The following is a 144,179-nucleotide window of genomic DNA, read 5'->3' as shown; positions in this document are numbered from 1 at the left end:
AATTGAAAAGCATTATTTCCAACCTTCTTGAGGATTTTGAATCGACCATAACGAATAGGCTTCAGCTTTTTACCTTCTCCTTGCATCCTTTCCTTACTAATGTATAGCCATACCTCATCCCCTTCTTGAAACTTGTGATCAACTCTATGTTTATCGTGTCTTTCCTTGTACTTGCCTTGACTCTTCTCAAGTTGTTCTTGAATTTACTGATGTATTTGCTGAATTCTTTCAATGAATGAATGAGCTTTGTCAATATCACTATGTCCCTCAATGGCGACATCTTTCTCAAGAATGAAATCAAGAGGTGATTTTGGCAAGTAACCAAAACAAGCTTCAAATGGTGAGGTGTTTGTGGACGAGTGTTTGGCACGATTGTAAGCATGTTGTATGTAGTGCAAGTGTTCATCCCAAAGCTTGGGATGCTTGCTGCAATAACCTCTCAAGAGGTGCACAATGGTTCTGTTCACAACTTCTGTTTGTCCATCTGTTTGCGGATGGAAAGCAATACTTTTGTTCAACTTTGTGTCCATCATCTCCCATAGATTGGACCAAAAATTCCCCACAAATCTGGAATCCCTGTCACTAATAATGGAAGTAGGCAAACCAAAGTGAATCCATACATGATGAAAAAATAATTCAGCAGTTATAGTTTTCTTACAAGGCATAAGTATACACATTTTGCTGAAACGATCAACTACTACATATAAATAATCATGTTGCTTTCTAGATTTTGGCAAACCTCCTACAAAATCCATAGAGATGCTCTCCCATGGTCTAGAAGGTACCGGCAAAGGAGTATACAAGCCAAGCTTCCTATTACTAGGCTTGCTTGTAGCACATAATGAACAACCTCTTATGAACCTTGAAACAGAATCTACCATACGAGGCTAATAGCAATACCTCTGTAGATGTGAAACTATTTTGCTTACACCAAAATGGCCAGCAATAAGAGAATAATTAGCTTCTCTTATGACATTTATTCTCTCCCCCTGTGGTATACACAACTTGCCCAAATGAAACAACAAATTGTTATGCATGTGATAGTCATTTTCCTCTACATGATTCCCTTTACTCAAGTTAGCATACACATCTTTAAAGTCATCATCAGATGCATATTGTTCTATGTAACTATCATGTACAATGGAATAATTCTTAAGTAAAGTAACAACACCAATAATAGGCCTTGAAAGCATATCAGCAACTTTATTCAAAGTACCTTTCTTGTACCTTATTACCAAATGGAACTGTTGCAAGAAGCCCATCCATCTGAAGTGTCGTGACTGTTGTAACTTGCTTTTTGATTGCAAGTACTATAAGGGCTGATGGTCGGTATGTATAACAGTTTCTTTGCCCATCAAATAGTGTTTCCACTTTTTGATGCTTTGTACCAACGCATACAACTCCTTATCATACGTAGGATAATTTACAACAGCACCATTAAAAGTTTCAGAATGAAAATAAATAGGCTTACCATGCTATAGAAGAACTGTACCCATGGCATAATCACTAGCATCGGTTTGTATCTCAAATGGCTGTCTCAAATCTGGTAATGCAAGGACCGGAGCTGAACTAATCTTCTCTTTCAAAGATTCGAAAGCTTTTTGCTGCTTGCCTCCCCATTGGAAAGCATGCTTCACACTTGTCACTGCATGCATAGGAGCTTCTATAGAAGAGAAGTTAGAGATGAACTTCCTCCAATATTGAGCTGCACCCAAAAAACTTCTTACCTCTGTTATGGATTTGGGAGTAGGCCAATTCACAATAGCCTCTATTTTAGCAGGATCAATCCTCAGAGCGCCTCCTCCTACTATATGTCCCAAATAGACCAAAGAAGTCTTTCCAAATTCACACTTTGACATTTTAAGAAATAACTGATTCTTCTTCAAAACATCAAGTACTTTCCTAACATGCATGACATGATCTTCTCTAGACTTGCTAAAAATTAAGATGTCATCTAAGTAGACAATAATGAAATCATCACGAAAAGGACGCAAGACATCATCCATTACCCGCATGAAAGTTGCAGGTGCATTGCACAAACCAAATGGCATCACAAGCCATTCAAAGAGTCCTTGTTTGGTTTTAAAGGTTGTCTTCCAAATGTCACTTTCTTCAATTCTTACTTGATGATATCCACTGCGCAAGTCTAACTTAGTGAAATATTGAGCATCTTTCAGCTGGTCTAGCAAATCATCTATCCTTGGGAGTGAGTAACGATTTTTTACCGTTATCATGTTCAAGGCCCTGAAATCAACACACATACGCCAAGTGCCATCTTTATTTGGAATCAGTACAATCAGTGACCCACATGGCGAAGTACTTGGCCTTATGAAACCCTTGTCCAACAAGTCCTTGATTTGCTTCTTTATTTCAGCATTCTCCATAATAGACATGCGGTACATGCCTATGTTTTGAAGAGGACAATCTGGATGCAAATGGATTTCATGCTGAATCTCCCTCTTAGGATGCAAACCTGTTGGCTCCTGAAACATCTCATGATATGCATCAACTACATCATACAGATCTGATTTAAGTTTTGGATCACAATTGTCAAATGACTCATGATTCACATCAACCTTGGGCTTAATCATAAGAAGAACAAAATTCTTACTTGAATTGACCAACCTTTTTACCTGTCCTACATTCACCATCGATATATTTGTCTTCTTGCGATGAGCTCTAACAATGAACTCCTTGCCATATTTGAAAAGATGATATTTGTTTTCATGGCGATGAAAGATAGCTTTCCTGTCAAACAAGTAAGGACTTCCCAAAACAATTCCTGCTATATCAAAAGGTACCACATCAAGTTCAACTGTGTCAATAAAATGTGCAGTAATTGCAAAGCGCAATGTGCACTTTCTTGAAACTTGTAAATTTGCATCCTTGCAAATCCATCCAAGTGGATATGGCTTCGGATGTGGAATGGTCTCAAGTTTAAGCTGCTTGACCAAGTCCTCTGATATAAGATTTGCTTGTGACCCACTATTAAAAAGTGTGTCGATCTTAGTATGTTTTGAAATCACCCTCACATGAAACAATTCAATTCTTTCTTCCTCATTAGGAGCTTGTACATGACAGTTTGAGGTACTAGTGCTGGCTTGAGTTTCAATTTCTTTTCCCTTCAAGTTTTTCAAACCCATGGCTGCAATTTTGGTTTCATCACTTGAATCATCCCCTAAATCTTGTGGTGTAGATGTAGTAGCAGCAGTTTTCTGTTTCCCTTTGGATTTGTTAAATTGAGGTCTTTTTTCAGGATGTAATTTCCAACAGTTTTTCTCCTCATGGCCTGGTTTAGAACAGTGTTTACAGATCACTTTCTCACTCTCCTGTTTGACATATGCATTCTTTTTTCCCTTTCCCTTGGAGGCTTTTTCTTTGTTTTTCCCCTTGGGGGGCTTGTTTCTACCCTCTTCAAATGTGTTTTTCCCCTTGCCTCTAAATGGGTAGCTTGGACACCAACCTCGTCCAGGCTAGTAGGGTTAAACATCAAGATGGTGTGTCTAAGGTAGCTATGCAAACCATCAATATATTTCAGCAAGGTTTCCTGGGTCTGTAAATCTACTCCTAACAAGAGAGCTCTTCTCCTGAATTCTTGGGTGTAGTCTTGGACACTCTAACCCTGAAGTTGTCTGAAATTTTTCCAGTTCATAATGGCTTTCTACATGTGAGCAAGAGGATAAAACTGTTTTTTAATGGTTAACAGAAATTTAGGCCATGTTAAGGTAACCTTACCAAATTTCTTGATCTCATCTTTAGTCTTGGCCTCCCACCAGACCAATGCTGCTCCATCCATTCTCAAAGAAGCCAAATGAATCTTGGTGGCATCATCATGCATATTCTGGATCCTCAAGTAAACTTCCAACTGCCTAATCTCGTTGTCAAGCTTTTCTGCATTCACTTCACCATTAAACATAGGTAATTCGAATTTTACATCAAGCTTCAAAAAAGGACTTTTTCCAGAGGATCTATGCTTATGCACAAAAGAAGAAGACGAGGAAGAAGAGGAAGAAGGTGACGATGGGGGTGGTGGATCACCATTACCTCCATGTCCTTTCTTGGAATCATCGTCATCCTTCTTACCTCCTGAAGAGCCCTCTCCTTCATGTGGATGTTTGGACCCTTCTCCAGTCAATTTCTCATTTCTTTCTTGGTACAATATCCTCACCATTTCAGTGAGGTCCAAGAAAGCCTTTCTGAAGACTCTTTCTTCTTCTTTTGGATCCATGTGTGCAGGAATTTCTCCTTCATGTTCAGACATTCTTGAAGCTTCTGCTGAGACTCTTGAGGGTGAAATTGAAGGTGGAGGTGATGGCTCTCTGGCCTTCCTTGATTGAGGATTCTCTCGTTCTCTAGTCAACTGTCCTTCCCCTCTTTTAAGTTTCAACCTGGTAAGCATCAATACTTGCAAGACAGTTAGAAGATCTTTGCACAAAAACAATCAAAAGACAACTACACCAGATATTGACTGAAAGAGTATTTATCTACTTTGCAATTGTATAACAAGAGCATTTCGAAGGCTTCCTGGCTCATTTCAGGCTCTGTCTATAGTTTATTTGACTGCTTTTAATACAAAGAAACAACAACATAGCTCTAATACCAACTTGATCTGAATTTGAAACTACTTGTAAATGGTTTGCAAGGTATTCAATTCAGTAATATACATGTTTAAAAGATGTCCATGTCTTGCATAAAATAAAACAAATGAAACTTTCAACTGTTCATGACCCATTTAATTATAGCAGATTTATTTCCTTTTACTGTTTAACACACTAAAACGAATTTTTTCTGCAAAATAAATCAACCACAGATGCAAAAGAAGTTGATAAAGCAGTTCACCCCTCCTGGGCTACGTCTGCTGGGTCCAAGTCTCCTAAATGGGCATGTCCTCGTTTTAATTAAATGCTCAAAATGAATATACAGCTGAATAACAGTCTCTACAAGTGGAATAGACTGTAAAAACGGATTCAGAGCACCTGAATCCTTCAGGATTGACTACTGGTTCACCTCCAATGGGTACCTGCAACCCTATACAGTTCTCAGAATACAGGGCCCTGGTGGCTCCTAGAACTTCCACGGCGCCAAAACCTCTGCAAATGACCTCAGATGGCTGTAAAACCTGTGCCAATGGCTTCATAAGGTCGAAGAGACCCAAAATAAATAAATAAAAATCGTTCAAAATCACCTTTCCTAGCCAAAGTTATGGCCATTTATTCCCAACTGCCAGCTGGTCCTAGAAAAACTCGAGTTAAAACTGGCTAACTGCCAGATAACCCCAACAAATAGGCAATTCCACCATTTTTGGAGTGCTCTGCCAAATTCTCCGCTAGACAGACCGCCGGTTAACGGATTGTTTTAATGGCACATGTGAATGCATTTATCAATGGGCAGTTTAGTGGACGGGCGGTGAGCTATGTGTTAACTCCCGCATTTAGTGGCAATGTGAACACGTATATTATAACCGTTGAACGGTTTAATACCCGGCGGTTTAGGGTGGAGCGCTGTGGTCCCGGCGGATGGGCATATGGTATGGGGGTTGGCCCCCTTCAGGCCCCACACAAGCGTAATACCAAGCTCTTATATGATATGATCTGCTATACAAACACGAACCACCTGTTTGGACCAACGGTAAGGCGTGGGAGTGTTATAAGGTAGGTCGCGTGTTCAAACCTCTCGATTGCCAAATTTTTAACGCATATGCACCCATAATGCTGATGTCACCCTGGGCCACGTGGCAATTTTTGATTCGCTACACAAAAGGAATATTCTCTGGAATATTCCAAGGAATATTCTATGGAATATTCTTTTTAATTTATTTTTTTGAAAAAATTCAAAAATTAAGAGTCATTGGGCGATTTTGTTTTTGGCATAACTTCTGCATATGGAGACCGTTTTCCGAACCGTTCATGGCACCGGAATCAGGAAGACAAGCTCTATCCATTCGTTCTGGTTCAAACCACTTTTGAACACTTTCAGTTTTGAGCATTTTACGACACTTGGGACATGAGCACCTGATCAGTAGGCGGGGTCTGCCTAGTAGATTCCAATCGAAGGAAACGACTAGATTGCTTGGAGGAGGGACCGAATAAATGACTGGGTAAATCTCTGATGAAATTCCTTCCTGCGGTAAAGGAATGGGTAGATTGCCCCCATGTTCATCGAATTCTGTGTTAACGAAAAGAATTTGAACGGTGTCGTTCTCATTCTCTTTGGTGACTGTATCATCTGAAGGTAGACCTTCTGAAGGGCCGACTTCTGTCTCGACCTATTGACTTTGGTCCTGTGTGGACTCAGAGGGTTTATCTTCAATGATAGATGCTTCGACTGACCACAAAGGTGTGTCAGTCGGATTTTCAACTAGTGATGGACTTGGCAAGAGTTTCTTGTATCCAGGAGGAAGCCGTAGCGGTGAAGCAGGACGGTTATCCAAGACTCTTTTAGCTTCATCTAGGAAGGGACAACGGTGGATGGCATGATCGCCTTCACACAGTCTACAAGGAAATTTAGATCTTCCTTTTTGTCCATTGAATTCATTTTCACTAGTTGACGGTGTACTTTCAACATGATCGTCATAGGTTGAGGGCACCAGATTGTGCAAGCAGGGAGACCAGTCCCTTAAGATCCACAGGATGTAAGGACAATCGCGATGATAGTGGTCTCCTTTGCAAATGACGCATGGAGATTTAGGTTTGGATGGTACAGTGTGTGGATTTTCGCCAGACGATGCATGGTTGCCTCCTTTTGTCGTTGGCTTCTTCTTCTTCTTCTCCTTCCCTTTCTTCTTCTTCTTCTCAGTTACTTGGTTTTTAGTTTTACTAGCTTCACCAAGTGAAGAGGAAGAAGGAGAGGGAGAAACAAACGAAGTATAAGGTTGGGGGGTAACTCTAGTATCATTTGGTTGCTGATTTGATTTCTCAAGAATCATGGTGTTTTGAATGACAGAGGTCAAGAAAAGCCATACTGGCAGGCCAATTGTCAGACTTGGAAGGGACAATGTGGCCATATGAGGTGCACCAACATCTCCCCAAGAGGAGAAAGGACTAGGATTCCCCCCAAGGGGAAATCCTTGATTGGTGGACTCCATTTTCTCAACCTAAGACCAATGAGGGAACAGTGATGTTATTCCGATTAAAATAAATTTTATGACGCTTTGACACAACTTGCTTTTTCAATTTTTAAGAGTCGAGAAAAAGCTAAAGATGACTCTAGTTGCCTTCGATTTTTAATGAGCCTGAAGTGACAAGTGCTCAGATGGACCTTTTCTTTTAAGGAGTCTGAAAAGGAACAAAAGTGACTACTCTAAAAATCTAGATAGAGGGATTACCAAACCAATCAAAAAACTGCATAATACTTTTTAAGGTACGGCAGTCAATCTTCCCGAATGTTGTGTTCAGTGCATTGCGATCGATAGGGCGGTATACACGGCTTCCTAAGGATAAAGGGTATAGCCTATTGTGGTCTCCCAATATATACTCTACGGTACGTGGGAGCACAAGTCCGTACTAGCACTTGTCGTATCAAAGAGGAGGAATCACCCAACCTACGATGAAAACGATAGTTACCAGGCTTTACGACACTAAAATACGTCTCTAGCCTAGACTTTTAGATGTTGTGAGTTAGGTTCCAAAGCGTCTTTATGTTCATTGAAATTTATTTTACAATTGATCTTTCTTACGAAGTTTTCCTTTAAGGTTTACCGCGTGATGTAGATATACAATTCCTAAATATGCAATCTAAGATGATAAACAATCGTTTACTTTCTTTTTGCAATGAAAATCCTAGCTACTAAGGAAAGAGAAGCAAAATTCTTTCAACATAGAGCAGAGAGCACACACTAAGATGCATTGTCCTAAATCAATTTCCGCATGTAGTCTAAATGAAAATGCACATGCATGTATTTGTTTTCTGCTTTCTTAATGTGTGAATGACAAAAAGAATGATAAGTACAGATCTGGACTATTTTTCTTTCAAAGCGACAATACTAACAATTTTCTTTTCCAAAAACGAAAGGAAGACTAAGACGACACTTTGTGATTTCGAATTCAAAAAACGAAAGGAAGACCGCTTTGTGATTTCGAATTCAAAAAACGAAAGGAAGGCTAAGACGACACTTTGCGATTTCGAATTTGAAAAATGAAAGGAAGACTAATAGCAACATTTTCAATTTCGACTTGAAAAACTGCTTTCGACACTTGAAATAATATTAATTCAAATCAAATACAATGTCAAAAGTGTAATCGACTCTCTAAAAGAGGTAGACCTTACGACACTCTTTTATTTGACTGAAAACGAAACTTGCGACACTTTCAAATAAAAAGACGACAGTTCGATTAAGCTACTGTTTGCAAAGGAGAATTGTAAATGACAAAAAATACATAAAAACATTCACAATTCTTTATCAATGGAGGCTGAATGATGCAAAGGAAGGGAGTTTCAACATTGATATACTGATCATAAACAACAAAACTACTGAATAAAGTTGAAGATAATGAAGAAAAACCAAAATCTGGAGGTAGAAACAGTTTCACCTAATCATCGCACTTGTAACACAGGGAAACAGGGATGCATCTCACCTACAGCACATGGGAGGTGTGATGCATCCAGACTGCCAATGAGAGACAGTGCGATGGTCCACGGACAAGACTGAGCTTGGTTTTTGCTCACACTTTGTAGCTTAGTTTAGGGATTTAGGCTGAGCTAATGATAGGCAGTAAGCACAAAGCATAGGGGCTGATCTAATGAGGTTACTTGAGCTACCACCAGGGCATTTAGGATGTTTGCAAGTCAAATGTTCAGTTCATAAACTAACCCGTAGATTGATTGAAGCAACGTTGATCTACTTTGCAGTTGCATAGCAAAAGTAGTTTGAAGGCTAGTTGGCTTAACTTTAGGCTCCGTCTGTAGTTTATAAAGCAAACAAATAGAAACAAGCAAACAAGCTATTTGCTCCCCAACAGAGACACCATTTTGTTATCGGGAAAACTAGTGTCCATTCAGAGCTGCTAGTCCCACTAAGACGGGTAGCTATCTTAGAAACAAACAAACTAAAGTCACTTGTGTTTTCCTTTATGAGAGATAGATGAGAGAGAAGCAGAGAGTACCAACCTCCATCTTTCGCTTGGCTTCTTGCTTGTTTCCTCTTCCCTTTGACAGAGCTTTGCCACTCTTTCCCCACTTGTCCCACTTCAGAGAATACCTGTAGAGTCAAAGCAGCATAATACCTTCAAAGAAAAGAGATCTATAACCATAAACAATATAGGATCAGATGTATATTGACCATACAAATGCATATATCAATACAAGATTAAAAAATATACAAGAATATGGAGGAAAAATCAAATAGCTTTATTGATAAAAGTAGTAGAAGAGAGGATTACAACCCATTGGTCTGACCCAGCGCCATCCTCCTAGCATGAAAGCCCTCTTCACCTCATAAAAAGCTAGATCACCCAACACTATGATGTTTCACAGAGAAACCAACAGCACTTCCTTACAAAATACAAGATTCCAGCCTCTAGATCTCTGGGATGAGGGATCCATATATAGATATTTGCAGGTGGGTGAGTCAGCTTCTGGGATTTTGATTAGTGTCATTTCTCTGATAGTTCTTGGTTCCACTTGGAGATTTCATGATCTCTTACTCATCCCTGGGCAAATTCAGAGAGGCAAGTGTCAAATGGGAAGTTTCTAGAAGATTCTTTGGGTTTCCACCTAGCCAACTTCCTCTGCCATTTGTCTCCTCTCGCCCATCACACCCTACAGAAGGGATTTTTAGTATGCATCGCACCCTTAGCATTGAGCAGTCTGTATGGTCTAGTTTTGACCAGTTCTGAGTATTTTTTCAGGGAGAACTTCTAGGAGATGATGTAATCAGCTGACCTTGTTCCTTTAGGGTATGACACAACACTTTTAGGGGCTTAGAAGCCCTTGGTTTATGGACATATGCGATTGGGGTTGTAGTGCCCAAATATGTCTATAACACCTGATACCCCATCTTCTTCAATAGTTTGGATCCAATCCCTGTAGTATGTTTTTCAAAAGCAGTGAATTCATCATCATCAAAATCATATGAAATCGAGGAATCAATTTTTACCTCTGGATAGTGATGCTGCAACTTTTCCAAGGCCTCATCCTTGGCCTGCAACTGGCGTATTAATCTTTGTTTTTCTTCCCTTGCCTCCTGTAGAAGCCTCCTTAGCTTAGCATTCTCTGCTTGGATGCGGTGGTTGGTCTCCTCAAGTTCTTGGAGTCCTGCGACGAGGAGTGCCCTTTTCGTTATGTTTGTTGAAATCCTTAATTCATGGCCGGAATCAGACCCCAAATCCATGGGTCCTCTTGTCGCGATCCCAAGGGCTACAAAATTTGTTTTGTTGCTGGAATCGGACCCCAAGTCAATGGGCCTACCTCGTGCAAATCCTACAGCTGCGACCTTCTCATCTTCCTCTGACTCAGAATCTTGGTTTTGTTGCACGGTGGTGATGACCTTCTGCTTCCCCTTTCTGTCATTCCTTTCAGGTCTCAGCTCAGGATGCAACTTCCAGCAATTTTCTTCATCATGCCCCTCTTTCTCACAATGTGTACAAGAGGGCTTTGCTCCCCTTCTCTTGGCTACTACGGCTCTCTTTGGGTGGTCATCCCGTTCAGGTGTTCCCCTATTTTCCAGATGAATGGCCTTTACACTAGCTGAGTCAATGGTAGTAGGTTTAAACAATAATAATGAATGTCTAATGTAACTATGTAATGATCCAATATACTTAGTTACTACTTTAGGTGAGTCAAGTGCAATGCCCAAATTAAGTGCTTGTTTTCTAAACTCCTCGGTAAATCTTTGAACATCTTGACCTCTGCCTTGCCTTAAGTATTGCCAATCCATTAAGGCTTTTTTCTTATAACCCAAGGGATAAAATTGTTCCTTTAATGTAGAAATGAAACTAGGCCATGAGGAAAGATGGTTATCCACACTCATACTGCTTCGCAATTTTCTCTCCCACCAGATGAGAGCGGTGCCACTCAGTCAAAGAGAGGCCAACTGAATATTTGCCTCATCCTCTTCGATCTACTGAATCCTGCAGTAGATCTCAATCTACGTAATCTAGTTATTACGCTTTTCTGCATTGCTTTCACCATTATACATGGGAAGATCAAATTTGACATCTAATTTAAAGAAAGGTTTCTTAGATGCACCCCTTGAATTTATATGATGATGATGATGATGAGAGGAAGAAGAGCTTTCACTCGTGGAAGGAGAAGGAGGGGGTTCTTCTTCACCATTTCCATGCACTGAACCTTGTTCTTCTGGCTTTTTCCCTTCTTCTTTCTCTAGTCTTGAAAGCAATTGGTTGACATTTTTTTTCATTGCATAGAAGGTTTTGCAGAAATTGAGCTCCTCTTCATAACAAGCCTCTTCATCTGCCATGTTTCTCCTTCGATGTGCACACCCCGCTTCGGGATCGAAAGACTTTAGTTTCCCTTCGTCTCTTCGGAGCCTGTTTTTTGTTAGCATACAAACATGCAATTCACATCTAAAAAGACTTGCTCTGATACCACTTGATCCAAGATCTTTTGCTTATAGATGTGTTAAAGAATTACATGCATAAATTGTAGCTTAAACATAGAAATTTAATGTGCACATGAGAGAAGAGGAGAAACACATAAAGCATGAAAAAAGATAACAAAACTTGATAACGAAGTTCGTTCGTCTTGGACTATGTCTCCAGGCCCTGCTCGATCAATGGGGAGGCCTTCATTCATTAAGTGGCATGAGAAAGAAGAGTACAAGCATCAGTTACAAAAAAAGGAGTTTTATACCTCCATACTGAAAAATGGTCGAAAAATGCAGAACTCTGATGGAGAAATGGGCAGCGCCATTGTGTTCATGGTGTCGAGAAATGCTGAAACCATATGAAATTTGTCAAAACCTGACAAAGTGAAAATCTAGCCCTCCTGCAAAAATCTGCCTCGAACTACGTGCACTGCCTCCTCTACCTGGGCGCACTGGTGGATTGAGTTTTTAAATAAAAAAATGGATGGAGTTTACAAAAATCCCATTGGCAGAGTTGGTTTGAGATCAGTTTGTTACGGAGGAAGCCGGGTGGTTAAACCCTACCTCCTCCTTTTTTACATAACAAAAATTCTTTAATGGGAAGGGAGGTTGGGCTGGGCACGCCTTGGGTGGCCCACCCACCTCAACTGGGCCCTCTCCTTGGCCCGTATCTCTTTCTTAATGAGCGGTGGAGGCTGGGTCTGCGCCCCAAGGGCCGCCCACCATATGCGATCTTCATTTTAATGTTGGTGGTTGGGTCCATGCCCCAAGCGTCGACCCACCACCTTAATCCTGCACTACAATTATGGTGGTTCCGTGGGAGGGGCCGAGGGTAGTGGTCCTCCCGTCCACTAAACATTGCTTTGATACGGTTTGGGGTGGTGGGGTTTGTGGCCTACCACCCTTTTTCTATAATTTTTTTTGTTTTCAAAAAAAATATGCCCTTTTTGAAAATTCGGATTTTTAACCGAAGGAGTCATTTTAACCAGGTGACAATTTTGTCCGGAATCTGGCTGGAGTTGGCTGGATTTCGTCTGCCACAAAATTCCAAATTGTGTCTTCATTAATCCTGCCCAATCAACAAAAGTCAACCGAACTTTCACTACCTCTATCTCCTTCATCTGGACTCAGATTGGAGTGTCGTTCGCACTGTTGGAATCAGGGCAACGAGCACTTCGATTTGATGTCAAGTTAATCGTCTTTTTGCCACTCTAAATTTTGAGCCTTTTCCATGCCATTGGTGTCTAGAGATCCACCTGGATCAGAACCATTGTTCCCTCATGTCTTTTTCTGCATTATCATCTATTAGGTCATTGATACATTGTCTACTCATTTACAAGTAAAAACATATTGAGAGACATACATAACTATTGTCATAAAAGATACATATAACCAGCATAATAACATCATAAATAACATAAATATATTAGCCATAAAATCCACATATAAACCAGTACATTTACACATGAAAACCAAGGGAATGAATTTCTCATTAATGAATGTAAAAACCAATCAGAGATGGGACTACCACATTCCACCTGGCCATAGATTGGCTGAGCCAAGTCTCTCTTCAGCCAATCACCCTTGTGCCATATTCCAAGCATGAATGTGGGACTCATAACCAACTGACAATAACCAAACAAGTATGGATGCTACCATAGTTCTCCACCTATGCCATGAGGAATTTGAGTTCCTCCTAGTCTCTCAGGCTTTACCGTAACCCACAGTCTGATCTAGGGATCACTAGGCCCTACACCGAGACCCACTCTCCAAGCTTTATTGTACAAGCCATCTAGGGACTATTAGGCCCAACGGAGAAAATCCCACCTCTTGGCTTTACCGTATATTCCGCCATTCACTAGCAAGGATTCCTAGGCCCACCGAGGCACATAATCCTAGCTTTACCACAACCCACAGTCTAGATGAAGGGTTACTAGGCCAATGTCTTTACCATGATCCACAGTCCAGTTCAGGGATCACTAGGACGTGTTTCAACTACAACTTTGCTAAAGTTGAGGTTCTAATTTTCTATATGCATTTTTCAACATGTCTTGATGCTTTCAAGTACATTTAGCAATGTGTCTGGGCACATATATGTTGTTTAGTGATGTGGGGTGTTTTTAGTTGGTTCTTCCTACTCTAACATCTTTCATCAGGAATTTCATTTGAGGATGCAACAATGGGTTGGTGTGGGTTTATGGAGGAACAATTTTGTCATGATATTCTCATGGTTTAGAGAAATTTAGCTCTCTGTCCTTGAGGTTTATGTTATATTTGTAGTGGCTTTTTCTTTGAGTTCTGTGTGTATTGGATCTGTTTGTGTTGAGAGTGTAGTCAGAGGATGATTATGGTTTCTAGTTTGTGTTGTGTTGGTTTTTTATGTCCTTTTTGGTTATCCATTGAATTCATCAGATTCAAAATGTTAGGTTATGATGGTGGAGGTGTGAATTGTGGTTTTTTCATGGTGGGTGCATTTAATGATTAATGTTATATTGTTAATGGTTTTGTCTAATTGTTTTGCCAAAAATGGAGATCTTTATATTAGGAATGTAGGTTGAGCATATATGTGAGTGTTGGTTTATGTTGCAATAGTTTTTTGTGCTCTTATGGTTAGCATTCTCCCTTCATGTCCTCTTATAAACAATTTTTTACTCTTGATTTGTTTGATAGAGGTGTTTCTCACTGGGTTGTCATAATGAGTGTCATAGATTTTCCTACTATGGTTTAGACATCTGCCTTGGTTGACTCGACCAATGTTGACATCTTATGTGGGGATTTGCATTCAAGGACATAGTGGTGGGATGACTTGGTTTCCTAGAGGGGCATTTTAATTGTCATATTATAGTGGTTTCAAAGTAGTTAATTATTTGTATGTAAGGTTTAACTCTATGTCGTCAATGGATTTCTTCCTATCTATATGGTATTCTACTTGTAGTGGAGCTTTTTTCCTAAGGAATGTAGCATATGGGTGCTAGTTTTTTCTTTCTCATGGTCTCAAAAACAATGGTTTATTGTTCATTTATATGGTGGATGTGCTTCTCATGGTGTTTATGGTGTTGGGTGTTCTAGGTTTTTTTTATGGTTTTGGAATTTAGGGTGGCATATTGTTCTTGGTGTTCTAGTGGGAATTTAGCTTTCATGTGTGGTTCTAGGTGTTTCAGATTTGTTCTTTGGCCTTCAAAAAGCTATATTGTGATGGGGGAGGTTTTGGTATGTTTTCTTTGTTATGTGAAAAAATGACGATAACTCATCATTTGACAACATTCAATATATTCTTTTAACTTTGTTTGTAATTTTCAAAACATTGTTGTAATTAGGCATTTTGAATGTCTTTCTATAAGTGCTTTTACAATTTGAGTTCGTAGCTAGTTATTAATGGGGATCTTGGTGCATTGTTTGGGATTTTCCTACTTTTATTGTGCTCTATTTCTAGTTGAGTTATGATGAACATGAGTGCCAATGTTTTTATGTGTCATCATTGTAGAAAAAAATAGTGACTTTGTTGTGACATTCCTCCCTATTATATACGATCTAATTATTTTATTTGGTTGGGTGCCACTTTAGTGCAGTGCGTGCTTGACGGTATATCATATGCGGTCAAGGGCGTGGTACACAAAGCTTAGATTACCGTATTGACACGGGTGAAAATAAAGTTTGAAATATTGCCGTATTGACACGAGGGCATATTGAGGTGAAAGTTTAAATCGCTGTAATCACTGGGGTCATATTTTTTTAATTTGTTTAATCTGGGGTCAGCAGATTGAAAAATGGTACAGAGTTTAAATGCCGTGTTGACTGGGAGCATAGAAATGTGAAGAAAATCGATAAAGGTGAAAGGCATATGCACTAAGGGCGCGATACACGAAGCTTACATTATCGTATTGACACGGGTGAAAACAAAGTTTGAATTATTGCCGTATTGACACGGGTGAAAACAAAGTGTAAATCGCCGTAATCAGTGGGGCATATTGAGATGAAAGTCGCAGAGAGCCAGCCAAGTTTTCGAAATTTAGTAAATACAATATGTAAATGGGTCTTATCTGATTTTAATACAATTTAACTTTTTTCGTACTAAAAAACAAAATGAAGCCATTGTGGAAAAGTTGCTCAGGCAGATTGGTACACAGTTTAAATGCCGTATTGACTGGGAGCATAGAAATGTGAAGAAAGTTGATAAAGGTAAAAGGTATAATGAAGCTTAAATTACCGTATTGACACGGGTGAAAACAAATTTTGAATTATTGCCGTATTGACACGGGTGAAAAGCACAGTTTGATTAGGGTTAATGGATTAGGGTTTATGAATGCTTTGACATGTATATATATGTGTTACAACATTGAAATGAATATAATGAAAAATCAATCTGGTAGTCCTAGTTTTGGGATCCAGGGGAAAATATCTGTGTTTTTTTTTGTGTTTCTAGCCATGATATATTTTCTATTTTTAAGAATTTGTTTGTAGGTAATTTACGTATAGGGTTAAAACCTATGTTTCGTATCAGTTTTTTTGGCTTCAAGGGGATGCCTTTGCTTGTGAGGGGTTTTTCTCGGGCCTATGGTAGATCCTATTTAGTGGGAGATCTACGAGATTGATTCTTGCTGTGAAAGAAGATGGTGAGCAGTGGAAAGATAGAGATCAAGAAATTTAACAATCAGAGTTTTGAATTGTGGAAACTCAAGATGGAGGATCTGCTGGTGGATAAATATCAGTGGATCATAGTAGATCCTGGTACTAAGCCAACTACAATGTCAACCAAAGACTGGGTGAAGTTGGATCAAAAAGTAAAGAGAAAAATATGGTTGTGTATCTCATATTCAGCATTGTTGAATGCATTAGGGGAAGCTATGACAAAGGCTTTGTGGGAAAAGTTAGAGACTTTCTACCAATCTAAGTCTTTGGTGAACAAACTATTCCTACGAAAAAAGTTGTATAACCTGAGGATGAAGGATGGAGACTCCATGACAGAGCATATGAATGCATTTAATATTGTGTAAGCCAGTTGTTATCTGTCGATATTAAAATTTTAGATGAAGATAAGTGCATCACTTTGCTATGTTCTCTACTAGATTCGTGGAATAGTCTAGTTGTTGCAATAGGTAGCAATACAACTACCTTAAAGTTTGATGAAATAGTCTCATTCTTACTGTCGGAGGAGATGAGACGGAAAAATATGGAGGGCCAAAATGGTGATGCCTTATTTGTATGAGGATGATCCTAGAACAGAAACAAAAAAAAGTCCTCGAGTGGGAGATATAAATCTCCAGATAAACCTATAAATGCGTGTTGCAAATTTAGAATGGAAGGGCCCTTCAAAAATGATCATAGATCTAAAGCTCCTGAAAAGGAAAGGGATCTGATGATGCTCCTTCTATAGAGGCAAAAACCACCTCAGATGACAGTGTGGATGTGTACTTGGCTTCTTCTTCAAGTAAGCATGTAGATCATGATGCATGGTTGATTGAATCAGGTGCATCTTTTCACTTCACTCCCCACAGGGAGTGGTTTTGCGAGTATGAGAAATATGATGGTGGTAATGTCTTCTTAGGGGATGATAGGAAGGCTAGAATCATTGGACATAGAAAAGTCAATCTGAAGTTTCAAGTTGGAAGGATTATAACACTTCTAGTTGTTCTGCATTTTCCTTCATTGGCCATAAATATGATTTATGTAAGCAACATGGACGATGTAGGTGTAAAAACAGTGTCCGAGAAACATACCTACAAGATGGTTTAGGGAGCGCTGGTATTGATGTGAGGGGTTCAGATTGGAACTCTATACAAGCTTTTGGGTAGAAGTGTTATTGATGGGTGCAATGGTGTTGTGGTTCCTGAAAGTGGATCAGAAAACTTTGTGGTCTTTGGAGAAAATACCATGTTATGGCATCAACGGCTTGGACATATTGGAGAGAAGGGCATTTGAATACTTCATGGTAATGGTATGGTAGAAGGTATGTCTAATTTCTCTCTAGATTTCAATTTCTAGTAACATTGTGTATATGGGAAGAAAAATCAGGTGAGTTTACCCTCTGGTGCTAAGAGGGCCAAAGGGATATTAGAGCTTGTGCACAGTGATGTGTTTGGACCTATGTTGGTTCCATCATAGGGTAAGTCTGTGTACTATGTATCATCTATAGATGACTTCTCAAGGAATACATGGATATATTTCCTCAGGGATAAATCTGAAGTCTTTTTACATGTTTAAATAATTTAAGGCTCTAGTGGGAAACCAGGTAGAGAAGAAGATAAAGGTGCTGAGAACAGATAATGGCAGAGCATCGTACAAGAAGGAATTTGAAGAGTTTTGTAAGAAGTGTGGTATCGCACGACAGAAGACTAATCCATACACCTCAGAAAAATGGAGTTGTAGAAATAATGAATAAGATGTTGATGGAAAAGGAAAGAACCATTCTCAGTGTTGTTGGGTTAGAACAAGAATTCTGGGCAGAAGCGGTGGAGACTACATTCTACTTGGTTAATAGATCACCTTCATTAGTGTTGGAGGATAAGTCTCCACATGAGGTATGGACTGGTAAGAACCCCTCTCTTTCATATCTATGGGTATTTAACTGTGATGCATATGTACATGTTCCAAAGGAGAAAATAACCAAGTTGGATAGTAAATCTGAAAGGTGCATCTTTATTGGGTATAAGGATGGTTCAAAAGGTTATAAAATTTGGAACCCAGAAACAAGGAAGGTGATGAGCCTCATCGTTGGGTAACTATATGGACCTTAATACACCTCCTATATTATTTAAATCAACTCTTCTCATAATTTCTTACATATTTTGACTATGTTGTGCTTAATGAGATGAGTAAAAGTGAGATATTATGCCTAACGGACCAATGTGCATTGATTGCAGGTTTTTGAGAGCAAATCATGGAAATTTTCACTAATTAAGGGTAAAAACTTGAATGAGACAAGGTGGAGAGATTATAGGAGATAGATCCTCCTCATTTACTCCTCACTCATTTGAATATTCCTCCATCAAATCAAACTAGCTTGGAGTTACATGCAGCCAAGTCATGAGGATCAAAAGGTAGCCGGGCGAGTGACAGTTAAAGAGCTAGATAATCTTGAGTTTGGGAGTCGAGCCTCGCTAGATTTAAGTAAGTCGTTGGAGAATTCAGTTGTATAAATAAGGATGCCTAGAGCCTCATTAGGATTCGAATTTTTGATGTAAAAGAACTAAGCATTTTTCGAGTTCAAGACTTGTGGAAGACATTGTTATGTAATTTTCTGATTTGATAATGAGAATGAGCATTTCCTTGATCCAGCATTGAGTTGACTTAAAGGGATGAAGCTCTTGGGTTAGGGCCCAACCCTAGCAGAAAAGGCTCCTCTTCTTGTATTTGTATGCTTAGTTGATTTCATAGATTAATGATTGAATTGTCTTTAGCATTATTTCATTGCAAGTAGTTGTGGATTTGATTAGTTTGCTTCCATTTGTGCATTGTTGTAGCAGTAGCTTAGGAAGGTAAAGGAATATCCAAAAGCTGTTAGTGGGTGGATTTGGCCTCACTCCTCCCTTCAGGGACCATGGTTTGAGGAAAGAACTCCTATGTAGCCCCAAAAAGACAGAATTCTAATTTCTCATGGAATTTAGGGTTTTCTGTTACTTAGGCTAGCATTTTACTAGTTTTCAAGAATAGGATTTAATTGCCATTTCTGATGTCTTCAGCCTTGCATTAGATCTCATAAAGGTTTCACATCATTCTGCAATATTTCCCATGCATAGGCAACTAGATAATAAAATTATGTTTTTCCTTAGTTAATTGAAAAGCTTTCTTGTTTAACATGATTCATGGATAAAATGTCAGTGATTGATGTAGTGCAAGAGTTTCAATAGTACAGAGAGATTTTATGACCAAAAACCTCATCCTAACCTCATCCATCCATGTTTATCGTTTTCTTTCACTAAAACCCTCACCAAATTCATCATTCCATAAGAATACCTCTTCAAGCTTGTTGAGCAAATCCAATCATCTGACAACTCTATTTTGAGCACTGTAGGAGTCCTAGGCACTCCCTTTCCTCATTTAATCCACCATTCACCTTCCTTAAACCTTACATCACCTTCCAAATCCCTCCTCTTGCTCATGGTTGTATATTGTAGGATTATAGGGGATCCTGTAGGAGCATTAGGACATCATGTAGGTTGACCTGTAGTGGTATGTTTTAAGGTCGAATTGTGGAAAAATCCCTTAGGAATATAGGAGAAGACCCCTACTTGACTCCCAATCCATTTTACCATTCACCATCATCCCTAATCCACCCTCCACACCACCAAGAGAAGTTAGCATTCACATTTTCAAACAAAAAAAGACAAAAAGGAAAAAGGAGTTATTTTGTTCATTTACATGCATAGCAATAGAATGTTTGGACATTTCAAATTGCATGCTTAGGACAATAGGATTACACATATGTTAACTTATCATTATTTTGAAGCAACTCATTTTAGCAGTTAGTTAGATGAATGGTGTGTTTAACATTTGATTTCAGTGTTTTCCTTACTACAGTAGACAAGATTTCCTTTAGTGAAAATTTCCCTTTTTTTCTCATTGGTAATCAAGCTTCTTTTGAATCAATAGAAGTCCGGTTTGAAAAACCATAAGTGGTCTATTTCCAGCTTAACAGTGACAAAGAGCGGACCCATCACATTTACGTGTGTATACAACACTGTCACCTTCAAGTTTGTGCCAAACCCAGGTTGATAAAGTAAAGTTGGTAGCCCCAGGAGTTGCAACATTCTTGCTGCAATACTGGTGATCATCACTTTTTGGCACCGTTGCGGGGAAGGTGTCTAATTAAGATGTGATTTTTGATTTCTTTCTTCCATTTCTTATCTCTGGCATTCTACTATTAACTTCATTTCTGCAAAAGTAATTGTAAGTTAGTTTTCTTTCTTATCCATTATGCAAGTGAGATTTCATTCAAGCAGTTAGTTTTCATTCAGTCGGTTAGTTTCCATTCAATTTGTGATTTCAATTCTGCAATTAGTCTCAAAGCTTGAAAAAAACACAAAACAAAACAAAAACACATCTTTCATGCCTCGTAGGAATAGAGATAGCTTAGGAAAATTTCTACCAAATACCCCCACCACTTCAAATAGCGAACCTTCCCTATTCTTCGGTGGCTGTGAATTCGAGGACCAATTAGGTGAACAACCAGAGATATTTGAAGAGCCTACAGGGGGAGAAGAAGAAGGAGAACCCATTCCAATTGACCTAATGGCTAAAAATAGAAATGACAGAGGAGATAGAGAAAGAATTGAGGGTGCCTTTCCCATTAGAGAAACTAATGGGGATACCAAGATGAAAAACATAAGCCCCTCTACTCTTCCTCATTTCCATGGCCTGACCTCAGAAGATCCAGACACTTTCTTGTTTGAGTTTGTTGTCATATGCAGAACTTATGATTACACTACTGATGAGTAGAAGTTGAAACTATTCCCATCCACTCTTAAAGATGCAGCCTTGCGCTGGTTCATGGGTTTACTTGGGGATAACATCACAACCTGGGCTCAGATGTAGCAAGCCTTCAACAACAAGTATCGAGACTATTGTAGGTCCAAAGACACTAAAGAGGAAATTTTTAGGATGACCTTAGGGCATGATGAATCCTTAGAGGATTATGAAGAAATATTCCAGCTTAGCTACAAAAGGGCTAGGTGCACACTTGATCCTGAGTCACTGAATATAGTCCTGTTCAGAGGGGTAAGGGAAGATATTCTGGATACCCTAAACTTGCTAGCAGGAGGGGACATCTACCAGCTACCCTATGAAGATATCAATATTGTCTTTAGGAACCATTCTAGGGTAGCTAGGAAAAAGGGTAGGGGTAGTCAACTAATGGCAAGTCCATCCTCTTCCAATAGAACCATCAAAGGTGAAATTGGCAATATGTTGGAAGATTTCAAGAGTGAAATGCTGCAAAACCTTGCCCTACAGATGGATACTATGCACATCAAGAGAAAGTAGGAGGAAGCAAAGTGAGACTTAGCCATTTTCTGCCCTAGATGCATAAGGGGGCACCCTAGGAATGAATGTCCATTGAATCTTATTGAAATTTTCTCTGTCTGTGAAGAAAACCACTCCACATACAAGTGCCCTTCTCTACCTGGACTAAAATTTGTGTATCAGGGAATTGAAGGAGTGACTGAACAACTCTGCTACATAAATCAAAGGAGACCTCATGGGCCTTGGCCATACCAGCAGGGCATGTAAGGGTCATCCCATGCATATTACAACCCTAACCAGACCACATCCATTCCCTCTTAGGGGCCTCCTACTCATCCCTCCTGGTCTACACCTCCTCCTTGGTCTTTTGCACCTTAGTACCATTCCCAACTGACTAGCCAGTCATTTTAGCCATATGCTCTGCCACAGCCTCAGTGGAATGCACCACCCCAGGGGTGGAGGCCCCCATAAAACAATGCTCCAACTTTATTGCATTCACCACCTACTCAACCACAGCTTTTACACCCTACTCCACCTAAACAACCTCAGATGCCTGCCTAGCCAAATCTGAACCCAAACAATAGACATGCACAACAAGTGTACAATGGAGAGACATCCTATCCTACTTATGCTGTGGATATTCAGGAAATCAACCTGAGATATGGGAGAGTACTCCCAAACAACCAACCTCCACCTCCACCTAGGGAGAGTGAGAAGGAAAGAGAGGGAAGCGTGCCTAGAATAAATCCACCACCCTTTCCTAAGAGATTAACTCATTCAGTCCATCCTACCCTAGAAGAGGATGAACTTTTGGGTGAATTGAAAAATATCTGTGTTAAAATTTCACTTCTCCAAGCCATCGAGGATGTACCTATTTACAACAAGTTCATTAAAGAGAAGTGCTTCAAACATACAGGGAGACGACAAAGAGGCACCCCTCCCATTAATGTCATTGGACAGCTATCTAACTTAATGCTGGGGCGAGTAATTTTCCCAAAGTATTTGGACCCTGGAAGCCCTGTAGTAGATGTGCACATCAATGGCACCATTGTCCCACACACTTTGATTGATCTTTGGGTTGCCATTAATGTAATGACTGTAGAAATTTCACCTCTAGATCAAACTGATATATGCAATGTACTAAAGCATAATACTTGATCTAGCTCTACAAAACATTAAGCGGAAGCATAATTGATTTCATGAGCAACATCAAGCATAAACACATATAACTGATCAAGAGAAATAATCAACCATAATACAAGATATAACACTGGGGAAAGCACCAACATAAAACCCCAACACTGTATTATCAATCAAGTGGAAATCCTCTTCAGGTTAAAAAAGAATCAGCTCAAGAGCTATCCTGTATTCTCTGCAATCTGAAGATGAAGCTATGGACAATCAAGCCTTGTATATAAAGGCTACACCTCAGGTCCAAGCCCCTATTTCCTTGCGCAGTTTTGATTGGGGTCCAATTACAAAAGCACATGTAATTGGGCTGATTATACCTGCTGTCAATCTCAGGTCCAACTACGCAATACTTGAGGACTCTAGTTCCTCCTGCATGCAAGGAATACTTACTAGAAATATCTTGGCATCTGATAGTACATTGTCCCTCATCTGATCTCAACTGGGTCTCTGTCTGAGCTGCCATGCATCAATAATCCATGAGAAAATACTCAGTTATCAGTTGTCACATGCATGCAAGCATTAACAAATTGAATATAGAAAAATTAACAACTTGTTAAATAATCTAACTAGTCTTGACTAAGTTAGACTAAGTCAACTGATCCTCTCAATATAGAACTGAACCTTATCTCCTTTAATCAAGGGATAAATTCCTAAATCAAGGGAGAAAATAATTGCATGATCTCACAAAGACCTCTAGTATGATTCTCCTCAACTAATTAACTCATAGAGAATTAATTAATTAATATTCAAATCACTGGTAAGACCAAATTCGAATTTTACTTCCTATAGTTAGACCAAGGATTGCTAATAACAGGAAGGGACCTAGAAATTCTACTTTTAGAAGATGCTATTTTTAGTAGTTTCACCTCTCACCCAATGTGGCCAATGACCTCACTGGCCAAACTGCTATTTTTGGCAGTTCTATTTTTAGCACTTTCCAAATTTAGCATTTCTTGTTGCACACTTTTCAACACTCCCTCTCACAAGAAAGGGATTATCGGCAACCCCGATCCTGTCTCTATGGAACTCAAACCTGCCCTTTGACAATGCCTTTGTCAAAATATCTGCATCTTGTTCCTCGGTCGAAATGTAAAGCATCATCATGATCCTCTTGACCACACAATCCTGTAGATGATGATAGCGGATATCTATATGCTTGGACCTCTCATGAAACACTCGATTCTCAGAGAGTTTAATGAAACTTTGATTATCACAATATATCACCATCGAATCCATCATCTGACTAATCAATCCCACTAGAATCTTCCGCATCAAGATGGCCTCACATGCAGCCTGACTAGCGGCCATGTATTTAGCCTCCGTTGAGCTAAATGGAACTGATCTCTATTTCTTGCTATACCAAGAAACTGCAGCTGACACAAGGTTGAAGATTCCTCCAAAAGTGCTCTTCCTGTCTGATGGACTACCTGCCCAATCTGCATCCATGAAGCCTTGGAGCTTCACTCCCTCTATCCGCTTGTACCATAATCCATACTGTGTAGTGCCTCTAAGATATCTTAGCACATGCTTTGCCACCTTCCAAAATAACTTTGTTGGCTAAACCATAGCTTGACTCAGCTGGTTCACCACGAAGCACCAATCCGGTCGTGTGTTCACTAGATACATGAGTGAACCCAGAAGCTACCGATAAATAGTAGCAGCTACTATCTCACCTGAAGTAGCATCCTCCTTCCTCCAGATACCTGCTAGAGCAGTCTCCATGGGCTTGCACATCTCCATGTGGAAGCACCTGAGTATCTCATTAGCATACTTGCCTTGAGACACAAATACTTCCCCATCTCTCTGACACACCTCCATGCCTAGAAAATTGTGCATGAGGCCCATGTCCTTCATCTCAAACTCTCTTACAAGGTCCTCCTTGCAAGACTTGATCAACTTATCATCATCTGTCAAAATCAGATCATCGACATAAAGTACAATAATCAATAGCTTACCTTCTACCATGATGTGGTAGAGGTTCGCATCTGCTTCACTCTTGGTGAATCCCAACCCAGTGAAATATTTGTCGATCCTGGTATACAAAGCACGGGGTGCTTGCTTCAACCCATACAATGCTCGTTTGAGTTGGCACACATGCGACTCACGATTGAAGGTCTCAAATCCCTCAAGCTGCTCAATGTATACCTCTTCCTCAATCTCCCCATTGTGGAAAGCTATCTTCACATCCATCTGATGGATCTTCCAACCCATCTGTGCTGATAGTGCTAGAATCGATCTGATCGATGAGTACCTTGCAACAGGAGCAAAGGTCTCATCATAGTCAATCCCCTCAACCTGTGAGAAACCACGGGCAACAAACCTTGCCTTGTTTTTCTCAATACTGCCATCAGTTGCCTGTTTTACCTTGTAAAGCCATTGGGAAGTAATCATTGACTTGTCCCCCGGTCTAGGGACAACATCCCACACACTGTTCTGCATGATAGAATCATACTCCTCTACCATCACATCCACCCAAACTAGTTGCTGCACTGCCTCCTCAAAAGAAGAAGGCTCGGTCGCTACACACTCCCCAACCAGGGCCATGTAGCCAGTGTATCTATCGGGAGATCTCCTCTGTTTGCGCTGAGAGGATGGCTGCCCCACATTCTCTCTTGCATCCTGCATCAATCTGTCAGCTTCCCGTGAGCGTTTCTGCCCATCTCTGGAAGACTCTCTAGCAGTGGTGATCTCCACTACTGGAATCTCTGCATGTGGCTGATCCACATCATCAGGAGGCTCCTCCTCCTTAGGAACTAATAGTTCCTCATCATCACCATGCAACTTGAGCTCCCTCTCAAGTGACACTTGCATGGCTCGCTGCTCATCGAACTTCAGATCCTTGCGCACTACGGTCCTCTGACGGGCAGGTAGAAACACACAATAGTTGTGAGGTGTATCTGTGTACCCCACAAGTATTCTCAACTCAGATATTGGGTCTAGCTTCTTCTGAGCATCATTTGTCACATAACAGAAGACTGGTGATCCGAAGATGTGAAAGTGACTCACATTTGGTCGCTTCCCCGAAAAAGCCTCCATAGGTGTCTTCATCCCCAAAATACGATGAGGACTTCTGTTCTGAAGATACATTGTTGTATTGCATGCCTCAGCCCACAGATGAAGTGGTAGGCCTTGGTCATGCAACATCGCTCGAGCTGCTCCCACAATAGACCTATTCTTCCTTTCGGCCACCCCATTCTGTTGTGGGTTATGAGGTGTCATGAGTTCCCGTTTAATTCCTTCTGAAGCACAGAAGTCCTTAAAATTCTGGGAAACATACTCTCCACCGTTATCACTCCGCAAGGCCTTTATTTTCATCCCTGATTCTTTTTCTGCCAAAGCTTTGAACTCACAAAACTTTAAGAAGGTTTGATCCTTCTTTTGCATGAAGTAGATCCAACATCTACGAGAAAAATCATCTATAAAAATCACAAAGTACCTTTGCTTCGTGGTGGAGGCTATAGAGAAGGGCCCACATATATCTGAATTAACTCACTCCAGGAATGCTCCTACTCTACTATCTGGATCATGAAAGGAAGCTTTTGCATACTTACCCAAAGTGCAACCTTTGCATGTGCTCATTTGCTCCAAGTTGCACTTGGGTAATCCGGTAGAAATTTGCTGCATGATCTTCAAGGCCCCATGATGCAAGTGGCCCAGTCTCCTATGCCATAACTCGCCAATATCTTGGTCATGCACCACCTCTGCTTTAGAACTCAGTGCAGCACAATCTTCTACCTGTAACTTGTAGAGATTCTTAATTCGAATCCCAATCTGCTTGGGCTGTCCAGTGCTGATATGGCTTAGGAAAACCTTTCCCGAACTAAAAACTACATCATAGCCTTTATCCTCAAGCATAACAATAGACATAAGATTCTTTTTCAGCCTTGGTACATAAATAACATTAGAAAGATCGAGGGGAGAACCATGCTCCCTTTGAAACACAACCATACCTTCAGCTAAGACACGGTACTTTCCGTCATCGCCCATCTCAATCCATATCTGGAGATCCTTCTCCTCCAAGGTGCTGAAAATATTCTTGTCACCTGACATGTGGAAAGAGGCTCCATTGTCCAGGTGCCAAATACATCCCATGATGGATGAAACCATTCATGCAATAAGTGAGAAAGCCATCTCAAACTGTGAAGCTAGTGCATCACCATGAGATTCCTTGGAGGAACCTTTCTTGGACTTCTTCTTTGGGCAATTAGTAGCATAATAGCCCAACTCATGACAATGAAAGCATCTTACCTTCGACTTGTCAAAATTCTTCCCACCTTGAGAAGACTTGGATTGGGATTCCTTCCCTTTCCCTTTCTTAGCTTTAGTTGCTAAAGCCAAGTTCTCTTCATCATCATGTTTTGATAAAGATCCATCCCTGGTGCTCCATTTGATCTCCTCCTGCATCAAATCCGACCATAGTCGTTTCCAATCTGGCAATTTGTCCCTTCCATTCAATGAGTCTTGGTAGCTATGCTAGCTCTTAGGAAGGCCAAGGGGTGCTAGACTCACCATATCATCATCAGTAGTCACAACCCCTACACTTGCAAGCTCATCCCTGCAGGTGGTGAGCTTTGTTGGGCTAATTTATTGACTAAATTAACACAAGTATTTAATTATCAATCCGGGTTTGTAAATCTTGGAGGCAAATCTACAGTATATGGACATCAGATATAATCAAGTTTAGAAGATAAAATTTGAAGATTTAAAGAAGTACATATTACAAATATAAAACTATTTTAACAATTTCTAATTCATTTATGTAATATATGAGGGAAGAGGCTCCTAACTTAGGAGATCCAGGTTGTCCTTCCCTACAATACTACTTTCATGAAGATAAATCTAAGAGCACTAATTAACAATGGTTTATGATGTAAAAGATGTAAAAGAAGAGGCTTCTAACTAAGGAGGTCCAAATTGTCCTTCTTCACAATCATACTATATCACAATCACCATTGCTTCAAACCAGAAATGCAGAAATAACTTCAAATAAGAAATGGAGAATGAAATTCAGTTTTAGTTCAAGATCAAATAGAAGGGGAATTTAACTTAGCTTCCTTTGTGTCCCTTTATATGTAGATTAGAATTAAACCAATGTTCATTCAATAATCATCACACATCTAAATACATTTGAAACAAGAACTAATCTATGAAAACTATGAAAATTGAACCAAGAAGTGCACTTAGCTTGGTGTGGGGGCCCTCCACCTTTGCCTTGCACACTTGAAGAAATCTCAGCTACAACAAATTCAGTAAATCAACCAAGCATGAACACCAAATTGAAATGAAACAGGTTCTTCAAATTAGCTTCAAACTCCAAAGTGTATCAACATAAAACTATACAAAAGTTACATAAAAATTACATTTATAAGCCATCAAAGTCTTGGCTTTAAATAGAGGTTTTGTGAAACAAACTAATCTATAATCTTTCTAACAATCATGTCTACTCATATCCACCTATCTAAGTCGAAATCATCCAATCCATCCCAAGAAATATGGTCAATCCCATAAAATCTCAAAACTGCCCTATTTCCTAGGGATTTTCTGAGTGACTAGTCATGGTTGACCAGCTTTGACCGGGCCTAATAAAGCTTGTTTGACCGAACCAAGTGGAGTTAGCTTAGTCCTAGTTCCCAAGCTTTCCATTCATGCATCCAGCTTGAGTCCAAGTGTCCTGCAAATATGTCATCCACATAGCTATTACGGGAATTTCTGATTCAGTCCAAACTTGCACTTGAAACTCAATTTTCATAAAAACTTCTAGAAATTGCAAAATTAAAATTAACACCTGAATATGCATAAAATACATCAAAATGAGATGGATGCGATGGAAAATATAAATATTAAGTAAGTTTCTTTAAGCAAAAATAGACCAAAACTGAGGGCCAACATCTCCCCCTTGCTGATCTTCAAGCATGTCCTCATGCTTGCTTTTTCCTTTTGACCTTTTACTTCTCTTTCCTGACTGATCTACAAATGTACCTATGGGTCTGACCCTTGAAGATGAAGCTTTCTCTTGAGTTACCTGTAAAAGGATATCTATGCTTTCATTTACTTCTTCTCTTTTCTTGTAGATGACATTCTTTACCTATCAGTGGAAAGATTATGGCTTGGGCTATGTGTTCTAGAGTTATGGGAACAAGAATGTCTCCGATGTGTGATGAGGTTTCACCATCAATATACAAATTCAAAAAATTTACACTATTCCTCCTTCGATGATAAAACACCACTAAGTCATTCTGGATGAGCAGCTTTAGAGAAGACAACAAATAAGACTTGAATTTTGCAATACATTCTGACACAGGATTCATGTCCCTCTCAAATTAGCAATATAAACAATTTTACTCAAAGGATCCAATATCCAGTTGCTCTTACATCTCACTAAAAGAAGCAAATTTTTTATGACTAGGCATTCACTTTCAATTTAGCCACTGGTTTACCCACGCAATCTGCAAAATAGGGGTAAAAAGAACAATAAAAATATCCTGAATAGAAATGACTTTGAGAAAACTACCCACGTGGAGCCTAATTAGGCTCATTCTGAAGAAAACCCATGTTTTTTCAGTTTCATCTACCCAGAAAAAGCAATGAAAAATAGTGGCTTCTTAAAATTGAGATGCATTTCTGAGATTGAATGATCATTCAATTTGAAATCAATTTTTTTCTCTTCAATTTTTTTCAGTATCCTGCTTACCTCTTTTTTGATGCTCTTAAAAAACAATTGAATTTCATGCTTGTTTAATTTCTGTTTCACTGCAACAATAAGTCACTGTTTCTTAAGCATTACCCTTTGTAGAAAAGAAACACCTCTGTAAAAAAAAACTGAGCGCTGCTTTGAAATAGAAATATTTTTCTGCTCTCTGTACAATTCATCATGCAAACCAGGATTCCATTAGCATAATTTTCCATTCACTATTCAGTCTGCAATGACTTGCAAGCCTAATCTTCAGCATATCAATCGACATATGACTCTTCATTGTTCCAATGACCAATATAAAACCCTGCGCTGTTTTATTTAATCATGACAGTTAATTTTATTTTGGCCCTGTGCACTCAATTATAAACTCAATTCTTCAAACATAACTTTGTTTTATTGACCAATTCTTTCATGCAATCAAACTGAAACTCAGTTTTTTTATCATACTGTTTGTTCATAAAAATGCATGGACAGGTGTAGTTTTCAGCTCAGCAAACTACATGTTTTCAAAACTTCACTCAAACATTCATTAACGTGAAGCTAGTTCCTCGTGCATTATTTGTGCAAGCAAACTCACTGTGCAATTAATCTAAAGCCATGTCATCGTGTAAATAATCAATTTCAGTATGCAAACACTGCGTTTTAGATAAAAACTTGGCAATTTTATAAAGTATACCTGACTGCTGTTGAAGAAGTGGCATGATTCCTCTATATCTGGCAGTGACTTGAAGACGTTTCTGAGCTATTAAATTGCATTCCTCTTCATTCTACGGATTTTCTGGAATTTGTTGGCTTACCGTGTTAAGCAAAACAATTTCAATTAAAAATCTTCTCTCAGCATTTCAAAATCTATAGGTGGCAGCATGTGGCAGCGTATATCTATGGTGACAAATCCTTAACTGAAGTTGTATTTCCATACTATGACATCTCTTTAAATAAAATTCTGAAACTATCCTCGTAATCTTCTAACTGTTGATGAATTTACAGGATTAACTCTTACAGGTGGCAGAGGATTTTACACAGAATAGATCTGGAACTAAAGACATAAAATCTAGGATTCGATTTTAAATTTTGATGCTTACCTTCACTGAGACTTCACTGCATAATTTGAGGGATTACGGCTTGGCGTTATCTCCATTAATTTACCTACTTATCTCTCCATGGTCTCAGCTATGTTTTCATCCTCTCCTCCGTTGTCAAAACATTTTGCTTCTCTCAACAAGGATGATTCTCCTAGCTTTAGCCACACACTTCTTCCATTCCGCCAGTTGAGTAGCATCAGTAGGCTTAGGGACTTCTTGATCAATGAAGTCCTTAAGGTCGTTATCTTCCAATACTGCCTCCATGTGATCCTTCCAAACTATATAGTTTGAGCTACCATCAAGGGCATACTCAAGCCTCAAACCATAGAATTCCATCGGTGAAATAGATGTGATAAGAACTTGAAATCTATATCCCGAATAATAAACTTTGAATTTCTCTTGCTTGTATACTATTCTTCCTTGATCACCTATGCTCCGATACCATGTAGAATTTTGTAGAATTTTCCTACATATCAGCTAGCTTCGATACCATGTAGAAATTACCTCTCAACATGCAACGCCAGAAGAAGTCTCAGACGATTGTGGAGGAGCCATGATTGGTGCAACAACTTCAGGAGGTTGTGGAGCAGCCACAACTAAAGAAGCTGAGAGGAGATCGAGTAGAGATCTCTACTCATGCAGAGACCTCTAGTTGGGGGAAACTTCGAGCTAGGTGGGTAGAGGGATCACATGAATCCATACCTCCAGATAGGAGGTGGGGTGATGTGGAGTGATCGTCCCAAGGAGGAGGGGCAGGATCCTTGAGGTATCCAACCTATTTGATTCAACTTTGCTATGAGAGCCCCGATGAGGAGTAGCAAAACTGACTGATTAGGTAGAGACAGATGCGGTTGGAGTGGCAGAGAGAGCTGCAGTGCAGGGAATCCTAGGACAACGCAGAGCTAACAGGTTGCAACAATGCAAGAGGCACAAATGCGTTGCACCAGTGCAGGGTAGCACAGAGAGGTGTGCAATGGTGCAAGATGCATGGAGATGTTACAATAGTGTAGAGGTCAGAGAGGGAGCACTTTTCAGTAGTAGGTAGAGCTTCATCATTAGAGTATGTTTCTAGCCCAACAGAGAGGTCAGTTGTGAGTTTTTTTTGTTCGAGAGTTGCTTGAGCAACCACACTTGGTAGAAGTGTTGCATGCAGAACATTCCGAAGGTACAGGATCAGGTTCGAGAGGAATCCTTTCTTGTTGAGAGGGAGTGTTGAAAAATGGCAACAAGAAATGCTAAAATTAGAAGTGCTAAAAATAACACTACTAAAAATAACAGTTTGGGTACCAATGCTGGATTGGGCAACAGGGAATGAAAAATAGAAGTGCTAAAAATAGAAGTTATATTTTTAGCAGTTCAGGTTGGATTCCTATTTTTAGTCAATCCCTGTACTAAAATAGGAATTAAAATTCGAATCTGGTCTTACCAGTGGTTTGAATATTAATTAATTAATTCTCTATGAGTTAATTAGTTGAGGAGAATCAGACCAGAGGTCTTTGTGAGATCATGCAATTATTTTATCCCTTGATTTAGGAATTTATCCCTTGATTAAGGAATTTAACCCTTGATTAAAGGAGATAAGGTTCAATTCTATATTGAGAGGATCAGTTGACTTAGTCTAACTTAGTCAAGTCCAGTTAGATTATTTAACAAGTTGTTAAATTTTCTATATTTAGTTTGTTAATGCTTGCATGCATGTGACAATTGATAACTAAGTATTTTCTCATGGATAACTGATGCATGGCAGTTCAGACAGAGACCCAATTGAGATCAGATGAGGGACAGTGTACTATCAGATGCCAAGATATTTCTAGTAAGTATTCCTTACATGCAGGAGGAACTAGAGTCCTCAAGTATTGCATAGTTGGACCTGAGGTTGACAACAGGTATGATCAGGCCAATTACATGTGATTTTGTAATTGGACCCCAATCAAAACTACGCAAGGAAATAGGGGCTTGGACCCGAGGTGTAGCCTTTATATACAAGGCTTGATTGTCCATAGCTTCATCTTCAGATTGCAGAGAGTACATGATAGCTCTTGAGCTGATTCTTTTTGTAACCTGAAGAGGATTTCCACTTGATTGATAATATAGTGTTGGGGTTTTATGCTGGTGCTTTCCCTAGTGATATATCTTGTGTTATGGTTGATTATTTCTCTTGATCAGTTATATGTGTTTATGCTTGATGTTGCTCATGAAATCGATTATGCTTCCGCTTAGTGCTTTGTAGAACTAGATCAAATATTATTCTAAAAAATGGCAACAAGAAATGCTACAAATCAGTGTGGATTCCTATTTTAGTCAGTCCCTGGACTCGAAATAGGAAGTAAAATTTGATTTTGAAATTAATAGCAGTTTGTAAATTAATTAATTAATTAATTCAGTTTGAGTTAATTAGTTAATGAATTATGAACTTGAAGTCTATGTGAGGACATGCAACAATTTCTCCTTTGATTGAGGGATTTATCCATTAGTTAAAGGATGAGGATGAGTTGTAATTATGACTTGTAATTAGTTGACTCAGTTAACTGAGTCAAGTCCAGTTAGATTAATTTAACAAGTTGTTAAATTAATGAGATTCAGTTTGTTAATTCTTGTATGCATGTAACAAGTGGTATTTTCAGATAATTGAATATTATAGCTTAAATAATTCATGCATGTCAGTTCAAACAGAGACCCAGTTGTGATAAGAGAAGAGACATTGTACTATCAGTTGGATGAATATTTTTCCTATAAAGGAAGCTCATCCATGATGAGGATTTATCTCCTTCAGGTTTGTGCAGTTAGATTAGAGGTTAGTGAGTGTGTGAAGAGGCCAATTCACATAGGTGGTAGCACTAGACCCCAAGGAAAATTGCACAAGGAAATAGGAGGCTTGGAGGGCAGAGGAGAAGGTTTATGAGAAGCCTTTAACTGTCTATGAGAAGCAGATGGATTGTACTAAGAGCTGGATAGCTTCCAAGCTAACTCTTTGAGTAATCCGGGATATATTTCCACTTGTATGATAATACAAAGATGGGTTTTTAGGCTGGTGCTTTCCCCTGGTTATATCTTCTGGGTTATGTGTGTTTGATTTCTGCATATCAATTATTTGTGTTCTTATTGATGTTGCTCATATTCGATTAACCTTCCGCTTAATTTTTTGTAGAAGTAGATCAAGTGTTTTGCTTTAGTACATTGGATTACCAGGTGATCTACAGGTGGGAATTTCTACATGGTATTAGAGCAAAGGTTATCAAAGAAGAGAACAATATACTGAGAGGAAATTTCAAAGTTTTGAGTTTTGGGCCAAGAGTTTATAGAGCAGATCTGAAAATTTCTGTACAAAATTTTCAGAAACAAATAGCAGATTTGGATTCCTTGTGGAAAAATACCCAAGATAAAGATAAAAAAATATAAAAATAAATAAAAAAATAAATAAAAAAAATCGGTTGAATCGGAATTCAGAGGAGGGAGATATCACTGATTTAAAATCAGCTCTTTTTCCAAAAAATTTCATGATGGTGGGAAATATGAAATAGATTGGTGTGCTAGCCAAGAACGTGTATGCACTTGAGGTACAAGATGCATGCAAAGCCTTGAGGAGCAAGGCAAAGGTTAGAGACTTGGTGGTTGAGAGGGAGAGTACATTACCTCTCAACATGTAACGCTAGAAGAAGTCTTAGACAATTGTGGAGGAGCCACAATTGGTGAAGCAGCTTTAGGAGGTTGTGGATCAGCCACCACTGGGGAAGCTGAGAGGAGACATAGTGGAGGCATCCAATCATGCAGAGACCTCCAGCGGGGGGAAACTTCGAGCCAGGTGGGCAAAGGGATCACATTCTACCATACCTCTAGGTAGGAGGTGGGGTGATGTAGAGTGATCGTTCCAAGGAGGAGGGGCAGGATCCTTGAGGTACCCAACCTCTTTGATTCGACTTTACTATGGGAGACCCGATGAGAAGTAGCAGAACTAACTGATTGGGTAGAGACAGATGAAGATGGAGTGGCAGAGAGAGCTACAGTGCAGGGAATCCCAGGACAGCGTAGAGCTAGCAGGCTGCAACAATGCAAGAGGCACAAGTGAGTTACACCAGTGTAGGGTAGCACAGAGAGGTGTGCAACGATGCGAGATGCAAGGAGATGTTGCAGTAGCACAGAGGTTAGAGAGGGAGCACTTTTCAGTAGCAAGTAGAGCTTCAGCATCAGAGTATGTTTCTAGCCCAACAGAGAGGTCAGTTGGGAGTTGTTTTTGTTTCGAGAGTTGCTGGAGGAACCACACTTGGTAGAAGTGTTGCATGTAGAACATTTCGAAGGTACAGGATCAGGTTCGAGAGAAAGCCTTTCTTGTTGAGAGGGAATTTTGAAAATTGGCAACAAGAAATGCTAAAAATAGAAGTGCTAAAAATAGCATTGCTAAAAATAGTAGTTTGAGTGCCAGTGCTAGATTGAGCAACAGGGAATGAAAAATGGAAGTGCTAAAAATAGAAGTTCTATTTTAAGAAGTTCAGTTTGGATTCTTATTTTAGTCAGTCTCTGGACTAGAAATAAGAAGTAAAATTCGAATTTGATACTAACAACAGTTTGTAAATTAATTAATTAATTCATATTGAGTTAATTAGTTAAGGAAAGACAAACTTGAAGTCTATGTGAGGACATGCAACAATTTATCTATTAATTGATGAATTTATCCATCAGTTAAAGAGATAAGGATGAGTTCTAATATTGAGTTGTAATCAGTTGACTTAGTTTAACTTAGTCAAGTCTAGTTAGATTAATTTAACAATTTGTTAAATTAATGAGAGTTCAGTTAGTTAATGTTTGCATGCATGTAACTAATGTATTTCGGATAACTGAGTATTCACTAGTGGATAACTCATGCATGTCAGTTCAGACAGAGACCCAGTTGAGATCAGAGAAGGGACAATGTACTATCAGTTGGATGGATTTTTCCTATAAAGGAAAATCGTCCAAGAAGAAGGATTAAGGTTCCTCGAGGATTGTGCAGTTTTACAGGGTGTGAGATCAGTGCGAGAGATTAGTGTTACACTTGGTAACAGGAGGATCACCTAGGAAAAACTACGCAAGGAAATAGGAGGCTTGGAGGGTAGAGGAGAAGGCTTAGGAGAAGTCTTGATTGCCTGTGAGCATCCAGGAGGATTGCGTTGAGAGCTGGCTAGCTGTGAGAGCTAAGGCTTTGTGTAATCCTGATGTATTTCCACCTTCATCTATGAGGATTGTACTGAGAGCTGGCTAGCTGTGTGAGAGCTAAGGCTTTGTATAAATCCTATGTATGATAATACAGAGAGTGGGGTTTTAGGCTGAGGCTTTCCCTGGGTTATATCTTCTGTGTTATGTGTGATTGATTCCTTCTTATCAGTTATATGTGTTCTTATTGATGTTGCTCATGTTCGATTAAGTTTCCGCTAAATTGGTTGTAGAAGTAGATCAAGTATTTTGCTTTTGTATATTGCATTATCAGGTGATCTATAGTGAGAATTTCTACATGGTATCAGAGCTAGCTAATTTGTAGAAAAATTCTACAAAATTCTTGTTGCCTCCTATTAAGCTAGTTGATTTGTAGAATTAGCCAGCTGATTACCTGGAGGTATGGCTACATGTGATCCCTCTACCCACCTGGCTCGAAGTTTCCCCCTACTGGAGGTCTTTGCATGAGTATATGTCTCTACTCGATCTCCTCTCAGCTTCTCTAGTTGTGGCTGCTCCACAACCTCCTGAAGCTGCTGCACCAATCGTGGCTCCTCCACAATCGTCTGAGACTTCTTCTGGCGCTGCATGTTGAGAGGTAATTTACTCTCCCTCTCAACCACCAAGTATCTAACCTTTGCCTTGCTCCTCAAGGCTTTGCATGCATCTTGTACCTCAAGTGCATATAGGTTCTTGGCTAGCACACCAATCTATTTCCACTTTCCCACCATCACGATTTTTTTTAGAAAAAGAGCTGATTTTAAATCAACGATATCTCCCTCATCTGAACTCCGATTCAGCCAATTTTTTTTTGGAATTTGAGTATTTTTCCACAAGGAATCCAGATATTCTATTTCTTTCTGAAAATTTTGCACAAAAATTTTCAGATCTTCTCTGCAAACTTTCGCCCCAAAACTCAAAACTTTGAAATCTCCTCTCAATATACTGTTCTCTCCTTTGATCACCTTTGCACTGATACCATGTAGAATTTTGTGGAATTTTTCTACAAATCAGCTAGCTCTGATACCATGTAGAACTTTTTCTACAAATCAACTAGCTCCAATACCATGTAAAATTTTTCTACAAATCAGATAGCTCTGATATCATGTAGAATTTTCTCTACAAATCAGCTAGCTATGATACCATGTAGAAATTCCTACCTGTAGATCACCTAGTAATGCAATGTACTAAAGCAAAACACTTGATCTACTTCTACAAACAATTTAGCGGAAGCTTAATTGAACATGAGCAACATCAACAAGAACACAAACAACTGATAAGAAGGAATCAATCACACATAACACAAAAGAATTTACCCGGTGAAAGCACCAACCTAAAAACCCATCTCTGTATTGCCATACAAGTGGAAATATATCCTAGATTACACAAAGACTTAGCTCGGAAGCTATCCAGCTCTCAGTACAATCCCTTTGCTGCTCATAGACAGTCAAAGGCTTCTCACAAACCTTCTCCTCTACCCTCCAAGCCTCCTATTTCCTTGTGCAAATTTCTTTGGGGTCTAATGCTGCCAGCTGTGTGAATTGGCCTCTTCACACACTCACTAACCTCTGATCTAACTGTACAAACCTGAAGGAGATAAATCCTCATCATGGATGAGCTTCCTTTATAGGAAAAATATTCATCCAACTGATAGTACACTGTCCCTTCTGTCATCTCAACTGGGACTCTGTCTGAACTAACATGCATGAGTTATTCATGAGAGAATCTTCAGTTATCTGAAGTGCAGCAGTTATATGAAAGCATGTATTAACTAACTGAACTCACATTAATTTAAACAAATTGTTTAAATCAATCTAATTGGACTTGAATCAGTTAACTGAGCCAGCTAATTACAACTCAAATTAGAACTCATCCTTATCTCTTTAACTGATGGATAAATTCCTCAATTAATAGAGAAACTGTTGCATGTCCTCACATAAACATCATGTTTGATTTTTCAGAACTAATTAACTCATGGTGAATTAATTAATTATTTTCAAACAACTGTTAAGTTCAAATTCAAATTTTATTTCCTATTTTTAGTCCAGGGACTGACTAAAATAGGAATCCATCCTGAACTACTAAAATAGCAATTCTGTTTTTAGCACTTCCATTTTTCATTCCCTGTTGCCCAATCCAACACTGGTACCCAAACTGATATTTTTATCAGTGCTATTTTTAACACTTCTATTTTTAGCAATTTCTTGTTGCCATTTTCAACACTCCCTCTCAACAAAAAAGGCTTCATCTTGAACCCAATCCTGTACCTTCAGAATGTTCTGCATGTAACATTTCTACCAAGTGTGGTTCCTCCAGCAACTCTCGGAACAAAAAAAACTCTCAACAGACCTCTCTGTTAGGCTAGAAAAATACTCTGATGCTGAATCTCTACCTACTGCTAACAAGTGCTCCCTCTTTGACCTTTGCGCTACAACAACATCTCCATGCATCTCGCACTGTTGCACACCTCTCTATGCTACCCTGTACTAGTGCAACACACTTGTGCCTCTCGCATTGCTGCAGCCTGATAGCTCTGCGCTGTCTTGGGATTCCATGCACTGTAGCTCTCTCTGCCGCTCCATCTACATCTGTCTCTACCCTATCAGTTAGTTCTTCTACTCCTCATCAGGGCTCTCATAGCAAAGTCGAATCAAAGAGGTTGGGTACCTCAAGGATCCTGCCCCTCCTCCTTGGGACGATCACTCCACATCACCCCACCTCCTACCTGGAGGTATGGCTGCATGTGAGCCCTTAGCCCACCTAGCTCGAAGTTTCCCCCTACTGGAGGTCTCTGCATGAGTAGATGTCTTTACTTGATCTCCACTCAGCTTCCCTTATTGTGGTTGCTCCATAACCTCCTGAAGTTGCTGCACCAATCGTGGCTCCTCCACAATCGTCTGAGACTTCTTCTAGCACTGCATGTTGAGAGGTAATTTACTCTCCCTCTCAACCACCAAGTATCTAACCTTTGCCTTGCTCCTCAAGGCTTTGCATGCATCTTGTACCTCAAGTGCATACAGGTTCTTGGCTAGCACACCAATCTATTTCCACTTTCCCGCCGTCACAAAATTTTCTAGAAAAAGAGCTGATTTTAAATCAGCGATATCTCCCTCATCCGAACTTTGATTCAGCCGATTTTTTTTTAAATTTTTGTCTTTTTCCGCAAGGAATCCAAATCTGCTATTTTTTTTTTTTTTTTTTTTTTCTGAAAATTTTGTATAGAAATTTTCAGATCTTCTCTGCAAACTCTCGGTCCAAAACTCAAAACTTTGAAATCTCCTCTTAATATACTGTTCTCTCCTTTGATCACCTATGCTCTGATACCATGTAGAATTTTTAAGAATTTTCCTACAAATCAGCTAGCTCTGATACCATGTAGAATTTTTCTACAAATCAGCTAGCTCTGATACCATGTAGAAATTCCCACTGTAGATCACCCAGTAATGGAATGTACTAAAGCAAAACACTTGATCTACTTCTACAAATAAATTAGGGGAAGCTTAATCGAATATGAACAACATCAATAAGAACACATATAACTAACATGGAGAAATAAAACACACATAACACAAAAGGTATAACCAGCGGAAAGCACCAACCTAAAACCCCATCTCTGTATTATCATACAAGTGGAAATATATCTTGGATTTGTTGGCATTATGATTCAGGTGTTGTCTTTGATGGCAAACCCATTCAGGTGATAAATCAAGAAGGACGCAGGAAATATGTTCAGCAAGTGCGTCCCCGCAGGTATACCATACAGAACCCGTGTCCAGGGACGCCGGCCAGCCGTTCAGAAGGTGCGTTCGCCCAGTGCACACATTTCAAGGCAGAGAAAAGCACGTGGGGGTTTCTTGCGTGGTATCTAGCTGACGGTTTTGTGTTTCTATGGTGTCGGCTCGTGGTATTGTTCCATGTTTTGGGGAGAAGCTTGCCTATATAAAGCAAAGGAGTTCATTTGGATTAAGCATCATCTTGGTTGAATATCTTTTGGTGAGATCTAGTACAGATCTATGAGGGCGAATCTTCTAATGGACTGTGATCTCTATGGCGCATGATCAGATCTGTGGATCTGAGTGTTTGGGTTGGTTCTGAAGTCCTCATATCTTTTATATCTGAAGGGACGCAGGTTCAGTGAAGGGCAAGTGCGCCGGGACGCAGTACAGTAAAGGCTCAGGGGCGTCTCTGAGGCAAAGGACGCGGTGCGACTGTGTTATTGGGTGCGTCTCTGAAGCAAAAGACGCGGCGCGATAGTGTTTCGGGGTGCGCCGGTCGCAGAAAAGCATAGAGGAACAGTGCGTCTGCACGCAGAACAGCGGAGGGTAGACTGCGTCCAGTCGCAGGCCACAGAAAGAAAATATGCGTCCCTGTCTTAAGATGATCTGTTGACTGTATATTTCTGTTCATAAAGTGTTCTGGGTTATTTCTGTAATTACTGATCTGATATCTGTAGTGGACTGTATCTGTTATATACTTGTTGATCATTTGATTCTTCATGAAAAGAAGTAAGGGGTTGTAGCTCCCTTCCAGGAGAAACTGGAAAACGAGAGAGAGTTGTAGCTCTCTGCAGGTTGCAGCCTGCGTGCTGGTAAAGGACTGCACCAGTACAAAATCATTGTAAAAGAATTTCTTGAAAGAAGATAGAGACATATTGCAGCAGGTGGTTTTCTCCCGCATTGGGTTTCCACCTTACATCTTGTGTTCTTTGGTGTGACTGTCTATTTTCTTTATTCAAGCTCATTATTTTATGGTACTGATATGCAAGAATAATTCAAAAGATCAAATAAGGAAGATTTGGTAAATTGCTTAATAATACTGATTCACCCCCCCTCTCAGTATTATTTCCAACAGGATTACACAAAGCCTTAGCTTGGAAGCTATCCATCTCTTAGTACAATCCCTCTACTGCTCATAGACAGTCAAAGTCTTCTCATAAACCTTCTCCTTTGCCCTCCAAGCCTCCTATTTCACTACAACAAAATCAACGATTAGCGTCCCTTTTTACTTCTTTTTTTGCATCTAGAGCCCATTTTTGGTGCTATTTGCATCCATTTATCAAATATGGTGCAAAACTTGACACAAAATTTACATCAAGTTTTGCACCAAATCTTACACCAAGTTTAGCACCAGGTATTGCAATAGGTTTTGCACCACGTTTTGCACCAAATTTTATGCCAAGATTTGTGTCATCCTTTACACCAGGTTTTGTTCCAGGTTTTGCATCAAGTTTGGCACCTAATTTTGTTTGACATACTTTTTCATCCTCATTTGCATCCACTTTTTGCACCTACACTTGCATCAACTTTTGCATCCTTTTTTAAATCATTTTTTGCATCCATTTTTTCATCCATTTGTGCATCCCTTTTGTGCCAAGTTTTACATCGTGTTTTGTGTCTAGTTTCGCATAAAATTTTGCATCTACTTTTGTTGCATCCACTTTTCCCTCTTGTTTGGCATCCATATTTACATCCTCTTTTGCATCTATTATTGTACCCACTATTGCATCTAATATTTTTGTGCCACAATTAGCGCCTAGTTTGGCACCTCCTTTTGCACCCACTTTTGATTATAATTTTGCATCCACGTTTGCATCCTCATTTGCGTCTAGGTTTTCATCAACTACTACATCTATTTTTGCATCGCTTTTTGTATCCAATTTTGGACCGGGATTTGCATCGGGTTTTGTGTCTCGTTTTGCATCTACTTTTGCATCGACTTCTATTGCATCCACTTTTGCACACAATTTTGCATCCACTGTTGCACCCATTTTAAATTTCACTTTTTGCATCCCTTTTTACATCTTCATTTGCATCATACTTTGATTCTTTTTTTGCATCTATCATTACATCCACTTTTGTTGTGCCACAATTTGCACCATGTTTTGCACTCACTGTTGTATCCACGTTTGCTTCCAATTTTGCATCCATGTTCACATCCTCTTTTGCATCAAATATTGCATCTATTTTTGCATCCACTTTTATGTCAGGTTTATGCATTGGGTTTTGCATCTCGTTTTGTATCTACTTTTGCATCTACTTACATTATATCCATTTTTTGCATCCAATTTTGTTTTTCCTGTTGCATCAATGTTTGCTTCCACTTTTACATCCATTTTTGCATCTTATTTTGCATATTTTTTTGTCTATTGTTACATCCACTTTTGTTGCACCATATCTTGCGCCTACCATTGCAACCACATTTGCTTCCACGTTTGCATCCCCTATTGCATCCACTTTTGTTTCATCCATTTTTGCATATACTTTTGTTTCCGTTGTTGCATCCACATTTGTTTCACCACAATTTGTGCCAAGTTTTACACCTACCATTGGACCCATGTTTGCTTCCACTTTTGCCTTCATGTTTGCATCCAAGTTTGCATTGACAACTGCATCTACTTTTGCATCCACTTTTGTGTCAGGTTTTTCATGTTGTTGTGCATCTACTTATGTTGTATCCACTTTTCATCCAATTTTACTTCTATTGTTGCCCCCATTTCTATGTTCGCTTTTGCATCCCTTTTCCAACACTCATCATATTTTCTGCATTGATGATATTCCTTATGGCATTGACAATTATGAACAATTGATGACAATGTCAATAATATTGACAATGATGAAAATGAAGATGATGGCGATGACATGAATTGTGATTATGATGATAAAGACGATAGTGGTTACAATGACAATGATGATGATGGCAATGATTATGATGATGACGATGCTAATGACGTTGGCGAATCTTCCCAATTTTAGATGTTGTCATTGTCATAATCATAAGCATTATCTTTGGTGTCATGATCATCATTTTCATCTAGGTCATCATCAAAAACAATAATGGCATGAATGATGATGATGCATGATTACAACAATGTCGATAGAAATTACATTAATGATGATGATGGGACAAACTTCAATTATTGGAAGGTAAGAGTTACTGCATATCTTCAATCTCTTGGTACTGAAGTTTGGGACATTGTAGAAACAGGCTATGCTTTTCCTTCAGCTACTCCTACAGATCCAGCTGAGAAAAAGAAGTATGAAACAAATGCAAAAGCAGTCAGTACTCTATTAGGAAGTATATCCCAAACAGAATTCATGAAGGTAATGCACTTCAAATCAGCAAAAGAAATATGGGACAAAATGATCACAAGCTATGAAGGAGATGAACAGGTAAAACAAGCTAAACTTCAAACTCTCAGGATTCAATATGAGACTCTCAAGATGTATAATGATGAAAGTGTGGCTAATTATTTTCTTCGGGTAGATGAGATTGTTAATTGTATGAAAAATTTGGGTGAAGAAGTAAAGGAGTCCATAGTAGTTCAAAAGATTCTAAGATCATTATCCCCCAAGTTTGAATCCAAAGTATCTGCAATAGAAGAAAAAGAAAATCTCCGTGTTCTTACTATGTCTCAGCTACATGGAATTCTAACTGCTTATGAAATGAGAAAGGGAGGACCATCAGACAGAAGGGAGGCTGCTTTTAAAGCATCAGGCAAAGAAGATTACTATGAAGCAAGCCATGATCCAGAAGAAGAGGAAGAAGAATCAAATTTTGTCAGAAATCTTCAAAGAGGTTCCGGAAGGTTCAGAGGTAAGCTACCTTTCAAATGCTTTGCTTGTGGAAGAGTAGGTCATTATGCTGCAAAATGCTCTTATAAGGATAAAGGAAAGGAACCAGTTAGATGGAACAAGAAACAAAGCGCAAATAAGAAAAGCTACTACACCCATGAAGATAGTGATGGCTTATCAAACAGTGATGAAGATGAACAAGGTAATAAATATAGGTTGTTAATGGCATTTGAAGATGATGATTATGAGGATGCTGTAGATGTGGATAACCTTTATGATGAAATTACTAGACTCAAGAGATGCATAGAAGAAAAGAACATGATTATTGATACTCTACAATTCCAAATTGATGAAAAGGAAAAACATCTTGAAAAATTAGAAGGTGAAATTGTTGGTCTTAGAAAAGAAACTGAGAAAACAAAAACTATTAATCTCAAGTTTGTCAAAGGATCTGAAACTTTGGATGAGATTATCAGTGTGCAGCGGTCTCCACTAAATAAGACAGGTTTGGGCTATAATGGAGAAACTTCTCAAGCATCCACTTCAAAAAGTTATCTTGATGCAGCAAGAAGAAATGAGCAAGAGCACAAGGAAGATCATCAGGTAAAGCAGGGACAAATGTCAAACAGAAACTATCAGGGGCAATCCAGCTTAAGGGTGAACAAAAGCCACAACCAGCCACAGGTAAAATCTTCTCAATTTGGTTCAAGAATAGATGAAAATAGAAATTACAATCAGTTGGCTGGTAGATCCAATAATCAGAGAAGCTTCTTCAATGGACAATGCTTTTCTTGCCATAACTTTGGTCACAAAGCAGCTCAATGTGTTGCGTATAAAACAATCATGACTAGGGAAGCTCAAAAACAAAGAAATATGACAGGGATTACAAAAAGGACCTATAACAACTTTTCAGCTCTTGAAAATGAAGTTGAATGTTCTATTTGCAATAATTTTGGACATAAAGACTTTGAATGCAGAAGCAGGTTTCCGGAAAGAAAGGTACAAGAGCAGAAAAAGGAACAAGCCTCAGGCACCAAAACATGGAGAATAAAGGAACCTCAAACAGAAAGATGTGGGATAGCATTTTATGCAGAAGGACAAGAAAATCTATGGTACATTGACAGTGGATGTTCGAAGCATATGACAGGTGATAAAGAAAAACTTGAGTCTTATTCTAATTTAGAAAAGGGAAAGAAAGTCTCTTTTGGAAATGATACTCCTGCAACTATAAAAGGAAAAGGTATTGCTCCTTTAAAAGAAGATGTTAAGGCTGGAAATGTTTTGTTTGTTGATGGATTGAAGCATAATCTACTAAGTGTCAGCCAGATGTGTGATCAAAGAACCGAGGTTATATTCAGATCAAATGGATGCCTTGTTCGTGATCTTGATACAGGTAAAACAGTTCTCAAAGGAAAAAGAACTCCAAATAATCTATACATATTTGATGAAGGACAACAACAATGCTATCTAAGCAAGGATGAAGAGCACTGGCTATGGCATCGAAGGTTGGGACATCTAAGCTTCTCACAAATAAGGAAAGCTTGCAAATATCAGGCAGTTCGCGATCTTCCAGATATCAAAATTCCTGACAACACCATATGCAGATCATGTCAGTTTGGAAAACAAACCAGAACTAACTTTCCAGAGAAAGAAGGATCAACCAGCATGCCTCTTGAGCTAGTACATACAGATGTATGTGGACCATTCAGAAAAAGAACACCTAGAGGAGAGGAATACTTGATATTATTTATTGACGATTTCTCCATGTTTGTTTGGTTAGGACTTATGAAGCACAAAGATGAAGCATTCGAAAAATTCAAATCCTTCAAAGCCTTGGTTGAAAATGAATCAGGTCACAAAATTAAGTGCCTCAGATCTGACAGAGGTGGGGAATTTACTTCAAATGAATTTTTCGATTTTTGTGATGAACATGGGATAAGGAGAGAATTTTCTACAGCTAGAACTCCTCAGCAAAATGGAGTGGTTGAAAGAATGAACAGAACAATCCAGCAAATGGCTCGTGCTATGCTTGATGAATCAGGAACCCCTGCAACCTTCTGGGGTGAAGCTGCACATGCGGCGGTTATTATTCTCAACAAGACAAATGTCCGAGTGAACAGCACTCAAACTCCTCATGAGCTCTGGAGTGGTAAAACTCCTTCGGTAAAGCACTTCAAAATCTTTGGGAGCAAATGCTATATCAAGAATACTGAGGAGCAGCTTGGTAAACTTGATCCTAGAGCAGATGAAGGTATTCTTCTTGGCTACTCTCCACATAGCAAAGCATACAAATGCTACAATAAAAGACTTGGCAAAATTGTTGACAGCATTGATGTAGTGGTTGATGAGAAGGGATACATTCCTAGGCAAATACATCGTGAAGACATCGAAGAAGATGAAAGCCACCCTCAAAGACAGAATGATGAAGAAGAAGAACCGCAAGAAGAATCTCAAGAAGAACCTCACGAAGAAGCAGAAGAACGAACAAGAATAGAAGAAAAGACTCCATCCAGATATGTTCAAAAGAACCATCCAGAATCTCAGATCATGGGACAGAAAGAAGCAGGTATACAAACTAGAAGAACAGTTGCAGAAGCTTCAAGTTATTTGGCATTACTCTCCTCTACTGAACCACAAAATGTGAAAGAGGCATGCAAAGATGAATGTTGGGTGAAAGCAATGGATGAAGAACTTGAGCAAATCGAAAAGAACAACACTTGGGAGCTGGTTCCTAGACCAAAGGATAAGAATGTTATCGGAACAAAATGGGTCTTCAAAAATAAATTGAATGAAAATGGAGAAGTAATTAGAAACAAAGCCAGACTTGTTTGTAAAGGATATGCACAGCAAGAAGGAATAGACTTTGAAGAAACTTTTGCTCCTGTTGCAAGACTTGAGGCCATCCGAATGTTCCTTGCTCTCTCAAGTTCTCAGAATTTCAAAGTATTTCAAATGGACGTAAAATCAGCCTTTCTGAATGGAGACTTGGAAGAAGAAGTGTACATTGAACAGCCAGATGGGTTCATTCTTGGAAATGATCCAAATCTTGTATGCCGATTGAAAAAGGCTCTCTATGGTCTCAAACAAGCCCCAAGGGCTTGGTACTACCGGTTGGACAAATATCTTCATCAACAAGGTTTTTCAAAAGGTTCAGCAGATAGCAATCTATATATAAAAATTGAAAATGACAAATTGCTAATACTTGTTGTGTATGTAGATGACATTATTTTTGGCAGCAATGAAGAAGCTATGAGTCAAAGCTTTGCCTCAGTCATGCAGAAAGAATTTGAAATGTCCTTGCTAGGAGAACTGACATACTTTCTTGGTTTGCAAATCCAACAAAAGGAAGGAGGAATCCTTTTATCTCAAACCAAGTATCTCAAGCAGATTTTGAAGAAATATGGCATGGAAGATGCAAAACCAGTATGTACACCCATGGTCACAGGATGGAGTCTCAGTGCAAATGATGAATCTGCAGCAGTACATCAACCAACCTACAGATCTATGATTGGAAGTTTACTATATTTAACAGGTACCCGACCAGACATCATGCATGCAGTTGGAATAGTTGGAAGATTTCAGGCAAATCCGAAGGAGACTCATCTTCAAGCAGTGAAGAGAATTTTCAAATATCTTCAAGGGACTCAAAATTATGGCTTATGGTATCCTAGAAATACAGATCTTACTCTTCATGCCTATACAGATGCAGATTGGGCCGGAAGCGTGGATGACAGGAAAAGCACAAGTGGTGGTGCGTTCTTTATGGGTCCCAGACTGGTCTCTTGGTTCAGCAAGAAACAGAGTTCAATTGCCTTGTCTACAGCTGAAGCAGAATATGTTGCTGCTGCATCTTGTTGCACCCAACTCCTTTGGATGATGCAGACTTTGCAGGATTATCAAATCACTTGTACACCTCCAATCTCTATCTTATGTGACAACACAAGTACAATCAGCATCTCAAAGAATCTGGTTATGCATTCAAAAACCAAGCACATACCAATCAAGTACCATTTTCTCCGGGAACAAGTACTTGAACAGAAGGTCAAGTTGGAGTATGTTCCTTCTAAGGAACAAGTTGCTGATATTTTCACCAAACCATTGCCCAGGGACACTTTTGAATACCTCAGGCAAAAGCTAGGGGTTGTTGATGCATCATCTTACTGTTGATCATCTTCCTATTGGTGGTATAGGCTCAGGGGGAGCACATAATGCATTGTTGGCATTATGGAGAAGGAGATCTTGGAAATAGCTGCAATATGTCTCTATCTCCTTCATGATGGATTTCTGGTTACAGATCTGGAGATGCATGAGCATAGGGGGAGCATACCCTTTGCTCTTGATGTCAAAGGGGGAGAATGAAGCTGAAGATTATGTGGTTGCCATCAAGTCCAAAGGGGGAGATTGTTGGCATTATGATTCAGGTGTTGTCCTTGATGGCAAACCCATTCAGGTGATAAATCAAGAAGGACGCAGGAAATATGTTCAGCAAGTGCGTCCCCGCAGGTATACCATACAGAACCCGCGTCCAGGGACGCCGGCCAGCCGTTCAGGAGGTGCGTCCGCCCAGTGCACACATTTCAAGGCAGAGAAAAGCACGTGGGGGTTTCTTGCGTGGTATCTAGCCGACGGTTTTGTGTTTCTATGGTGTCGGCTCGTGGTATTGTTCCATGTTTTGGGGAGAAGCTTGCCTATATAAAGCAAAGGAGTTCATTTGGATTAAGCATCATCTTGGTTGAATATCTTTTGGTGAGATCTAGTCCAGATCTATGAGGGCGAATCTTCTAATGGACTGTGATCTCTATGGCGCATGATCAGATCTGTGGATCTGAGTGTTTGGGTTGGTTCTGAAGTCCTCATATCTTTTATATCTGAAGGGACGCAGGTTCAGTGAAGGGCAAGTGCGCCGGGACGCAGTACAGTAAAGGCTCAGGGGCGTCTCTGAGGCAAAGGACGCGGTGCGACTGTGTTATTGGGTGCGTCTCTGAAGCAAAAGACGCGGCACGATAGTGTTTCGGGGTGCGCCGGTCGCAGAAAAGCATAGAGGAACAGTGCGTCTGCACGCAGAACAGCGGAGGGTAGACTGCGTCCAGTCGCAGGCCACAGAAAGAAAATATGCGTCCCTGTCTTAAGATGATCTGTTGACTGTATATTTCTGTTCATAAAGTGTTCTAGGTTATTTCTGTAATTACTGATCTGATATCTGTAGTGGACTGTATCTGTTATATACTTGTTGATCATTTGATTCTTCATGAAAAGAAGTAAGGGGTTGTAGCTCCCTTCCAGGAGAAACTGGAAAACGAGAGAGAGTTGTAGCTCTCTGCAGGTTGCAGCCTGCGTGCTGGTAAAGGACTGCACCAGTACAAAATCATTGTAAAAGAATTTCTTGAAAGAAGATAGAGACATATTGCAGCAGGTGGTTTTCTCCCGCATTGGGTTTCCACCTTACATCTTGTGTTCTTTGGTGTGACTGTCTATTTTCTTTATTCAAGCTCATTATTTTATGGTACTGATATGCAAGAATAATTCAAAAGATCAAATAAGGAAGATTTGGTAAATTGCTTAATAATACTGATTCACCCCCCCTCTCAGTATTATTTCCAACAGGATTACACAAAGCCTTAGCTTGGAAGCTATCCATCTCTTAGTACAATCCCTCTGCTGCTCATAGACAGTCAAAGGCTTCTCATAAACCTTCTCCTTTGCCCTCCAAGCCTCCTATTTCACTACAACAAAATCAACGATTAGCGTCCCTTTTTACTTCTTTTTTTGCATCTAGAGCCCATTTTTGGTGCTATTTGCATCCATTTATCAAATATGGTGCAAAACTTGACACAAAATTTGCATCAAGTTTTGCACCAAATCTTACACCAAGTTTAGCACCAGGTATTGCAATAGGTTTTGCACCACGTTTTGCACCAAATTTTATGCCAAGATTTGTGTCATCCTTTACACCAGGTTTTGTTCCAGGTTTTGCATCAAGTTTGGCACCTAATTTTGTTTGACATACTTTTTCATCCTCATTTGCATCCACTTTTTGCACCTACACTTGCATCAACTTTTGCATCGACTTTTGCATCCTTTTTTAAATCATTTTTTGCATCCATTTTTTCATCCATTTGTGCATCCCTTTTGTGCCAAGTTTTACATCGTGTTTTGTGTCTAGTTTCGCATAAAATTTTGCATCTACTTTTGTTGCATCCACTTTTCCCTCTTGTTTGGCATCCATATTTACATCCTCTTTTGCATCTATTATTGTACCCACTATTGCATCTAATATTTTTGTGCCACAATTAGCGCCTAGTTTGGCACCTCCTTTTGCACCCACTTTTGATTATAATTTTGCATCCACGTTTGCATCCTCATTTGCGTCTAGGTTTTCATCAACTACTACATCTATTTTTGCATCCCTTTTTGTATCCAATTTTGGACCGGGATTTGCATCGGGTTTTGTGTCTCGTTTTGCATCTACTTTTGCATCGACTTCTATTGCATCCACTTTTGCACACAATTTTGCATCCACTGTTGCACCCATTTTAAATTTCACTTTTTGCATCCCTTTTTACATCTTCATTTGCATCATACTTTGATTCTTTTTTTGCATCTATCATTACATCCACTTTTGTTGTGCCACAATTTGCACCATGTTTTGCACTCACTGTTGTATCCACGTTTGCTTCCAATTTTGCATCCATGTTCACATCCTCTTTTGCATCAAATATTGCATCTATTTTTGCATCCACTTTTATGTCAGGTTTATGCATTGGGTTTTGCATCTTGTTTTGTATCTACTTTTGCATCTACTTACATTATATCCATTTTTTGCATCCAATTTTGTTTTTCCTGTTGCATCAATGTTTGCTTCCACTTTTACATCCATTTTTGCATCTTATTTTGCATATTTTTTTGTCTATTGTTACATCCACTTTTGTTGCACCATATCTTGCGCCTACCATTGCAACCACATTTGCTTCCACGTTTGCATCCCCTATTGCATCCACTTTTGTTTCATCCATTTTTGCATATACTTTTGTTTCCGTTGTTGCATCCACATTTGTTTCACCACAATTTGTGCCAAGTTTTACACCTACCATTGGACCCATGTTTGCTTCCACTTTTGCCTTCATGTTTGCATCCAAGTTTGCATTGACAACTGCATCTACTTTTGCATCCACTTTTGTGTCAGGTTTTTCATGTTGTTGTGCATCTACTTATGTTGTATCCACTTTTCATCCAATTTTACTTCTATTGTTGCCCCCATTTCTATGTTCGCTTTTGCATCCCTTTTCCAACACTCATCATATTTTCTGCATTGATGATATTCCTTATGGCATTGACAATTATGAACAATTGATGACAATGTCAATAATATTGACAATGATGAAAATGAAGATGATGGCGATGACATGAATTGTGATTATGATGATAAAGACGATAGTGGTTACAATGACAATGATGATGATGGCAATGATTATGATGATGACGATGCTAATGACGTTGGCGAATCTTCCCAATTTTAGATGTTGTCATTGTCATAATCATAAGCATTATCTTTGGTGTCATGATCATCATTTTCATCTAGGTCATCATCAAAAACAATAATGGCATGAATGATGATGATGCATGATTACAACAATGTCGATAGAAATTACATTAATGATGATGATGGGGATGATAAAAATGACAATGACGATGATAATGGTGGTGATGATGATGATCATCGATCATCTGTCAAAAATAGAGTTGTTATTTCTCTTACGTATATCAATGTGTCCTAAACAACCCTTTTCTAGCACTGATCACATTTTTTGGGTTGATGATATTTCTTACAACATCTACAATTATGAACAATTGCAAACAATGTCCATAATGATGATGATGATGGCATGAATGGTGATTATGATGATAATGTAATGATGGCAATAACAATGACAAGGATGATGGTGATGATGATGACAATGATTATGATAATGAGAATGACCTTACAATCTTATGGATTCGTGAACAATTACTAGTTTCAATACCATCTTCTGGATAAGTATTACTATCATACTTTTTAAATTTTCTGTCTCTCTTGAGGTATCTTACTATAATGGTGTTGTCAACACTAGAAAGATATCTTGTTGTAATGGTGATTCTAATGTTAGCACTAGCAAAGTTTAGTAGGGAGGATGCTACTACAAGAGGAATTCCTTCTAAGTGACTATGGCATTCAAAATGAGGCTTTATGGGCTGCTTGTTAACACATGTTCTCATGCTCATATAAAATTAATGTGAAAAGTTGCTTTAATTGGTTCCCATGCATAATTGATATTGATAATGGGGTGGTATAAAATTGTAATGGGCATATTCGTTAGTTAGTTATGATGGGTCAACAACATTGAAACCATCCAAGTGACATTTCACCTTGGAACAATCGCCGCTCGTGCGGAAACACGAAGTTTATGTAAATGAAAGTTGTGATTGTAGTGGAATTAAAACCATCGAGAAATATCAAAGAAGACGCTGCCTACCAGTTTTGAAAGACACCCAAGGCATTGAACAACTATTTGCGTTAGGATGTAGTGAGGGAATCGAAGGAAATTTGGTAGCCCTAAGTTGCCATTACTATTGCCAATCACACATTCAATAGTAACCATAAAAGGTAGCCACATATAAACAGAACCTCGAGGTGTTGACAGTCAGAATCTATTGTAATAGCTTTGACGTATATATAGTTTTTTGTTTAGATGAGAATGAAGTGGGCTTCATCCAGGGTTCGGCTCAATCCTCGTCCATTCCATGCAGTGGTGTTTAATTCGCCAAGCAAGAGAATATTACGTGAGTGTTCAGAGTTAAATCAACAGAAATCAAGGACGTGTGATTGTCAAATTATTGCTCCTCCCTTATGATTGAGCGCTTGATGCGATGGTCATTATCCTTGGGTGATACTTTTATTCCCCATTTTCTATTGAAAAAGTAGCATTTTTCTGTTCGATTATGATAGGATTGGATGAACGCCGGTTTGGGTGGATGTAGACCCATGTTTTTTTGTGGTGATCTTCAAATGTCTTGAGGATAAGAAAAAAATCCTTGACCAAGGTCCATGGTTTTGGGGATGAGTTGGTCTTCTAGTGAAGCCATGGTTTCCCAACTTCAATCCTCTCACTATGTTGCTGATGACTACTCTAGTATGGGTAAGATTCCCAGTTTTCCCATTCACTTTACCCATCTAGATCTCTTAGAAAAAGTGGGCAATTTCTTAACACAGGGTTCAAAATTATTACAACAGTATACTCATTAATCACTAAATATGTCATTTGTAGGAATTGCAGTTAGGTGGGGAGGATAACACTCCTATCCATTTTTAAAGCTACACCCAATTAATAAGTTCTCCATGTGCCACAATAAATGCAATTTTTATGACTATAGTGACACATCCCTCGAGATTTCCTTCCACACCAACACTTTTATCCATGAACTAAAGAGTGACTATTTCATTATTATATTATACATACATGTTAATATAAGCATTAAAATTTGTATTCCTTTGTAAAAAATGCTAGTCCAAGAGATACATTTGATCACCTTGTCTTGTATCCAATATCCAATGTTGACCCCTATATCCTTAGATCTAGAGTGAAGGTTTCATTTCTAATGTTGTGTTTGAGCTTAAATTCTAATTAAATATTTGGGTTAGCCAAGGTCATTACTTAACTTAATGGCTTTGCAATATACAATGTATCATATTTTTTTTAAGTTCAATTGGTGAGATATGTCTGGGGGATTGAACTTTCGATCACTTGGATACACAAGGGCTTGCCAACATGCTTTTTTCCAATTGTGTTACTACCCTAAGAAAATATACAATGTATCATATTAACATCCACTTAAACCAAATTGACTTTTGGGACACATGTCTCTTTGATGATGAAGGGAATCCAATTATGTGATGTCAAACACATTCCCTCACAAACACTCACAAAGACCCTACACTTTTTAGGGTTCGAACCTAGGTTGTCTGTTATGAAACCAACTCACAAAAAGATAGAAAAGATAGATCAACAACTTAGAAATCAGTCTCTTCGAGGGGGCAACCTCCTTTACATTACACAAAAGAACAATTATTGGATGATACAAATGACAAAGCCTCATTTCTATATATAGGAGTCTAAGGGGTCACAATATAATCAAAGTCAACATAACAATAATAATATAAGGGCACAAAAATAACAATAGTGGGCTTCTATGGGGCACAATAATAACAATATGGGGACAATAAGGGCACAACAATAACAGTAAGGGCCACAATGACACTAGTAATGGGGGAATCACTAGTGTTATAGGGACCTAACATTGTCTATATGGAAACACTGTATAGTTTTGAATTTATTTATTGTAGATTTGTACATAGATAGTTAAGAGGGATTATTGAAAATGTAACTAGTTTCGGTCTTCATAATTGTTGTACTCATTTCAATATGTATCCTATGTAACAAACAAGAAAAGAAAAGAAAATATATTATTATTAAAGCATGGGTTTCATGCTCATTATTGATTTTGTTTTAGGTAAAGCATGTTCTTCATGCTTATAGGGTTTTTTAGGTCTTAGGATTTACTGTCTCGAGTCAAAGGAGTCAACATCATGTTTATAAGCCCCTTATGGGAAAAAATATATTTGTAAAAATAATTATTTTTGAGTTTAGAAAATCTTGGAAGCTCCTAAAGTACAAGTCGACCCTAGGAAAATCAAGTCGGCCTAAAGGAGAGAATTTGACCCCTTGAGAAGGATATAAAAGGAAGCAATTCAACCTCATTTGGAAAAACTCACTCAACAAGTTCAATCTACAAGAAAGAGTTCGATCTATAGCTGGGAAGAGTAGGAAAAGAAGAGTGAAGGCCAAGAAAGCACAAGAAGGACATAAATATTTTGTTTTGGGCTATATCTCTCTCACACGTGCGAAATTCTAGGGTTTCTGGGCTGCAGGAAGAAGTGAAGTTACAGGTATGAGTTGTAGGAAGATGAAGTGCAACATCTTGTAACTAGAAGGAAGGATACTTGATCTAGAACTCATAAGGAGTTGTCTTGCTATTAGGAAGGTCCCAAGAGAAGGCTTCTCTAGGGTTTCCTTGGAAGCTTTAAGGTCGAAATTGCAGGGTCGAAGTTGCAGGTTGGGTAGCAGTATTGAAGCTGGCAGGTCAAAGTTGCAGTGTCTAACATTTTGGTGTAGAATCAAGGAAGGATTTAAGGAAGGGATGACTTGGTACTAGGAGAAGGATTGGTCTAGGGTTTGGGTCTTTGTATATCGTTTGAAGCATATTTTAAGAAGAAAGCCAATATATGTGTCTATTGTTGTTATTATTGTTCTTGACATTGTTTGATGAATAGATCTAACTAAAGAACACAAAGAAGATAAATAAGATTCACAAGCAAATATCAAGTTAAAGGAAAATAAGTACAATAAGCTGCCATTATCGATTTTCTAACAATTTCATCCTGGACTTCTCGTGGGAAGGCGGGGGGGTAGTTGCATTGAAGAGGTAAACAACAATTAGGGCTTGCAACTGAGCACAGGGTTTGCCAAAAGGGCCTTAACCATCAGAGCCACGTCTCGACCACATCCATTGTTGAGGCACGGTGATAATGAGGCGAGTGAACCTAATTGGTGAATTCTCGAAAGACAAAAGGATTTTAGGGGATTGAAAACCAAAGTGAGGCCAATGCACAATGTACAAAATGAAGGATTTTAGGGATAAAGGTGGAAGGTAAACCAAAGGCTAAAGGAGTTGCAAAGGAATGGTAAAACCAAGACACAATGTGAGGAAGATTGTCGTAGGCAGGAGGAGGACAAGGCTACCTCACCCCTAGATAACACGTTGAACCTTCCCCAAAGAATCCTAAACCAAGCAAACCAAAGTAATATAAATGTAGCTGACCCAGTGGAAAAAATTAAGAGCAAAGACAATACTAGTATACTTGTTGGAGTTGAGCTCCCATAAACCTAGAAGAGTTTAAGTGCAGGTACTCCCACCAGTGGGTATGCGGGCCACATGCAACCTTGCCAATACTTGGAAAATGTAGATAGTCTAGCTCATGAAATGGAGTGAAGGATGGAAGGCCAAACCAACATGGAAGAACAACTTGGACCTTCCACGTTGCTTAAGGAACTACTATAGAAGCCGCAGAGGAAATATCCCATAGATAACCCGACAACACGACATTGACACCAAATATCATCAATTTGACCCCAATAATTGTAGGAAATTGAGGAAGTTTCAAAGATTTCCAAATTAAAACAGTGCATTATCATTAAATTGGGCGACACTATCCCTCTCTTTAATGTTTGGGGTGACAACGGAATAACAAATCCGCTCAGTAACCTAACACACATCTCAACACCCCATCAAATTTTTATTTATTTTTATATAATTTATTATTATATTTAAATTTTTAATCCCCTATCCTTATCACTAATGTAAGTAATTCATAAGAGAGTATCAATAATCATATTAATCCATAAGAGATAAGATATCCCTGCAAGAACTTAAGATTACCGCCTCGCTTGCCCGGATGGTCACATAAAGAGTGGCCCTGTCCCCACAAACCAAAAAACTCCTCAAAAACAACATAATTTCCCCACCCCACACTAACGTCTTTCAAGGGAAATGGCAAAAGTTGAAAAGCTACTTAAGGCGGTGCAAATATTTTGAAATAAAGAGAAGAGTATCCCCACCTTCGAATGCCTATAATACTAGATCAGTGAGTGCTGCGATCCGATGTAGTGTAGGGTTTAGTGGTTCTGCATGAAGGTTCAGGAAGATTCAAGGGGTTTATCTCGGGATTTAAGCCTCCGACCGGATCAGTAGAGAGACTGTAAAATTGAGGTGCAATGGTTGTGTCTTCTTCACCTTCGACAGAGTTCTCTTTCGAAGCCCAAGAATTAAGTTCGCTGTTATTGAATGCTTCCTCATCATCGTCTGATATTTTGAATTCATGCCGGGTCGTGGAATCCTTCATCGATAGGCACAGCTGGGATCAGACCAGGCATTTTTACATAACATGCTTCCCCGTTCTGCTCCGCAAGATCTTCAACTTCGAGGAGGTCTTACAGCCGTCCGACATTGGCGGATGGATCGCGCAGACCTTTGAGCATTCCGCGAATGCGGTCGTAAATCTTCTCTCGCCGTCTGGAGCTTTGTTTTCGTCAATCTTTGCCGCAGACGAGGAAAATGTGGTTCGCTATGTGTTTCCATCAGAGCGCCTTCCGGCGTGGATTCGTCACATGCTTCAGTTGGAGAGGGGTTTGTATATCTTATCTGAAGTCTGCCTTGCTTTATTGAAAGACCGATTGAAGGAGGACGGCCATGGAGGAGGATTTCAGGTGCAGTTGAATGCATTTGAGTATTTTATGTTTTGGTTTGCTTATTACGCTGTATGCAAAGATAATGATATTATGCATCGTTCGGATTCGGATGAAATGAATTTGGGGTTTAAGAAGGCTTCCCGGTCTCGTTTCGAGAAATGGGCGTCTTCTCTGCATAGTTTGCACGGTAGCCATGACAATGGAAGGCCTGTGAAGTTCAATTCTAGCCCTTATTTGCATCTTCTGAATTTGTATCTACACAAATTTGTTCCTATATCTGATTTTTGTGCTCCCAGTGTGTCTGTACATCATTTTTTCGAGGAGAATCCATCGACATTTTCTCGCGCTGAGTTTGTTGTTCATACCTTTGTACAGTTTTGGTTAGTGAGTGGATTTTTCGCCCTTACCTTCACGGGTTTGCCAGTCTTTTGGTATTTTGTTACCTGTTAATAATCGATTTCATAGGTATGGTCTCCCCAGTGTAGAAATCACAGAGGCTGTGAAAATACTGGTCAATTATGTAAGCAGTACTTTGTGTTGTCCTCAAGAAGAATTGAATTCTGGATGGAGAGCTGCATCAAAAATGGATACCTTGAGATTGAGGTCATTTTCCTTGCCACGGAGTAGTTTGGTTGTGCCTGCTACATGGTCCCTTATGTTACAGAGGCCTTTGTACAGGTTTATATTACAAGCTTTCAGTTATTGGCCAGTAGGTGCTTGTCTGAAGAAGGCTACACACATTATTGATCTATGGTTGGATTATTTACAGCCTTGGAATATTGGTGAAGAAGGCGAAATGATGCCCGCTCTCGAAGAGGATCATTATTTGGAGGCAGAGAATAAGATGCTTAGGGATAGGGATCAACGATTGTCTCCACTTTCAGGTAGCTTGCTTCAAAAGCAAAAGACTGGTACTGATTCTGTGGGATCATTAGTAAAAAGAAGCACGAAAGAAAGTTGTTATGGATATAATGATCATTGGCAAAACTATGTTCTGGCTAATTATCCTTTTTATAGCTCTCTTGTTGTTCAGTTTCTTGTATTTGCCCACAAGTTCGTGCACATCAATACCAAGGCAGTTCTTCAGATGACTCACAAGGTGCATTGCTCTTTCCTTTATTCTATTATGTCTTATTGATAATAGCAAGGAATAGATGAATAAACTTTGACACTTCAAGCCAGACCCCATGTTTATTTAAAGCAAGATCCAATGGTGGATTAAAGGTACTTATTTCAAGGTAGGATCAACAATTAGGATTATTATACCTAGGTTTTGTATCTAGAAAATTCAGACATGAGGAATTTACTTTTGGAAGTTGGAAAATCAATTAGTTGGAACTTCCTCTTGCATGGGAATAATCACGTAGCAGGAAAGGAGAAAAAGTGTTGTCCAGATCCGAATGTAGATTGCTGCCTTTTAAATATTGAATTTGCCTTGCTGTCAGTGCTATATTAACAGAAAAATTCAACATTAACAACAAATGATCCATTCCTGATAGATTAAGTTATGAGCAGTCTTCATGCATGTAAATGTAGGCTTGAATTTGATATAATTGTTTATTAGTTTAACAGACAAAAAATGTCCTTGGTTTATTTTATAGGCATTTAAACTATCTTTCTTATTTTGCACTCAAATGCTTTGTATGTGAAAATTACGTCGTGTTATTGAAACTTAATTTGGTTGTTAATTCAACAAACAAATAATTGTCTGTGGTTTAAATTAGAGACATTTAGATTAGCGTCTATTTTTTGGATCTCAAATGCTTTGTGTCTGAAAAATACCTATCCAACTTATTATTTTATGTTGACAAATTCATTGTAGTTTAAATAGTTGTAGACAAGATTTCCAATCAAATAGCTAAGCACACCATCTATTTACAGTCTTTTGTGGAGGGTCATTTCCATAAATTATCATGTCTATTGCTCGAGAAACAATGGGTAAATTCAGCCTGATGTCATTGCACTGAAGTTACTTCTATTTGATAATTCAGCGAGCAATTTATATGCTTCATGTTTTGGACGAGTTCTGCAAAGAAGGATTGAGTTTTGCATTTTACATCTGATAGGTACTTCGCTAACTTTGTATAATGGGCATAGATATTGAATGGATATGGACAAACTTGTGATCCCAACCCAAACCTGGTTTGACTATGCAATTTTGAAGAAAATGTTTTTTGGTATATTCTTATGCACTGTCAAGGGTTCTCAACACATATTGGGAGTGATCATGTTTGCTGTCTTTATAGTATAATTGGGCTAGGAGGCTCATTTTACAGCCCAGTGTGAACGTGATGTGTAAGTATGTCCGTGCTCAACTTGGACTCTAGAGTTGACATGTGTCCCTCTTAAAATGAAAATAAAATATTCTCTAAATAGAAAAGTAATGTTGGCTATAATAAAAAAGAAAAAAGAATATGCTATACATGTTTAATTAGTTATCCATTTGACCTATAATATAATTTCATGTAAAGTAATTAGAAGTAAAAAAAATTATGCGAGTAAGATGTTTAAACCTTATACTTTTCAAAAAATAAGTTAACACTTTATATAAATAAAATACTTGAAGATCTATATTAATAACTTGTGTGAATATCAACTTATGTGAATCCGTGCTTAAGATGGATCCATGCTGGTAAATCATAATGCTTTTCTGACCAAAAAATGTCCTGAATGTGTGTAGTAAGACTTGAAGATCTATATCAATAACTTATGTGAATATCAACTTATGTGAATCCGTGCTTAAGATGGATCCATGCTGGTAAATCATAATGATTTTCTGACCAAAAAATGTCCTGAATGTGTGTAGTAAGTCTGTTGCTTTCAAAGAAAATTGAAGTCCTAAGTTTCTCAAATCTTTCCCTATAACTGTCTGGATAATGTTGATATGCCAATAGTCAGCATTCGTAATCCATTATCAAGTCACATAAGAAGTGAGTGCAACTCAATGTTACCTAGGTGGATCATGGTTGAGTGGGCAGTGGTCTTGCCTGAAACCTTGCATTTCCTGCCAAGTTTGATGATTGTTTTTTAATGTCTTATTGAAAATGTTCCTGGATTTCAATATTTCACTGTTTTAGCTTGATCTTCTAACAAGTTCACTTCTTTGATAACGGTAGCAGTTGGTGGTTATTATTTCTAATTTGTTTCTTTTATCCAGATAGAAACAATACTTGAAATCCAATTTAAATTCGTGCATTTTCGTTGTATATTCATGATCACTTTAATTTTCAACAGGTTTGGTATTTGGCTGAGATTTATGTCAGTTTATACTGGAGTTCATAGTACATGTATAATTTTGTTTGTTAATGTATTTTTTGACAAGTATATCAAATGGGATTCAAAAGGGTGGACTGTGGTTATTCACAGTTGAATTTCCATGTGTATTTCATTGTATCATTAGAACTGAGATATGTAATGGCAATAACATCTTTTTCTGATCGTGTCCTTTGCAGTGTTACCTCTATTCTTTGCTTTTCCAGAAAACCGGTTTTATAATTTGTTAAAGTCTGTTGTATTCTAATGTAATATTTTGTTTTCATCTGTAGGTATTAAGTGTTTTGGTATCTTCAAAAGAGCTACTGTGTCTTATTCGAAGCATAGATTCGACATACAATGATGTGAAGTCGGGAAGTGCGCCATGCTGTTTTGACAGTTTGCATAAGGTTGTGCTTGCCATCCGAGAGCAGCTACAGGTCTTCCCTCTATGACCTATACAGTGTTCTGACGTAGGCTACCTTATCCAATGCACCATTTTTAAAAAGGTTTTGTTTGGAAAATGCCTCATTATATTAAGATGTTTCTTTGTGACTACTACAGGACTGGGAGGGTGATTTATCAAATTTTGAGAAAGGCAGTGAAATTACTCACTCTCCTTCGCAAAAAGAAACACCGATGTTGCAACTTTTCAGCACCAGTGATAGTGGAGGCCATCAAATGCTAAAGGTAAGTTTTGTGAATAGTTTCTCTTTATCTCTTTCTTTTTGCAAGACTCATTTGGTTGATGGATAGGTTTATAATTTATTCTGCCCGTACATCAAAATTGGAACCTTACAAAGATAATTCCTTACAAACATTAATTCAACAAAATTTTTATTTATGCCATTATAAGGAGGTAACTACATCAGTAATTGTTTATATTAATTTTCCCAGAGAAAGATGTTCCCTTAACTTGCCCACATATTAACTGTTCCAAGTGAGGAAGTTGGTACATTGTCAGAGTGATGGAATCCCCCTTTCTCCCTCCTTTCCCTGCATTTTTTTTTCTGGGTGAGGAATGGAATTGACTTCTAGTTGAAATACCAGCTGGTAACTGGACAGAACTACTTGGGAATAGATCCTGTAACCTCCCTGGGTATTATGCCTTCTGTAGAAAGGGTTGGGCAAACTGAGCTATACTATTGTGCTAAGTTGGGCAAACTGAGCTATACTATTGTGCTAGGGTTGGGCAAACTGAGCTATACTATTGTGCTAAGTTGGGCAAACTGAGCTATACTATTGTGCTAAGTGTTCATTACATATGTACAAACATGAAATCAATCACTATCTTTATTGGGATTTTCTATAACTAAAATGGAAATGAATTCTATAAATCTTCCATACAAAAGGTTAGAATGACTTTAAAGCTCAGGTAGCTGGACATTATTTTATTCAAGAGGAGAGCTGTGTTGGAGTAGATTATTCCTCAATTTTTTGACCACACTGCAGAGCTCATCTTCAGGGTATAATTGAAGTTTGATTAAATTTGGGCTTGATAAGAACATACTTTTAAAAAATTGATTTCTGATTAATCTTAGCTGGATAATAACCTAGTTGTGATTTAATTTTGCTAGTTGGAAAATAATCTGCCATGGTTTGGATCTTCAACTTGTCCTGACGATGAACCACACTTGTTGGTTTGGAACGCATCGACAAATGATTTATGATGTGATTTATGCCGAAAAATCTTCTCAATAATTGAGTTTTTAAACTTTATAGATGATTTTTATTTTTTATTTTTGGGAGGGGGTGGGTAGGTAATTTAAAGGCCTTTTATTAACTGTTGATGATCACATATGATCCAACCTTCTGTATGCCTCTGGTCTGCCACTATGGAAACCGGACCATTGGCAATACAGGAGGTCTGTTGTCCAAAAATATACATTTTAAAAAAATATACTGAGTTCTAAAAATTCCTACAGTGCCTTGGCTTAACAGCCACAAAATATAACACATAATCCTACTATAATAGTAAAGATAGAAAACATAAATTTTCATGAGGAGACTAGGAGGTGGAAACCTCCACATCTATGGGTGCTTGATCACCTGGACTGTCTAGATGAGTTGGGCCTTTGCCATGCGGTAAGACTGCTTTTATCCTTGTCAAATGCTTGTCCATGGCTTTAAATTCCAACTGCATCATGTTCATCATCATCAGAATTTTGTTTTTAGTGTCATTTTTGGAAAGGAGTACCCTTCCCTGCAGCTGTCTAGTTGTAATGGGACTGGTACATCTACTCTTGATAGATGACCTTTCAGCAATGAAGCAGTGATACCTCTCAAATTTCCATTGCCATTTTCCCACCCTCAAATGCTAGTTCCAACTCACACGGCAATTGATGAGCTTTCGGGGTTATGTATGCCCTGAGGAGGCCCTGCTGCAGATAGAATCCACCTCAGAAGTGCGTGCCCCGGCCAACTGAGGAGTAAGGACTTGACGAGAGGAAGAAAATAAAGAGACCTGAGTAGGAGCTGATCCCAAGAGGAGGGTAGCCCAAGATGGTCTGGTCCCTCTCTCACACCACACCTCGACAAAGCCTCACACCACCATAAACAAAACTAGAAAAACCATAAAGCAGCAAGGAATAACAGAGGATGCCCTGGATTCAGCATAATCAGATAGAAATTGCCATTCATGAATAACATTTACCATCATGAAACAACACAATGTGCCTTTGCAAAGCTTCCCAAATCTGAACTGAGACCTTGCAAAGATTGCTTTTCTCATGCGAGGAGTTTGGTGGAGAGTAAAAGCATCATCTGAGATAATGAAGGGACGTACAACTGTGTACACATTCTCATGAAGTGGTGTGGTGGGCACATCTACCTTGCTGGGGGTTAGATGAAGTTAATTTGATGTAAAGCATCAAAGAGGAAACATGACATCAATGACTAGTTAAATGTGTTGTTTAGAAATTAGACAAGGTTAGAGAAGGTTATATTGAAATTTCACATTGGGTTGGCCTATACTTCTACCCATTTTTTGGTTTCTTCTCTTTTTTCAGCTTTTATTTGTTTACGCAGAGGAGAATTTGCATGTTTGCAAAATGATGCTTTCAGAACCATCTTCATCCATCTGACAAATCTATAATTTCTCCATAAGTATACAAAAATGGTGAGGAGTGCAGAGTTCCTAAACTACTGGTCTGTCTGATCTTCTGCTGTTAAAACTTAAAGTTAGCTCTAAGAGTCTAAACAAAACAATTTGATAGTTAATTTTGTATGAATTGAAACTTCTGTGTCTAGCTACAATTTGATAGTTAATTTTGTATGAATTGAAACTTCTGTGTCTACCTTAGATAAAATTTTACTTTGAAGCACATCGTTGTAGATTATACAACCTTTAGGCATACATATTTTCTTGATTATCTCTTCTATTTTTTGCCTCACACCAGATACTTCTAATTGATTTATTCCAAAGTGTGTTTCCATCAATAGTATCAATAGATTTTCGTATAGGGGACCTTGCTAAAAAGATCTTGCATTCTGTCCCTCGTACCTTATTTAAGAAATGCCACCCATTTCCAATGGAGTAGAGGCCACTTGTTTTCATTTTTATCTCTCCAAAGGATGTTTCTAATGATGCTCTCTAGATATTGTATAATTGTAGCAGGGGCCATTAGAATGTTGCTTTGATAGAGGGATATCTGATAGGATTGGCCAATGTCCAGTCTCTTGCCGTATGTTTCAAACTTGACAGGTAAATAGGATAGGCCAATGGGATTGCTAACTTCATCAGTGTTGATGAGGTAGGGATGTAAACATTGCCCTATCTCTTCTATTTAAGAAAAGCCCCATCTCTTGTTCGTCATGCCCATGGGGGAAGTTCAGTTTAGGTTTCAGCTTATTGTATAATACCAGTGTCCAGTCACTTGCCTTATGCTTCAAACTTGACAGATAAATAGGATGGGCCAATGGGATTTCTAACTTCGTTAGTGTTGATATAAGGCAGAGGCGTGAAGGTTGCCCCTGATAGAGGATATTACAAGTAGAGGAAGGTTCTCAACATGGCATTACTAAGTGATTGCATCCATCTAGAATTTGAAGAATTATATATTTTTGCTTGTCTCTGCATTAGATATGTCTACTAAATGCTTCCAGTTAATGGGGCATTGATTTGAGCATTCAATATATTTTTATTCTTTATCAAAGTATTCTTTTGTTGTATTTGTATTTTTCAATTTATGCCTTACGGCGTTTCCTTTGCAACATCTGGTGCAAATGCTAGTATATCTTACCTCATTTTATGGTTAACATTGTATAACAAAAACATGCGTTGTGTTATGTAATTAATACTAACATGTAATATTGATTTTTTTGTCAGAATGCTATAGGTAATGATTGCCAAGATGATGATCCAAATTATGTTCAACATATATCAGGAGATGATGAGGATGAGGATGAGGATGATGGTGGTGAAGGAGGAGATGATGATGATAGTTGCGGTGTTGGTGATGATGTGGATCAGAGTAATGAGGATGGTCAAGATGATCATGAGGATGATCTTGGTGGTGGTAGCTAGGCATGCACATGCATTGTTTTTTATGAAGAAATTATTGTGTAGAATGACATTGTTATGTTTAGATGGGTGTTGTGAATTTACCCTATATCAATAAGACATTTTGATTTTGTAATCATACGATGAGTTTGATTTATGTATGTTGTTAATTTATCGTAGAATAACGATATTCATGAAATATTTTGATTTGTTAATCATATTTGAATTTTACTTGTTTTGATTAAAAATAATATTGATTTTATTAGTATTATGTTGCTATTTTATACATGTTTTGAAAATTGTTAATGACACATTGTTATTTTTTTGGATGGATGTTGTCAATTTCTCTTAAATTTCTTTACAAATGATTTTGAATTGTGATATCTGCTTTAATGATATTTAGAAACTATCATATATTTCACTATTAATCTATAAAGGGGGTCATATATGTAAAGAAAAATATACTCTATATAAGAAGTCAAATGCGGATGTAACCATGGATGCAAAATTGAAAGTAAAATTGGATGTTAAACTAGGAATTAATACAAAATGCAAACAATTGACATACAAAGTGTTTTAAATTAGAAGTGAAAAATTGTGCAATAGTTGACACAAAGAAGGGAACAAAACATGGCATACAAAAGGATATCAAATTGCGCAATAACAAGGACACATAAATGGGCACCAAATTAGATGCAAAAAAAGACAACAACTAGATGTAAAATAAGATGCAAAGTTGAGCGTTAAAAAGAAGCAAAAAACGTTACAAATTAATATGCCAAATGATGATGCAAATAATGGTGTAAATTTGGGATGCAAACTTGGGTGCAAAAAAGGGAAAAAAAAGATGTAAGAAAGACATAAAAAGGTGAAACCAAGGATGCCATATTGGATGTAAAAAATGATTCCTAATCACATGCAAATTTAGGCTCGAACTCAGACACAAAATTATATGCGAATGTGGACACAAAATGAGGCAAAAAAAGATGCAAATTTGGATGGTGAAAACGATGTAAAACTAGACACCAAAAAAATGCAAAATTGGATGAAAAATTCGGTGTAAATAATGGTGCAACATTGGACACAAGTAGACAGAAAAAATGGTGCAAAAAGGGGCATAAAATAGCTTAAAGTTGGATGCAAAACTTGGTGCAAAAACAAATACAAAAGTAGACGTAAAAAATGGCTTTAATTGAATGTACCATTAGACACAAAATAAGATGCAAAGGTGGACACAACACATGACTCAACATAAGATGCAAATATAAATGCAAATTTGGATGCTCAAAATGATGTAACATTAGATGCAAGAGATGGTGTTAAAAATGATGCAAAATTGGATGAAACAAATGACGCAAAATATGGTGCAAAATGAGATGGGAAAAATGGAGACAAATCAAACGTAAATGTGGATGTAAAAAATGGTCCAAAAAAAGATGCAAAAATGGGCACAAAAATGGATGCAAAATTTGGTGCTAAATCAAATTCAACACATGGTGCAAAGATAGGCACCAAAGCTGGTGCAAAAATAGAAGCAAAAACTAGTGTAAGACTAGATACAAAACCTGGCGTAAGACTAGATGCAAAAACTGACACAAAATGGATGCATAAAAAGACGTTAAATTGGATTCAAAATACAGTGTAAACTTGATGCAAATGATGGTGCAAAAATGGAAGCAAAGAATGACACAAAATAGGAAGCAAAAGAGAATGAAAAATAGATGCAAAAATGACACAAAACTAGAAGCAAAACCTGTCATAAAATAAGATGCAAATCTTGGTTCAAAATTTGATGCAAAAAATGATGCATAGTTTGGTGTAAAAAATGATGCAAAATCTAGCGTGAAAAAGGATGCAAAATCAGGTGCAAAAAAGGACGCTTTAAAAATTGTACAATAGAGCCAGATTTAGCGCCAGGTTGCTCATCACAATTACAAAAAAAATGCACTAAAATCTGGCGCTAAATCTGGCGCAAATCGCTGGTTTTGTTGTAGTGTTTCCTTGTGCATTTTTCCTTAGGGTCTAGTGCTGCCACCTGTGTGAATTGGCCTCTTCACACACTCACTAACCTCTGATGTAACTGCACAAACCTGAAGGAGATAAATCCTTCTCCATGGATGAACTTCCTTTATAGGAAAAAATTCATCCAACTGATAGTACACTATCCCTTCTTTGATCTCAACTGGGTCTCTGTCTGACTGACATGCATGAGTTATATAAGCTATAATATTCAGTTATCTGAAAATACTAGTTGTTACATGCATGCAAGCATTAACAAACCGAATCTCATTAATTTAACAACTTGTTAAATTAATCTAACTGGACTTGAGTCAGTTAACTGAGACAAATAATTACAACTCATCCTCATCCTTTAATTGATGGATAAATCCCTCAATCAAAGGAGAAACTGTTGCATGTCCTCACATCAAAAAAACTGCTATTAATATCAAATTCAAATTTTACTTCCTATTTCTAGTCCAGGGACTGACTAAAATAGGAATCCACACTAAACTGCTAAAAATATAACTTCTATTTTTAGCACTTCCATTTTTCATTCCTTATTGCCCAATCCAGCACTGGTACTCAAATTGCTATTTTTAGCACTTCTATTTTTAGTAATTTCTTGTTGACATTTTTCAACACTCCCTCACAACAAGAAAGACTTCCTCTCGAACTTAATCCTGTACCTTCAGAATGTTCTGCATGCAACACGTCTACCAAGTGTGGTAATATTCAAACTGTTGGTAAGACCAAATTTGAATTTTACTTCCTATTTTAGTCTAGGAACTGACTAAAAATAGGAATCCAACCTCTAGTTCTAAAAAACATTAATATTTGTAGAATGCATGTAGAAATTCTACAAATGAGTTAGCTCTGATACCATGTAGAAATTTCCCACAAGTAGATCACTTGATAATGCAATATACTAAAGCAAAATACTTGATCCACTTCTACAAACAATTATGCGGAAGTTTAATCGAATTGAGCAAGATCAATTGAACACATATAATTGATAAGAAGAAATCAATCACACATAACACAGAAGAAATAACCCGAGGAAAGCCTCAGCCTAAAACCCCAACTTTGTATTATCATACAAGTGGAAATATAGTCCGGATTACGCAAAGCCTTAGCTCGGAAGCTATCCAACTCTTAGTACAATCCCTCTGCTGCTCATAGATAGTCAAAAGTTTCTCACAAACCTTCTCCTTTTCCCTCCAAGCCTCCTATTTCCTTGTGCATTTTTCCTTGGGGTCCAGTGCTGCCACCTGTGTGAATTGGCCTCTTCACACACTCACTAACCTCTGATCTAACTGCACAAACCTGAAGAAGATAAATCCTTCTCATGGATGAGCTTCCTTTATAGGAAAAATATTCATTCAACCGATAGTACATTGTCCCTCCTCTGATCTCAACTAGGTCTTTCTCTGAACTAACATGCATGAGTTATTTATGAGTGAATCTTCAATTATCTGAAAATAACAGTTGTTACATGCATGCAAGCATTAACAAACTGAATCTCATTAATTTAAACAAACTGTTTAAATCAATTATAATTGGACTTGACTCAGTTAAATGAGCCAAATAATTACTACTCAAATTAGAACTCATCCTTATCTCTTTAACTAATGGATAAATTCTTCAATTAATAGATAAATTGTTGCATGTCCTCACATAGACTTCATGTTTTATTTTTCACAGCTAATTAACTCATGGAGAATTAATTAATTTATTTTCAAACAGCTGTTAAGTTCAAATTCGAATTTTACTCCCTATTTTTAGTCCAGGGACTGACTAAAATAGGAATCCATCCTAAACTGCTAAAAATAGAACTTCTATTTTTAGCACTTACATTTTTCATTCCCTGTTGCCCAATCCAGCACTGATACCCAAATTGCTATTTTTAGCACTTCTATTTTTAGCAATTTCTTGTTGCCATTTTTCAACACTCTCTCTCAACAAGAAAGGCTTCCTCTTGAACTCAATCCTGTACCTTCGGAATGTTTTGCATGCAACACTTCTACCAAGTGTGGTTGCTCCAGCAACTCTCGGAACAAAAAAACTCCCAACTGACCTCTCTGTTGGGGTAGAAACATACTTTGATGCTGAAGCTCTACCTGCTGCTGACAAGTGCTCCCTCTCTGACCTTTGTGCTACTGCAACATATCCATGCATCTCGCACCGTTGCACACTTCTCTGTGCTACCTTGCACTATGCAACACACTTGTGCCTCTCGCATTGTTGCAACCTGCATGCTCTGCGTTGTCCTGGGATTCCCTGCATTGTAGCTCTCTCTGCTGCTCCATCTGCATCTGTCTCTACCCAATCAGTCAGTTATGCTACTCCTCATCGGGGCTCTCATAGCAAAGTTGAATCAAAGAGGTTGGGTACCTCAAGGATCCTGCCCCTCCTCCTTGGGACAATCACTCCACATTGCCCCACCTCCTATCTGGAGGTATGGCTGCATGTGATCCATCTGCCCACCTGGCTCGAAGTTTCCCCCTACTGGAGGTCTTTGCATGAGTAGATGTCTCTACTCAATCTCCTCTCAGCTTCTCTAGTTGTGGCTGCTCCAAAACCTCTTGAAGCTGCTACACCAATCGTGGCTCCTCCACAATCGTCTGAGACTTATTCTTGTGCTGCATGTTGAGAGGTAATTTACTCTCCCTCTCAACCACCAAGTATCTAACCTTTTCCTTGCTCCTCAAGGCTTTGCATGCATCTTGTACCTCAAGTGCATACAGGTTCTTGGCTAGCACACCAATCTATTTCCACTTTCCCGCCGTCACGAAATTTTCTAGAAAAAGAGTTGATTTTAAATCAATGATATCTCCCTCATCTGAACTTCGATTCAACCGATTTTTCGTTTTGAATTTGGGTATTTTTCCACAAGGAATCCAGATCTGCTATTTGTTTCTGAAAATTTTGCACAAAAATTTTCAGATCTACTATGAAAATTCTCGGCCCAAAACTCAAAACTTTGAAATCTCCTCTTAGTATACTATTTTCTCATTTGATCACCTTTGCTCTGATACCGTGTAGAATTTTGTAGAATTTTCCTACAAATTAGCTAGCTTCGATACCATGTATAATTTTTTCTACAAATCAGCTAGCTTTGATACCATGTAGAAATTCCACCTATAGATCACTTGATAATGCAATAGAATAAAGCAAAATAATTGATCTACTTCTACAAACAATTTAGTGGAAGCTTAATCGAACATGAGCAATATCAATAAGAACACATATAACTGATATGGAGAAATCAAACACACATAGAATTCAAGTTCATAATTCCTTAACTAATTAACTCAAAATGAATGAATTAATTAATTTACAAACTGCTGTTAATATCAAATTTGAATTTTACTTCCTATTTCTAGTCCAGGGACTAACTTAAATAGGAATCCAACCTGAACTTGTTAGCCTCTCTCATAAAACAATAATAAATCCAAAAATAAATTAATTAATTAAATATTCCAAGTTAGGAATTTGTGCCTAACTCTTGGGTTGTTCCTCTAAGATAGGAGTTAGTTTAGGTAACTCCTATATTGGTGTGTGTCTGGTGAGAAATTATCTCAACCAAAGGAGAAATTATCTCAACCAAAAGTGTCTAAGATAGCACACACTATCTTGAGAACACTATCTCTCATCTATTTATTTGTAACACTATATTCAATTATTTTAATGAATGAGAGATAATACATGAGGAAGCATGAGGCTTCAGCCTTTTTCCGCCAATATTTTGTCTCTGATTTTTATATGTGTTTTTCTGTAATCTCTTTGAGTTAATTTCATTTTCAATATGTGGTATCAGAGCTAGGTTGATGGTGAGCTATGTTAAATTCTTGGCTTACATTCCTGTTGTAAGCAGCGTGGAGTGGACTGTTGCATGAATAATGCATAAAGTTGTTGTTTGAAGAAACAAAACAGGGAGTCTGAACAGATGAATTTTCCTGGAGTGGAGGATGGAAAAATAATTAAATATGGGAGAAGCGGCAGATAGATCGCATATTTCAGTTGAATGATCCATGCGTGGCTCTTCACATTGCTACGTTGAAGTGAATTCCGTATGACTGTTGAGGAGAAGTTGTGAAGTCGTGGAGGTTGTTATAACACTGGATTGTATAATTTTGACCCTGAGGAGTCAGCAGAATTGCAGAGGCCTGTGTTAAAAGCGGTATTGAACCCTGTGCTTGGCTATTTATGTTGAGCTGCATTGACCAAAATTTTGTTGGGTTCTTGCATTGAGTAAGCTGCGTTGGACTGTTGTGAAGATTGCTCAGAACAATACCTGCTGTACAAAGTTCAAACATGAAGGTTGTCATCGTCGCCAACGTGTGTGAAGATTTGTGTTGGGAATCAAATAGAAATCCGAAGAGATTGAGGAAGTCATCATTATACAAACTCTAGCCCTCACAAACAAATTATGTTGACCGGAGTCGTATAGAATTGCAGTCAGATTTTGAGTTCAATTATACAACGACATATCTTCTTTCATGGCTATGAATAAGGGTGAGTAAAATATCTGGTATTTATGGGGAAGTGATGTTTCAATTCTTCAGAGGTTATTTTGTTTGATAATTTCATGTTTCATTGATATCTTGGCACATATTCAGAGAATATTAGAAACTCTGACACATTTGATAGTTGCAAAGAGGAGCTCGTGTTGGAGAAAAATCAAAATTCAAGAGATCATGCCCTCTGTCGATCAGTGATATTCTCTTCTGGAGGAAGTCACTGTATTTCTACATGCTGCTGGGAGACACCTCGAATTGCATTCAGAAGGTGCAGGTCTGTTCATGCACCAATGCTTAAATCATCTGTAGTAGCAGACATTGCAGCACGTCTCCAGAAGACTCCAGAGCAGGTAATTTTACGGTGGGGATTACAACGAGGCACAAGTGTGTTACCTCGCAGCTTAAGACCTGAGAGAATCAAGACAAATTTTGATATCTTCGACTGGTCATTATCTGAAGAAGACTAATAAAAATCAACTCACTCGAGCCACAATATCGCCTGATAGACAGTGGGTACTCCTATATATCTGAAGCTGGACCTCTACAAGCAGTTCAAGAGATTGATGATGACGTCGAAGTTGGTATTTGATGGAAATGTTCACATTGTTCTCAAGATTTATGTACTGTAAAAAGTCGATTGAAGCACTCCCGTGTTCTTGCTGTGCTGTTACTGTTCTGCTCTTGAAGTTGAGGCATTTTCCCCAGTATTTTGTCTCTGGCGTATTTATGTGTGTTTATTTAATACTGCATGGTGCATGTTTGAACACAATGTTTGAAGTGATGTTTTCACTTTTTTATAAAGTGATATTGAAGTAAATTTCTTGGAGGAATAAGAGTGGTATGTGATAATGAGGGCATGTTTTAATACTTTGGAGCGATAAAGTTTTTTTTGAAGTAAGAAGTGATTTTGTATTTAAAGTGATAAGTGGAATTATTTGAGAGAAATTCTTTTTTGTAATCCGAAGTAATATTTTACTTTGAGAGAGATTTTGAGAGTGAGTGAGTGCAGGTAGTTTTTTGAAGACATTTTCTTCTTTCAAAAAATTCTAGAACTCTGATTCCATGAAGATGTTGTGAAGCTGAGCGCTTATGTACTCCAAAATTTAATAAAGGCATATTATTTGTGGTGATTGTGTCCTAGATCCGCCCGAAATTGAATAAGGGGATCTTAGGTACACGAAGAGTGTGTTGATGATGGTGCATGCTTCATGTTGTTGCTTTTTGATTTGTGTCTAATTTTGACACATAAATGATCTCATTTAACACACATAAAGTTCAATGCAAGAAAGCACAACATTTGTAACAAAATAGCATCAAGGAAGGATAATTAAGCTCAACACATGCATTTGCGACACATACAACAACTCATCAAAGTTTTCAACATCGGCATTCTACCTCAACAAACAAATTCACTCAATACAATCAAGTTCATGAATGTGCAGACTCCAGCATTTCAAAGCAATGTATACATCACTACAATCAAGTTAATGAATCTGTAAACTTCAACGTTTCAAAGCACAGTCTACATCAACATTGTTGAACTTGTAATCAAACTCAAATTACATTGAATTGTAGGGGTGCATTCTCGGTTGAAACCGACACCCAAGTCTTGAATTGAGTCAAATTGAATTCATTGTAGTGAGTCATTAAAATCATTGTAATATTTTTTGGGTGCATTTTCGACAGTGTTCGACACCCTTCCTTTAAGCAGAATCAAGTGAATGCATGAATTATAACTCTAAAGCAAACAAGCAACAAGTTCACATCTCCTGCAAGCGAGCGTGAGTATTCATTCAAGCAATTTGTGTCAAAATAGTACAAAGTTCAAACCTTCAAGCAAGCCAGAGTGAAGTTCATTACAGCAACCATCAAAGCAACCAAACAAGTTCAACTCTAACACCAATCAAGCAAGTTGAAATTGACATCAAGCGAGCATGGCTATTCATTCAAGTGAGCGTGAAATCATCAAGTAAGGCAAGTGAGCATTCACACAAACGCGATCGTCATCAAGTGAGCGTGAATTCCAGAGTCTAAGTAAGAAAGTTCTACAACTCTAGCAAGTGTTCTCAGCAAGTGCAATAAGCAACAAATCAAGCGAGCGTGCCATTCAAGTCCCATAGCAAGCGAGCCTGTCATTCAAGTAAAAAAATCAAGTGAAACAGTTCAAAGCACGACATCTACGACAAGAGGGTTGATTTCAAGTAAGCAAGTTCAGATGGCGCAACATATTCCGTTGTTAAACATTCTTCACAGTTTGATCATCTCCAGTGATGAAGACATGGTGCACATCAGCAAAGAAACTCTTGCTTATCTTTCATGGCATCTACAACAAACACATGAAACCATTGAGTTTCTTCAACTAGAGTTGCAACTACAAAGAGATGAGCTGCAACAAAAGAGTGCTTCTTCCAAGTCATTCAACCATACAGATGAAGATAAAGATGTTGATTCCAAATCACTCATCCAAACAACTTCAAGTGCCGAAGTTGTTCATGATCAAATTCAAATTTCTTCCAAACCCATCATCAAGCCCTGGGAAGAAATTCAAAATAACAAGAATCGACGAGGCTTAGGATATGTCACTGATGACACCAACTTACATATCCCAGATTATTCCAAGCCAATTAAGTTTGTGAGTGCAGGATTTCTTGAACCACTCACCTCAGTAGGTTCTGAGAAATTTGCAGACAAACAGAATTGCACGCAACCTAAAGTTGAAGTCCAATCGAAGTGTTCTCATTGTCAAAGAACCGGTCATATGGAATATCAGTGTTTTGATCTCCATCCTTGTTGCCATTATGGCAAGCCCAATCATTCCTCAGAAAAATGTCGCAACCAACAAAAATCAGCCAGATTGAAGATACATTATGAATGGATCGATCCTTGGGAATGGTCATCCATAGCGAAAAGATTGTCTCAGTTCTACAACCGACTAAAATCACACATAGTGCAGCCAGCAGTGAAATGATGATGGTACTCTCATGCAGTTGAACGAGGGAGTACAACAGTGAAACTCTCCTACACCTGAAGGGGGGGAGTTCAAATATATTTTGGAGAAGATTGTCTCTCCTTTCAGCTGACAAAGGGGGGAAAATGTCAATGAAATTGACAAGTGGTTGTCAGACTGAAAGTCTCGACAATATCAGTGAAGCAGCCAGTGGGCATCTTCATCAACCAATGGACATTTTTCATCAACAGCGAACATCAGTAAATTCGCCAGTGGGAGACCAACAATAAAGCAGAAATGAGCATCTTTCATCATAGCAAAAGCAACATTGAGTTGTTTTTCAACATCATCAGCGAGTGGGCGATCATCATCAGCAAATACGCCAGTGGGCGTTCATCAAAATTGTGTCAGTGGACACTGGATGCTGTTTTCAAACAAAGGACAGTTGGATCCTTTTGCAGCTTGGCACGTGATGGAGTTGTCAAGCGACATTTAGAGATGAATCAAGCATGCAGCTAATTCATGTTCTCTTCAGATTTGAGTTTTTTCCAGCATCCATTTTTGGCGGTTTTTTCAGGCAATGTTTTCAAGGATCAACATGAGAACTTGGAAGATGGTTCCTTGTTCTTATTTTGGATTTATCATTGAAGGGGGGAATGTTAGCCTCTCTCATAAAACAATAATAAATCCAAAAATAAATTAATTAATTAAATATTCCAAATTAGGAATTTGTGCCTAACTCTTGGGTTGTTCCTCTAAGATAGGAGTTAGTTTAGGTAACTCCTATATTGGTGTGTGTCTGGTGAGAAATTATCTCAACCATAGGAGAAATTATCTCAACCAAAAGTGTCTAAGATAGCACGCACTATCTTGAGAACACTATCTCTCATCTATTTATTTGTAACACTATATTCAATTATTTTAATGAATGAGAGATAATACATGAGGAAGCATGAGGCTTCAGCCTTTTTCCGCCAATATTTTGTCTCTGATTTTTATATGTGTTTTTCTGTAATCTCTTTGAGTTAATTTCATTTTCAATAGAACTGCTAAAAATAGAACTTCTAAAAATATCACTTCTAAAAATAGAACTTTCCAAATTAAGCACTTTCCAAATGGACACCCTCAAGTTCAATCTCCAAGGCTCATTAAGAAAGGCCACAATAGTCTTGCAACTTGCAGACCGTTCCATAGTGACCCCTGAGGGGATTGTTGAGGATGTGATGGTGTCCATTGACTCTTGGGAGTACCTTGCAGACTTCCTAGTTCTCCAGCCTTAGGCCAAGCTTACTGGTTATCCTATCATCCTTGGGAGGCCCTGGTTAGCCACCGCTGATGCCTACATCACCTGCAGGGTTGGAAATATGACTATAAAAAGTGGGCATATGTCCAAGCAGTTAGTCTTGTACCGACCTACTCAGCCATCTCTAGAACATGACTTACCTTTATTGATCCAGGTGGATATTGGTGGCCACCCGCCAATTCCACTTGGATCCCCTCTAGTGCTTCTTACAGTTTTTTTTTTTCAGTTTCCCTAATTATATCACAGTTTACTATTTTTAGCAGTTTTTCGAGTCCTAAATTTCCGCAGCCGTTTTGAGGCCCTAAACGGCGTTTTTTGGGAAATCTACCGCCAGCGATTTTTTTGTCTAAAAATTTCCTTTTCCGTCGTAGTCCTCTGAGAGATCTTTCCAACGGGCTATCATGCACGTCAAACGGAGATAGTATGACCAATTCGCGACCCCGGGAAGTTGATGTACCAACTTACCCAAAAACGGGGCCCACAATTTGGCGTTTCATCTTCTAGGGTTAGGTTTTGGAATGTGAAGGGTTTTCCATTGTTTCTCAACAATAAATAGGCCTTTGAGCCTCATTGTAAGATAGTTCAGAGGCATGTAGCCACCACATCTCTTCTCAGAGATAAGCTACCATCGCCCTAGCTGGTTTATTTCCATTTCTGTTTGTAAGCATATTTCAGTATTTTATAGTAATGAAATGAGGTATTATTTCCACTGCATATCTGTCTTTATGGTTATCTCTGTATTTTATTGCATTCCTATTTAAATCCGGATTAGTGGTATCAGAGCGGTCTGCTTTTCTTCTTTGTTTTTCTTTGCATGTCCCCAACGAGGTCGGGATATAAGGAGTTAGGGCTTGAACTAGTCGAACCTTTGCAAGACCAGCCTCGCAAATCCCGACGGCCTCCCATGGCGAATGAAAAGAAAGACGAGGGGGCAGAAGATCCTATCAAAATCTTGCTCGAAGAAGCCCTCGAGCGACAAAGGAACGCGATGATGGACAACTTTGCCCAAATCCTTCAGCGGCTACCCAGGGGCGACGCATCGGCTTCCAACAGCAACTCTGGAAACGCCACACAATTTAAGGTACAAGTTAATTTCGAAATCCCCATATTCGAGGGTCAGATAGACGTAGATACCGTCGATAAATGGTTAAATGTGCTAGAGGGTTATTTTTCTGTTCATGATTTTTCCAGTCGGGAAAAAATTATTTTTGCTCTTCTCAAAGCAGCCCCCCACGTCAAGGATTGGTGGGAAACCTACTGCGAGCAGAAGGATGAAAGTACAGGCTCACTATTTTCAGTCGCACCGACTTGGGATTCATTCCGAGATGCCATCAAGGAGCAGTACTACCCTATCAGAAGCTATGAGGATCAATACATAAATTGGACCACGCTACGACAGGGAAGGGACCAAGACGTACCAGAGTTTACCAATATTTTCCATACCCTTCGCACAAAGTTGGGTATCAAGGATACAGAGCAGCATTTGGTACTTAAATAACGTGGCTGCCTGCACAAGTACATCCAAGAAGAAATAGAATTCCTGAACATCTCCTCGCTCGGCATGGCATACCGATATGCCGTCAAGGTCGAGCAAAAGTTTAAACAGAAGAAGCGAGACTTTGGGCCTGCGAATCTGAAACAAGGGAAAGGTGCCTCCAAACCACAGAACAAAGGACAAAGCCAAGGCGAGGCGGCCCAAGACAAACCGCCAAAGCTGCAAGCAAAGAACAGCATCGCGAAGCCGAAAAAGGACACCGGAAAGTTGTGTGAGTTCCATAAGAGCTCCACTCACAACACAAGTGAGTGTCGGACCAAGCAGTCACTGGTGGCCGAGCTAAAGGTTTCAGAATCATATGCATGTTCTGACTCTGAGTCAGAACCCGATAAGGGGAATGACAAAGGGAAGCATATTATCGATGCAGAGCCCAACGCCACCGTTGCCACCATGAAGATCCAGAAGGAGGAACCTGAAGATCCAGAGGAGGAGGAGCGTCTCTTCCACTCCCAGATGTGGGTAAAGGGCTCCCCGCTATAGTTCATTGTTGACAATGGGAGCCAAAAGAAGCTCATTTCAGTAGAGGTCGTGAAATGGCTGGGCTTACCGACCACAGCACATCCACAACCATACACCATTGGGTGGCTGCACCAAGGACGGGATCTTCGCATGAGCCAACAGTGTCGCCTTCCATACAACATCAAGCCCTTCACGTATGAGGTATTGTGTGACATTGCTCCCCTTGAAGTTTGTGATGTGTTATTAGGACAACCATACTTGTGGAAGCGACATGCTGTTTATGAGTCAAGGCCCTGTGCTGTTATTGTTACTTTGGGAAATAAGTTGTACAGGATACCAGAGGTAGCACCGCCTACCGCCATCTCTTCGGTTACTGCAAAACAATGCAGTAAGCTCATTTCCAAAACTAGGAAGTTTGTTTTCCTGATGATACGCCCTCAAGAAAAGAAGAAGACGGTGGCCACGACCTCCAGACAGGGCCCCTCTGCATGACAACTACAGATGGACAAGGTCGTGGAGGAGTATGAGGACATCTTCACCTCCCCTGCAGGGGTTCCTCTGCACTGTCAGGTCAAGCACTCCATTGATCTGACCCCAAGTTCGCCGCTGCCCAATGGACCAATCTATCGGTGCTCTGTTCTGGAGAACGATGAAATCAAGAGGCAGATTCAGGAGCTACTGCAAAAAGGTCACATCCGTCCGAGTTCATCGCCCTGTGGGAGCCCGATCGTGCTGGTACAAAAGAAGGATGGGACTTGGAGACTCTGTATTGACTATCGGGCACTGAACAAGATCACTGTCCGTAATAGGTACCCAATCCCACGGATTGATGACCTCCTGGACCAACTAAAGGGGGAAAAATATTTCAACAAGATCGATTTGAAGTCAGGATATCACCAGGTACCAATCGAACCCTCCGATGTGTGGAAGACTGCCTTCAAAGCCAAGGAGGGCCTTTTCGAATGGTTGGTTATGCCTTTCGGATTGACGAATGCTCCTGCAACCTTCATGAGGCTAATGGACGACATCTTGCGGCCATTCACCAACTCATTTGTAGTGTTATACTTGGATGACATCTTGATCTTTAGCAAGACTTGGGAAGAGCACCTCCACCACATCCGATAGGTTCTCCAAACACTACGACAACACAATTTATGTGCCAATTTGGAGAAATGCACTTTTGGCATGACCCAGGTTCAGTATCTGGGATACATTATTGATGAACGGGGGGTGCATGTGGATCCAGCCAAGATCCAAGTCATTCGAGATTGGCCATCTCCAACCACTCTGACAGAGCTTCGCAGCTTTCTAGGCCTTGCCAACTTCTACCGCAGGTTCGTGTTGGGATTTTCCCATATCACTTGGCCCTTGAGTCAGGTCACTAAGGGAGGAGCGAAAGCAAATTTTTTTTGGTCTGAATCTCAACAAAAGGCATTCATAGAGTTGAAAGATCGACTCTACACAGCACCAGTTCTTGCATTAACAGACTTGCAACAACCATTTGAGGTCGAGACAGATGCCTCTGACTATGCTATTGGGGCAGTCCTTACTCAACATGGGCATCCAGTGGCATATCACAGTGAGACACTTTCAGACACAGTCCAGAAGTATCCCACTTATGACAAAGAGATGTATTCCATTGTGCAGGCCTACCGACAATGGAAGCATTACATTTTGGGGAAGGAAACAGTTATCCACACAGACCACCGACCCCTACAGTTCATACAGACCCAAGGGAAATTGCAGAATGATCGCCATCAGAAGTGGTCCACATACCTGCAACAGTTCCATTTGAATATCAAGTATAAGAAGGGCAGCACCAATAATGTTGCAGATTGCCTCAGTCGACCACCAACCATGGCGTTAACCACCGTGCTCAACTCTTGTGGGCACGAGACTTTGGATTGGCCACTGCTCTACAAAAGCGACCCGAAATTCGGCCACACATACCAGACACTCTTGGAGGGTCAGCATGTTCCAGATTTTCACCTCCAGGACGACCTGTTATGCCACCTGGGTCACCTTTGTGTTCCTTCAAGTGAGCGTGCCAAGATGATCTAGGAAGCACACTACAGTCGGGCCATTGGGCATTTTGGGGTCGAAAAAATGGTGGCAGTATTGCAGAAATATTTCTATTGGCCAAATCTTCGACAGGATGTCGGGAAGTACATCAGATCATGCACTGCTTGTGCCATTGCCAAACCGACCATCAAGAAGCAAGGCCTCTATACCCCGCTACCTACCCCTATTCGACCTTGGGAATCCATCTCCATGGATTACATGTCAGGCCTCCCTTCCACTAGGCATGGAAATGACTGTGTTTTTGTGGTCGTCGACAAGTTCTCGAAGATGGCCATTATGGCAGCCTGCAAGAAGAATATCACAGCAGAAGCCACTGCTAAACTCTTCTTTGAACGAGTATGGGTACACTTTGGGATCCCACAGTCTATCATTTCAGATCAGGACAGCACGTTCCTCAGTACATTTTGGTCTAGCCTCTGGTCGATGCTGGACACCAAACTCACTAAGTCCACAGCCTTCCATCCTCAAACTGATGGCCGTACTGAGGTCGTCAACAGGATGATCGTACACATTCTGCACATGTACAACTCAAAGCATCCATGCACATGGGACGAGAGCCTCCCCTATGTTCAGCACAGCTACAATCGGGCTCTCCACAACTCGACTGGCCACAGCCCTTTTCAGGTGGGATTGGGATTCCAGCCACTATGTCCCATCGATGTGGCCATGCCATTTGCAGCTACTCACGTAGATTCTGCTCATGTCCAGTCCGAAACAGATAAGGAAAACAGCTTCATTGAGCACATCCAACATATTCGCCAGCAGGTCCATGACATTCTGGAGAAATCAAATGGCAAGTACAAGCAGCGACATGATCAACATCGGGTGCCACACAAGTTTCAAGTGGGCGACAAAGTCTGGTTGCATTTGCAAAAGGAATGCCTTACCAGAGCCTATCGGAAACTCAGAACACTCCAATATGGCCCTTACACCATTACCAAGGCTATGGGAGACAATGCATTTGAGCTCAGAATTCCCCCATTCCTTGGCCTGCACCCAGTGTTCAATGTCGACCGCCTAAGACCATACTTTCCACCATTACTAGACATGTCCGACATTGCAGAACAACTCACACCCACAGAGTTAAATCCAGCTTGCATGGAACAAGCTGCAACTGATCAGATCATGGACACATAGATCAAGCACACTCGCCAGCAGAATATGAAACTGTATCGAGTTGTCAAAGTAGGACAACTCCTTCACCAAGGCAAGTGGCTCACCAGGGACCAAGTGCAACAGAAGTTCCCTCATCTCATGGAGGAACTCAACGCAATGGGGACCATTGCTTCCTAAGGGGGGAGGAATGATCCAGGTGGATATTGGTAGCCACCCGCCAATTCCACTTGGATCCCCTCTAGTGCTTCTTACAGTTTTTTTTTCAGTTTCCTTAATTATAGCACAGTTTACTATTTTTAGCAGTTTTTCGGGTCCTAAACTTCCGCAGCCGTTTTTCGGGTCCTAAACTTCCGCAGTCGTTTTGAGGCCCAGTGATTTTTTTGTCTAAAAATCATCTTTTCCGTCGTAGTCCTTGGAGAGATCTTTCCAACGGGCTATCATGCACGTCAAACGGAGATAGTACGACCAATTCGCGACCCCGGGAAGTTGATGTACCAACTTACCCAAAAACGGGGCCCACAATTTGGCGTTTCATCTTCTAGGGTTAGGTTTTGGAATGTGAAGGGTTTTCCATTGTTTCTCAACAATAAATAGGCCTTCGAGCCTCATTGTAAGATAGTTTAGAGGCATGTAGCCACCACATCTCTTCTCAGAGATAAGCTACCATCGCCCTAGCTGGTTTATTTCCATTTCTGTTTGTAAGCATATTTCAGTATTTTATAGTAATGAAATGAGGTATTATTTCCATTGCATATCTGTCTTTATGGTTATCTCTGTATTTGATTGCGTTCCTATTTAAATTCAGATCATTTATGGCTATAAGAGGAGGAAGAAGATGAAGTCTACTCAGTCCAACTCTATACCTTAGAAACAACCATGGGGGGAGGACAACCAGATGAAGGTGATTTGATTGAACACATACTCCAAATTCCAACTCCCAGCACCCTGTCCTTAGAGGAAGTAGTAAAGGAAACCAAGAGAAACCATCAGATTGATCTATGCTTAACTGATTCAAACCCTACCCATGTCAAAACCATAGAATTCGGCCTTGAAAGAAATTTGCAAATCAACCCATCTCTTTCTATACACCAAGAAGAAAAGTTGTGCAACATGCTAAATGAACATTTGGATGCATTTGCTTGGAGTTACAAGGAAATGAAGGTAGTGCACCCCTCAATGTATACTCACCACATTTATATCAAAGAAGGTTGAAAACTAGTCCAACGACCCCAAAGGATAATGAATCCAGCTCTCAAAGATATAGTCAAAGAAGAACTGCAAAATCTGCTAGATGCAGGATTCATTTACCCTATCTCGGACAATGAGTGGGTTTCTCCTTCGGTGTTGGTCCCAAAGAAAAATGGGAAGTGGAGGATTTGTGTCGATTACAGAGAGTTAAACAAAGCAACAAAGAAGGACCTGTTAGGATTCCAAGAAACTCTCCTAGGTTGTAGCTCGGAGATGCATGGTAACATATAAATTCAACTATTGTTGCAAGTTTTAATGGAAGGAATGATGGTTTGGTTCAAGCCAGATAACCACTTCTACTCTGTTTCACTCCAGAGATGCATGAACACCCTCAGACTACAAGGCTTTAGACCACCAACACTCATAGTTTAAATATTAGGTGAATATGGAGAACACTAACCACACCAGTAGATACACAAGACTATGTGATGGCTGGCTGCAACTAGTACAGAAACCTGTCAATATAATGTATTAATGCAAGGACAGGATGATAGCTCTCTTGCATTAGATAGAAAGAAACCTGAGCAACCTATTCAGTGATGCATTCAAGATTCTAACACAGAGATAAGATGACAGTTATCTAGTGCTAAACATCAAGAGATCAAGAACACAACATATCAAGTACAAGCTTAGAACAGAGGAAAATGGACAGTGAGTAGTTAACAACAAAAGAAGCTTGTATTTGCTGAAAATGAAGATGAGACGCTGCAAGTGACAAAATGTCTACAATCTCCAGAAGTTCAACTTTACATCAAATGATACCTTGATTACATCTTGCTCCTGGATATTTATAAGTTTTTTCATTACAATGGCACTTGGCCGTTTAGGTATGGAGGGGTCATAATTGACCACCAAGTGCATTTAACCACCTAATGGAGTCTCTGAATGAGGTGGCTTGATTCAGTGGGTGAATCCGATCTATTTAGGTGCTGTGCTGTCCTTTAGGCAGTTGGAGTGCTCGTACCGGTGGAGTCCATGAATGATAAATTCAGTTACAGAGTCGTGTTGTGTCCTTTTCTCCTTTGGCCATGCTTTATGTTAAATATGGTTGTTGGGGATTATACTGTAATTGATGCTGGCATAGCTAGTCATCTCCTTCTTCGGGCAACAGAATGGTCACAGGACGTGGAATGTATGGGTAGGTGGACGATTTGGGTGGGTGAGAAGAATGACCGTCGGATCGGGAAAATGAACGATAGAGATGGTTTGGCGGAGGCTATCGGCTGAGGTGGGAGTGGGGTGTGTTAGGGCCGTTGGATCTTCAGCGGAGAGATCAGACGGTCATCGGGTGACAGAGTTGCATGGGCATTTAACAGGCACAGGTGGTTTGGTCGGGTGGTAATGGTTTTCATCGCACTACTTTCGAGCGCTAAGTGGTAAATGCCCGGGGCCGAGAAATTCCACTCAATGATCGACACGTAGCAACGGATGAGAGAGAAAAACCATTCTCATCACACGCTATCGCTCGATCAAGTTGTAGGCACAATGTATGTGAAGACCGTTGGATTGGGCGGAGATGCATCTGACAGTGAAAATTGGTCGAGCAGGTCACCTTTATCGAGTGTGAGGCGGGCCATTAGATTATCGGGGAATGATCAACTACGAGAAAGCGATGAGGGGTTCATGAGCACATGAGGGCATATGAGTAGGGTTTTATGGTTGGTTTGGCTTTGTGCTTAGAGCTCGGGCCAAAAGGGACTTTGTCGGATTTCAGAAGGTTTATTTAGGGAGTGGGAAAGGTTTAGAGGTGAGTGGGTGGAGGAAGAAAGGGAAAAAATGACCAAATGCGAGCCCCCTTTGGACACAACCAAATGGACCATGCTTCTTTCTAACCTTAGAAAGTCAGCACTGCATAGAAAAGCTAACATTGGCTCCTTCTGGGGATGAAAGCCTCCATGTGAGGTTTCAAGAACCATAGATCACTGCCTTTCATACAAAAACAAGATCAACAATATTTCCTAGTGTTCCATTGGGCATGGAGTCTAATTAAGCCTACACTAAAACTTGTAAAAAGGACATATTTATAATGATGAGGCCTAAAGGCCTTAAAAACCATAAGCCTTCAAAAAATGCCCATTAACTGGGCCATCAAAAAATGTTTCTCCTTCCATACTTTGCAGCATGAAAGTGTTGTTCCCCTGGTCCCGAGTAATGACAAAAGGTCCAATCCACAGAGCATCGAACTTCCCATGATTTCCTTTCTTTTCCTTCAGTGCATCCCACTTAAGAACCAAGTCCCCAATTTGAAAATTGTCCATCTTTGCCTTTCTATCAAAAGCTTCCTTGATTTTATTTTGATGTGCTGCAGACTTTTCAATCAATTGATCTCTGATTTGATGCACTTCAGCCAAGTCACTAATCCTCTTTGCTATGTCATTTTGTTCGTTCTGCTCTTCCTGCCAGAACTTGGCCATAAGGAGGGTCAACTAGATTGGGAATACAACCTCCGTGCCATATACCAGCTTGAATGGAGAATTCCTTGTGGATTTCTTGGTGGTCACCCTGTCAGTCCACAATGCAAACTTCAGTTTGTAATCCCAGTTCCTTTTGTTGTCTTCCAGCAGCTTTTTGATTATCCTTATCAGGCCCTTATTGGATGATTATGCTAGACCATTACCTTGAGGATAATATGAGGTGTAATGCACTAGCTTAATGCTCATTGAGTCACACATGTCCACCAACTCTTTTGCCCTGAAGGCTGCTGCATTGTTTGTAACCAATTTGTGTGGACAACCAAACCTGGTGAAAATGTTTTCTGTCAAGAATTTCATGAAAACATGGTGATCAGCTTTCCTAGTAGGGATGGCCTCAATCCATTTAGTGAAGTAGTTAGTGGCTACTAGGATCCATCTGTGCTGGCCACTAGAATGTGGATTAATTTCCCCTATGAAATCCAAGCCCCACTGCTGGAAAGGGCCACTGGCATGTATTGGCTTCAAGGGTAAGGATTTCAACTGTTGTTTTCCTTTAAACCTCTGGCATTTTTCATAGGATCTTACAAATGAAAAGATTTCAGAAAATAGAGTGGGCCAATAATACCCAGCTCTGAGGATATTGTGAGCTGTGGTTTTCCAATAGTGATGTCCTCCAAAGATGCTGAAATGATACTGATGCATGACCTCCACAGATTGTTCTTTGTCCAGACATCTTAAAAGGATTCTAGATGGATCCCTCCAATAAAGCAAGTTTTCATGAATTCAGAACTTGGTTTTCCTGAGCTTAATAGTCCTAGCTTGGCTTGAACTAAGGCCTGGAGGAACTTCTAGCTTCAGCAAAAATTGAGCTATTGTAGAATACCATTCACAAGAAGCTAGATTCTCAGCCAACAACCAGTCGTGTCCCACTATTGCTTCTTCTGTCTGTCCATCCTCTGAATTTATACCCATGCAGTTTATGTCAAGCATTTTGCAATTTTCTTCAGCCATTAGCTGAACAAGGCCCTGATCCTTGACAAACTTGGTGGGCTTCAATTCTATGTTGAATTCAATAAGCTTTGTGATCCATTTAGCCTTTCTTCCATCAACATCTGGCTACGTTAGGACATCCTTTACTGAAGCAAAGGGCACATATGCAATTACCTTGAAGTGCATAATGTATATTTGGAAAGATTTTAAAGATTTGATAAGAGCATAAGCCTATTTCTCGATAATATCATACCTTAGTTCAACATCGCTTAAGGTTTTGCTAAAAAATGCCACTGGATGCTCTGAATCCTCATCATATTTTTGCAATAAGATTGTTGCAAGGGTGTCACTGGAAGAAAAGGAGAAGATATGGAACTCCTTGCTATATTATGGGCTGATCAAAGTGGGAGCTTCCATAATAGCTCTTTTGATGGCTTCAAAAGATCTTCTTGCTGCATCAGTCCATTTGATCTCTGATCCATTTTTCAGCATAGAGGTGATGTGTTTTACCAATTTTTCAAAATTAGGAATAAACCTCCTGACAAAATTTATTTTGCCCAGAAAGGATTGGATGTCCTTTTTTGATCTTGGGACAGATAAGGTCTGTATCGCTTTCACTCTCTTTGGGTCAATCTTGACACCTGCTACAGAAACAATGTGTCCTAGCAACTCGCCCTCTTCTAGGGAAAACTGTGACTTCTTAGGATTCAATGATATCCCAAACCTTCTGCACTTCAAAAACTCTTTCTTTAAATGCTGCAAATGATCTTGATGGCTACTGGAGTATACTGTTATCTCATCTAGGTAGACAAGGACAAACTTATCCTTCTCTCCTAAAAATTCTATATCCATGGCTCTCTGAAAGGTAGCCACAACATTCATAAGCCCAAAGGGCATCTTGGAGTACATAAAATTTCCGCAAGGAGTGGTGAAAGCAGTCTTTTCTTGGTCATCTGGATGTACAACAACTTGGTCATACCCTAAAAATCCATCCAAGAAAGACATAACTTTGGCTCCTGAGACTTTCTGTAGAAAATGTTCCATATTTGGCAGGGGATAGTTGTCCTTTTTGGAACATTTGTTTAGGTTCCTGAAATCAACACACAGCCCGATTTCTCCACTTCTCTTCCTGACCACTACCAAGTTGGCTACCCACTTTGAATACCTCAGAGGAACTATGATTTTGGCAGCCAACAACTTCTTGATTTCTTTTTCAATCAGAGGGAGGAGCAAAGGATTTATGGGTCTCAGTTTTTGTTTGAAAGGAATGATGTCTTTCTCCAATGGGATCTTATGCTGGATGATATTTTTGCCATAAGTTTTAAGGTCATTGTATTCCCAGGCAAGGACATCAACAAATTGCTTCATTAAGGTGAATTACTCAGAACTTTGGGCAGGGGACAAATGGGTGGATAGATTTATATACATTGGACGATTTGGGCTCCCTATATTGTGCTTATGGACAACAGACTAATTTTATTTTTGAGCAATCTTATAAGGCACATCATTATGGTCAAACACATTCTCTAGAGGCACTAGTCCTTTAGGTATATGATTGCTAGGCAACTAAACAATGTTGTCTTGGCAAATTCTCTTCCTTAGCTGGGGCTGGTGACATTACTCCAAGGTTTCATTCTCTTGATCAATTTGCATTTTAGAGAATTCATCAATGACTTGCAGAAACCTATTTACTTCATCATCATCCTCAAAGACTTTCCAGTGTTGGACATTATTAGGCAAGGATGGCCTATATTTTACCTGGACTTGATAAGCCAATCTAGGGGGCATGGGAGGGATGAACATGTTAGCAGACATAGCAAGGGAATCAGCAAGCTGATTTTTAACTCTAGGAATATATGAGATACAAAAGCTATCAAAATATTCTTTGAGTCTCCATACCTCATCTCTATATGCTTTCAGCCTTGTGTGCCTTGCTTGGAACGTTTTGTTCACTTGTTGAATGATGAGATCAACATCTTCAAACACCTTTATATTTCTGATCCCTATGTCTTTGGTAGCGTTTAAGCCCAATATCAGAGCCTCATACTTTGCTATATTGTTGGTGACCTGAAAAGTCAGTTTAAAAGGCAGATGTGTGCTTTCTTGTTTTGGAGACACCAGCACCACTCTTGCTCCTGCAGTTTACTTTGAACAGGCTCCATCGAAGAACATATCCCAAGCCCGTGTCCCTTCCTCTTCCATGGCCTGGCATACTGGTTTCTTGAGCTGCACCGAGGCCCTATGGGATTCTTCAATTTGGAAAATACATGCTCCAAAATCAATGTCCATAGCGTAAATGGGATGATTATTGGGATTCTTCTCATCACTGATGATATAGGCTAGCTGGGCTTCCCTGTATAGTCTTTTGCTTTCTCCTCCAAGAACTGGGACAGTGGCATAAGACAAATCATTTTGCAATGTCCCACCCAACCTCTTAATCCACCCTTTGGAAAGTAACATACCAAACTTAGGGGGGACATCCGCTACCACAATGTCCATCATCATGCTTTTCATGGGCAGCTGAATTAGGGTGATAGCCAAGTCTTTGATTAACCCCAGACATTTCACCTTCCTCGAATCAAAGGAGAACAAGTCATGATAAGATCTAGTAATATGAAGGCCTAACTCTTCCATGACAGCTTTGGGCATCAGATTATGGCTGGCACCTGTGTCCAGCAGGCAGTTATGGAGGATTTTGTCATGAATGTTCAAGGAGACATAAAATGATGGGGAATTATCATCAGCAGGTTCAATCATTGGGCTAATCACAACTGCAAGTTTATCATCTTGTAAATTCATAGTCATTGGATGCTCGTGTGGCTTTCAGCTCAAGGGCATCAAGGATGGGCTTCTTAAAGACCTCACCCTTTATAAGTTATATCAGAGGTACATATATTTTTAACTTCTGGACTTTTGATTCAAAACTGAAAGGGGAAGGGGACTTGTCAGGGCCTCTTACCTGTTGAGCCGGTGTTTTGAGGATGGTAGGATCAACTGTCAGTCGCTTCTGCTTGTTGATCTGTTGTTCTGTGGGGACAAAAACTCTTTGGGTAGGATTCTCTTTGACATTACTCGTTCTTGACCTCAAGTTATATCTTTGTTGGTCTTCAGTCTGTAGAACAACTTCTCTGTCCCACTCTTGACTGGTTTGGTCCCTGAGTAATGACTCCTCATAGGCAGCTAATGTCAAAAAGGTAGCACTACCCTTGTCTTCCATGCAGTGAATCTCATCCTCTTCATCAAACTGCTCCTCCTCCATGACTACGTTCTGGAAAGGAGTCTTAACCCTTTGTTCTTCACTGGCCTCTTTGCCCCTCTAAATGATCTGCAATTGTTCATTTGCTCTTCTGAATGGATTTGGATTTCTAGGAGAAAATGTATTAGGAAGCCTTGCTTTCCCAGAACTCTGCTCAACCTTTAGTTTGGATATTTCAGTAGCCAATGACTCTATCATTTTAGTCATTTTTTCTATTTTGGGTTCTGAAGATGAAGAAGAAGAGGAAGACTCACCTCTCTGCCTCCTTCTATCAGCATGTCCTTTGAGTTTCTCTGTAGCCATGATATTGGATTCCACCTCCAAGGCTGCATCTTGCATTTCAGCTAGAGAAGCACATCTTCTCTCTCTTAATAGCAGGCAGAAATCAGAATCAAAGGCATTGGCATAGGTGAGTTTGGCAGAGGTGGGGGTAGGCTTGACTTCAGCTGGTATCTTGCTATACATACGATTGAATCTTTTATTAAAATCAGACAATGACTCCCCATTTTCCCTTTTCAGGTTGCCAAACTCAGTATGGTAGTATAGCAAGTCTTTCTTATCTCCCCAATGCTTTAAAAACACATCATCTAATGCTTCAATGTCTGCTATAGACCTAGGGGTCAGCTCTTTGAACCACTTTCTAGCCTCTCCATCAAGGCTTTGGACAAATACTCTCATCCACACATCATCTTCACTGATATCTAGGTTATCAGCATAGCTATAAAAAGACTCAAGGTGTTCTTCAGCTGTTACTCCCTTTGTACCAGTGAACTTAGGCATGTATTTTTGATATTCTCCTGCAGGCATGGCATTCAAAGGAATAGGCAAGACCAAGGGTCCATACCTAGTAGCTATGATTCTTTCCATTTTGGTGGGTGCTTGTGGGCCTGCCATGACTGGGGTAGATGGAAGAGTGTTGGCAGTTTGAAAGGTAGGAGTTGAGAAATGACTGACAGGGCTAAAGGAATATGATGGACTAGAAGGGAGGTTTCCTTTGGACTGAGATCCAAAGGGGACTTTACTAAATAGGGAGCTTTATGAATCTCTGAAAATATTTCTTCACTGCTAGTACTAGAGGCTATATTTTCAACATGTAGATGCTCTGTTACAAGCCTTTCTGGTAGAGATACATAAGACTGTTTAGGCTTACCTAATCCTGATGTTCCCTTTTGTGATGTCTTTCTCTGCTTAACAATCTTCTCAGGGTTAGGTACTGGGTCAGCTGGTGTTTTCTGAGGATTTCTCCGAGTATGCCTCAAAAACTGAGCCAGAACTGTGATGTGGAGTCGCCCAAAGGTTAGGCCTCCAGTAGAGTCGCCAGATAGATGATGACAACCCAAAATGTGTCCAGACTTTGTCTATCATCAAAGTTGGATCTGTGTCGCTCTCCGAGGGAAGCTGAGCTTCAATCTCATTTCCTCGGCAATAACACCAATTATGTTAGGATTCCAAGAAACTCTCCTAGGTTGTAGCTTGGAGATGCATGGTAACATATAAATTCAACTATTGTTGCAAGGTTTAATGGAAGGAATGATGGTTTGGTTCAAGCCAGATAACCACTTCTATTATGTTTCACTCCAGACATGCATGAACACCCTCAAACTACAAGGCTTTAGACCACCAATGCTCACAGTTTAGATATTAGGTGAATATGGAGAATACTAACCACACTAGCAGATACACAAGACCATGTGATGGCTGGCTGCAACTAGTACAGAAACCTGCAAATCTAATCTATTAATGCAAAGACAGGATGACAGCTCTCTTGCATTAGATAGAAAGAAACCTGAGCAACCTATTCAGTGATGCATTCAAGATTCTAACACAGAGATAAGATGATAGTTATCTAGTGCTAAACATCAAGAGATCAAGAACACAACATATCAGGTACAAGCTTAGAACAGAGGAAAATGGACAGTGAGCAGTTAACAACAAAAGAAGCTTGTATTTGCTGAAAATGAAGATGAGACGTTGCAAGTGACAAAATGTCTACAGTCTCCAGAAGTTGAACCTTACATCAAATGCCAACCTTGATTACATCTTGCTCCTGGATATTTATAAGTTTTTGTTACAATGGCACTTGGCTGTTTAGGTATGGAGGGGTCATAATTGACCACCAACTGCATTTAACCACCTAATGGAGTCTCTGAATGAGGTGGCTTGCTTCAGTGGGTGAATCCGATCTGTTCAGGTGCTGTGTTGTCCTTTAGGCAATTGGAGTGCTTGTACCGGTGGAGTCCACGACTGATAAATTCAGTTGCAGAATCGTGTTGTGTCCTTTTATCCTTTGGCCATGCTTTATGTTAAATATGGTTGTTGGGGATATTACTGTAAATGATGCTGGCAGAGTTGGTCATCTCCTTCTTTGGGCAACAAAATGGTCACAGGACGTGGAATGTATGGGTAGGTGGAAGATTTGAGTGAGCGAGAAGAATGATAGCCAGATAGGGGAAATGAATAGCAGAGATGGCTCGGTAAAGGCTATCAGCCAAGGTGTGAGTAGGGTGTGTTAGGGCCATTGGATCTTCAGTGGAGAGATCCGACGGTCATCAGGCGACGGAGTTGCACGGGCATTTAATAGGTGCGGGTGGTTTGGTCAGGCGGTAACGGTTTTCATCGCATCGCTTTCAGGCGCTAAGCGGTAAATGCCCGGGGTCGAGCGATTCCACTCAATGATCGACACATAGCAACGGATGAGAGAGAAAAATAATTCTCATCGCACGCTATCACTCGATCAAGTTGTCGGTGCGATGTATGCGTAGATATTCAGATTGGGCGGAGATGCATATGACGGTGAAAATTGGTTGAGCGGGTCACATTTATCGGGTGTGAAGTGGCTCGTTAGATTATCGGGGAATGATCAATGGTGGGAAAGTGATGAGGGGTTCATGAGCACATGAGGGCATATGGGTATGGTTTTATGGTTGGTTTGGCTTTGCGCTTAGAGCTGGGGCCAAAAGGGACTTTTTTGGATTTCAGAAGGTTTATTTAGGGAATGGGAAAGGTTTAGAGGTGAGCGGGGTGGAGGAAGAAAGGGAAAAATGACCAAATGTGAGCCCCCTTTGGACACAACCAAACAGACCATGCTTCTTTCTGACCTTAGAAAGTCAGCGTTGCATAGCAAAGCTAACAGGACCATTTCCCTCTACCTTTCATTGATCAAGTGTTAGATGGCCTAGCGGGAAGAAGTTTTTCTCTTTCCTATATGGTTTTAGTGGGCACAATCAAATCCAAATCAACCCAGAAGAGCAGGATAAAGCCACCTTCACTTGTCCTTGGGGTACTTTCGCCTATAGGGTCCTTCCTTTTGGCCTATGCAATGCCCCTGCCACTTTCCAGAGAGTAGCCCTGAGTATCTCTATCAAGCTAGTCCATGATGCAGCAGAAATTTATATGGATGATTTTACACCCTATGGGTGTGATTTCCAAGAGCCTCTGTCCAACTTAGGTAAGGTGCTAAACAAATTGATTGAAATGAACCTGTCCCACCTCCGCAAAAACAAAGAGATGTTAAAAGCTTTCTAGGTTTAGTTGGATACTATCGGAGATTCATAAAAGACTTCAAAAAGTTAGCTTCTCGTTTATTTTGGTTATTGGCCAAAGACTCTGAATTTTTATGGTCAAAAAGTTGTCAAGAGGCCCTCGACACCCTCAAGGACAAGTTGACCACTGCACCTATTCTCCGGGGCCGAAATTGGGCCCTTCCTTTCCATATATATGCTGATGCCTCTCACAAATCCATAGGAGCATCTCTAGATCAAAAAAATGACAAGTTACCTTATGCCATTTACTTCATCAATAAAAATTTGTCAAAAGCTGAACTGAATCACACAGTGACTGAAAAGGAGCTCCTAGTTGTTGTGCATTCATTGAACAAATTTAGGCATTACATTACAGGTTACCAAACACTTGTACATTATGCTGACCATTCTGTAATTAAATACTTGATGAATAAACTTGATGTAAATGCCTAGATTATTAGATGGTTACTTTTATTACAACAATTTGATCTAACTATTATTGATAAGCCTGGAAAGGAGAATGTTGTTGTAGATTTTTTATCGAGATTAACTTTTCCTACAGGGGGGAAGGAATTGTTGATGATCAATTACCGGATGAACACTTATTCGCCATTTTAATTCTCTCTCCATGGTTTGCTGACATAGCAAACTATTTGGTGTCTGCACAGTTCCCACAGAATTTTTCCTCCAAAGAGAAAAGCAAGATTGTGAGTAAGAGCACCCATTCACTTGGATTGGGGGCAACCTTTTGAAATTAGGCCCGGATCAAATTATGAGAAGATGTGTCAGGGAGGAGGAAGTCTTTGACATCCTTCTGACCTATCATGATGGACCTTGTGGAGGTCACTTTGCAGCCAAGAGGAAAACATTCAAGGTGCTACAAGCTGGTTATTATTGGCCCACTTTTCATCAGGATGTGAGGAGGTATACTAGTCAGTGTAATTGGTGCTAAAGTATGGGAAAACCTACTCCGAGGGATGAAATTCGTCTGCAACCTCAAGTGAATTTCAAGCCATTTGAAAAGTGGGGCATGGATTTCATTGGACCCATTGACCCTCCATCCAAGCAAAAGCAGTACATCATTGTGTGCACTGACTATTTAACCAAGTGGGTTGAAACCAAGGCTATCAAGGTAGCAACAGAGGAGAAAGTGGTTGAGTTCTTAAGGGAAAATGTATTTTATAAGTTTTGGTACCCTAGAGAACTGGTCACTGATCAAGGTAGCTAGTTTACATCTCACATGATTGAAGATTTGTTAAGCCAGCACAAGATCAAGCATAGAACATCCACTCCTTATCACCCACAAGCTAATGGGCAAGTGGAGGTGACCAACAGAGCATTGGAGGGCATTCTGACCAAAGTGATTAGCAGCAATAGAAAGGACTGGGCAGATAGATTAGTTGAGGGAACTTGGGCCTACAATACCACTTGGAAAACCATCACTGGATTCACTCCTTATGAGTTGGTCTATTGGAAGAAGGCCTTGATGTCCATTGAATTTGAGTACAACACATTAAGAATGGCATCACAACTAGATCTAGATGTCACCAGGGCACAACAAGAGAGATTGTTCCAGCTGAATGGGTTAGACGAGTTTCGAATGCAGGCCCTCCTACACATAGAGGTGACTCAAGTTCAAAGGAAGATTTGGCATGACAAGAACATAAAGGAAAAACAATTTCAAGAAGGTGATTGGGCTTTGTTGTATGATTCCAGATATAAGGATTTTAAACACAAGTTAAGGACTAGATGGTTAGGGCCTTATGTCATAGAGAAGTGTCATGATAATGGTTCGGTGCAGATAAGAACCATTTATGCAGCAACTATTCCTTTACTTGTCAATGGGCACAGTTTGAAGTTCTACAGGAAGCCCTTGTCAAAGAAAGAATTCATTAATGGCATCAGCAAGACAGTGATGGTGGTGGAGCAAGTCTTAGCTTCTACCCCATCAAGTCACTGAAAAAAAAGAAACAATAAAAAAAAAGAAAAAAGAAAAAAAGAGAGAAAAAATAAGGAGACTCACTTGAAAACCTCCATGAGGCACCTGAGTCCCACTGTTGGGTTGAAAACCTCTTAAGGCAGCCCAATGGTGTCAAAAAAATAAAAAATAGAGATAAAAATATATCTAGGTGAAAACCTCTTTTGAGGCACCCAGGGCAAAGCAACTAGGATGAAAACCTCTTGGAGGCAGACTGGTTGTTTAAAAAAAAAAAAAAAAGAGAGAGAAAACTTTGAAAATGTTGTTTGCAAGTCAGCAGGAGGAGGATCAGAGCAATAAGAGAGGATCAAAAGGACCTATACAGTTCATGTTTTCATTCCTCCATTCCATATCCTTCATCATCCCATCATTCCCTCCATTTATGGACTCATCTAGCTCAGTTTGCAAGGGTTTTGTGTTTTCTACAGGATTCCCTGTAAACCTATAGGATTCCCTAAAAACCTACAGGATGATCTTGTAGGAATTACAGTGGCTTGGGAATCCTAAGGAAAGTGACCCTAGAGCAAGGGGATGACCTGTTGGTGTCAAAAAAGTAATTTTTTACTTCATCAGCTCAACACCATGTTTCTCTCCACCATGATTACCCGTGCATTCATCCGATAAGTCAGTTATTTATTTATTTTACATTTTTCAGAGAAGAAAAATAAAATAAAAGAGGATAAAGACAGAGAACGAGGGGACAACACCTGAAGGCTATACCTCTCATTCACCAATCCCTAGGCCCCTTCTCTACCCATGACAACCATCCTCATGCTCCAGTAGTGAAGGAATGAATAGAAGTTTTGGGGAGAGGCAGCTACAGGACATCTTGTAGGAAATCCTGTAGTAGCCTATCCCACAAAACAAAAAAAGCCACAGGTTGCAGTCAGCTTTAGCATGGAGATCCAAATGTCAAAGAAGCTCCTCTAGAGCTTAGCAGTAGCAACAAGATCATCAACATCACCATCCAGTACCTAAACATCAAAGGAGGACATTAAAAAGAAAGAGAAAAACACATGCAACAAATACACAACAAGGACTTCACTCTCCAACAAGCAGCATCAAGGCATCTTACCACAGGTATGTTATCTCACTTAAGCTCTCTTGTTAGCATAATATGATCAAACATGTAGATTTGTGAAAGAGTTGGTTTTATAAGCAAAGGTGGCTAGTTAACTTGGCCACCTTCGGTCAGTCAATGAGGAGAATATAGTTAGTTCATTACACACGTGGCAGCAGTCAAATCAGGAGAAAGAAGAGATGAGGTCAAAAGTGGTTAAGTTACAGATGCTTGAAGTGGGAGTTGATTACGAGGTAAGGAGAATGATGATGTGGTAGTGGGACCAACAATCCAAAAATGGGAGCTCGTACCTCGGTTTCCAGCACACCATCCCACTCAAATCACCCATATGAGGAAATAAAAAAACTGATTGCCATGCATAGAAGGCATTCACAATCTCGAGGCTACATCGAAGCAAGCTTTCTCTTGGCCCTTGAAGCAGTCTATAGGAAAGACATTGAGCAATTTTTTCATTGCAGGAGCACCTACAGGATCCTACAGGAAAACCTACAGGATCCTACAGGATACAAAACAGTCACCTACAAGATTGACAATGAGCATTTTAGAAGGGAAAAGCCAAAGGTTGGCTTCATCAGGCAGTGACAAGGAGGTAGGAGCTATACCTTCCCACATTTTCCAAGTTAAAAATATAGAAAAAAACCTTCTATTGTGTTAAGGATATTGCAGTCTATGGAAATTGAATACAGAATTGTCATTTAAAATCTCTCACCCATTGGAATTTGGAATTAGACCCCTACAATCTTCCACAACCATCAAAGAAAAATGACAAGGGGGATTTAACAAGAGGGAACCCACCAACACAGTGAGAATTCATCAGCACCCTCCTGTAGTAGAGATATTCACAAGGCACAATTGGATGGGTTTCTTAGAAAAATGAGGGGATATGATGATGAAGTGGCTAGAGACTTCTCTCTCTCCCTCATACCACTAACTAGGACCCATGCCAATGCTGTGGTGAAAGGCATCTCTTTAGAAATCACCACTGAAGCCATAGGTAGAATCACCACACTTCCTTTAGGGTTGCCTTGGAGAAAGGAAGATAAGGGTAACAGCCAAATTGCAAACAAGAAATTATTTTTGGAAGGAGAGGAGGCAATGGAAGACAAAAATGGGGTCAGAAGAGCAAACTTGCCATATCCTTAGAATGAAATTAGCTACCACCTCATTAAGTATATATCATGTGAAGGTAGGTACAATGTGGTATATGGGTACCATTTCAAGCTTCTACAAGATCTGAGGTTTGGAGCAGACACACCTCCTCAAAATAGACTAAGCATACCCTACTTTCTTCATCAATCAGTGATAGATATGAGCATTAAGGTGCATGAAGGAAAAAAATCAATAGCTAGCCCATCATGGGTTAATCAAACTTCTCCTAGAATATGCCCTCCAAAACCTAAGACTCCCTCTTACATGGACAACTTTCAGAGACATGCAGATAGAGGGAGACATAAAAGCCCTTGAATATGACAAAAGCCCCACTACCAGTGAAAGGGATAAAGAAGAAACAGAGAAGGATGAAGAAGAAACATAGAGGGATGAAGAGGAAACCGAGGAGGAAGAAGAGGAAGAAAAGGAGGAGGAAGGTGACGACGAGATATAAGAAGATACAAAGGAAGAAACTGATGAACAGGGTGAGAAACTGGAGGGAGAAAAAGAAGAGAAAGACAAGGATGAGAAGGAAAATGGAAAAGAGGAAACAAATGATAAGGAAGAATAGAGGTTGGAAGGCAAAGAAGAGGAGGAATCACCAAGGGTATCTCCATAACCCACTAAGAAAGAGCTAGCAATTGCCCTCACTACCCTAAGTACCCCTATCAAGAAAAAAGGGAAGAGACAGAGAAAAACTCCATTGTACTTTAGGACAAGAAAAAATACAAGGATCAAGCAAGGAAAACCTCAAACACCCACCAAAGTTCCTATTGTCATTGAACACTCCCCAAAGCAACAGGAAAAAGTAGCTCCTCTTGTGAAAAATTAAGGAGGAGAATTATCACAAAAAGCCTCTCCCAAATCTCTCATCACTTATGTTAGGAGGCCTGTTACTGAGTCTGCCTCTTCCAAAGGAAAAGGTCCCCTACATGAGACACCAAAGGACCTACAGGAAGCAGAGGCCATGTTATAGGAAACTATGCTAAACCTACATGAAACTCAGAAAATGGACCAAGAAGGGATCATGAAACAAGAAACAAAGGAGGATCCAAAACTGAGGGAACCGACCCCTCAACCTAACCTTGACTGTTACTATAGGTTCATTGAAGGGGGTAGGGTCATTCCACAGAAATTTTCCATCCCCTTATTCTTTGATCTAGAGAAGGAAAGGTCAAGAACACATAGGTGGATGCAAATTTCCAAATCTAAAGGAGTGGAGGATATACGCCAAATGGAAGATAAAGTAAAGGAGATGGGAAGAGAACTGAGCAGCCTAAGGGATAGAGAGGCAATGATGAAAGCTTAGTTGGAAGCAGATAATGCATGGTTAAGGGGACAACTACAAGAAAGAGAAAGTCAATTGGAATCCATGGCTAGCCTATCCTTAGAGGCAATCCAGTGTAGGATGCCAACAAAGTCCTATGCATTGTATCTTAAGGAACAGTGGCTACAGTTCCAAATCAAAACTTTAGCAAATAGAGGCACTATGCCCTTCCAATATTATAGACAATTCATTGATCTCTGTGATAGAGCTAAAATGTATGATTTTTACCTACATAACTTGGCCTTGATAGATCTGAATGTGTGGGACCCTAATTCAAACTAAGGGAATTGCAATTGACAACCTTGGAATCATGGATGAATCATGAGGAGGCAAGAGCTGCAGAGATGAAGAAAGTAATGGCAAGAGAGGAGACAGAACCCCTCATGATAAGAGCTGAGCAGTCAAATCCAATGGTTGTCATCAACACCCACAACTTGATTGCAAATGACCCTAAAATTGCACCTATGTACCTTGCTGCCCAAGAGCAAGCAATCACACACTTTGAGGACATGTTCAGGTTGTTATAAGATGATAGAATACAAGCTTGCCAAAGGAGATGGAACACTTTTCCCTACAGCTTGAAAATCAGAGAGTACCATTCTCCTCAGAGAATGAGAGAAGCACTACACTGAACACACATGTACAAGCAAGCTCTCCAAAGACTCAAAGTCAATTGGATTGGCTTGAGAGGCATGATTCTATGCACAAGAAGTGGAAACTACAGCAGAAGCATGGGATGTCAGGGATGCCACTAGAGCAATGAAACACATGGATATAGATTGAGTTGCTTAGAGGATGAGCAACACTTTCAGTAGGGGGTGATGATGAGCCTCATTTTTGGGTAACTATATGGAACTTAATAAACCTCGTAGCTTATTTAAATCAACTCTTCTCATAATTTCTTACATATTTTGACAATATTTTGCTTAATGAGGTGAGTAAAAGTGAGATATTATTCTTAGTGGACTAATGTGCATTGATTGCAAGTTTTTGAGAGAAAATCGAGGAAATTTTCGCTAATTAAGGGTAGAAATTCAAATGATACAAGGAGGAGAGATTGTAGGAGATAGATCCTCCTCACTTACTCCTCACTCATTCAAATATTCCTCCATCAAATCACACTAGCTCAGAGTTAAAAGCAACGAACTCAGGAAGATCAAAGGCAGCTGAGCCAGTGACAGTTAAAGAGCCAGTTCATCTTGAGTTTGGGAGCCGAGCCTCCCTAGATTTAAGGAAGTTGTTGGAGACTTCAGTTGTATAAATAAGGAGGCCTAGAGCCTCATTAGGATTCGAATTTTTGATGTAAAAGCACTAAGCATTTTTCGAGTTCAAGACTTGTGGAAGACATTGTTATGTAATTTTCTAATTTGATAATGAGAATGAGCATTTCCTTGATCCAACACTGAGTTGACTTAGAGGGATGAAGCTCTTGGGTTAGGGCCCAACCCTAGCAGCAAAGGCTCCTCTTCTTGTATTTGTATGCTTAGTTGATTTCATAGATTAATGATTGAATTGTCTTTAGCATTATTTCATTGCAAGTAGTTGTGGATTTGATTAGTTTGCTTCCATTTGTGCATTGTTGTAGCAGTAGCTTAGGAAGGTAAAGGAATATCCAAAAGTTGTTAGTGGATGGATCTTGATATAGGTGGATATTGGTGGCCACCCACCAATTCCACTTCAACCCACACCATTTCTTCTTTCAGTTTTTTAGTTTCCTTAATTGTAGCATAGTTTACTATTTTTAGTAGTTTTTCGGGTCCTAAACTTCCAGAGCCGTTTTGAGACCCTAAATGATGTTTTTTTGGAAATCTACCATTAGCAATGTTTTGGCTAAAATTGTCTTTTTATTCATAGTCCTCGGAGAGATCTTTCCAACGAGCTATCATGCGCGTCAAATGGAGATAATGTGACCAAGTCACGACCTCAGGAAGTTTGCTGTCCAAGTCACCCCAATGGGGCCCATAAACTCTTGGTGTTACATCTCGTCGGGTTCGGGTTTTGGTTGTTTAGGGTTTGCTCTTAGTGTTCAATAATAAAAAGGCCCCTGAGCCTCATTGTAGTTCAGTTCAGAGGCATGTAGCCGCCACATCTCTTCTCAGAGATAAGCTACCATCGCCCTAGCTGGTTTATTTCCATTTCTGTTCATAAGCATATTTCAGTATTTTACATTAATGAAATGAAGTATTATTTCCACTACATCTCTGTGTTTATGGTTATCTCTATAATTTGTTGCATTCTTGTTTAAATCCAAATCAGTGGTATCTAAGCAGTATGCTTTTTTCTTTGTTTTTCTTTGCATGTCCCCAACGAGGTCGGGATATAAGGAGTTAGGGCTTGAATTGGTCGAACCTTTGCAAGACTAGCCTTGCAAATCCCAATGGCCTCCCATGGCGGATGAAAAGAAAGATGAGGGGGCAGGAGATCCTATCAAAATATTGCTCGAACAAGCCCTCGAGTGACAAAGGAACACGATGATGGAAAGATTTTCCCAGATCCTTCAGTGGCTACCCAGGGGTGATGCATCTGCTTCCAACAACTACTTTGGAAATGCCACACAATTTAAGGTACAAGTTAATTTTGAAATCCCCATATTCGAGGGTCAGATAGATGTAGATGCCATCGATAAATGGTTAAGTAGAGGGTTATTTTTTGTTCATGATTTTTCCAGTCAGGAAAAGATTATTTTCGCTCTTCTCAAAGCAGACCCCCACATCAAGCACTGGTGGGAAACCTACTGTGAGCAGAAGGATGAAAGTACAAGCTCACTATTTTCAATCGTACCCACTTGGAATTCATTCCGGGATGCCATCAAGGAGCAGTACTACCTTGTCGGAAGCTATGAGCATCAATACATAAAGTGGACCACACTACGGCAGGGAAGGGACCAAGACGTGCCAGAGTTTACCAATATTTTCCATACCCTTCACACAAAGTTGGGTATCGAGGATTCGAAGTAGCATTTGGTACTCAAATACTGCGGCTTCCTGCACAAGTACATCCAGGAAGAAATAGAATTCCTAAACATCTCCTCACTCAGCACGACATATCGATATGCCTTCAAGGTCGAGCAAAATTTTAAACAGAAGAAGTGAGACTTTGGATCTGTGAATCCGAAGCAAGGGAAAGGTGCCCCAAAACTCCAAAACAAAGGACAAAGCCAAGGTAGGGTGGCCCAAGACAACTTGCCAAAGCTGCAAGCAAAGAACAATGTCGCGAAGCCGAAAAAGAACACGGGAAAGTGGTGTGAGTTCCATAAGAGCTCCACTCACAACACAAGTGAGTGTCAGGCCAAGCAGTCACTAGTGGTCGAGCTAAAGGTTTCAGAATCAGATGCATGTTCTGAATCTGAGTCAGAACCCAACAAGGGGAATGACAAAGGGAAGAAAATTATCGATGCAGAGCCCAACGCCACCATTGCCACCATGAAGATCCAGAAGGAGGAACCCGAAGATCTAGAGGAGGAGGAGCGTCTCTTCCACTCCCAGATGTGGGTAAAGGAATCCCCACTATAGTTCATTGTCGACAGCGGGAGACAAAAGAACATCATTTCGGCAGAGGTCATGAAGTGGCTGGGCTTACCGACCACAACACATCCACAACCGTACACCATCGGGTCGCTTCACCAAGGACGAGATCTTCGCATGAGCCAACAGTGTCTCCTTCCATACAACATCAATCCCTTCATGGATGAGGTATTGTGTGACATTGCTCTCCTTAAGGTTTGTGATGTATTATGAGGACAACCATACTTGTGGAAGCGACATGCTGTGTATGAATCAAGGCCCCGCGTTGTTATTGTCACTTTGGGAAATAAGTTATACAGGATATCGGAGGTAGCATTGCCTACCGCCATCTCTTTGGTTACTGCAAAACAATGTAGTAAGCTTATTTCCAAAATCAGGAAATTTTTTTTCCTTATGATACGCCCTTAAGGAAAGAAGAAGACGATGGCCATGACCTCCAGAAAGGGCCCCTCTGCAGGACAACTACATATGCACGAGGTCGTGGAGGAGTATGGGGACATCTTCACCTCCCTCGCAGAGGTTCTTCTGCATTGTCAGGTCAAGCACTCCATCGATCTGACCCTAGGTGCACCGCTGCCCAATGGACCAATCTATCGGCGCTTTGTTCTAGAGAACGATGAAATTAAGAGGCAGATTCAGGAGCTGCTGCAGAAAGGTCACATCCATCCGAGTTCATCGCCCTGTGGGAGCCCGATAATGTTGGTACAGAAGAAGGATGGGACATGGAGACTCTATATTGACTATCGTGTGCTGAACAAGATCAATGTCCGTAATAGGTACCTAGTCCCATGGATTGATGACCTCCTGGACCAACTGAAGGGGGAAAAATATTTTAGCAAGATCGATTTGAAGTCAGGATATTGCCAGGTACCAATCAAACCCTCCGATGTGTGGAAGATTGCCTTCAAAGCCAAAGAGGGCCTTTTCGAATGGTTGGTTATGCCCTTCGGATTGGCAAATGCTCCTGCAACCTTCATGAGGCTAATGGATGACATCTTGCGGCCATTCACCAACTATTTTGTAGTGGTATACTTCGATGACGTCTTGTTCTTCAGCCAGAGTTGGGAAGAGCACCTCCACCGCATCCGATAGGTTCTCCAAACACTGCGGCAACACAAGTTATGAGCCAATTTGGAGAAATGAACTTTTGGCATGACCCAGGTTCAGTATCTGGGATACATTATTGATGAACAGGGGGTGCATGTAGATCCAGCCAAGATCCAAGTCATTCGGGATTGGCCATCTGTTGGGCATGGAATCCCCCGCAACATGTTTTTGGGGCTCAAAGCCCAAGTTGTGGTCAATTTTATTGTAAGACTCTGTGAATTTCGGGCACGAAGAACGAAGTCTAGGATGAGTCATAGGGTTGTCCGCCCTAAAATATTGTAATTTAATGTAAAGTTGTGTCGGTCTACCCATGGTCCGTAGACCATGGGATTGTATAAATAGAGCAAGGCTCTAAGTGTAAAGGTAGCTAAGGAAGAAGAGATAGAATAAAGAAGGCATGGTTGAAGGTTAGAGTGGAATCTGAAGTGTACTGGGTCATAGTAGTAGGAAGAGGCTCTGCAGCTAAGTGTGTAGAGGCCTAGTAGAGTCCGCAGCTGAGTGTGCAGACCCCTGCAGCTAAGTGCATAGGGTGGAGTTGGGTCTGTAATTTGGATTGACAGTTAATAAAGAGAAGTTTACTCTGTGCATCTGTTCTTGAATCTGTATCTTGATGTTATGCATTACTTTTACTCTGTTTATTTACTACGCACAATTGATAATTATTTGTATGGATGCTTATATATGAAAGTAATCTAAGTAATCAGCTAATAGAGCCTAATTAAGGAAGACTTGGGTAAATAACACAGGTCACGCTGCATCTAGAACTGCGCGAAGACAGTATTGCAGGGTGGCGGGGGCCCGCTGGTGCGTGTAGTGCAGCAAGAGAGAAGGTTGGGCCACATACAAATCACCTCATATCATACATCCCCAGGGTGCGAAAGCCTGGTTCTAGCACCCTCCCATACTACTTTGGGTGAGACCTCAGTCTGCACTCCACGGACTGTCACTGAAAGGGACAGTAGTACTGGGATTTGCTTGGCTAAATCACTTCTAAACCTGGGTCAGGCCCCAATAAGCCAACAAATGGTTCTGTTGCCGAGACTGGGATCTACATAAGGGATGTCTAATGTCATGCCATTGGAACCCAACAAAGAAGAAAATTGAAGAGTGGTTGGACAAAAAGATTCATGAGTTCATGACACAGGAAAACAGAACTCCACAAGTATCTGAGGAAAAGTGGTTGGAGTGCTATGTGTATACGGAAATCCACAAGATTTTCTTTGCATCCTTTCCTTCTGAGAAGTATGAGTGGATCGTGAGGTTAGCCGACAACCAGGGAAGGTGTAGGCTTGACCAACTGATAGTGTGGATTCCAGAATTAGTGCGTAGACTAGAAGCATCATAAGATAAGATTGCACGATTTGTGGACCATTGGCTTGACCGAATAATAGGGGCATTTATCAGTGAGTTTGCGGTAGACACGACCGTGAGCTACAACAAGGCAGAGAGATGCTCTCTCAAAGGACCGCGAGGTAAGTATATGAAATCTTTGAATACTTGGATTAAGATGCTATTGTGTGAAAAAAGGGCTAAGAAAATACATTAATGTTCGGGACTACGCGGAGCAGAAAGATCTACAAAAGTATCGAAGAATTATAAAATAGTCCCTTAATTTTACCCTCGCGAGAGAGCAAGGAAGAGTTCACTAAGGTTTCTCCGAGAAGTGTGGTCAGTTTGATAATGCAACGCATTCCACGGTTACCACCTCCACCCACACCACCACCTGCTTCACCTCCCTCACCTCCATCTCCACCCACTCCACCTCCACCACCTCCACAGTTCAGTATAGCAAGTGAAATCAAACTACCAGTATTCAGAGGAGTAGGGAATAAAGATTCGAACCAATTCTGGTTCGTGGTAAGAGCAGTATGGGAATCACAAGGTGTCATGAATGACAATATTAAGAAGGCTACATTGGTGAGCGCGCTGCAGGATCGCGAATTAACATGGTCTATCAAGCACTCTAATGACCACCTAAATGCCGGGATAGCAGAGTTCCAGAATGCACTGAACAAGGAATTTAGCAAGCCAAAGTCAGAAACACAATAAATCATCGGGTTTAAAGAAATCCCGATGCTCCTGGGTGAGACTCCCTGGGATATGGATCAACTGCTGAAGAGTATGATCCACGAAGCCAATATGACGTTGACAGATGGATAACATCGCGCATGGTTTGTAGCATCTTTGAAATCACACTTGAGGATGGCGCTGTCATAGCAAAAACTTTCTATCCAGGCTGAAGCATTGGAAATGGTAATGAGATTACATGAGACCCCGATTCAAGACCCTAGGTTGGGAGTTCAACAAATCCATGCACAACTACAGAACCTGTGTTTGGAAATGTAGATTTTGAAGCAAGATAGGGCACCGCGGCCAGAAGCGTGCGAGGAAGTATGGTGTGTAAAATGCAAAGGCCAAGGCCATGACAAGGATCACTATCTAGTGTTTGTGAAATACTTGGTAGGAGGAGGGACAATGCCGTTGAGATCGAAGGCACAGGCAAGGCCGAGCGCGGCACCCACTTTATGGTGCGCGATCTGTCAAATAAGAGGGAAACACATGATGGATAATTTTCATTTGTTGTAGAAGTATACACAGACACTCGAACAACTGTTTTGTAATTTCTGTAGGTCAGTAGAGCACGATGAGCGCACTTGTCACAGTTACGAGCTAATGATGGATCAGACCCCTACCTATAGGATGCAGATCGAAACGCGAGCTCTCGACCTAGATGCGGGGATGGCGCACACTGGATTTCAGGGGCGAGGTGGAATGGGACAAGGAAGGGGCCGCAGACAATTAATTTGTTACAATTGTGGAGGACCAGGGCACTATGCCAATGATTGTACCAACTTGATGAGGATATTATTGAGCCTCAAAACTACTCTTTCCCTAGCAACTCTTCCCATCCCTTTTCTTTGTTTTTCCATGAAGAAAATGCATTCTTATCATCAATGACCAATATATATTTCCTTAAGGATGAAATTTAGTGATTTACATGTTATGATTTTATGTTTTGTTGTTTGAATAAGTTTTTGTCTTTTAGCTACGGAATGCAGCCTATTTTGCAGCTAATCGGTTGTTCCGCAACTACTTCTATGCTTTAACAGGTTCCAGATGTCAGAAGGAGAAACTAACTACATGGGCAGCTTGGAAATCATCATGACATGGACCGTGTCCTAGTCACCTATCCCAGGTCGACAAGGAAGATAGTATAAGACTCCGGTCAAAGGAGAAGTCCCAAAGGCAACAGGACTCTGTCTCGTGGATTATCAACACGTTTCACAGTGGTGGGAAGTGTTATCCAAAACAACTTCCTGAACCCACGGACTTTAACAACAATCTGTGCAATCAAATCCAACAACCATCATCTTGGATTTATGTCTCTAGCAGCCGAGGAAGAAAATTCCGTGTTCCTGTCTTCTACGTGTTTTTGAATGTAGCTTATTTTTCTCCACAAACAGTTGCATAATTTTCTTATAAGGACCTGTGTAAATAACTTAGAAGGAGTTCAAATTTCCTCATGTAATTAAGCATAGACTTACCGCCTTATAATTTCGAGACTTATTTCCCTGTTTTTAATATGAGGACCGTGTGTTTTATGGATATCTGAAAGAGTTTCTTGGAGATTGATTGAGCACTCATAACCTGAGTAGTTGCAGAGGGCCCCTGCACTGATTGAGGTTTTATTTCATTTTGTTTTGTCTTTTCTAGCTAAACTGTAAATTCATCATTTCCTCTGTTCATAATCATTTTCATACTAACCTTGTTTATAATGCAATTTTTGTCATTTCCTCACTAATGCAGAATAGCTTCTTTTTGTGTAGAATAGCTTCTTTTTGTTTAATTTCTTTCTAGTTTTTATCAGTAGTTAGAGGTTGAAATTCAGTAGTGTAGTGTAGTTTGTTTCATTTACTATTTCACTAGTCTTTAAGTTTTCAATTAGACTGATCAGTGCCATTACTGTTCTTTCCATTTTATTACTAGTTTATCGACTCATGCTATTAATGAATGTTTTTGAAAAGCCCTTCTAGTTGATAACTCATCTTAAACTAAGTGGTTGAATACTTCATTCATGCAATGAGTCTTTTCTGCATTCCTGCATTTATTTTTCTCTTAGAATGATGAAGTACAGAATTCCTCAAAATGTCATCACAACAAGGTTTTTCTCCCAAAATTGAGAGGTAGAGTAACTAAGCACTTCATCTAGTTTTGTTTCCATAATAGATTAGACATTATTTGTAATTTCATTTTCAGTTTTTCATTTAGTTTTGTTTCCATAATAGATTAGACATTAGTTGTAATTTCATTTTCAGTTTTTCATTTAGTTTTGTTTCCATAACATATTAGACATTAGTTGTAATTTCATTTTCAGTTTTTCATTTAGTTTTGTTTCCATAATAGATTAGACATTAGTTTCAATTTCAATTTTAGTTTTAGTATTTCATTTAGTTTTTGTAATTGATTAGATAGTAGTTGCAATTTTACTTTTTACTTTTTAGTTCATGATTTGGAAATAATGATAAGAGCAGAAATAGAAACTCTATTTTCATTTCTTGATCAAACTTTGCTTCCAAACCTTACTTAAGCTCTTTTAATTCTCATTTCTTTATTTTCTTATCAGTCTTTACAGAAGTTAGATTTAAGATTTTTGTTAGTTATATTGTAAATCATTAGGGATTAAAAGACCAAAAACCCCCAAAACAACATAAAACACAAAAACAATGAAGTAAGAAGGGTCATCTAGCACAAACAGTGCACTACACTTTATCAGTTCATGATATCCATATTGATAATTTATGTAGAGCAGTTTAGGACACTAAATTGACCAAACATTTTGGCGCCATTGCTAGGGAAGTGTAACTAGGTAGCCTTATCTCTTACATTCACAAAAAAAAAACAATGACATGCATAGAGAAAGAGACTCTAGGGGTAGATTTATAGCTAGTGGCAGAAGTTCGATTCCTACAACACCACCTACTCCACCAAGAACAAGAAAAGACACACCTCTATCCCAAACTCATACTCCCATCCATAGGACTCCTGGAATTCCAAGGGCAAAAAGCCAATCAACAAAATCTCCTACCTTATCTACCAAGGTAGTCTTAGGAGAGGAAAATTTTGAATCTCCAATAGTAGGAAGAGCCTTTTTCACCTCCACAGGAGAGCACATTGTAATTGAAGAATTAGGATTACCTAGTGAGGAAGAAGAAGTAGAACCTTTCTCCCATAGTCCATTAATAGAAGAACCAGAGGAGGAGGAAGTAACCTTGCAAGTTGAACCCTATATTGACTCTGAAGAAACTATAATGGCAGAAGAAGAATAAGATGGAGAATTCTCACTATTTGGAGGAGGGGGTAGAGGAAGAGGTAGAGGTAATAATGGATGAGGCAGAGGAAATAGGGAAATAGATAATTCTTTTGGATTCCCTATAGTGGATGAGGAAACAAATGCCACAATGAAAAACATCTCACCTTCTATCCTCCATAACTTCCATGGGTTGAGAAGTGAGGATCTTGAAATATTTTTATTTGAGTTTGAAGTCTTATGCAGAACCTATGATTATCTAGAGGACTCTCAAAAACTCAAATTGTTTCCTTCAACACTAAAAGGAGTTGCTTTGAAATGGTTTATGGGGTTAGTTACTCAATCCATTAGAACTTGGAATGACATGAAAAAAACACTTTTGGATAGGTACTTGGATTATTGCATGCCTACCAATCACAAAGATGAGGTGTTCAAAATGATGCAAAGAGAGGATGAAAAATTAGAAGATTTGATTTAGAGGTTCAACTATAATTTGAAAAGAGCAAAAATGAATGATTTAGATGAATAAACCTTGAAAGCTCTTTTATTGAAGGCCATTAGAGATGAGTGGATAGATATCCTTGACATGATGGGGAAGGGAGATATTTTTCAATTCCCATTGAATGATATAGGAGAATTGTGTGTTCTTCTCTCAAGAGTGAAATATAAAATAGGGAAAGGGCCAAAAGATCCTTCTCTTGTTAGATTAAACAAATCTGCAACATGATTTGTAAGTAGGGTAGAAATTGGCAATATGCTTGATGAGTTTAAAAATGACATACTAGGGAGCCTTAGTGAGCAACTAGACACCCTTAAAATTCAAAACAAGCAGAAAACAGAGGCTGATGCTTTAGCCATTTTTTGTCCAAAATGCAGAAAAAGACATGCTCTAAGGGAATGCCCTTTAGATGCAAAAATTGTGGAAACTTGTATGATTTGTTCAGAAAATCATGAGACCAAAGGTTGTCCCTCAATCACAAGTCTTAAGGTTGTCTTTCAAGAAGAAACAATCCCAAATTCTGCAGAACCTTTGTTTTGTTGCTAGAAGACCTTGGCAGAGGCCACAAAATCAGGGATTTAACAATCAAATGTATCTTCAGCTCCCACCAAACTGGAATCCTTGGCAGCAACCTTGGCCTCAACCTCAATCTCAGTTTCAATCTCAACTGTGGGCACAAGGGGTAAAAAATCCTTATGGGAGATTTTCTCAATATTATCAATATCCTCCATCCTATCAGAATTTTCCTCCCCCACATAATCAACAACAAAATCAGCAACCTCAACTTCAAAATCAGAACCCTCAACTTTCATTACCATTTCCACAACAACCTCCACAACAAAGCCAAAATCCTCAACTCTTGCTGCCATTCCAGCAGAAACCAAATCAGCTACCTGCCCAACCATTACCAAACCCCAACAATAAAAACCCTCAAAATGCTTACATGGTAGAAGGACAATAATTTCTAGCCTACATGATTACTCCTCTAGATCTTAATGATGTTCAACTAAGATCTGGAAGGATATTAGAATAGGAAAAACCTTCTATAATTATTCAAGAAGAAGACACTTCTGACGAAGATTATCTAAAAGTCAATAAAATTTTTGAGGGAACATCTCTCCAAAACCAAAACATTGAAAAAGGAAAACAAAAAGAACCAGTGAATACAACTCCTACTATTGAGCAACTAGCATCTACTTTTACATCTCATTTTCCTAAAAGACTACAAATCGATAGAGGGATGGAAAACAGATATTGTTGCCCAACTATGATTTCCTAGATGAATTGAAGAATGTGTGTATCAAAATTCCTTTATTACAAGCCATTAGAGAAATTCCAATTCTAGCCAAGTCAATAAAGGAGTTAAGCATAAAAAGACCAGGAAGAAAAGCAAAAGAAACAAAAAGACTTCACCTGGTAGGAAAAATAGTAGACATAATGATGGGAAGAATTACCATATAGAAATATGTGGATCCAGGGAGTCCAATTGTAATTTCAAATACATTGATTGACTTAGGAGCAACAATAAACATTATGAGTAGACAAACTATGGAGCAGCTTGAACTTCTTAATCTTCTTTACACACCTACTTTACTGCAACTTGCAGATAGATCAGTAATCGAACCAGATGGTGTGCTAGAAGATATTTCAGTATCCTTAGATTCTTGGGAATATCCTGTTGATTTCATGATCTTAACTTCCAAGAATAATCTAGGAAGACCTTGGCTGGCCACAATAGATGCTTTTATTAGCTATAGATCTGGTGACATGTATATTTATGATGGTAATTCAACAAATAAATTTACTCTGTATCCTCCAGCAAAAGCAATCATAGAAATAGATGACAAGGAATGGATTGAGGATGAAGATGATATTCAACCTCTCTTTACTATTTCAGAAATTAGTGAAGATAGTCAAATTTTGAATACATTGGAAAATTTTGAAACATCTTCAGAATATGATCATTTACAATGTCAAGAAAAATATAATGTTGAATACTTGTCATCTAGGCAGATGTCTCTCTATTCTATGGAAGAGTTTGGTAGCTCTACAATTGAAATTTTTGCAGGTAAGACATTGAACATAAATAAAAACTTGGACAAACTACATCAAGAAGAGCTAACCAAAACATTACAAAAACATTCTGCTGCATTTGCATGGGAATACAGCGGCATGAAAGGCATTGATCCTAAGATTTGTATCCATCATATCTATATGGAGGAAAAAAATAGACCTATCAGACAACCTCAGGGAAGGATGAATCCAAATCTTAGGGAGATTGTAAAAGAAGAGCTCCAAAAATTGCTAAATGTAAACTTCATTTACCCAATTTCAGATAGTCAATGGGTTTCTCCTTTGGTAATTATGCCTAAAAAGAATGGTAAATGGAGGGTGTGCATTGATTATTGAGAATTAAACAAAGCAACCCTTAAAGATCATTTTCCTTTTCCCTTTATAGATCAAGTATTAGATACATTAGCAGGTAAGAAGTATTTCTCATTCTTGGATGGTTTTAGTGGTTATAATCAAATTCAGGTAGCGCCTGAGGATCAGGATAAAACCACATTTACTTGTCCATGGGGAACTTTTGCCTACCGAGTACTTCCTTTTGGATTATGTAATTCACTTGCAACATTCCAAAGAACAGTACTAGGAATTTTTTCTGATCTAATACATGATTGTGTAGAGGTATATATGGATGATTTTATAGTCTATGGAAACACATTTGAGGAAACTATGGAAAATTTGGAAAAAGTTCTTAAGAGATGTAAAGAAACAAACCTTTCACTAAGACATGAAAAATGTTTTATGATGTTTACAGAAGGTATTATTTTAGGACATCACATTTCAGAAGATGGGATTAAAGTTGACAAATCTAAAGTTGCAGCCATCTCTAAGTTATAAATTCCAAATTTCCAAAAAGATGTTAATAGTTTTCTAGGAATTACAGGATATTATAGAAGATTTATAGAAAAATTCACTAAAATAGCATCTCGACTCTTCAAATTTCTTACAAAAGATTGTGAATTTAGTTGGAATCCTAATTGCCAACTAGCATTTGAAACCTTGAAAGCAAAAATTTCTGAAGCACCTATTTTAAGAGGTCAGAATTGGAAACTCCCTTTCCATATTTCTACAGATGCTTTAGATACAATTCTGGGAGTTGTACTGGGACAAAAAGATTTGATTCCTTATGCCATTTACTATACAAGTAAGAATTGGAATCCTGTCAAGTTGAATTATACTATGACTTAAAAGGAATTTTTAGCTGTTGTTTATGCAATTAACAAGTTTAGACACTATATAACAGGCTATGAAACCTTTGTTCATACAGATCACTCTACAATTAGATATTTGATGAATAAACCTATTACTAATGGCAGATTTACAAGATGGCTTTTAATTTTGCAAGAATTCAACATTACTATGCTAGATAGACCTGGAAAACAAAACACAGTTTTTGATTTCTTGTCTAGGATTCAGAACATCAAAGAAGATTCTCCGGTTGAAGATAAGTTTCCTGATGAATATATTTTTGTAGTAACTACTCAAACTCCTTGGTTTGCAGATGTTGCTAACTACTTGGTCACAGGGAATTTACCTTCACATTCGTTTCCTAGAGAGAAAAGAAAAATTATTCAAGAAAGTGCAAGATATCCATGGATTACTAATGAATTGTATAAAGTAGGGCCAGATCTTATGATCAGAAGGTGTGTCAGGGAAGATGAAATGCCTGAGATTCTCAAAGCATGTCATGATGAGCCATATGGTGGGCACTTTACTAACAAGAGGACAACCTATAAAATCCTTTATTTAGGATATTATTAGCCATCCATCTTCAAAGATGCTAAAGAATATGTCAGGAGGTGTGACAGCTGCCAAAGGGTAGGGAAACCTGCTCCCTCAAATGAAATGCCATTACAAACTCAGGTACTTATCGAACCTTTTGAAAAGTGGGCTTTAGACTTTATTGGACCAAGTAATCCTCCATCTAAGCAGAAAAAGTATATATTGGGATGCACTAATTATGTCACTAAATGGGTAGAAGCCAAAGCATTACCTTTTGCTAATGAAAAATCTGTAGTTAATTTTCTTTTTGATGACATCTTCACTCGTTTTGGTATTCCAAGAGAAATTATGACAGATCAGGGATCTCAATTCACATCCAACATGGTGGAAATGCTTGTGGAGGAATACAAGCTCAAGCATAGGAAATCTACTCACCAAGACTATGCATCTACATAGAAGAGATTGGACAAAAAGGCTTCCTAAAGCCTTATGGGCCTATAGAACTACATGGAGGAACACAACGGGACATACACCCTATGAACTTGTTTATGGGAAATAAGTCCTATTCCCTATAGAGTTCCAAATCAGAACTTTCAAGATGGCAGTACAATTGGGGTTGGATTTATCAAAGGCTCAAAAGCATAGATCGGAGCAATTAAATGAACTTGATGAAATCAGACAAGAGGCAGTTCAAAGGACTGGTCTAGTCCAACAACAAAGGGCGAAATGGCATGAAAAATATATCAAGGACAAGAGGTTTGAAGAGGGAGATTGGGCGCTGTTATTTGATTCAAAATTTAAAGATTTGCAAGGAAAGTTTCAAACTCATTGGCTTGGGCCATATGAGATTGAAAAAGTCTTTAGTAATGGAGCAGTGAGGATCAAAACAATAGATGAAAGTCAAACTCCTCTTCTTGTGAATGGTCATAGATTAAAAATATATCAAAAACCAATTACAAAGGAGGAGTTCATTAAGATCTTCCAGAACAATTCTGAAATGAAGTTAGTGTAGAAGAATCCTTCTTCTCCACCAACTTAGTCTTTATTTTTCCTATTTGGATTAAAAAAAAATGGTGACAAAAAGCCACATTCACTCTGCATTCTGCAAAATTCTCTATTTCATCTCACTTCACTCTGTTTTTCTTTTACAGTTTCACTTCTTTCCATTGACATATTTCACCAGTAAATTTTCCCTTTCCCAGTATTTCTTTCATATCCATTCTTCATTTATCATCTTGTCTTATTTTCACTTACACAACCATTTCCATTTCATTCATTCATAAACCATATTTTACTCTCTGTTTCATGTTCTGGAGCTATTCTCATGTTCTGCAGCTGATTCCATTCCGCAAGTGATCATGTTCTGTAGCTAATATAATTCTGTAGCAACAATTTGTTTACCAATCCAAGCACAAGTGTCCAGTTCATAATAAAATCATGTATGTAGGTAATTCAAGAAGAAAAATCAATTTTGAAGACAAATCATGCCTAAAGTACCTGTGGAGCAAACATCAAAATATTAGCAAGTGGAAGGTAAAGGTTCCAAAGGTAAATGCAAAAATTTATTTCAAAGAGCAATTTGAAAACATAAGTTTGTATAAAATCTATGATCACATGTCTCCTGAATTAACCATCATGTGATTTGACTGCCACGATGTCTCCGCCATATCTTCTGCCTTCAATGACAAATGGTCTAATGATTCCTTCATAACTGATCTCTAATTTAAACTCCACAACTTGTACTTAACTAGTCCTCTACAGCTACACCTGTTAACGATTAGATTAATGACATGACCTATCTATCTACGGCTCTTCAAACCCTGACTATTTATTTATTACATGCCAACTATTAAGTTTTTATCTCATATTTACGCAACCATTTCATGTATATAGTCATTCTATTTCCATATTCACAGTCGTTCTGTTTTCATATACCCAGTCATCCTGTTTCCATATCCACAGTAGTTCTGTTTTCATATACACAGTCATCCTGTTTCCATATACATAATCATTCTATTTCCATATACCCAGTCACTCCATTTCGATATATGCAGTCATTCCATTTCTTAGACAGTGAGAGTAGTTTTGAAGGGTAACCGAGAACAGAGGATATGGGGATTATTGTTAGAACTAAGCCTGTAGGAGTAAAATACATGGAGGGGTTTCCGAAGCTCAAGGGTATGTTACAGAAGGCCAGATGGTTGTGTTTTAATGAAAATTTTGATGGCTACAACAAGGAAATCACTAAATCCTTTGCAAGATCCTTTGATGGCATGGAAATGGATATAGGGGATATCAAATTTGCAGTCACAAAATCCTTCATAGCAGAAGCAACATAACTCCCAAGACTAGGAGAAAGATGGTTTAAAAACAAAGAGTTTCATGATGAATATTGGAAGGTGATTCTTAAAAACCTAGGTATGGACATTAAATTCTTTAGAAAAGGGATTCCAATTTTAGCTCTCAAAAACAAATGGAGTAGCATGTTGTTAATACTGCAAAAATTCATTACATGTGAAGGAAGGTTTGGGTCTATGTATGTTTATCATATAAGATTGTTAATGAATTTTCTAGAGAATGGAACCCTCAATCTTCCCTTTTTCCTTCTGAATAGTCTGAGAAGAATGGAAACAAATGTGAAAAAGAAAGTTGAATCAGTAGAAACAACTTTATATCATCATGGATTAGTAAAGATTTTAGTTGAATTTCATTTGAGAAGTATAGGAGATACATGGGAAGACTTTTTGGTAAGGAATTTCTTCCAGGATGCTCTAGATGCATCTGAGGGAAGTCATGTTAAGAGAAGTAGAAAGAGAAAGACAGCATTCATATTCAAAGCTCCTCACAAAGAGATGATGCAGAAATAGCTCCTAAACCAGAGGTTAGGAAGTAGACTAAACAGAAGAGAAAAATGAAAGAGAGGGCTGAAGAAATCAATGAGGACGCTCTTGAACCCTCATCACCTCAAGAAGATGAACAACTACTTTCTGAAAGACTGACCAAAATCAAGGATCAAATCAAGAAAGATAAGGAGAAAGGAAAGAAGAAGAAGGACACAAAGGAATAAATCTTAAGCTTTCAAAACTTGAGGAGAAGTTCTAGACTCTGAGATAAGGTGAAGAGGGTGAAATCAAAAGAGGCCCAATTTATAAACTTAGAAGAAGAAACTCCAGTTCAGTCTCCTGACAGTATTCCATCTGAACATAGTCCACAAGACTCCCCTCAACCAAATTTTGATGGCAGCCTAAGTAGAGCTTCTCCTGGTATAGATCCAGTACAATAGCAAATATATGACTATATAGAGTCATTAGAGAAAAAGAATACCTCAATAAATCCAGGAACTTCAGCTAATCCAGCGCTGCCTATCAACCCACAAGAAAATTTAATTATCTCTCTCAAACAAGAAATTTTTGAGCTAGAAATTCTGAACAGGCACATCCAAAAAGAAAATGAAACCTTGAGGGAAAAAAATAAGCTGGATAGACCTATACATGACAACACACTGCTACACTTGGGATTATGGTATAAAAAGAACAGGAAGATGAAAAGTAAAAATAAGACGCTGAGCAGAACACTCATTAACCTTAAATACAGATTTCTTATGAGGAAGCCAAGGATGGCAGTGAGTACAAAGAAAAGCATGAAGAGGAAGTTGGATGTGTTGGCAGAAGTGTTAGAACAAATGTAGTAGGAGGGAGAAGTTCACAATTTTGATTGCATGGGGACATGCAACAATTTTGCAGTGGGGGTATGTTGAGCCTCAAAACTACTCTTTCCCTAGCAACTCTTCTCATCCCTTTTCTTTGTTTTTCCATGAAGAAAATGCATTCTTATCATCAATGACCAGTATATATTGCCTTAAGGATGAAATTTAGTGATTTACATGTTATGCTTTTATGTTTTCTTGTTTAAATAAGTTTTTGTCTTTTAGCTACGGAACGTAGCCTATTCTGCATCTAATCGACTGTTCCGCAGCTACTTCCATGCTTTAACAGGTTCCATGTGTCAGAAGGTGAAACTAACTACATGGGCAGCTTGGAAATCATCATGACATGAACCGTGTCCTATTCACCGACTCCGGTCAAAGGAGAAGTCAAACATAGAGACCGAAGGAAACATGACTCTGTTTCGTGGATAATCAACACGTTTCACAGTGATGGGAAGCATTATCTGAAACAACTTCCTGAACCCATGGACTTCAATAGCCATCTGTGCAACCGAATCCAGTAGCCATCATCTTGGATTTATGTCTCCAGCAGCCGAGGAAGAAAATTTTGTGTTCCTGTCTTCTATGTGTTTTTGGCTGTAGCTTATTTTTCTCCAGAAATACTTGCATAATTTTCTTATAAATACCTGTGTAAAGAACTCAGAAGGAGTTTAAAGTTCCTCATGTAATTAAGAACAGAGTTACCGCTTTGTAATTTTGATACTTATTTCCCTATTTTTAATATGAAGACCATGTGTTTTATGGATATCTGCAAGAGTTTCTTGGAGATTGATTGAGCACTCATAACCTAAGCAGTTATAGAGGGCCCCTGCGCTAACTGAGGTTTTATTTCATTTTGTTTTGTCTTTTCTAGCTAAACTATAAATTCATCATTTCCTTTGTTCATAATCATTTTCATACTAACCTTGTTTATAATGCAATTTTTGTCGTTTCCTCACTAATGTAGAATAGTTTCTTTTTGTTTAATTTCTTTCTAGTTTTTATTAGTAGTTAGAGGTTGAAATTCATTAGTGTAGTGTAGTTTTTTTTCATTTGCTATTTCACTAGTCTTTAAGTTTTCAATTATACTGATTAGTGCCATTACCATTCTTGCCATTTTATTACTAGTTTATCAACTCATGGTATTAATGAATGTTTCTAAAAATCATTTCTAGTTGATAACTCATCTTAAACTAAGTGGTTGAATACTTCATTCATGCAATGAGTCTTTTTTGCATTCCTGCATTTATTTTCTCTTAGAATGATGAAGTACATAATTCCTCAAAATGTCATCACAAGGAGGTTTTTATCCCAAAATTGAGAGGCAGAGTAACTAAGAACTTCATCTAGTTTTGTTTCCATAATAGATTAGACATTATTTGTAATTTCATTTTCAGTTTTTCATTTAGTTTTGTTTCCATAAAAGATTAGACATTAGTTGTAATTTCATTTTCAAATTTTCATTTAGTTTTGTTTCCATAATATATTTGACATTAGTTGTAATTTCATTTTCAGTTTTTCATTTAGTTTTGTTACCATAACAGATTAGACATTAATTGAAATTTCACTTTCAGTTTTAGTATTTCATTTAGTTTTTGTAATTGATTAGGCAGTAGTTGCAATTTTAATTTTTACTTTTTAGTTCATGATTTGGAAATAATGATAAGTGCAGAAATAGAAACTCAGTTTTCATTTCTTGATTAAACTTTGCTTCCAAACCTTACTTAAGCTCTTTTAATTCTCATTTCTTTAGGTTCTTAATAGTCTTTACAGAAGTTAGATTTAAGATTTTTGTTAGTTATATTGTAAATCATTAGGGATTAAAAGACCAAAAACCCCCAAAACAACATAAAACACAAAAACAATGAAGTAAGAAGGGTCATCTAGCACAAACAGTGCACTACACTTCATCAATTTATGATACCCGAATTGATAATTTATGTAGAGCAATTTAGGACACTAAATTGACCAAACAAATATCCTGTACGTATTGTGCTCAGTTGGATCATGAAACAATAGACTATGCTACGTTGATCATGAGGATGCGTGAAAAAGGTGTATTCTAGCCTCCCTCGACTCAGAATATACAAATGATGAGGTTTGAGCTGTGCGAAGAGGACCCGAATGTAAACATGATGCTCAGAAGTGGTACGGCCATGGGAGAGGATACGGGGAAGCAGCCAGAGGAAAGTACATGGGTTCGCAAGGCCCTTGCAAAGGAACCTGAGTTTGACTTAGAACGTGCAAATGAGACATTCATGGAAGCTAAGAAGAGCTTCACGGAGGCCTCCACTTCAGGTAGTAAGGATCAACCAGAGCTAGGAATGGATCCTTCAATGCTCACTACCTTTCTGGAGACGAGAATGAAACTGTCGTGCGAAAAAAAGGTAGTTAAAGGACTACAGGAACTGATCACCATGTGTGTGGGGTGAGGAGAACCTGTTGTGGTAAAAACACAACCCCCCCATTTTTGACTTGCTCAACTCAAATAATGGGGACCCTTTCTATAAAATTTTTGGCTAAACACCTTTTTTGGATTTTTATTTAGTTGATTGCCCTACGCTTTTGTTAATTTTACATTTTCTTTGGATTCTTTTTTTGATTGCTTTGTTAGAATCGATTTTTTACAAGCTTCCCATTGACGCTTGTTTCGCCTCATTTGGTCAACTGGTTTGAAAATGGCACTCCTTTGAAGTCTCATCATTTATCTAGCTTGGGTTAAAAATGCATAAATGTAGAATATTGCAGTTTGTAAATAAATTAGCTCAATAATGCATTTATTTTAAATATTAACCCCTAGTTACTTCTTACTAACATTTTTCCATTTTTAGTTATGCAGCCAAATCATTAATTATCGGGATTTTAAGAAATTCACTCTAATTTCTTAATCAAATCCTAATCTTGAAAACCCAAACGTAAGAGTGGTTGTAGTTTTATTAGAGTGGCTGTAGTTTATATTTTTAGTTTTATTAGAGCGGCTGTAGTTTATATTTTTACTTTTATTAAGAGTGGCTGTAATTTAGAAACTTAAATTCATAGAAATAAAACCAAAATAAAATTTATGTTTAAAATTAAATTTTAAATTAATTAAATTAATTAATATATTAAATATAATTAATTTAATTAAATTAAAATTTAAAACAAAAAAAAAACATATAATAAAATTGTTTTGATCGCGTCGGGACTTTTTATCGCATCGGAAGTTTTATGTGAAATATTTTAAAAACCCCGATAACCATGATTCCCCCGATGCGATATCGCATCGGGGAATTTGACTTGACATGTTTTAAAAACCCCCATAAGCTACCCCGATGCGATGTGCCGATAAGGTATGCGCCGATAGCGAAAAGGAATAAAAACAAAGTTTTATATGGTTGGTTCAAACGACTTGTTCCTTTAAACTCTTACGTATGGTGATAATGGTTAGTTTTAAATATTTTTATATATTAGATATGGTGACAATGGTTAGTATATATTTTTAATATTAGTTTGTATATTAATATGTAATATGTAATATATTATATTATTTAAATTAATATGTAATATTTAATTAGTTTAATTAAAATTTAAACATCATTTAGATTAATATTAATTAGTTTTTTTAATTAGATTAAATTCGTTTATAAATAGTTAATTAAATATTAGTTAGTTAAATTAATAAATATAATTAGTTTAGTCTATAATTAGTAATTAAATTATAGACTAATTTAGGATTAGTTTTCAATTACACTTTTTTTAGCCCAGCAACAAAATTTCCAGATTCATGCCAGATTTGACTCATCAACTTTGGAAGCTCATAGAATGAGTTTTACTTGGCCAAATGAGGCCCAGGATGGCTCATTGGAAAGAGAAAATCAAGGAGAATATTTCAGAGGAGATTTCATTGACAAATTTGGTCATTTATTGGGTCAAAAATCAGGCAGAAGATCAAGCTCCGAATTTTGAAAACAAAATCATTTTTCTGAGTTTTATTTTCATTGGTCCAGGCCTCTTCTAATTGCAGATTCACTCGTCAATGATATTCTTGGCCAATTAAATCATCCCAGGAATCAATAGAGAATTTATATTTTATAGAATTTGATTGGATTTGATTAAAATGCCAGCAATGCCATGTTGATTTTATTGTTGCATTTTAATTTATTTTGATTTCTTTTTGCAGGAAAACAGTGGAAAAAATATGGAGAAAAGAATCTCAATCAATGAGAATGCTCTAGCAATTGGATTTGGCAGATTTCTCTTCACCAAACTTTCCTCTCAAGAATTCCTTCACAGATAGTATAAGTAATAGATTGCAGAATGTAAAAGGGGTTGCTCTCCTCTGCAATTTCAGACTTCTGAAAGCACTACTGTAATAGGAATTCAGAGTTGTAGGAGAGAGGAGAGAAAATCTCAGATCTGGGGATTATTGAGGATTTTCCCTTTGTATTTTGAATTATACATGAAGGGCAAAGTTTGCACTATTGTGGCTTTAGCTTTGAAAGTGGAAGTTCAAGCAATGTAAAGGGCTGTTGGAGACCAAGGACAGAGAAATGGATGCAATAAATTGGTATTTCTAATACTATTGTTTCAAATATCAATTTTATTTTTGTGGTAATATGAATGTGTCATTTTATTCATGTTTGTGCACTATTGTCAAAATGGGTAATTTGTCTCAATCTTGTTATCATGTATCTCTGTTTTTATGGATTAATTTCTCATTTTTGAGTAACTATTTACTCATAAATCTGTCTTATAAAACTGATTTATTGAATGATGTTGTGTTGTGAACTATTTTCACATATCATTATTCAATTATTGGATTTATTGATTTTATTATTAATATCATTTTTGTGAACTACTTCCTGAATGTTATTGATTTATTATTTCAGTTAAAAGGTCTCAATAAAATTTGTTTTTGATATCCATAATATCAGTTAATTGAATTACTTCATTAACATGATATTCATTATAAGCAAAGCATGTTTAAATCCCAATATTTTAATTATCTTGCTCTTAGTTGGGTTAGATCTATATCTACCTAATTAAGATAGGATTTAGATTAGTTTCTTTTGCTTGCATCATAGAATAAGCTTGCATTTAGAGTAAATTCTACATCCTTTTAAGTCCTCTCCTCAAAGAGGCAAAACTTTAGTTGTGGCTTGGTTGAACCCAAATCAGCTTAAGGGTAATTCTCTTGCTTGATCAGCAAGAAGAAGTGATCTGATATCCCTGTCTATTGGTATGAAAAGATACATCATAAACCAATAGCAATAGGGAAAAGGTAACTGGACCTAGTTGAACGAGTCGGAGCCACTACACCAAACGGAAAAGGAGCTGCTTTTAAGATCCAGACCGGGTGGTTATCCCCCAATGTTGTTGCAACGATTTTCGAGACATCAACATTTTTGGCGCTAGAAGGAGGGCCTGAGAAAATTTGTCTATTGGAGTCTTTTCAATTTTAATATTTTATTTATTGTGATGGCTCCTCTCAAACTTCCAATTTGGAGTTGTATCCATAGACATGCATCATCCAATACTCCACCCGAAGTGGTAAGACTCTTGTCTCAGGCAAAGTTTAATGGTAAGAGAAATTCTTCTGCTTTTAACCATGTCTTTCAATTTATTCAAAATGTTTCAAATTATGATTTTCAAGGAATTGATGAAGGCATCTTATGCATAATTTTTACTCTCACATTTGCGGCAAAAGCCAGAAACTGGTGCAAAAATCTTCCAGTTGCCTCAATCCATAGCTGGGATCAATTTGTTACAATTTTCATTTGTAAATTTGACGGCTACGATTATGAACAGGTATGTGAAGAAATTGAATATCTACGAAGGTTTAAAAATGAGCCTGTTAATGATTTCATATTCGATTTCACTTGAATTGTTTAAGATTTAAGGACAAAGATAAACCTACAGAAGAAGAATCATTAGGTTGGTTTGAATATATTTGTTCTCTTCCACCCATTCCCAATCCATATGAAATTAATTCAAGTTTTGTTTCATCCCCTTCTGATATAAATGAGAATCCCAATATGGATGTGCAAACAAATTGTGAGGAAGTGGTTTCACAAAGCTTGAAAAATATTTCTAACCAAATGCAAGAAGACAACAACAACAATTTTGGAGAAAAAGCCGCCTTGAAATCTGAAAGCTACTTTGAAGTAAATTCGGAAAATCAAATCGCAAATCAGCAAGTACAAGCAGCAATCAAAGTAAATAAAATGCAAACCGCTGTACAAATTTCTGAATTTCTCCATGATGAGCAAATGCCAAAATCAGAGCAGCAAAGCAGCCTTCTTCAAGAAAGCATGAGTATGCAAATGAATGATCTGCAATCTGAAATTTACAATGAGCATAATGCACAAGAGCTCTCAAACAAAGACAGTTTTAAATGCATTGTTTCAGGTTCACATTTTTCCCTTTATCCTGATATTTTTAATGATAGTAATTTTTCTCCTCTTAGTATCAATGATATTTCAGAAATTAAAGAGGATGATTTAAATAAATTACCATTAAGTTTTTATCAAGATAGAGAAGCAATTATTGATCATTCTTTTGCCACTAATGAACATGAGATTTTTGTTCCTCCTTGTTTTAGTATATTGGATGAAATCGAAGGGAATTCCAGACAATCTTGTGAGGTCATTTATGATGATTACTCTGAAATTGAGGATGTTGATTTCTATTATTCTCAAGAGAATTCTCATGATAAAATTCAAATAACATCTGAGGATGAGGAACGCTTCAATTTAGGAATTATCCCAATTAATCCTCATTTTAGAGCAGAAAATTATCTTCATGATTTCACCATTCAAGAAATCATTCCAATTTATGATTCATATGAGGATCAAACCCCCATTCCTATTCATAATCATAATTCATTTTCTATTTCACAAGTTGGAATTCGAAATTACCCAAATTCCATAATTCTGGCCAATCCTTGTGAAAATGAAATCATTTCAAATCAATCCCAATTGTGCTATATCATTAGTTGTACAAATAGTGATTTCATTTTAGTTTTTCTTTCACAGCTATTTTGTTTAAACTTAGATTTATTTTCTGATTTTATTTTGCAAAATTTTCACACTTTTCGCTGGCATATTAAACACCTTACTGTCAAATACTCAATTGATGAATTGCTTTATTGGGAAATTGAAGTTTCATATTATAACCATGAACATCAAGAGCTGTTAACACGTCAATATCAATTGATGTTCATTTCTTATCAAAAGCTTCTATTTCCTCAAAGACAATCTCAACTAGAGGATATATTTTTACAATCTGGCCAGCATTTTAATTCAATTAATAATTCTCACTTGTATTTAACAGATTTCCATTCATTTTTCATTAACTCATTTGAAAAATATTTGGAAATTTTTCTCTCAAAGGAAATTGTTAATAGCTTAACATTTGTACATAACACTAACAATTTTTTCCAGGCCTTTGAATTTAAAAACTCATATCCACAATTCGGCCTGTCATCTCCTCTTTTGAACATTTCTCAATCATTAATGGAAATCCATCCAGATTTTTGTGATCCAATTGGTATTGAATTGGAAAGCAAATTTCAAGAGAAGGAGATTTTAATTAAGTTCCTAACAATAACTGTACATTCTGATTTCATATTTATTTTCCTTAGTTTAGTCAAATCTATATTTTTATTACTAACATTTGAACTGTACACAAACGCGGGAATAAAAATGAGAAAATGGCTACACTGGAAATATGACTATACCTAGTCATTTCCATGTATATGGTTAGAATAGGAGTAGAATTAATTTAGTTTGTTTGTTTTGTTTAGATAATTTATTTTTAACAGTTCTGTAGATTAAAAATAAAACAAACCAATCAGCCATTCTCATACATGTTCAGTGAAAATATGTTTCCCTATCAGAAAATTTTAATTCTTGCTTTCTCTTAAATTTCTTACAGCAATACCTCTACTCTGCCTATTTCGAATAATGTCTTGATTAAATTCAATTAAAGTTGCACTTAGTATCGATTGCCTCAAAGTCACTTTTCTTCATTTCGGGATTTCCTTCTAAGATTTTCTTTTGAAATTTATATGGTAAGGATTTGAGGATTAAAGAGCTTCATGACCCCATTATCCCATGAAATGTATGACTGTCTATGATAAGCTTAATTTTAAATTCCATCATTATTAGTCAGTCTAACCTTTCACGATAATCATATGAAGTTCATATTATCTTCCTCGGAGTTTGCTAAAAGCTGATTTTAAGGATGTCCATTTTGCCAAGTGCACACATTCAAATCTGTTTTGATATTTTTCTACAATTAGTGGCTTAATCTCATTCTAATCTTTAGTTTATTATCTGATGTTGTAAAATGCATCATCTTTATTTACTAAAGGTATTATTGAACAGTCACTATAACGATACAGAGTTTTCTCAAGATTAATTTGGAATGAGCAAAGGTAATAAATTGTTGTTTCACTTCGAAATTGAAGCATAGCTTAATATTTATTTCTGATAAATTTTATATTCCCTGGACATGAATAAACAGATTTTATTTAGGCTGATTGCACACTTAGATTTAGAATAAATGATGAGATGATTTTGAACAAAGTCAAAATTTTGATAAATCAAAGGAAGAATTTGAAGATTCGTAAGGTAAAATTTGCAAACAATTTCCTTCCAGGTACGCATTTGCAAGTTCGTTCTCATCTCTTATTAGTTTCTCTTTTCCTTAGTTTATTTTTGATTCGTGTTCTATTTTATTTACAGGTTTTCATTTGTTTTCAAAAACTTGAAGTAAGCAGTAAACCCATTTCAAATTTGCAATAGGCTCAGGGAAATTTTATTTGTGATGCATTAGAATTTAAGCATTTTTTAATTTTGCTTTTATTCACTTAGAAAACCCAATTGAAATTCCAAGGAATATCATAAGACCATTCGCATCATAAGATTTCATCGGAAGTAATTCTTAGCATTTCTTTGCTCATCAAATACCTCCGATGTATTATCTTACTCATATGCCATATCGCATTTCGCATATCGGAGGTTTGCAAGTGAAGTATACTTCCATGATCAATGAATCGCTGATCTCCGATAAATGACCTTACCGATATTGCGATGACCACATAATTATGGACCCGATATGAAATTCGAATCAAGTTTATAAAAACTATCGCATCCACTCAATCGCAATAATGGTAGGAGCATAGCTCTAAAGCGGTCGATGTCTCGGATCCGATATGTTATCAAATTTTCATCATAAAATTATCGGGTCCACTCTTCATCGCATATCGGCGTATCGAGAATGGTGACATCGGGTGCTTAAGATTGCCGATCGCCGATTAGTTATGTCATCCATCGCATCGCCGATATCGCAATCGCTTCCTTGCATTTTTATTTATGGCCATATCATTATTCTGAATCTGCGATGCGCGATGTCCAAAGTACAAATCGCAAGATACGGTGTGCGATGTGCAATTTGTGACATAACTGTCCCCGATCCCTGATTTAATATTTCTTTAATGATGCGATCGCTCTATCTCATAGTACAACTTCTCATCGCATATTTTCATATCGGCGATTCGCCATTGCAACCTTTGATGCAAGAACTTCCAATGCATGCCTCTAAGTCGTTAACATTTAATCAATATATGGCATAGCAATAAAATTGAAGTCTTGCAAATTAAACTTAAAGCATGATGAAGAAACATGTTGTGTGGATCATCCGATGAGGCGATGTGTTAAAACGAGCTTGGGTAACCACTATGGTAAAAAGGCAATTGATGACAAATTTGCAGCATACAAAAAATCATTTCAATTTCTCACACATTTTAGTTTTAAATATATAATTCCATAATTAAAAATAGAATTCAAGACCTCTATCTTTATATTTAAATTTTATTATCTTGGATTTGGTCTTGATTCTGGACAATTTATCAAATCATGGAGTTTATATTAAACGTATAATATTATGAGGAATAGTCATTACTGCAAATTCTCATTCTCATTTCTGATGCATTTGTTTTAATTTCAATTCCCCTGAACACTAAGCATTCTATTTTTATATTACTGTTTGCTTTATTTTAAGTAAAATAAATAATGATTTTGGGTTATAGGATTTTGGTTAGTGTGACTTCTTCATGTTTTTAATGTTAATTAAAATAAGAAGTCAGCTAGTTTGGAGAAACCGATACCTTTCAGGTAAGATCAAAAGCAATTATCCAATGGTAAGATTCATGTACCCACTTTCATTAATTTCCATTTTATCACTCTAGTTTCATTTGTGTTTTTAAATTATGCTGATATAAAACTCTGTTTTGCAGCTCTTCATAAAATCTTTCAATCTTCTGCCGAATCAGATTTTCAAGATCTTATACTCTTCTCCTGGCTTTATTTCAAGAAGCAACGATAATCTTCGTCAAAACAGCTACACCAGGGAATTTCTGAACCTTTAGTTTGTTTCTTTAAGCATTCCTTTTTAGAAAATGATCAAGATGATGCTTTGAAACAAGAAGATTAATATCATACAGAAAGTTTTCATTGTGGCTGAATTTTATCGTCACTGATATCCAAAAGGCCTAAAACACTTACAATCCTACAAGATATGATTTTTCTAAATCTCAACATAAGAAGGAATGATTACACGATTATTTTATTTTCTTCATATTGTTAAGACATTGGTATAAACATTCTTGTTTGAGTTTATCTTGCGAAACTTGGATTTTCCTTCCCATTTTAAGAGATTTCTTTGTTTTTATTTTTGTTCGCTGATTTCTTTTTTCATTTTAGCATAAGAATTCTTTTCCTTTGGATTTCAATTTTGATTTTGGTGAATGTCATTATTTATATGGAAGGCCTATTTGTAACCTAACAATGGTCAGGATACGTGGAGAAAAATTGTTAATAGTCACCTATTAGCTTTTTCTTAAATCTCTTAATGAAGTTTGATTTTCTTATTATAGAGGTAGACATACTTAAGGAAGAGATTACCAATCAAAAGAAGTTGGCAAAGTATCATAAAATCTGAAAAATTTCTTTTTCATCAAATTGTAATTATTTGGAGATTTCAAAATTTCATTAGGATCTTTCAAAGTTCTATTATCAGTCAAGAAAAGTTATTTTTAACCAAGTAAAGACACTTTACAGCAAAGCACCGTTAACTCTGAAATTGTCATTCGTAACTCTTAAGGAGTCAATGATTCTCCCTGTCCCAAAGAGTCTTATTTTCTACAGTATAATCCAGAAATATATTTAAACTTAAAAGATAAGAGGTCTCATCATGAACCTGCTTACCATGATCATAGGGGAAAAATAGGCTGACATTACCAACACTGCTAAACAAACCAGGGTAATGGCTTATGATTGCAAACAATTATAAGACAAGGGGTCTCATCACGAGCCAACTTGTTCAATCCAATTTTAACCAGTGAATGGAATTGTCAACTATCTGGCTCCCATACTAGGACAATGGCTTTTAAGATTTATCTAAAAAATAAAAAAAATAAAAATAATACATAAATGGATTTATCTCTAGATCAATAATTCTTAAAAAATGGGATTCTGAATCATTTATGATTAAAAGGTAACCCTGTCGAAACTATAGATGTTTGCTGGCAGCAGTGGCTCTACCTATGACAAAGGAGTATATTTTAAAAGCTAAGCTGTAAAGTGACCCCTGCTTTATTTCTACAACTAATTAAGGACTGATGAAGAGTTTTGAAATATTTTAATGTATGAGGAATTTTAAGAAAAATTACAATCAGATGATTCTTGTTTTTATTAAGATTAATAAACCTAGCCAAGCATTCCAAAAAATAATTCTCTCTTCTTTAATTATTTTTACTTTAATCTCATTAAATAGAGATAACTGGTTCTTCTTCTGCGTGTCGCCATTGTTGTGGTAAAAACACAACCCCCCCATTTTTGACTTGCTCAACTCAAATAATGGGGACCCTTTCTATAAAAATTTTGGCTAAACACCTTTTTTGGATTTTTATTTAGTTGATTTCTCTACGCTTTTGTTAATTTTACATTTTATTTGGATTCTTGTTTTGATTGCTTTGTTAGAATCGATTTTTTACAAGCTTCCCATTGACGCTTGTTTCGTCTCATTTGGTCAACTGGTTTGAAAATGGCACTCCTTTGAAGTCTCATTATTTATCTAGCCTGGGTTAAAAATGCATAAATGTAGAATATTGCAGTTTGTAAATAAATTAGCTCAATAATGCATTTATTTTAAATATTAACCCCTAGTTACTTCTTACTAACATTTTTCCATTTTTAGTTATGCAGCCAAATCATTAATTATCGGGATTTTAAGAAATTCACTCTAATTTCTTAATCAAATCCTAATCTCGAAAACCCAAACGTAAGAGTGGTTGTAGTTTTATTAGAGTGGCTGTAGTTTATATTTTTAGTTTTATTAGAGCAGTTGTAGTTTATATTTTTACTTTTATTAAGAGTGGCTGTAATTTAGAAACTTAAATTCATAGAAATAAAACCAAAATAAAATTTATGTTTAAAATTAAATTTTATAATTAAATTTAATTTTAAAACAAAAAAAAACATATAACAAAATTGTTTTGATCGCGTCGGGACTTTTTATCGCATCGGAAGTTTTATGTGAAATATTTTAAAAATCCCGATAACCATGATTCCCCCGATGCGATATCGCATCGGGGAATTTGACTTGACATGTTTTAAAAACCTCATAAGCTACCCGGATGCGATGTGCCGATAAGGTATGTGCCGATAGCAAAAATGAATAAAAACAAAGTTTTATATGATTTGTTCAAACGACTTGTTCCTTTAAACTCTTACGTATGGTGATAATGGTTAGTTTTAAATATTTTTATATATTAGATATGGTGACAATGGTTAGTATATATTTTTTATATTAGTTTGTATATTAATATGTTATATGTAATATATTATATTATTTAAATTAATATGTAATATTTAATTAATTTAATTAAAATTTAAACATCATTTAGATTAATATTAATTAGTTTTTTTAATTAGATTAAATCCGTTTATAAATAGTTTTTTTTTTTTTTTCTAAGTTAAGACTAATCTAAGTGCCCACGGGGGATTTGAATCGGTGACCTATCGCAAGGAGTGCCTTAACAAGGCACCCATTCACCATCAATCCAAAGCCCCGTGGGCTCCGTTTATAAATAGTTAATTAAATATTAGTTAGTTAAATTAATAAATATAATTAGTTTAATTTATAATTAGCAATTAAATTAGAGACTAATTTAGGATTAGTTTTTAATTACATTTTTTTTAGCCCAGCAACAGAATTTCCAGATTCATGCCAGATTTGACTCATCAACTTTGGAAGCTCATAGAATGAGTTTTACTTGGCCAAATGAGGCCCAGGACGGCTCATTGGAAAGAGAAAATCAAGGAGAATATTTATGAGGAGATTTCATTGACAGATTTGGTCATTTATTGGGTCAAAAATCAGGCAGAAGATCAAGCTCCGAATTTTGAAAACAAAATCATTTTTCTGAGTTTTATTTTCATTGGTCCAGGCCTCTTCTAATTGCAGATTCACTCGTCAATGATATTCTTGGCCAATTAAATCATCCCAGGCATCAATAGAGAATTTATATTTTATAGAATTTGATTGGATTTGATTAAAATGCCAGCAATACCATGTTGATTTTATTGTTGCATTTTAATTTATTTTGATTTCTTTTTGCAGGAAAACAGTGGAAGAAATATGGAAAAAAGAATCTCAATCAATGAGAATGCTCCAGCAATTGGATTTGGCAGATTTCTCTTCACCAAACTTTCCTCTCAAGAATTCCTTCACAGATAGTATAAGTAATAGATTGCAGAATGTAAAAGGGGCTGCTCTCCTCTGCAATTTCAGACTTCTGAAAGCACTACTGTAATAGGAATTCAGAGTTGTAGGAGAGAGGAGAGAAAATCTCAGATCTGGGGATTATTGAGGATTTTCCCTTTGTATTTTGAATTATACATGAAGGGCAAAGTTTGCACTATTGTGGCTTTAGCTTTGAAAGTGGAAGTTCAAGCAATGTAAAGGGCCGTTGGAGACCAATGACAGATAAATGGATGCAATAAATTGGTATTTCTAATACTATTGTTTCAAATATCAATTTTATTTTTGTGGTAATATGAATGTGTCATTTTATTCATGTTTGTGCACTATTGTCAAAATGGGTAATTTGTCTCAATCTTGTTATCATGTATCTCTGTTTTTATGGATTAATTTCTCATTTTTGAGTAACTATTTACTCAGAAATCTGTCTTATAAAACTGATTTATTGAATGATGTTGTGTTGTGAACTATTTTCACATACCATTATTCAATTATTGGATTTATTGATTTAATAATTAATATCATTTTTGTGAACTACTTCCTGAATGTTACTGATTTATTATTTCAGTTAAAAGGTCTCAATAGAATTTGTTTTTGATATCCATAATATCAGTTAATTGAATTACTTCATTAACATGATATTCATTATAAGCAAAGCATGTTTAAATCACAATATTTTAATTATCTTGCTCATAGTTGGGTTAGATCTATATCTACCTAATTAAGATAGGATTTAGATTAGTTTCTTTTGCTTGCATCATAGAATAAGCTTGCATTTAGAGTAAATTATACATCCTTTTAAGTCCTCTCCTCAAAGAGGCAAAACTTTAGTTGTGGCTTGGCTGAACCCAAATCAGCTTAAGGGTCATTCTCTTGCCTGATCAGCAAGAAGAAGTGATCTGATATCCCTGTCTATTGGTATGAAAAGATACATCATAAACCAATAGCAATAGGGAAAAGGTAACTGGACCTAGTTGAACCAGTCGGAGCCACCACACCAAACGGAAAAGGAGCTGCTTTTAAGGTCCGGACCGGGTGGTTATCCCCCAATGTTGTTGCAGCGATTTTCGAGACATCAACAGAACCGCACATAGTCCATAAATTGGGGAAGCATGCATTACGCACTAGAAGGGAAATGAGGTTGATTGCATAGATTGGTGAGTGTGAAATGGATCAGGTAATCCTAGATCCGGGTTCAGATGTGAATGTATTACCGAAGCAAACATGGGAACGCATGGGTAGGCTCATGTTACAACGGTCCCCTATTCAATTATGAATGGCAAACCAACAGAAGATTTTGCCCATGGAAAGGTTGCAAGGGGTAACAGTTGATATTAAAGGCACGAGCGTGCAAGCAGATTTTGAAGTAATAGAGATTGTCGATGACAACAATCCCTATCTCGCGCTGTTAGGAATAGACTGGGCCACTGATATGAACGGAGTCATCAACCTGAAGAAGCACAAAATGATCTTCAAGAAAAAGTCACTATGCGTAGTAGTCCCACTGGACCTAGCTAAAGGAGTGCGCTACACTGAACTAGTGCATGAAAATGATAGCGACAATGATCTTGATTGTATTTACAAGATAACTACATGAGACCAGGATTGGGTGAATCCAACTGTAGATGGGAGGATCTTGTGGAAGCGCGAAAGATCCTGCACTTCAGATTCAGAAGAAGAAGCAGAGTGATGGCAAAATCAATTGCACGAAGTAACGACCCTGAATTGCAACATGATGGTTAGATCACTGCGTTGCGTGAAAATAGAGACCGTAAGAGAGTTGCCGACATATGATCAATTGACAGCAATGGTTGAATTCCTAAGAAAATTTAAAAGTGCAGTATCGGAACAACAACGGTTCTATGTGTTGAAATGGGCATTACGTGCAACACCTGCATGATGGTGGGGTACACATCAAGGAAATTTTTAGGACTAGCACGGATGTAGAAGGATGATGTGCCTATGGTTTGGAAGCCCCCAGCTTCAAACAAGAGTCGGCCAGCAAGGATGGAGCAACTTGTGCACTCACCTGTCTCGATGGGTACATACATGTGTTGTGCAACAAGCACACCCCAAACTCAGGATCAAAAAGCAAACCAAGAAACAGCAGCACAAAAGATGACGCGCACCACAATCATTCCACGTGGAAGCATTCAATAAAGTATATGGAGTCTTGAACAGGGTTCACCAGGTGAAACGAATTGATTAGGACTTGCACGTGCCAGCGGTTCGATGGGCCTATAGGGCCATGTGAAAAAACCCGAGCATAGAGATGATTCCGAAACTGAGGAATAGAGTTGAGACCAAAATTTTGGAGGAAAGGAATCCTCACACGATAGCTCCCATACTTGGGACAGTATGCGAGGACCAGGATAAAGGAATTATGCAGCTACGTGAGGGCGAACATATGCGGATTCAGGAAGCCATTTAGTGAGGGAACCTAAAGCTTTGCGAACTCGAAGAAGGTACATGTTAATAGACACAGAGATCAAAAAACTGGAAAATGAAATCGCACAAGCATGTCTCGTCGACAAACTAAGAATGAAAAGACAAGATATGGACAACCATTTTACTGCATTAGAATATTGTCGCCGAGAATTTGTGACTCTGCTACCATGGCTGCGACCGCACCTTACCAAACAAAGAAACCAGGGGAGCGCACTGGATAAGTAAGAATGTGCGGCATTGACTGCCCACCGACTAGGCTGGAAAGTGAATTGAAATCTCGCATAGGTGGTGCGACCACTTGACTAGCCGTAGGGAGCACAGTCTTAGTGCTCCAAGCAGTTGAAAAAGAGAGCGGGACTATAAAAGAGTCTGTGAGGGAGCTGCGTGATAAGGAGGTTGTGCGCAGGATCAGCATGTCACAAGGGTCATGCTCATGCAGAGGGGGCTGCGCTGCCGCGTGGGTAGGTTGGGAAGTGACTATTGGTGTCACTGTGCATGACAAGATACCCAATTTAGGACAAAGAGGAGCTGACGGCGGGCAATTAAGAGATGAATTAAGAGCTGGATTTGGGACGATCTGCCGCCATGAAGGCATTAATGACTCAGAAGTGGGGGGAATGGTCAAGCTCAAATTCAAAAGATGCTATAAAACCCCCAGGGCTAGCCACGAGACAATACTTGGTTGTTTGAGATTTGAGCAATTATAGAGCAGTGAGCGCCGAGCACTCTTACCACCTTTGAGTACGCGACAGAACATATCCCATGTAAACACGATGACTACTACTAGACCAGGAGTGCAATTCATCGAAGACATTGCTGGTGGGGCTGCGGAGCCCCATGTTATGCTCTTAACCTGCGAGAAGATACCAGAATACGAAATATGTGAAGAAATATACCCAAAACACATAACAATAAGAAATAACAACAATTATTTTATTATTCAGAAAGCAATGTTCACTTGCCTCTTCAAGGGGGAAACCTCTAATAGAGCTGGGCTCAATTACAGAATAAGACACGATGCTCCTCGAGGGGAATCTCTATCCTTTATATAGGATTCATACATGAAATACCATGGGTCAATACCATGGTTCTTATTAATACCATCTATCTAATACCATGGCCCATTTGCAACTAACTGTGGTCCCTTCTTTAAATGCGGGTCAACCACTTACAATTATTAATATGGGCTTTATTGACTCTTTACTTAACTACAACTATGACTTGATCCTATTACATAAATGAGGGGGTTATGGTTGGACCCTAACATGCCCTCCCCCATAAGAAGATCCTTGTCCTCAAGGTTGAAGCTGTAGAAACTGCTGAAGGATAGTGGTTGGTTCCCAAGTCGCATCTTCCGGAGAGGTGTCTTTCCACTTGATGAGGACTTCCTTGATCGTGCGGCCACGCAGGTGCCGTTCTCGTGTGTCAAGAACCTGTTCAGGTTGGAGCCAGATTGACCCTTCTTCATCCAATTCAGGTAGACTGGTTTGAATTTTGCGATGGTTCCCAATCACTTTCTTGAGGCATGAGACATGGAATAATGGATGGATTTTTGCAGTGGGTGGCAAAGCTAGCTTGTAGGCGACTTCTCCAATGCGTTGAAGTACTTGATACGGTCCGTAGAATTTTGGAGATAATTTCTAACAACCCTTATCTTTAAGTGATGTTTGATTATATGGTTGCAGCCTCAAAAATACCTGATCCCCTTCTTGAACTTGGCATTCTGAATGATGTTGATCTACCTATTGCTTCATGCGGTTTTGAGCTTGATGGAGATTCTCTCTGAGGTGGGCTAGCATGGTGGTGTGGTTTTGTAGGAGTTGATCTACTACCTGTACCTTTGAACATCCCTTGATATAAGAAGTAGGTGAAGGAGGGAGTTGACCATAAACTGCTTCATATGGAGTCATTTTGGTGGTGGCATGATAGTTGGTGTTATACCACCATTCGGCTAGAGGTAACCACTGTACCCATAGATGCTGCTTTTATGAAGTGAAACACCTAAGGTAGGTCTCCAGACATTTGGTGACTGCTTCAATTTGACCATAAGTTTGTGGATGATAGGAAGTACTAATTTGTAGTTCGATACCTTGTAGCCTAAATATTTCCTGCCAAAAGTTACTGGTGAAGATCAGGTCATGATTAGACACAATGGAAGTGGGCATGCCATGCAATTTAAAGATCTGGTCCATGAAATATTGAGCGACCAAAGCTAGTGTAAAAGGGTGGGGTAGGGCGAAAAAATGAGCATACTTATAAAGTCTGTCCACAACCACCATGATGACTGACATGTTTCCTTATTTCGAAAGACCCATAATGAAATCCATAGAAACCTCCGTCCAGATTGAGGCTGGGATGGGAAATGGTTGTAATGTGCCTGGGGATTTGACTATTTCTCCTTTGTGGCACTGACATACATTGCACTCAGTTACAAAAGTAAGAATGTCCTTTTTCATGCCTGTCCAAAAGAATGAACGTCGAGTGTGAGCATAAGTCTTCTGAAAGCCTGAATGGCCTGCAGTGGGAGATGAGTGCAACTCTGGCAAAATGCAGCTTTTGAGGGTGGATGTTGGTGATATATCATGACTCTGTCCTTGTAGCGAAGGATCTCATCCTACTAAGAGTAGCCCGGTGTGGAATTTGGATCTGCTCGCAATTGATTAATGAGTTGGGAGAGCCAGGGATGTGAAAGCCATTCCTTGCGATCCTCTTCAACCCATTCTGGAATGGGAAGGGAAATTGCGAGCAGGGTGCTTTCCTCCTCAAATTGGCATGATAATGCATCTGCTACGATATTTTCGCGCCCTTTCTTGTAAATTATCTCATAATCATATCTAAGCATTTTGGCGAGCCATTTATTTTGTTGTGGTGAGGATACGCGTTGCTCCAAAGAATATTTAAGGCTTTGATGGTCTGTGCGGATTTGGAAATGCCGCCCCAATAAGTATGGTCGCCAGGTAGCTACTGCATGTAAGATGGCCATCATCTCCTTCTCATAGGTAGATTGTCCCAGATTTGTCCCACTCAGTTGTTGGATAGTGAAGGCCAAGGGTCGACCTTCCTGCATTAAGACTGCCCCAATACCCATACCTAAACCATCACATTCAATCACAAAAGATTTGGTGAAATCGGGTAGTGCTAATATGGGGGTGGAACACATGGCATGTTTGAGAGCTATAAATGCCTGTTGTGCTTCGTCATTCTAGAGAAATGAATTTTTATTGAAGAGATGAGTGAGGGGTCTAGCAATGAGACCATAATTATGGAGAAATTTGCGATAGTAGCCCATGAGACCCAAAAATCCTCTCAAGCTCTTCAAGGTATTTGGTTGAGGCCAATCTTGCATTGCCTGGATCTTTTTGGGGTCCACCTTGATACCTTGATTCCCCATAATGTGGCCCAAATACTCAACTTATTCCATGCCAAAAGAGCACTTGGACATCTTGACAAATAATTTATGCTTACGGAGCAGTTGTAAGAGAAGATCTACATGTTGAAGATGTGTGGCCCAAGTGCGGTTGTAGATGAGGATGTCATCAAAGAAAACAAGGACAATTTTTTTGAGATATGGTTTGAACTGGTGGTTCATAAGGCTCTGAAAAGTGGATGGGGCATTACAAAGACCAAATGGCATGACTAGGAACTCATAATGGCCTTCATGAGTTCGGAAAGTAGTCATTGGAATGTCTACTTCTTTCATGCGAATTTGGTGATAGCTTGAGTGAAGGTCGAGCTTAGTAAAGAATTGAGCCCCATTTAGTTCATCCAACAAATCATCGACCACCAGGATGGGAAATTTATCTTTGACCATCAACTTGTTGAGGGCCTTGAATTCTAGACACATACGCCATTCCCCATCTTTCTTGAGCACCATGACCATCGGTGATAAATAAGGACTAAGGCTAGGACGAATGACGCCTACTTCCAAGAGTTCCTTGATGATTTTTTCAATTTCATTCTTTTGGATGAGCGGATATCTATATGGGTGCACATTTGGTGGTTGGGCCCCTGGGACCAAAGTAATGCGATGATCACGTTCCCCTCTCAAGGGTGGAAGCTCATGAGGCTTGTCAAAGACTGACAGATGGTTGTTTATGATCTGTTGCATCTCAAGATGAATGTGAAGAGAAGTGGGTTCGAAGGCCTGGATGGCATTAAATTGGGCTATAACTCCATGGTGGCCCTTTTTTAACAATTTTTCCATCCTGTGTGAACTAATGATAGAGGGATCACCCACCTGGAGTCCGCGGAGGGTATGTGTGTGGTTGTTCTGCTTAAAGCTCAGATATAACTCCTAGAAATCCATTGTGATTTGGCCAAGTGTGCGGAGCCATTCAGCACCCAGGACAATGTCACACCCTCCCATGTGTATAGCAAACATGTGGGTCTTTAACTGATAATTCCCCATTTGAAGTTTGACATTTTCACAACGACCTTCACATTTCATTGTCCCCCCATCAGCAATTTGGACCTGGAAGTTAGAGACTGTCCCGACAAAACAATGCACGGCTTCCGCGACCCTTTGATGGATAAAGTTATGTGTACTGCCATTGTCAATCAATACTACTACAAGGTGATGCTTAATAAAACCTCTGATTTTGAGAGTTTGGGGAGAAGAAATCCCTGCTAAGGCATGAAGTGAGATAACTGGTTCTTCGGGTACATTGTCTGGCTAGTTTTCCTCATCTTCCTCCTCTGGTTCCTCAAGTGGTGGGGCTTCCTCCGATGAACTGTGATCAGTGGCATCAATTTGAAAGATTTTGGGCTCCTTGCATTTATGCGCAGGGGAGTATTTCTCATCACAGTAGTAACAAAATCCTTGCTTTCTTCTTTTTTCCATTTCCACTAGTGACACCTTTTGAACCTTGAGTGTTTGGGTAGTGCTTTGAGCCTAGGTGGGGCGACCCTTGGCTATGAAATTTGGGCGATTGGACTGTGCGACTAATGCACGTTCTACTTCACGAGCTATCCTGCATGCATCCAACCATGAGGTAGGGTGTTGCAGTCGGATGTGGGCTTGTATGGCTTCTTTGTGACCATTGACAAAACATTCCAAGTAGAACTGATCATGTAGACCTCCTGTGCGGAAAGCTAAGGCTTCAAAGGCTGTAATATATTTGTCATTGTTCCTGTCTATCAGAGTTTAGTGAGACGACCCAAAAAGTTAGCTTCATGGTCAAAGCGATCCGTAAGAGCTTTTGCGAATGTCTGCCAAGTCACGGGCCTTCCATAGCAACGTTGATGCCACTGCCACCATTACCATATTTCTATTGAAAATAATACTGAGAGGGGGGGTGAATCAGTATTATCACATTAATAAAACTTTTTCATTTCCAAACTCTGATTCATATATGCTACTTCCACAACTTCTTATGATTAAGTTAATTGGTCTTCAATGAGTGCATTAGAACATTATCAATCATATTATCAGTTAACAGATGCAGTAACATAGAATATAACATCACACATAAGGCACACACATGAACACCATGATGTAAGGTGGAAACCCAATGCAGGAGAAAACCACCTGGTGCAAGTCATCTCAATCTTCTTCTTAATAAGAAAATCCTTTTACAATATTTGTACTGGTGCAGTCTTATACCAGTACGGGAGCTACAACCCCCTTTGCTCTTGTACTAGCCGATCCATTTACTAGTACGCAGGCTACTACCTGCTACAATGCTCCAAAGATTTCCTTTAGCTCTTGTACTAGCTTAGATACTAGTACGTAGGCGCCGGCCTACAATCTTCTCTCATCCAGGTACCACGTTTCATCAATTTTCAGACTGGATACACTGAAGCACAACACATAATCTGAAAGGCCACATTTCATCCAATTTTCATACTAGACCCAACAACAACATAAACAAGCTTCTGAATCACCCAAGCACTAGATCCATACATATACAAGTGAGTCATCAACCAGATCTAGTCCATCAGATCACATGAAGCTAAGTCATTATGAACCCGATCCATTCATCTATCAAAACTGAAACATACTCTATCACTTCTCAGAATACTGTCATAATATCAGAAACCAGACATCACTTCAAAACCCATAACACAGCAATGATAAACATGGACAGCTAAATATATTTCAAGAGAAGTACGCAGCTTCACCCTTGTAATGCCTTCGTACTGTACGCACTGTTCCCTACTGAGCACCTGCGTACCCACGCACTGTGCCTCAAAGACTTCCTGCATACCTGCGCTCTGTGTCCAATGAACTGCCTGCGCACCTCTGTAGCTGCAGCACTTCTGGTCCTGCGTATCTGCGCACCTGCAACGCTTATGTGCCGCGTATCTCCGCACTTTTCTTTCACTGTATCTGCGTGCCTTCGGGTATAGATAATTTCAAGACTTCAAGAATAACCCAGACAGTCAGATCTACAGATCTGATCATGCGCCGAAGAGATCTCAATCCATCAGTAGATTCGCCTTATTTAGATCTAGACATTACTCCCAAGAGATCATAATATTTCAGATCTAGCTCTCATAAGATGTTCAACCCCAAAAGCATGCTCAAGCCAAATGATCTCCTTTGCTTTATATAGGCAAGCTCTTCCTCAAATCATGGATTAATACGACGGGCCAAAACCATAATAACACAATACCGTCGGCTAAATACCAAGGGTTAAACATAAGAAACCCCACGTGTGCTTTTCTCTGCCTTGAAGTAAGTGAACTGGGGGTACGCACCTCCTGAATGGGATAACTGCGGGTATGTACGCACTTTATGTAACACCGGCCTGCGTGTACGCACCTTCTGTAAGGTGTACCTGCATACCCCTTATTTTCTTCAATATTTGATAGCTGATCATCAATCTCTGCTGCTGACTTGAAGTACTGTGATCTATCACCTGAATGAGTTGCCATCAAGGACAACACTTTAGCCATAATGCCAACAATCTCCCCCTTTGGACTTGATGGCAAAGCTTACTTATGAACTGTCATCTGATCCCTTTGTGCTATCTGGTAACCCATGCACTCTGTCACATCTGATATTTCTTTTGTAGATTCATCTGAATGTATGCAAGTGAGATGATATTCTATGAGAGGTTTGCCATCAAGTACAACACATGCATCATAATGCCAACAATTTCATTGTCCAAGTACATGCTACCCACACTAAACTGAGTCGCATCATCTCTGATGTGATTCAGTGTGAAATATTGCTCCATTTATGCTAGCCATGTGGCCAGATGAGAGCCATCAAATTTATACATCTCTAGCTTGGGTGGTCACGTCTGGGATTGTTGTTGGTTGCCAAAGAGGTGAAGAGAATGGCTAGACTCACCCTCAACGGTTTCATTGAAAAGATATGCCTTTGTGCATTCCTCTGACTTGCCCTTTGCAAGTGTGTCCACTAAGGTCTTGAGCGACAACAGTATTTCATTCAACTTTGTTTCAAGGCTGTCGATCTTCTCATTGGCCATAGCTTGAGCTCGAGTTTGTAGCATGCACTGATCTGATGCACTTAAAATTTAGGACCGCTTGAATTTTTTTTTTGACACAAACAATTGAATGGTACCACCTTGCTCAGCTCGTCGTCCTGATTCTTATGGGCTAAGTCTCCTATAAGCATCCCGAATCCTAGAAAACTCAATTCTGCCCAATGTCTTGCGGAATCACACCTAGGTATTGGAGCCCACACATATAGTCAGATCTGTCACGAACCCTCAACTGCAGAGTATGAGTAGGAATGTGCCATTGATCGAGCCCCTACTGCTAGATCTGAATGGTGGGTTTAATTGTTGCGACTGCTATAGATCCAAAACTGCTAGATCTGGATCGTTAATCTGATAGATCTGATTGGTGGATCTGATAGATCTGAATGGCAGAACTGATTGTTGCTGCTGCGACAAAACCCCACCTGCTAGATCTGATCTGGAAAAGATGATGCGTGATCTAGAGGGAGACAAGGGAACTATAGTCTCATGGAGTGTCAGGTGTTACAGATCACAATATACATAAGGGTATGATAGTAGTAGTCGGCTCAAGCTTTCAGGGCACTAACCAAGGAGGATCAATCGTACCCTTAGCCGTACAACCTGACTACCCTATCATATGCACGAGTGATCTCCCCGAGTGCTGTTCTTGGTGTACTATAGCAGCAAGACAGCCGACGGTTTATTTATGGCGAGGTTTCAAGAGAGCCTAGGGGGCTTCCGATATACCCAGAGGGTACTTGGAGGACAGTTCGTGCGCGGTTCTGTCTAAGGTGCTACTAATCGAAGGGGTATCCATAGGGGTTACAAGGAAGTCCAACAAGCATGACCACCTCTTGTATTTCCTATCTGCATGCCTCCCCAAATCCGCAGGTTTATGCACTCAACGATAGATCCGGTGGTTTAAAGACGCTAGAACACGTTTCTAGCCAAAAAAAAATTCGCCAAAAATTGGAGATCCCACCAGCCCTAGAAAGTGCTCTGATACCACTTGTTATTCTATTGACCTACGAGAAGATACTAGAATACAAAATATGCGAAGAAATATACCCAGAACATAGAACAATAAGAAATAACAGCAAGTATTTTATTATTCAGAAAGCAATGTTCACTTGCCTCTTCAAGGGGGCAACCTCCAATAGAGCTGGGCTTAATTACAGAATAAGACACGATGCTCTTCGAGGGGAGTCTCTATCCTTTATATAGGATTCATACATGCAATACCATGGGTCAATACCATGGTTCTTATTAATACCATTTATCTAATACCATGGCCCATTTGCAACTAACTGTGGTCCCTTCTTTAAATGAGGGTCAACCACTTACAATTATTAATATGGGCTTTATTGACTCTTTACTTAAATATAACTATGACTCGATCCTATTACATAAATTGTAGAAATTTTGAATAATATGACACATATTCACAAAGATTATCCCAATTATACACTATTGCGGAAAACATGCATAATACATAACCTCCTCTATGCTGATCATCAATTTACAGAAGCAGAAACATTCACAGGTGCACATAGAAGCATCAATCAAACTCATTAACACAGTATGTATCCTGGGGAAATCATCTCGCTAAAAACCCCAACTATCTGTATATTATATTGATTGAAAACATGTAACATTACAAAGTACAATGCTTATCACAAGCAATCCAGTACCAGCTCCACCTGTTACACACAATACAGCTAAGATCTGATCTCCAAATCTATTCCACTGCTTGCCTGCCTCCACTGCTCAATACCTGCTAAGAATGAATAAGAATGGCTGATCCAAACTCCTATTTTACCTTGTGAAAATCACCCACATTGTAAATCACGTGAGCACAAGCTATATTTCACTTGGTATTGGCCCACACTATGCAGAGATCATTGGCATAACTCAATCCCATGTATGTGCACAATCTCATGCACAAATGATAGCAATCTCAACCTCTAACACCTGTCTCCACTGAACTGTACATGCACTGAGTTAACTGATGTATTCTTCAGTTGCATTATGAGTTAATAATTAGTGAATTAATTAATAACTAATTCACACAACTCATCACTTAGTCTATTTGCAGTTAGACTAATTACAACTAGTTCAACTAAGTCAAACTGAACACAACTCCATTAACTGCTCATCCAACTCCACAGAACTCAACCACATGAATTCTAACTGATGTCCTGCATGCAATAGCTCAACTAACACATAAGAAAAACGTATTTCCTTCTGTCAGCTGCATGTGCCACATCTGTAGCTCAAACTTAAGTGCTCCAAGAGAATAAGATAAAGTTTATAGTCCAAATATTATTATGAGACAATAATATTTGACTTTTCTATTTTTGACAGCCAGTCTAAAAATAGACTTTGATCACTCCTGTTGTGATCACTCCTGCTGTGGTCACTCCTGCTGTGATCATCCCTGCTATGGTCACTCCTACTGTGATCATCTTTGCTGGGATCCAAAAATAGAACTTGCGCCATATTTTGCCTGCAGGCCCACTTAGTGAAGGCGACTCCTTTCCGCTAAGCTCCATCATCTTGTTGCATTCTCAACAAGAATTTCTTGTTGCACACTTTTCAACATAAATGAGGGGGTTAGGGTTGGACCGTAATACCCCATATGGTCGACGCGGAGCCTGGAGATGCGGCGGTTGCGCCAAAAGTTCCAGAATCGCCATGGACGTCACGGCTGCAGAAAGATAAGCAGACTATGGGACCAATCCACGTATCCCCAAGAAACCCACGGTTCAGAAAATTGTCGATGGAAGAAAAAGGCAAAGCCGTCACCATTGAATCAGAGGAAGAGGAGGAAGACTTACAGGATTTAATTGATCAAATAGAGGCGCAAGACGATGGGGAGGAGGATGTCCCACGAGTGCCGTCTGCAACAAAGTTACCCACGTACATCCCTTAGTGGAAAGGGAAAGTTATGGCGGCCAAAGACCTGGAGGCCACGAAGAGTGCGCTCCAGACCCCATTCCTCCTTGATGACATTACTTTTGAAGGTCCACCCCTCGGCCGGGTGCCTACCATGAAATTCGAAGATTGGGATGTCGTAGACAGTGAGAATTTCCCGCACCTAACGATGGAAAGCTTGATGAAATAGAAGTTGGAGGGGCCAGTGATCATGTTGGAGCAGCGAAAATGGCTACGCGGTGTAGAGAAGGTCAAGTTAACTCATCTACGATGGATACCCTATTTTCACTGCGCGCCCATCACCATTTTTGTCATCAGGCAGCTGTTGTGCTTGGTGCATGATGGGTATCTATGGCTCGAGGAACCTATTCCCATCACCGTGGAACTTATTCACTGGATTTCTCAGCTTCCCTGTAAGGGAAGGGACCCCAACGAAATAGCTAGTAAAACTAGCGATTTGGCTCTCGCGGAAGCCATGAAAACCAAGTACAAGCTGGGGGAGAAGAAGCGTGGCTATGCAATTGCAAGTATCAAGGAAAAAGGCTATTCGGGTGTGGAGCCTGATTATCTTCTATATTCAAAGGTTTCAGCCAGATGTATACCCTAGGAAGATTGTACACCTCTCCATGCGGGGGGGTGCGCGGGGGGGGCTTGTCCCCCGCTTGGGGGTCCACGGGCCAGCGGTCCCCCAGCGGAGGTTCCAAGGCAGTGCCCCCGAAGCTAAAAACATATGTAAAATAAATTTCCTTGTAAAAGTATAGTAATTTCTAGTCAATCTGGGCCATTCATTAGGCAAATTATTTGACGGTATAAGTTATGTTTAGTTTAGGGTTTTTTTCCCTAGAAGGCAACCCCTCACTATATATGAGGGAATTGTATTGCGTATATGTATATCTTTATTCTGAGTAAGGAAGAGAGAGGAGATTGAGAGTGAAGAGGGAATTACAGTGGATCTACTGTAGGTTGTATTTATTTAGTTTGTTGGATAATATAAAAAGAAGGACTGGTTGTTTCTCTGTGGACGTAGCCCAAACTGGGTGAACCATGTATATCTGTGTCTCTCTTGTTTTATGTGCTTTTTGTGTTTATATTATGCAATATTTTATGTGTTCCATTGATCTGTAATATATAATTTTCTAACAAAGGCATGTGCATAGCCACCCTGCTCCTGGTTGGAAAATTAATGCGGAAGTACCGTGCCGATGAAGTACTAGCGCCTGTGGTTGCACTGCCCAAGTAGTGCATGGAGGGGGTCTAGTTCAACTGTTCCTTTCTGAGGAATTTTTGATAAACTGCAAGCAGGCCCAAGAGTAGGGTAAGACCTTCCACTATGTGTGGTTGCTCTTATCCATTGTGCTAGTAGCAGGTGAACTACTGACAGATAGCCAGTTCCCGCCTATCGACCAGGACCTTCCTGAGGCCACGAAGTACGCTTCACTCTGGGCCATGAAGGATGCAAAGCAGATTCACGCAGTCAAGGTGTTTTGGGTGTTGATGGAGGCGAGCATCCGGATATGGATCAATAGAAGGCCATGATTGTCTCCCACAATGTATGCCACTTTGCAGAGCTTTGTAGAGTTTAAAGCAGACATGCACAACATTCATGTCCAGGCACAGAAGGATCCAATGAAGGAATGGACAAAGTTTTCATTTATTGCTATGGATGACACCATCTTCATAGCATTGGAAGCATGGCCTATAGATTGGTGCACCTCAGACTTGGCAGTAATGGAGAAGGCCGCAGCCCAACAGAGGAAGAAGGACACCAAGCTGCGTATCACATAACTGGCTGAAAAGAGGTGCCAGGAACAAGAAGCAGCTACACAATAGAAGATGACTGATGCAGCAGCAGCAACGCAGACGATAGAAACAATAGCAGCACCAGTAAAAAAGGCTGAGGGGGGCCATGAAATGTCCACAGGGTAGGGGGCTAAGGACATCGACCTGGATGAAGAGCATGTGGAACTGGAAACTACCTCGCAACAATTGAAACGGCTACACATCCCTTATAAACAGGCACCTAGAAAGAAGACGAAGGCATCCAAGACATCCATTGACACAATCACGCTTACAAAAGGAGATCTTTTTGACATCGGTGAAACGGTTCGCGATGTCACTAAGGATGCACTCCAAGAAGTGATAGTGGAGCAGAACACTGTGTTGGGGGTGCTACAAACGCAGTTACAGGGACTATAGGTGCAACCCCCTAAAATAGGAATGATGGCCCCATATGTCGCAATAGGTACATTAGAGACGGAACAAATGTTGTGTGCCCACTTGACCAAAAATTTCATGTTCCTCGAGGGCACATTAGCGGCAACAAATGAAGTTGACCAAGATGTGGTGGATAGGATTAAGGGGTTG

General features: G+C 38.9%; 1 protein-coding gene across 1 annotated transcript; it reads left to right on the top strand.

Moving 5' to 3' along the window:
• The first annotated feature begins 56,090 nt into the window (after positions 1–56,090).
• On the top strand, positions 56,091–125,608 carry LOC149195851 (uncharacterized). The gene is made up of 5 exons (XM_089408042.1): positions 56,091–56,944; positions 57,030–57,663; positions 60,110–60,256; positions 60,381–60,506; positions 125,477–125,608. Exons 1-5 carry the CDS (start codon positions 56,091–56,093, stop codon positions 125,606–125,608), a joined length of 1,893 nt encoding a protein of 630 aa, XP_089264168.1.
• The last annotated feature ends 18,571 nt before the right edge of the window (positions 125,609–144,179 follow it).

This window comes from Pinus tabuliformis, chromosome 2_2 (genome assembly GCF_031772625.1).
Source record: "Pinus tabuliformis cultivar Carrire ecotype Pingquan chromosome 2_2, CPIR1, whole genome shotgun sequence".
NCBI lineage: Eukaryota > Viridiplantae > Streptophyta > Pinopsida > Pinales > Pinaceae > Pinus > Pinus tabuliformis.
The sequence above is the reverse complement of the archived record's forward strand: the minus strand, read 5'-3'. Positions and strand labels throughout refer to the sequence as shown.

What these genes read in the sequence shown, in the direction of transcription:
- LOC149195851 (XM_089408042.1), top strand. Translation starts at nt 56,091, where the DNA reads ATGGTTGTGTCTTCTTCACCTTCGACAGAGTTCTCTTTCGAAGCCCAA. An exon ending in CATACCTTTGTACAGTTTTG is followed by an intron (nt 56,945 to 57,029) that starts GTTAGTGAGTGG and finishes TCGATTTCATAG; the next exon opens with GTATGGTCTCCCCAGTGTAG. An exon ending in CCATCCGAGAGCAGCTACAG is followed by an intron (nt 60,257 to 60,380) that starts GTCTTCCCTCTA and finishes TGACTACTACAG; the next exon opens with GACTGGGAGGGTGATTTATC.